Genomic DNA, 121752 nt, shown 5'->3' with positions numbered 1-121752 from the left:
CAAATAACACTACAAAGTAGGAAAACACCACCTGGGAATGTTACGTGCGGTAAGGCGGTAACTCATTTAGATCGTCCACCACTCTATATGCTCGTAAGGATCGAGCCGTTGATTATTTTTAGTTTTTCTAAATACCTCAGCTTTGACACTTCATTAAGCTTTTCTCGGTATGGAAGATTTAGCTTTTCCTTGGATCTGTGCATTGTTTTTTCTTTCTTTTTAATAGTATAATACTGCATGTTGTAATACTGACGGCTGACGACGTTACATAAAACATGGCGGCAACTACCCATAATTCTACGCGCAGTGACGTAGTTGGCCAAGCTCTATTACCCCACTTGGTATCATTCTAATGTTTATATGTACCTTGGCCATTTCTATTTCTATTAACACACCCACTATTTTAAAGCTCCGCCCCCAACACGAACGAACCGGAAAGTGTTTGGAGTCCGCGGTAATCAGCGGCGCGTTCCCTGGTGTTACAAGTAAGAAAAGATAAAAACAAACACGCAATTTTGATGTTAGCAACAACAAACTTTACCACTAAACTTTGCTTTGTGCTGACCCTGTATAGGCATGGATCTATATACATGTAGGTACCATTATGTAAGTTAGCAAAACTAGCCAAAACAAAATAGTTTGTTGTTCGCGGCGTCGTGCGGCAAACTAAAGCTCTCTCAGCTTCCGGTGTGGTCTGTTAAGTTCAAAATGATTGACAGGCAGAACGCTACTCAAAGTCTTCTGTCGAAACAAATATTCTGTCAAATCGCTTTTCCAGAGGCAGGTGTGATATTTAAGCACACTTAATTCAGTATGTCAGGAAATACAGAGTTTTTCCTGTTATATAAAGTGCTTAATGAATCATCATTTTACTCAAAGTGAATGCATAGGTCTATCTATCTATCTATCTATCTATCTATCTATCTGTCTGTCTGTCTGTCTGTCTGTCTGTCTGTCTGTCTGTCTGTCTGTCTATCTATCTATCTGTCTATCAATCAGAAAGCAAATTTTGAAAAGACATGTTTTGGATGGTATTTGGCTTCTCAGTTTTTCCTTCTCTTGCAGTCTTCATCTGACCTTAAACAGGATTCTGTTTCTTATGATCGGCAGCTAGCTTCTGCTCTGTTTGCATTTGCTCAGTATGTGGTGTTACCCATGTGGAGAAACGACTCCATGAGGTGTTAAGGAACTTGGCGACTCGTCTTCATGAATCTCCTCAAGATTCTTCTCATATGACGCATAGTTTTCCTAAGAGTGCTCCAGCACACAAGAGTGCAAACCATGGGAATTATTTACTCTGTGTGTAACCCATGTGCCCTATATTCATACTGATCCACACTGACCACTTTCACAATCTCCTTGAGAAGTCCGGTTCTTGAGGTTCATTGTTTGTAATTACTGTAACAGAAGAAGCTGAGTACTTTATTGTATTTTTTTTTTTTTTTACTAAAATGATAAAATATTATGGTATGTTTTATAAAGAGTTAGTATGTCCTTCTTCAGAAGGTGTTGAGGAAGACATCCTCGTTCTATACATGGCTGTCATATTCTGTTACGAGCTCTAATGCAATTAAACCTCCCTGTTTACTGAACAATTACAGATGCCCAGAGGTCTGCCAAATCTCATCTGTTTTCCTTCTCCACATAGAATCACCCTTATTGTATTACTAATGTCATTCTTTTCCTTTTCACTCTCTTTTTTCCTTGAGGTGTTTCGGTGTAGCTGCCAGGTGAAACAAGATCACGCGGTTCCCTGTGGTGCGAGGAGCCAGAAAGCGGCAGTGAGGATGATTTTAAGTCACAAGCATTATGCATTCAACACCAGAACAAATAGATTTAGCCCCAAATGGCACATCCCACAGCGTGTTCACTAACCATATGATGCATATTTTACAGAAAACTGGCAAGCACTATCATAAAATAGGCAGATACAATTTGATTGGGTAGTGTTTATACAGTTTCTGGCAATTGTGGTCCAGTCTAACTGGAAAAGCCATGTTTACAAGGTGCTTGGTTTATACAAGTGCCTTTTTGATAAGTTTGCCAGATTTACAGCATTAAAAAAAACTGGCCGATGTTTAGTTTTGTTTGAGGCGCTTGGTTGCCAGTTAACTAGATGTTCATGAGCAGACATAAATTCTGATCATAATGTTTGCACTCAGTTTTACTAATTAGTTTGGTGTTTTGGTGTTTTAACTTACTATAGAGAGTTATTTGAAGGTTTTTTCCAATGCTAGTCTATTATTATGGTGTCTGCCGTATTATATAAATGGTGCATAAAAACAAAGTGGACTGTGATTGGTTGCTTCACACATTGGTCATTTTGCAAGTAAGCTTTTCTTGGACAAAGTGACATGCCGTTTGGACCAAACGTTGTGCCATTAGTCACAAGTCTAGCTATTTAAGATTACCCAATACACGTCCCGACCACAAGAGGGGGTCGACAGCATGAAGGGAAACAGGACAGATGTAGCAGGCCTTTCTTGACATAACCAAGGGACGGCTGCTCCTTCAAGGCAAGGTTCATGCGCTGGACAGAATTTTGCATAAATTGAGATTAAATCTGGTCAGGCTCCAGAGTAGGTTACTGCATATGAAGTCATAAACTTCTACTGAATCTATTATGTCCCAAGACTGGCTAAAGCCTGTTTGACATAATCCAGGGGTGTGCAACAGGATCTGTCCCCTTGAACATCAGCATAGGAACTCTGACGTATAATTACCGAATATGCTTTCATACGGCATTTGATCAGTCACAGCTGCTGTGTAATCATGAGTGCCGAGAGCCAGCGTTCAGTGTAGTTTTTCTTCCACACCAGCAGGAAACTGGACCCGAACCAAACCAGACTGTTCTGATGGCTTTTCTGAGTTAGATTCTGACAGCTTATATTCAGAAGACACAGGACCTTATTGATGAAAATGTGAATGCTCTTTTATTTTTCCCCTTTGCTTTGCTAAATTGGCCACCTTCAGGATGATTTTTTTGTCTTCAGGATGTGTGGCCTTGTGTTTCAATGATCCTTTTCCGTTTCAAAATGCAGCACTGTCCAAGAGCAGCAACTGCGGAGGTTGATGTATGGACTTTCAGAGGAGAATACTCTGAGCAATATTTGAAGCAATTGCAGAGTCATGTTTTATGATCTGTAAAAATGTAAAATCAAATACTTTCACTGGACATTATCCAGAGAATGATGCTTTCAAGCAATTACTAGTCCGTTTTGGATGAGCTAGTTGAATTATGTAGATAGCTGTGCCACTAACAACTCTACATGAAAGAAATTTTGCGGGCAATAAAGGCATCGTCTATTGTCAGTGGCTTAGCGATGTATAAGTGGGTGTTTAGATGACCCTGTTTTAAACTTAAAACAGAAATTGTTTTATGCATTTTAGCTGTTCATTTACACAACAGCTATTTTGGGGGCCTGAAAATGCGAACTTTTGAAAACAATTTTGTTATCACTTTGTAACCTTCAAAAACATGAATTTGTGAAAACCATGACATCTTGCACATGCATGTTGTGTGTTCAGTCTATAGGTATGTGCGTAGATGTGTAGTGTTTCTTTGCAAAGTTACATTGCCAACTACTGGCCTGCTATGCATTATGCAGTGATTTTAGTTATTTTCACAGTATCATTTTGACAATGTTGTCATCAGGCAACTTTTTTGTTTTTGTGCTGCCTTCACATGCTATTCGAATGATCATAAATACTACTTTCCTAATCGGAAATTAAATGTGAATGGCCTCTCAAGTCATATTTACTACTGGGAAACTCGGAGATAAATTTGTTTCCTGAGTTTCCGAGTTGGGGGGGCCATAAACTTTAATCATGGTGGAGGGGACAAAGATTATGGCAGTGCGTTACTTAGACTTAGATCCTCCTGTGCTCTTCAGCGCATTGGGCGACAAGCAACCTCCATCGTGTTTGATTGGCTGTGGTGGTTCTGGCTTCATCCCAGGAAAGGTTGATGGCTTTGAGGTCTTCAATGAATATCCATCGCTACATGGTCTTGAGGCGGCCTTGTCTCTGTTTCCTATGTTGCAGCTTCTAAAGTATGGCCCTTCGTGAGAGCCTGGTTGGCGGCCGTTTGACGACATGTCCAGCAAACCACATCTGACGTTCAACCACAGTTTGCACCAGTGAGTGAGTTGATGTCTGGAAATGCACTTCTTCGTGGGTCACCCGATCTCAGTACGTGATTTTCAGGATGCGTCTCAGGCATTGTTGGATGGTTTTGGCCATCATCTTCCACGTTTTGCAAGTGTAAATACCCGTTGGAAGACAGGACAAATCCTTGCCTGACCCCGGTCTTGATTGGGAAAAATCAGTGAGGCAGTTTTCGTTCCGAACACAGCAGCTCAAGGCACAGTAGAGGTTATGGAACAGGTCAGTAAACTGATGCGGCATACTGTACACTCGAGCAATCTTCCAAAGGCTCTCATGGTGGACGCTGTCAAAAGCTTTGGTAAAGTTGGTTCATAGGATGAATAATTGCACGCTGCAGGACCGTCCAGCATGGAATCTGGCTTGTTCTTCACGGAGCCTTGCGTCGACCCCCTGGTGCATACGTCATAGAAGGACCATGCATACCACTTTCCCGAATACAGAGACAGCAGGGTGATTCCTCGCAAGTTGTTGCAGTCCAGGAGTTTGCCCTTCTTTGGGAGGCGGACGATGACTCCTTTTCTCCACACGTCGGGAACTTTGGCTTGCACACAACAAGCCTTCAGTAAGCGCATGAGTTCCCTGGCTGCATCTTGGCCTTAGTACCTGACCATCTCGGGTGCGATTTTGCTGTTTTTCAGTGCTGACATTGCTATTCTTTATTAATTTTTCCCTAACTACATCAACTTGTCTTGGCGCAAAAGTAGTGCATATTTATAGGTTCATCATTTAAAGCATGTTGTGTGTTTTATGAACAGTGGAATAAGCATGTGTTTGACAGAATTTTTATTCTTTCCGACAACAACGCACTTGATTGCGACAAGCACGTAATCACTAATTCATAAGTGGGAAAATAGTAGGGATGTAACGGTATTGTAAATACCGTCATACCGCAATAACACATTTTTTCGATACTACCGTGGTTGCATGACTCGATAAAACAATAGGTCTTCTGAGAAAAGTTTGCTCAGGCGAATGGAGCGAACGGGAGGTAGCGGGAACTACATTTCCCATCAGCCCAGGCGTGGCCATCATCCTTTGCGGTCTGTTGTCGCTACAGACTGTTGCAGCAAGGAAAAGAGATAGAAATGGTCGAACCTGCTCCGTCTGAAGTGCGTATGCGTCACGTATTCTTTTCAGCACCCATGTTAACGGATTAGAGCGTTCACACTGCACGCGGTTGCTGTCCGGCAGTACGTCCTAAAAGCGGTGCCTTTGCAGCAGTGCAGCGATCGTTTCGGCACCGAGTCTATTTTTTGCTGCGCTGTATGCGCTGAATTAATGTTACAGTACGTTGTTCGCTGTAAAAATTAACATGGATTGACACGGAATGTACCATAAATGCATATAAATTTCACAGTCAACACGTGGCTTTTTGGCTAGGTTTAAAATAAGGAAAGGTGCCGTTTTAAAGAGGCTAAACTAGGCAACATAATAGATGCACTTGTCCAGGTAGAAAAGTTCTTTAAAGGATTGTTTTTAATAAAGATTTAATGCGAAAGAAAGGCATGAGAGCCTACTGCACTGCAAAAAAAAATGCTTTTCTTACTTAGAATTTTGTCTTGTTTCCAGCCAAAATATCTAAAAATTCTTAAATCAAGAAGGATTTTCTAGACAAGTAAAAATTATTTTCTTGTTTTTAGTAAAAACAAGTCAAAATTAAGTGAGTTTTTGTTTAAAACAAGCTAAATAATCTGCCAATGGGGTAAGAAAAAAAGTCTTATTTCAAGCAGACAACTCATTCAGCTAAACTGATTTGACTGTTTTTTACATGCTTTAATATTTTTTTGTTACTAAAATTGAAATATTTAAGTTTCTGTTTCAAAGTTTACAGATAGATGGCTAATTTGTATGCCATTGATATGTTCAGTGTTCATGTAAACTGTTTAATAAACACTTCTGGCACTTTTTTTGAGTCTCTTCATTAGTTTTGTTTTTCCTGTAAATGATTCAATAAATACCGTACCGTGACATTCATACCGTGAAGTTTTGATACCGTTACATCCCTAGAAAATAGACATTTCTGTTAGCACGTGAAAGCAGTGCAAGTACATTGTACAAGTACATTCAAACCAAATTCTGTTGGTCAGTACATTGACTTCGCGTGACTGAATTGAATATGACTGAGGCTACGTTTACACTAGTGCGCATAACTTTTATGTTAACCCTAGTCGTTTACACTACTCTGGCATTTTCGACCCTCGAAAACAGAGACTATCGAAAACGCTGCACACCTTATTTTAGTTTGAAAACTCCGGAGTTGTGTTTCTGACTAAGACAGATTATTTTGAAAACAATGGCTTGGCTGTCCACATTTGCTCTGCGTTTACTTGATGACCGTGTAAACACTAACATCGTGCTCATTGTTTTATCTGCATGAATGGTCATCTGACATGCCTTTTCAGTTGTGTAGTGTGGATGGAGATTGTTTCTGAAACGCATTAAAAATGCCAGTGTAGACGAAGATCATTTTAATTTTAAAATGCCATTTTAAAACGAAAAGCACTAGTGTAAACAGTGCCTGAAATATTTGTGTGAAGCTTTTTCACACTCACGTTAAATCAGTTACGCAGTCTAGTTATACTTCAAGCCGTAAGGGTTGGGTGGTGCGCCAAGTGTTCTTCATCGATTGTAATTTCCTGTTACTGATTCATATTTTGCTAATCTGTTTGACCACTGAAAAGTACTGACCACTAAAATTAACACATTATTCTTGCTTCTGAGAAATGCAGTTAAACTAATGACATACACAATTGGAAACAATGCTATTGCCCAACACTGTACTTTTTGTTCTGTTTTAGTCCTTAAACAGGTTAAAAGGTATTTTGTTGACAGATTGTTAAATCTAGAAGATTAAATTTTAGCCTGAACCGAGGCCTTGTACTGTTGTCGCAATAACATGGCTATCCCATACTGCTCGGTCTGAGGTCTTTCTTATCTGATGAAATTTCTAAAATATTCCCAGCAGAATGAAGCGTTTCTGGGATCTGAAACTGTAATGTAATCTCATATTGTGGAGTGAGAGCATCAGTCAATGTCTCGTATCTCGGCAGGACCATGACTTGAGTCCTAATTTAGAGTTCTTCATGAAAAAAATGACTTGAGCATGCAATATAACCCAAACACACACCCCCCATCAATGCTGGACCTGTGCCCAACATTGTAATCATCTAGAAGTTCATGTTTGGGAAGTATGCTTATCTTATCAAAGATCGCTTTCTGACCTGTGGGAATGGACACATAGACCATAAAATGTCCTCCTTAAATCCAGTGAAGGCCATGAGATATCCTAAGATAAGGAAATAACCCAGAGACAACAAAGATCATCCAATGTCCTGGATGACACTCTCTGAAGAAGAATCTTCAGCTTTTTTTTCTGTTTCGTTCACTCAGGACTTGTGTTGATGATCATGAATAATTGTATTTATTTATTTATTTTAACACATTTTAATTGCTTTTATTTGGCTCTATTGGGTATTAGCAACAAAGCATATTTTAGTTTTGTGGAGCACTAAATTAAATAAACTACATGGACAGATCACTATAATGGACCAAGAATAGTTTTGACGATCAATGCTTTGTTTTGCTAAAGCGTCCAAAATACATTTTGAAGATTGATTTCTTAAATGAATAATCGCTTGTTTGGATACAAAATATCCAGAAGTAATCAGGTCTAATACATGCTAAAAAGGCCAAATGGAATAGTTTAGGCCTTAGGGGTTTTTGGGGAGTAAAACAAAACCTTTTCCCTCTAGAAGGGGAGAGTTTATTCAATCTGAAGGTGCTGCATTCTGTCAGTATTTTTCTAAAACACCCCAAGGGTTATTATATAAGCCTTCTGTTTGAAAGAAAGACTCCCTCATTAGTAGGGGATCTGAACTTCTATAAGCACAGTGTTCATCCAGTCTTTAGCCTCATATTCATGTTCCACTTCCATTTAGACTTCAGCTCTTTCTCAGCACTTCATTTGCAATTCCATTTAATAATTGTTCAAAAACAGGGGATTTAAGTATGTCATTGAAAAGCTGTCAGATACAATGAAACTTAATGACATGTTGTGTTTCCATGGCAAAATTTCTTCTAGACACATGGCTATGCATTCCAGTGTACAGTAGAGTGTTCAGATTAATTATTATTATATAGATTTTGAGTTGATGTCACTGTGCCATTTTGCAGTCACAGGAGAACTTGATGACAGTGCTTTGAGGGAAGCTAAGCAACTTTAAATCTTACATTTAGGACATTAAATCTTACTGTAAACAAGACAGACTTTGTGTGCTAGCACTGGAGCCTTGACTAATGGGTTCATTTTATTGTTTCAAGCAATTCCAACACCTCAGTCAGTGCCTAACCTACAGAAAAACTGATGATTGGAAGAGATACTCCTGTGAAAACAGACACTTGCACGTATTTCTGTGAGGTACGCTGGCTACTGATACTTTAGACGTTCCTCCTGTAAGCTGATTTCTGGTAGAACACACAAGAGATGTAGTCCTGCTTCTCGGAAGATACGTCTATGTGTGAAGTAATGAGAATGTAATTTTTTACATTTTAGACCATTTTTGAGAAGTTATTGTTGCTGATTACTGTAATTACTGATTTTCATTGAGCCACAGTTAGTAGTTCATCAAGAGTTTGTCAAAATAAGATTCAGTAATTATTGATTAGATGGTAGTAAGCCATTTCAGTCGTCAGTTTGCTTATTCTACTGGTTAGTTAATCATTTTTCCATTTTAGGTTGTAGTGACGTAAATGTTAATGTATCACTAGTGTTCCTGCATTACTTCCAGTTTTTTAGTGATCTAAGTGTTGTTCTCAGTGTTTCAAGTTTTCCAGTCATCCAGTGTTCTTATCTTTCCAATGTTCTAGTGTTTTATGTTTCTGGTGTCATTGATTCATTTTTTTTTTCTCAGTGCTTGCAATGTTTAAGTGACTTAGGACTTAGACTTAGGTCATGTCCGAATCCACTTTTGCTAGTTTAACGACGGAAAATATTTTTTGCTCCAAACTTGGATTCCAACAAAATTAGAATGTGAGTGAGATGAAGACAGGGTTCCTACAAGGTGCTTAAAGTACTTGAATAGGCCTGGAAAACAGCAATATTCCTGAAGAGGTACTTGAAAAGTGCTTGAATTATTGAAAGCCAATGTATCTATAAAATAAGTGTTACATTTTCTAAAAAGCACATACTTTTTCATGCAAAATTCACAGAATAAAAAAATCACAAATCATTTGATTCAGATTGGGTCTTTAGATCACGTATCGCAAATCATTTGATTTAGATCAGGACTTTGGAGCAGGTTCACAAATCAATTGATTTAGATCGGAACCTCAAGTTGCATATTCACAAATCATTTGATTTAGATCAGGACTTCAGATTGTGTATCGCAAATTATTTGATTTAGGTCAGGACTTTGGAGCGGGTTTGTGAAAACATGATCAGTTTTCCAGTGATCCAGTGTTTCAATCTTTCCAATGTTCCAGTGTTTTGTTTCTAGTGTCATAATTCAGTTTTTTTTTCAGTGCTTGACGTGTTTAAGTGACTTGGTGCCCGATTTTAGTGATCTAAGCGCTTGGTTTGAAGCGCATGGCGCAGGTGCACTTAGGTCATGTCCGAATTCACTTTTGCTAGTTTAGCGACGGAATATATCTTTCCCTCTAAAGTTGCAAACAACAAGGTGCTTAAAGTACTTGAATTTGACCTTTTTGAAATTTAAGGAGCAGGTATGTGAATCAATTGATTCAGATCGGGACCTCAAGTTTGTGTATGGCAAATCATTTGATTCAGTTCAGGCCTTTACATCACGTCTTGTGAATCATTTGATTTAGATCAGGACTTTGTAAATCATTTGACTTAGATTGGAACTTTGCATTATCGTGAATCAATTGATTTAGATACAGCTTCAGAGCAGGTTCTTGAATCATTACGCAAATTTAATTATTTTCAGTCCAGATCTGAAATGATGAAATGAATCTGATTATTCAGTTTGAAACTTCAGAGCATGGATCACATATCTTTTGATTTAGATCGGAACTTCGGAGTAGGTTTGCAAACCTAGGAGCGCACATCACAAATCATTAGATTAGAAAACATAAAACCATAAGTGAGAGATCTGATTGAAAAGTCCTGGAATTTTATTTTACAGTATCTGTACAAACCCTGTGAAGAGAACTCGAATCTGATAAACTGGTGTCAAATATCAATAAAAAAGTTAATTTGCTGCAGTAGGAGAAGTCACCGTTAGTCTTTTTCCATACTTAATAAATTACTTGCGCCTCAAAAAATATGCAATAAACGTGGTTATGTTTTATCTTGTTTTCGGAGACTGATGCCTGCTGTTTCAGGGCTCGAAATGAACTTTTTTACTTGGTAGCACTGGTGCTCCCAACTTCAAAAAGTTAGGAGCGGCAAAAACAATTTAGGAGCACCCAATTTCTTTTTAGTAATGCAACAATCTTGATTCTTCATGGCCGATTCTGATTGCCTATGTTTTACAAGCAAATGGGCTGACCACTTTTTTTTAAACGATCAACAGTATAAATAACAAAAAATAAGCGTCACAGTTCTTTCTTAGTCATGTAGACAATAAAAGCAGACATAATCAAAGTAGGCTACTCTTTCAATATTCAAAGTGCATGTAGAGACCGAATTTGCATTAAGGGTAATAAAAAGGCCTAATTTTCACACAATTAATTGTGGAATATTATGTTATAACTTCAAAACAATTGTAACTTTCTGCACGATTTGAAAATGATACTTTTGAACGTTGTCGATACATATACAACTTAATATGCATGAGTTTTCTGATTCAGTAGGTTTGCTTTGCTCACATGATACGGCGTTGCACTTGAGTAATGAAGAGCTCTGGTACGAACCACATGAAAATACGGTCTGACAAAACAGCTCAAATCTGCATAAGGAAGTTAAAATAGCATGGCAGCATGAACAAATGTGTCTTTATATCACTTGTATTTGTTAACACTATCGGTAGGTTTAAGGTTGGGTTAGGTGTTGGGGATATTTCCAACACGATAAAGAATTAACCTTTAGCGACACTCTCCAGATATTTGAATTCTGAACAGCTGCAATACATACCTCAAGCAGCATAAAAAAACCGCAGCAATACATGCCTGTACCAAGAAATGTGCAGCAATGTGACCCTTGACCACAAAAACCAGTCATAAGGGTCAATATTTTTTAAATTGAAATTTATACATTATCTAAAAGCTGAATAAATAAGCAGTTGATGTATGGTTTGGTAGGATAAGACAATATTTGACCAAGATGCAACTATTTGAAAATCTGGAATCTGAGGGCGCAAAAATTGTAAATTGAGAAAATTGCCTTTAAAGTTGTCCAAATTAAGTTCTTAAATTTGAAATTAAAAATTGATATATCTTTACTCCTAATGTCCTAATGATTTTTGACAACAAAAAAATCTATAATACTTTTGGCTATTGCTAATATACCTGTGCTATTTAAGGTTTTGTGGTCAAGGGACACAAATGTATATAGAGGCACGTATTTTCATGAGCCTGGGTTGCAAATAGCTTATATAACAACCTGTTTCAGATCTATACAGTTGGAGCTGGGAAACGTTGAGAAATTAGTGATCTGTAAAGCAGCAAGCTAATTGGCTGTGTATGGAACATGAACCAATCAGCTTGTGCCAAGTATTTTAACCCTGTGAATATCATCAGTTTGCGTTAAAGACCCATCAGCCTGTGCCATCTATAGTTCTATGAGAGATCTTGGCATTTATTCCGTAAATGTGTGTCCATCATAGTTTATGCACAATGTTTTCTTATCAGATAAAGAAATGATCCACTCAGCTGAAACTTGACTTTTTTTTTTTTTTTTAGAATTTATGTACGTTACGTAGGTGTTTTCATTCAGTTTTTTTTATGCAATAACCCAAAATGCGCATAAAGATAGGTGGATAGAAACATAGCTAATGTGTCAATAACCAGTGTTGTCATGTTTCCCATGCTTACAGTTTTAGTGTTTATGTGACTTAAATATTTTAGTGTTTGAGTATTTGTATGCTTGCAGTGTTTCAGTAATTTCACATATTTATGTTTCTAGTGTTTCACTCTTTCTGTGACTTTGTGCATTTTCCTAATTTTTTATTTATAAAAGTGTCAGTGTTCCCAGTTCTTCAGTGCTCCAATGATTCAGTGACCCCATCTTTCCGTGTTGCACTATTTCAGTGTTTCAATTTTCCACAGTTGTAGTGTTACAGCATTTCAGTATTTCCAGTGATTCTCGCCCTCGCTCCACACAGAAGCCTTTCACTCCAATCCTGCGTAACTGGCCTGGGGTTTGCCTCTGTTAAATCACAAAATCATCCACCGCTGCTGAGAACATTAACTTTTTTCCAGCAAGTAGGACAAACCCTTTGCTAAGGTGTTCAGGCTGTCCTGCAGCTTCGGAATCTTGGCAGTGGCGTTTGAAAACGAACCAGCCTGATAACATTTTTTTCATGTTTTATTATGCTTTTCCGTCTAGAACTTGAGCTATTTCCTGCAGAAGGCTAATTTGCTGTGCTGTAGCAGATGTTTAACAGATATAAAAATTGGCAAACCGTTGGATCTTCTCTTCATATTACAGTATGGAGAGTCTTAGTCCATTGACATCGGTGAGTGATAGCACTCCTGATATTGATTACTGTGTGGGCCTCCAGATGGAAAGACAGTGGCAAAGAGGAAAGTTTAGTCAGTAAATATGCTTGAAATGACAGCATACCTTCAACATCTTCCTTTCTGGGTGTCTCTAGCCGGCCAGAAACATAGGACGTATTCGTGTGAGCCCGCAGAGCGGGATGAGGGATTCTTGGTGTTATTTTCCTGCGCTCACACTGCTGTGATTATCAACCATTTCTCCATAATGAGGCCCCACAGATTCTGGCCCGTTGTGTGCAGAAAAGGGCCAAAGCAGGGTGGGATGTGCTATAACAGTTTGGAAAACAGACATGACTTCAAAGCATCAAGACGTTGGCAGATCTTTCATAAGATGGAGAGAGGGAGAAGGAAAGAGAATGTCTGACAAGTTAATCCAGAGCAGGGGGGAGTTATTATTATTTTGGCTGTTCCTGCTCCATTCCTTCCTCCCCCCATCATTCATATGGTGTTGGAGCTCCTTTTCGATTTTTTTAAAGCATAAATGAGAAAGAACGGGGCTTCATGTGCAAAAAGACTAGTTAAGGAGAAGTGTGCAAATTGTATTCCGTTCTTGATTAGGTAAAAAAAAGAAGAAGAGGAGAGTAAAAAAACTTGTGCTTCCGAGAACAGGGAGGAGATTTGGCCCTTGTTTGACTCTCGCAAGGATTCTGTGTTTAGAATCCATGATGTGAAGTCCAGCTCTGAGTTAATGAACCATGACTTACACCTTTTGTTGGGAATGGATATGACATCTGATTCGAGAGCAAAGCACGACGTTCTCTTGGTACCTCATTACTGAAAATTTCAGCTCACAATTGTCTCATCTGGGTTGGCGTTGAAGCTGTGTCATTTCTGTTTGATGTAAATGCATCTGTGCTCTAGCACAGGATTTTCCATACGTTTTCAATGACCGTATCCGGGTGGATCCTTTTGTTTGGATTCATCAGTCTGTGGAACAAATGTCATTTTGATATTTCAAGTCTATGCATCCACACAAACCATTCCACTGTTGTGATGCACATGACCATGAAAATCATTGAAATGCATGCAACCTGCAAGCTTTTTCAGCAATCCATTAATACTATCAGTGTGAATAGAATAATTATTGTAATTGCATTGAAATGATTACATGATATGTAAATAATGGATCACATTATTTACAATTCATTTCATACAGTATAGGAAAAACACCCAATTAAATGAATGCATAGACAATGCATATATTATTGTGTAATATTATAAATTATTATTGTTTTTTATTTAAGTTTAATTAAGCTTATTTATTATGTATTTCTTTTTTATTTATATACATCCCCTGTGCCAAGGGATTCTAAAAATCCCTTAAAATAAAATTTGTTTATTTGTAGGGCCACAAATAAAATGCAGACAAGAAGCTTTTTGTTTGTTTTATTTCCACATTTTTATCATCCCTTGGAACAGTAGGTGTTATTTATTTTATGTTTTGTTTTTTAGTTTAGTTTAGTATAAAAAAAGCACACAAGAAGCTTTTTGTTTGTTTATTTTTATCATACCTTTACAACGTAGGTGGTTTTTAAAAAAAATTTTTTTTAGCGTTTTTGTTTTCATACGCAGAATGACATCTCTGCCCCATTGCCTGCTATTTTTTGCCATATTTTTAAGAAACCATTTCAACTTCTTGTGAAAGTTAGTACTTTAGCTTTGAATTGTGCAATTTACATTGGAGTCAGAAAGAAATGATTAATTATGTTTAATGTCCTAATCACATGATTTATTTTATAATTAATTGCGCTAAATTAACTGGTTAGAATGACGGCGCTAATTAGTATAGATCAAAAACGTGTACATTTAGTTTCTTCCAGCTGTATATGCAGTTTCTATGGATTTTAAATATACGTTGGTGTAATTTCGATCCCCGGTGTGGGAATATTAGTGTTACACTTCTACATTATACTTGAATAATGAGTGTTTTTTCTTCTTTGGTGAACTCTCCCAGCCTGAATGAGATTAATAAGGCCCTGTCTGTTAGTCGCCCCAGGGTAAGCAGCTCGATGTGGGCAGTTTGGATGTGTTCCAGGGCTGAATGTTGAGGTTACAACCTCCATGTTGCATGCATGAAGACCTCTATTCATAGTCTGGCCTCTCTGGAGATTTACAGTGATAAAGATTTTAATAAACACACATTGCATACTAGCATTTATAACTTGCAGTTTATCTTAAACAGCCTTGCCTCAGGTTTTCTCTCAGATCTCTGATAGGGTTTCCGTTATCAACCACATATCATATTTTCCCTTAAATTGAAACTGTAGCTTTAGTGACTGTGGTTAGAAAGTAGACATAATAATGCTATTCAGTATATTAGATTTTTTTTTTTCTTACAGAGATTATTCTAAGATTGTAATGTAAATTGAGACTATTTCATGAACCTTAATTAATGACGTTATGACCTTGTTAACATTGTCAATCACTTCCTGTATTTATTATCATAAATAGCACATTATTTGAATTAAATTCACAGCCAGAAATTCCAAGCATTTCCAGTTTTGTTGTTGTTGTTGTTTTTATTTTACTTCTTTTTTAGGACCACACAAGAAGCTTTTTATGTAATTTTTTTTTTTTTTTTTTCATTTTTAGAACCACACAAAAATGCAGACATGAAGCATTTTATTTTATTTTACTGACCACACACAAAATATCCCTCCTTGTTAACAGATATAACTATACTTGAGCTTACACCTCTGCCTGTGGATTTAATTCAAATGATAAAAGTGTCTGCTAAATGTTAATATGCTGTCACAGATAAAGTTTAATGCAATTAAGAAATTCCAAGCTTTTCCTATTTTTATTTTATTAAAGCAAACAAGAAGCTATTTACTTTATTTGGACCATACATAAATGCAAGCATTTATTTATTTATTTTTTTTTTTGGACCACACAAATGCAGACAAGAAGCTTTTATTTTATTTTATTTTTTTTATTTTATTTTTTTTTTGTTATTTTTATTTTATTTTATTTGGATCACACATAAATGCAGACAAGAAGCTTTTATTTTATTTTTTATTTTATTTTATATATGTTTTTATTTTATTTGGACCACACATAAGTGCAGACAAGAAGCTTTTTATTTAATGTATTTATTTGTTTATTTTTTATTAGGACCACACATAAATGCAGACAAGAAGCTTTTATTTATTTTTATTGTGTTTTATATTTTATTTATTTTTTTTATTTTATTTTTAACCACACTTAAAATATCATGCTAGTTTATAATATTTCATGCCAGCTTATACCTCTATCTGTGACAGCCTCCAGAAAGCAGCAAAAAAAAAAAAGAAAGAAGAAAAGGTTGGGGCCCATGCTATTCTAGTAAATCACGAATGCTCTCTGCAGTGAGTCAGTTTACACATTCATTTAGCTAACATCTCTTTATCTAAATGTTATGGAAGTTATCAAAACTTGCTTCAAGCACCTTTAAACTTGCATTAAGTAATTTACTGTTGGCTGTTAACTTTGCTAAAATAGTTGTAGTCCACTTGAGGGCGCTGTTCTCACAGACCGATGTCCAGCCCTTCCTATGCCCATCCTTTGATCTTCCCTATATTTAGTCACTCCCTGGATTCTGTCGTGTTGTCCTTATGTCACTGCTGGCGTGAATGCGTTGAATGGACAAACTGTGGCTCTGACACACTGACTCGACGAACAGGAAATATCACCCTTGCCAGAGCATCCATGCGGGATGGTGGAAACCCGCCATTGTCGTGTCAGGATAAGCACAGTCCGCGGTTTCTGCCTGAAGGGCATGTCCATCTGCCCTGCCATATGATGACAGGAAATTAATGATGCTATTGTTGACACTGTGTTCATGTTGAAATTTTGGGCAGGATATATCAGAATTGTGCAACTGTGATTGAGACATTCGTATTATTATGGCAGCCTGGGACTTGTAGTAATTTGTACCTGTTGGAGAGATGCTATAAGTGAAGGACAAAAATATTTAGAGTGGTGCTATACAATGAGATATTTCTATGGAGCTCTAGCAATTTAAGACTCTTATAAGGTATTTGATGTATTAAATTTACTTGAAATGTGATGATTTTTCCCTCAGCCAAAACTATTTGCTCTGGAGCAAATAATAGATTAATGAGACCAAAGACTGACCGTTAGTTTTTCCCCAAATGAATTATATCTTATGTTTAACAACTATAGAGGCATCAGAGCTCACATCTCTGAAAACGTTGAAGCAAATTAGACATTATCTTTATTAGCAAACCACATATTTAAAGTCTAAGTGCATTCTCACCTAATTTTTTTTTTATGCACTCTGTGGCACAAAAATAGTATTATCTATGAAATTATATTTGGATTTGGGCATCCACCATGACACTCGCTGTGAGAAATAATGCAAGCGTAGTAATACAAACGGTGAAACAATTGGCGTTCCGATATCACTGGAATATTGCACTTCTCTCAGGCCACGTTTACACTAGTGCATTTTCATTTTAAAACGTATAATTTTTTGCTAAAAACGCTGCACCGGCTGTTTTAAAATGAAAACATACTAGTGTAAGCAGGGCCTCAGCCAATCAGATTCGAGGACCAGAAAGAACTGTTTGATTGACAGGTGATCTGACCAATGATAATGCTGAATCTGCCATTTTGTCTGACAAAGTTTTCTCTTATTATTTTAGTATTATTCCCTTATCTAATTAAGTATTATTATTGAAGAAGTTTACTTCCAGAAGGAACATTTCCTGATAATTTACTCACTCCCATGTCATCCAAGTTCTTCATGTCTGTCATGACATTCCAGGAATTTTCTTCATGGACTTCAGTGGGAACCAACAGGTTGAAGGTCCAAATTGTAGTTTCAACACAGCTTCAAAGGGCTCTACACAATGCCAGCAGAGGAATAAGGGTCTTATCTAGCTAAATGACTGTTCATTTTCTTAAGAAACTTAAAATGTATAGACTTTTTAGCCACAAATGCTCATCTTGCACTAGCTCTGCAATGCGCATCTTCAGGCATTACGTAATCATGTTGGAAAGGTCACGTGTGGTTAGTTTTTCCTCTGTGTACTCCAGTAAAAAAGGTAAGGTAATCTCATTTTCTCCTCCAACTTCAAAATTGTCCAACATTGTTGTTTTACCTTTTTTTCCCTTTTTTTTGTAAAGGGCATTTGATGTTCTTTGCACGTTTTGTAATACTTTGTAATAACTGGGTTGTTACTTCTGCCTACATCACGTGTGTGATTACATAACGCATGAGGTCGAGCTAGTGCAAGATGAGAATTTTTGGTTAAAAAGTATATAAATTTGAATTGTTCTTTAGAAGATGACTAATTGTTTCACTAGATAAGACCCTTGTTCCTCGGCTGGGATCGTGTAGATCCTTTTAAAGCTGCATTTGAAACTGCAATTTAGACCTTATGCTGCGTTCACACCGCCCCAAATGTCACGGTGTGTTCACACGGGGCGCAAGCGTCAACGCTTAACGGAAGGCGTGGCTGACGTTTATGGTCATAGCAGCGTCAGCCAATGAAATGCTGCTCTTGAACAGGATGAACGTGATTGGCAGCCGCCTGGCCACTGTATTTGCATAGAGCGATCTGATTGGCTGACGCGGCGCTTCACTGGCGTTGCTCGCGGCAGAAGTTGAAAATTTCTCAACTTCTGCCGCGAGCAACGCGAGTGAAGCGCCGCCGACGGATCCACAATTCCTTTCGGCAAAGCTTGACGTCACCCATTCAAAGTCAATGGGAAGCGTTGGCTGTGTCCAAATTCAGGGTCTACATCCTTCGGAGGACTCATTTGAAGGATGTTACGTCACAGCGCCGCGACGAAGGCTGTCCAAATTCATAGGATCCTTCAAATGCGGCCCACAAATACGTCCTCCTTTTCCCCGAATTTGAAGGATGGGTCTGGTGGATCCTTTCCCGTCCTACCTATCCCACAATTCCTTTCGGCAGAGCGCTTCCAGAATTTTCAAATAATGGCGGACGAAGCAAGCGGTAGTAATGATGGAAGTTTTAAAAAAACTGGCGTTTCAAAAAAATTTTTTTTACAGCGGTTGTCTAGTTAGGCCTTTGGTTTTAGCGTTAAGCGCTTTTTTTTTACATTTGTATGTATATATGTTAAAAAACATCACTTTCGTAAACTAGATTCTTTCTAACTGCCTGTGTGAATATCCCCTTACACACAGCTAATTTCTTGATAGTGATTGAAGATGTTTTTAACGCTTTTAGGGATGAAAGAGTAGTTATTTTGTTTTGTGCAGTACAGATAACCTTACTTCTTGCTTAGCGCTGTCACGGTTGCTAGGCGACAGGATATAAGCAACGGGGAAGGGAGGGAACTGAAAGAAGTGTAGGCTGTCCAAATTCACTGACACCTACTTCCAGGTTTTGCGGTCTTCGGAGGACCCCTCCTCCTTCAACCTGGTAGGAAGGATCCTAAGGAGGATGCAGACCCTGAATTTGGACACAGCCGTTGACGCTTGCGCCCCGTGTGAACACACCGTCATGCGTCAGTTGCGGCAAGATTACATGTAAAGTCAATGGTTGAGTCCGTCAGAGGTCCGTCAGAGGCTCTGCGTTGCGTTGTGTCCGTTGGATCCGTCAACTTTTCAAGCGTTACCTGCGTTTCAAGCGTCAACGCAGCAAACGCAAGCAACGCAGAAGTTCAGCTAGCTGAACTTTTGACGGACTTGACGCACTTGACGCAGTGCGTCAACCAATCAGAGCGTCTCACTGTAGCGACGTCACCACACGTATTTTGAATGAAGCGGGAGCAGAAAAAACAACAACATACAATTCTCTGCGATTGCAGACGGCTACAAGCTTATTCTAGCCGTCTGCAATCGCAGAGAATTGTATGATCCGTCCTCGTTGTTGTATAAAGACAGGAATGTAAAGGAACTTGCTTGGATGAAGATCGCTGAAGAGATCGGGATGTCAAATCTTTTCTCAACGTAATTATTTCCCATTTCGTTAGCTAGCGAAACATGGTCATGAGAGGATTCCAAAATGTCCAGTCCCAATAGTTTGCCATGGTTTATTCAGGGTAAGTGTGCAAAAAAAGGGAGCGTTGCCTGACGTGTGCGGTGTGAACGCACCAAAAAGCAAGCGTTGCCAGCTTCGACGTACATGCGTCAAACTAGATGCGTTAGGTGCGTTGCCTGACGCAGAAAAAGTGTGCGGTGTGAACGCACCATTAGACCTCCACTATATAGAGAAAAATCCTGGAATGTTTTCCTCAAAAACCTTAATTTCTTTGTGACTGAAGACAGAAAGACAACATTTTGGATGACAAGAGGGTGAGTAAATTATCAGGAAATTTTCATTCTGGAAATTAATTAATCCTATACCAATGTAATAAAATTTTCAATGATACTGTATATGTATATATAATTTTTCCCTGTAGCGTCTTGCCTTTATCCTTTATATGGAAAGTGTATATAAAAGTGTGTTTTGAACATTCTATCTCTTTTTGTGCTCTACAGAATAAAACGAAACAACATTACGGTCAGTAAATAATTATTGAATTTTCATTTTTGCATTTTACCTTTGATTCTATTGCATTAAAAAGCTCTTGTCAGCCAAAACACACACTGTTGTGCACACTAGTGTGCTCTTTACCAGGTTGGCAGTGATGCCTCAGAGCACATACTCTAGCTTTTGAATAAGTTATAATATGTTCTGCCAAGGGTATTGTTTCGTGGAATTACATGTGAACTGCGTCTGGCACATGACCTCCTGATGAAATAATGATTTCTTAATCTAAACGAAGCCTGGGGTACCCTGGCCCTTAGAAGATCATAGTGAGCCAATTTACAGATCATAATACAGAAAGTTTGGCCATATATCTGTAACATTGGTGTCTGTCCTCCAGAGGTGAGACCACTAGTGATAGAGACACATGCTGTGAAATCGCTCTAACAGATTCAGCAAGTGCCTCATCCAAGGCATTGAATATAGATTTTTCTTTGTTTTAAAGGACTATATCATCTGAAAATGAAATTCTGTCATCATTTTCTCATTTTCGTGTCATCTGAAACCTGAATGACTTTCTTTCTACTGTTCAACACAAAAGGAGATGTTCACCCTGCTTTTTTTTACTTGCAATGAAAGCTACTGACCAAAGGCTGTTATTGTTCATTTCAGTGTTGGATGAAAAAGTTTTGAACTACCATGTGCTGCTTAGATGTGGAGCTCCATAGACTGAGAAGCTTGAGGACACGAATAGCTGAACATTTGAACCTCAATATTTTTTGAAAATTTACACTGATACTGATGAAATCTGATGAAAAGGTAGCAATCTTTTATCCTAATAAATCTTAGTGTTCGTTCTTATATAATGGATAAAAAATGTGTTACATAATGAAAACTAAAAATCCATCTTGACAAAAACGGAGCCATTTCATAAACTTCCATCCTAGAGAAGATTGCGGTCTGAGTATTCAAATGGACATAGAGTTCTGAAGTCATCGGTTTGGATTAATCAGAAACAGACAAGAAGCCGTTCGGCACGCCAAAACCCGCAGCAAACACAATAGCGTCCCAGCACAGCTAAACCATGGCTAAACTCATCAAAACTGCATAATCCATTTCTTTAACCACACTTTTCTTGTCTTTCCAGATATTAGCATGCTTCTAATCACTAAACAGTGTGTGCGTCCACATGTGTTGGCTTTTGTAATGTCAATTACAGTAATTATTTGCTACTTGTGGAAGCATTTTTGAATCGGTAGCGATTATTATTATCACTGAGACCATGGCAACAGCATATACACGAGTTCCAGTACCTCAGCTAAAAGATATTCGAGATGTGGTGTTTGTCTGCACAAGTATGGAGACGTTCAGATCTAAACCCTGTCCTCTGACCTAATAGATACAGAAACTTGCATGCGAGTTCAGTTAGCCTTTGAGTTTGCTTTTAAATGGGCCGTAGGGGCCTGTGAAAGGCCTTTAGTTTTATGCCACAGTTTTGTCTCACCATCTACAACTCTGGAATTCGCAGTTCATTGAGGTTTCGTTTTTTCTTCAGTCACAGCAGATGTAATGATGAATTATTTTTCCTGTTAAAGATGCTTGTCACTGTCTGTTCAGTGCTGATTTTGATAGGTTTACTGCTGCAGCCTGTCTGCCAAAGTTCCTCCTAGACTATTACATGTATAATTGACTTTTTGCATTTTACAAGGTGCAGTATGATTTTACAAAGCAGGCTGTCAAAGCAAATGATTAAATATTTCTTATTTCCCCTTTGTAGACTGGATAAAGCACACCATGACATCATATAAACACTTTCGCTCTGTGGGTTTCTTTTTAGTGGTATGATTCAGTTAAAGTTGAAATTTGGTAGATGTCGCAATACAAAAACATGTATGAATATTGAATTTGTTGCTGAGTAACTGTGTGTGTGTGGGTCAGTAAGCTTTTTTTTTGTTTTATTTTTTACATTCACCAAGGCAAAAAATACAGTAAAAACAATACTATTGTACAATTTTATTACAATGTATTTTAATGTAATTTATTGGCATGACAGCAGAGCTCAATTATCAGTAATTATTCCGGTCTTCAGTGTCGCATGATCCTTCAGAAATCATCAATATTCTGATTTCCTGCTTAATATTTTTGAGGAAAACCACAATTCATATTTTCTTTCAGGTTTATTTGAGCAAGTTTAAAAGAACAGCATTTAAGAGATGAGAAAGTCACATGAACCAAAGCCCATCACAAGCAGGTTTTAAATATTAACATATATAGAACGTGCACAGTGTCATTCACACAAACACTAAACACCATCATGGTAACACACATGAAGCTTAAAAAAAGCAATAAACATTCATTTAACAACCTTAGATGTAATGTACAAAACTGATAAGAACAAACTAAGAAACAGTTATTTCAACAACAAACAAAAAAACATAAAATTTAACAAAATGTAACGCAGGGAATCTGGGAAAGTCAGGTTACGGTTATTTACTGTAAATTTTACACTTCCGAAAGCAGTATACTCCCGTAAAATTACACGCAATGTCAAATACAGTTTTTCACCGTATATAGTAGGGGAACTTACCATTAACCATTTAACAGGTTTTTACTGTAGCATTTTTACAGTTTTTTTTTTTTTTTTTGTTTACCGTTAAATTCAGTCATTTTTTACAGTGTACTTTTTCTTGATTGCTAACACGCAGTTGACTGTTCACAGAGAGTTTGATTGAAAGGCAATCTGACCAATCATAACGCTGCTATTTTTTCTGACAAACAAAACAGGAGAGTAAACTAAAAGAGAAGTTCACTTCCAGCACAATACTTTTCTGATCATTTGGTCACTCCCATGTCATTCAAGATTTCTTCAGTCACAAAGAAATTAAGGTTTTTGAGGAAAACATTCCAGAATTTTTCTCCATGTAGTTGACTTCAATGGGAGCCAATGGGTTCAAGGTCCAAATTGCACTTTCAGTGCAGCTTCAAAGGGCTCTACATGATCCCAGCCAAGGAATAAGGGTCTTGTCTAGCGAAACGATTAGTGATTTTCTTAAACCACAAAAAGCTTTGTGTGCTCTAGCTCTTAGTTCTTCGTCTGTGCGCTTTAGTTAAAAAAAAAAAAAAAAGGGGGAGGGGAGGGTAGGGCAAAAAAACTAATTTTCTCCTCAAACTTCAAAATTGCCCAATATCATTGTTTTACCTTTGTTTGTAAAGGGTGTTTGACTTTCTTTGCACGTTTGCTTTGTAAACACTGGGTCGGTACTTCTGTCTACGTCACACATGCGTGATTACATAATGCGTGAGGTTGAGCTATTGCAAGACAAGTATTTGTTGTTAAAAAGTATATACAGTTTTTATTGTTTTAAGAAAATGGCAGATCGTTTTGCTAAATAAGACCCTTATTTCTTAGTTGGGATTGTGTGGAGCTTTTTAAAGCTGCATTGAAACTACAATTTGGACCTTCAACCCCTTGGCCACCATTGACGTCCACTATATGGAGAAAAATTCTGGAATGTTTTTCTCAAAAACATTTCTTTGCAACTAAAGAAAGAAAAACATGAACATCTTGGATGACATGGGAGTGAGTAAATTATCAGGGAATTTTTATTCTGGAAGTGAACTTATCCTTTAATGTTGGTGAACTTGAAATTGAAAATGGTGTGTGTTGACGTCTTTCTGCGGTTGAAACAAAATAATATAACTAGTAATGAGGAAGAGGTGATGGGTCCATGTGCACTTTGAAATGAGGTGCTACAGTGATTTGTCATGACACGTTGAAGAGCTGCAAAATGCTATGTATTGTTTAATTTTTTTTTAAAAATGACAAAATTTGAAAGCTGAGGCTTTCATACCAAAAGTAACCTAGTATCCTACTCTGTCTTGTCTCTCAGCGCATTGTCAGTCTTTTCTCCATGATGTATTTTTCACTGTATGAGAACATGATGTGTGTCATGAGAGCGCCATCAAATACATAGGCTACTTCTGGTGAGATAAATTTAAAATGACTGTAGCAAAAACCACCTTTTGGGAATCATTTAGTGTATGGCAATGAACTTCCAGAGTAAATGCCGCTCCTGAATCCAACAGTTACGAGTTTGAGGGTGTACAACATGTTAAAGTAGTTACTCTAAACAGTGAAAGTTCTCTCATTTAAAATACTGCTTCTGTGTACTGTAATCATATTGTGTGTAAGTAGTATAAAAACCCTGTGGATGAGCCTGTTGGCCAGCTTTCCTCATGCTTATTCCATGAACAAGAACATAGTACTCTATAGTGCTTTGTATTTCATCAATAACAATGTCCTTTGACCCAGCCCCCTTCTTTTTTATTTTCCCTTCCTCTTCCTGCCCCCTTTTCTTCACCTCCCATCACTAGGGTTTATTTTCCAAAGCACATAATCACCTGTGACCCTATTTATATTATCTTGAGATTCCAACTGATGTCTCATCAGTTTTGGTACACTTAATGTTTACACACAGAAAAATGTGTGCTATTTGAGCTCATTTTGAGTTAATTATGTTGTGTACTTGTGTTTTCTGAATGAGAACATGGTTAAACCTGTGAAAAATTAGGCCATTTTTGTGTAGAGCTTTGCAAAAACAAATTGCCACATGTTTGAAAACAGGAAATGTGTTAATTTTTTTTGCAAAATGTGTCTTCGTTTTGAGAACTGAATGAATGGTTTGGAAAATTAGGCCAAATGAATCCATTATAGTGTGTTAGCATTCGGGAAAAACTGTGATTTCTTTAAAAAAAAAAAAAGTCTTGTATAGTTTTTGATGCTCTTAGTTATTTGTTTTATGTGTGTGTTCAATATGCTTTAATACATTTAAGATTGTACAAAATTGTACTTTAGGATTTTTATTCTTAAAAAATATATATATATATATATATATATACAGTCAAGCCCAAAATTATTCATACCCCTGGCAAATTCTAACTTAAAGGTACTTTTATTCAACCAGCAAGTTTCTTTTTTGATTAGAAATGACACAGACGTCTCCCAGAAGATAAGACGATGTACAAGAGGCATCATTGTGGAAAAAAATATTTCTCAGCTTTTATTTACATTTGAACAAAAAGTGGCATGTCCAAAATTATTCATACCCTTTGCAAACTGTCACAGTCTATGGGAAAATCCAAAGTTCTATACCATTCCAAATAGTCCAAGCTGTTCTAAAGCATTTCTATTCATTGAGATCAGATGTTTTAATCAACTCAACAGGTGAAAAGCAGAAGCTCTCTGCTGTTGGTTTGAGGACAGTCATGGCTAAGACAAAGGAGCTCACTGAGGACCTGCGGCTGCGCATTGTGGCTACTCACAAGTCAAGAAAGGGCTATAAGACCATATCTAAATGTTATGAAGTTCCAGTGGCTACAGTGCAAAGTATTATTAAAAAATCCAAGACGTTCCACACTATGAAAAATCTCAGAGGACATGGTCAGACGCCAAAAGTGACACCTGTGCTGGCCAGGAGGATAGTGAGAGAGGTAAGAAAGAATCCAAGGATCACCACCAAGGCCATCCTGATGAATCTGGGCTCTGCTGGTGGCAACACCTCAAGGCAGACAGTCCAACGGACACTGCACACCGCTGGGTTCCACGGACGCAGACCAAGGAGGACACCACTTCTCCAGATAAGGCACACAAAAGCCTGCTTGGCCTTTGCAAATGGTCATCTGGACAAAGAAGAAGACTTCTGGTCTTCTGTTTTATGGTCAGATGAAACTTGACATGAATTGAATTGTTTGGCCACAATGATGTAGCCTTCATTTGGCGTAAAAAAGAAGCCTTCAACCCTAAGAACACCATCCCCACTGCCAAACATGGTGGTGGTGGACCAGGGAACCGAATCACAGTAAACGGCACCATGAAAAAGGAGCAATACATCAAAATTCTCAACAACAACATCAGGCAGTCTGCAGAAAAACTTGGCCTTGGGCACCAGTGGACATTTCAGCACAATAATGACCCAAAACACACAGCAAAAGTGGTGAAGAAATGGTTAGCAGACAAAAACATTAACATTTTGCAGTGGCCCAGCCACAGTCCTGACTTAAATCCAATTGAGAATCTGTGGAGGGAGCTAAAGATCAGGGTGATGGCAAGAAGACCCTCCAACCTGAAAGAGTTGAATGGGCAAAAATACCAGTGGAGACATGCAAAAACTGGTCAGCAATTATAGGAAGTGTTTGATTGCTGTAATAGCCAATAAAGGCTTTTCTGTTGATTATTGAGAAGGGTATGAATCATTTTGGACGTGCCACTTTTTGTTCAAATGTAAATAAAAGAGGAGTAATATTTTTTTTTTCACAATGATGCCTCTTGTACATCGTCTTATTATCTTCTGGGAAACTTGCTGATTGAATAAAAGTAACTTTAAGTCAGAATTTGCCAGGGGTCTGAATAATTTCGGGCTTGACTGTATATTTTAAACCTTTTTTTAGGTCTTAAATGATGGAGCGATCTTGTTCATGTAGAGATTACAGAACTGTGTGTACAAATCCACAAGCCCAGCTCTTCTTCTTACGGTAAGAGGTCATGTTTTTGATTATTGCTGCTGTAATGACAGGAAGGCCATTAAAAAATCTAATAGTGTCTTTCTACTGCTCTATTTCTCTCTAGTGTTTTATTCCTGCCAAAAGTCTTCATCTCTTCATCTTACACTGATGCTTTAGCAGCAGTATATTCTGCCAGACTTGACTTTGAGTAATCAAATCCCATTTATCAAACAAGGACTTTAATCACATTCCCTCCCTGTGTTGATTTTGTGTTCCTTTTGTGAGTCGATGTTGTTTTACTTTGCTCCCAGGCAGTGTTGTCATTGGATTTTAGGAGAAACATTTAATCATCTAAAACACATTAACAACCAGAGTAATAAGATATCCTCATATGTCTATTGTATCGTCAAATACTTTCATGAAGCAATACCACATTCCTTGCCAATGTGTATGTCTGAGTTGACAAAGTGACAAAAGTTCATTTGACCTCTGTGTTTTAAAACTGTGATAAATGGTTATTTGCTTTTCTAACAATTCCAAGTTAATAATGTTTTATTTTTGCATTTTCAGAATTCTCATTTCCTGCGTTCTTGGAATGGAACATGATTTTGATCACATTCCAGCCGTCTCCTCCTGTTGTTAAGTCAACAGTTAGGCGAAGGATATTTTTGGTGGCAAAGAGCCTGACCGGTCATGCAGCACAGACGCACACACACAGAAACGCATAAATAACAACCGCACGGACTTGCAAAAATCCCTAAAATAAATTGAAATCATAAAATGTCTTGCATTGAAATGTGAGTCCTAAGAAATCCGACAAGGCATACGTTTTCAAAGTGGTGAAGAGGTAATTTTGAGGTTTTCCTGAACCTTCTAAGGGCAAACAGTGAATGTGCTGGACAGCATAATTTTATTGGCCACACACTTTTGTGCCGTCTACAATTTTGTGTTTTTCCAGTCTGGAAAATGGCAAAGCTGCTGTTGTTACCAAATAACAGATGCACAAAGTTCACTTCATATAGACATAAAACTCATTTTAACAGTATTAACAGGCAGCACCCTTTGGTTTATTAGTGGACTTCATTTTATTAAAATAATGTCAAATATACACCATATAAAGAAGTCTCTTCTGCTCACCAAGCCTGCATTTATTCAATCCAAAGTACAACAAAAGCAGTAATGTGAAATATTTTTACTATTTAAAATAACTGCTTTCTATTTGAATATATTTTAAAATATCATTTATTCCTCTGATCAAAGCAAAAAATTTTAGTGCCACATGATCCTCCAGAAATCATTCTAATATGCTGATTTGCTGTTCAAGAAACATATTGTTATTATTATCCATATTTAAAACAGTTGAGTACATTTAGAAAGAAAGATGAAGAATTTAGAAAGATTCAAAGATTAGCATTTATTTGAAATAAAAAGCTTTCCTAATATGCACTGGGAAAGAATTTATAGAAATTAATACTTTTATTTAGCAAGGATGCTTTAAATTGATCAAAACTGATGATAAAGACATTTATAATGTTACAAAAGATTTCTGTTTCAGATAAATGTTAATCTTTTGGATCTTTCTATTCATCAAAGAAACTTGAAAAAAAAATGTACTCTGTTGTTTTCAACAATGTTTTCTGAGCAGCAAATCAGAATATTGGAATTATTTCTGGACAATATGAATGATGCTTAAAAAAATCAGTTTTGAAATCACAGGAATAAATTACATTTTAAAATATATTCAAATTTATTTTAAGGTGAGACACTGCAGGTGAATAGGATTTAAAAAAAAAATGATGTATAGTTATCACCTTACCCAGTTGATTGATTACATTTGATAATTGCAAAAAAAATAGTATTACAAGTTTTCTAAAATGTTAGGTTTAAATATGCAAATTAGGCATTATTTAATGAAATATGTATATGCATACATTTCTAGTACAAAAATCTAAACACTGAATGAAGTCAGTTTCAAAAAAATTTTTGTTGACATATTAAAGTTTTTGGTATCTCCTTTTGTCACTCCATAATTCCGAAAATAATTAGAACAGACAGAAAACAATATATTTTCACATTTTTGGGGAAATAAAATGTATAAAATCAAGCAAATTATATATAAACAAATCCCTCTGTAAAAACCTACAGGATATTGACAGGAATAAAAATGTAAAGTTTGATGTAAGTGCTACTGAAGTGGACATTTATGGCTCAGTGTAGGAGAAAAAAAATCATTTGGAGAAAACGGCCTTAAAAAATTTGCATTGTAATTTAAATCTATTGACAAATAGATAAAGTGCTAAAAAAGAAACACTTAGCAGTGTCTTTTGGATGTTTTCTTTCCACTTGTCTGAAAAAGCAGTTCATGAAAAACCAAAAAGCCCAAAATCTCAAACTTGACAGGTGCATGAAAAAACAGTGTTTTTCCTTGCAATGTCTCCCCTTAAATAGTAAAAATGTTTAATAACTTCAAATAAATGTTAGTTTTTGCTGTGCTTTGGAAGAGACTTCTTTAAAAAAAAACATTACAAATCTTACTGTTCAAAAACTTTTGACTGGTAGTGTAGTTTAAAAAAATAAAAAAAACACTCCTATACTTAAATCATGCCGTTTAGAATGATTTAGAAATGCTTTTTTCGAATGAACAATAAATGCAAATTTCATTGCATTTTAATTTTTAATTCATTAGTTTTGCATTATAAATATATAATTTTAGAATTTGATTTATATTAAAGTACGACTTCTCAGGAAGACATTTGGTGAATATTCCCTTTCAAAGCAATAATGGTGCTTTGTCATGATAATGTCTTCCGACTAAAAGACAGTAACACTAGACGTACATGTCAACACCAGTCTAATATTACAAAAAGAAATGCCAGATTTCATAAACAATATGCCAAGAGAATGGAAACAACCTTAGGAATGCACTTCACACACCAAAGTCAATAGTTCCATGGTCTGTGAAGTGTTGCAATATGTTTTTCTCACACGTTTCTCCATCTGAATGTTCCTGGGGATCCTACTGAGATTTTAGTGTGATCCAAAGATCATTCCAGGTGGTCAGATTAAAAAAAAGAAGAAGCAATGAATCTGTTTTTGTTCAGTTTCCTTAGCAACAGTGACGTTCTTGTTGTCCTTAGACACATCTTTTCTACCAAGTATATACAGTGAGGTCCAAAAGTCTGAGTTCACAATGAAAATCTGGGATTTATATTCAGATTTAAACCTGGAAGTACACGAAAAAAAATGAATTAGGAAAAAATGAAAAGATAGATTCGATGTTCTGCGGTATTTGATTGAATATAAAAATTTGTACACTACTTAGGTGTAAACTGCCAGAATTTTCTGAGAAATCAGCACGCATCAGATTTCATTCCATTATTCCATATTAAAACGAAATAGTTTTCCCCTCAAAAACCATGTTGATTACAGAATTAAAGAAAAAGATCCATTCTAGCCTGAGTAATGAAATATATCAAATTCACCCTTTAACATTTTTGATCTTGTGATTTAAAGAACTTTAGTTAGAATAGAATATTTCTGTATATAAATTGTACTGCATATAATGAATGTTTTGGCTGCTATAGAAATCTCTTATGAAAGGTGCCTGTGTGCATCTGTTTAGGGAGTTCTATTTTTAGCTCCCTTTCTGCAATGTTAGTAACGAGGCACAGTGAGATTATGCACTGTATTTTTAACACCTCTAAAAAAAGACACAATAAACCAAGACGCTTTAATGTTTTATTTATATCACGCATCAAACCCTCTTTTTTCTTTTCAGTTCCCTCCTGTGAGACAGACGTTTCTGTGCCAAGGGATGGTGGCATCTGCACAAGACATTTTTGGCCTAGATGAAAAACAAAGGAGGAGATTCCCATGCCTGGGATTTTCATTCACACAATCTAGAGTGAGTATCAAGTAAATGCTCTTAGTTTGGCATGCTTTCTATTTTCATTCAGGAAAGATTTCACCAATTTATCAAATCAAAAGTGTTCATTATCAAAAACTGTACTGATTCATTGTCTCATTTGATTAAATAGAAAAAAATAATTAAATGAAGCAGCTTTGCATCCCACGTTAAGCATGTTTGTTCAAATTTGACCTTATATTATCTGACATTCCCAAAGGCGTTATGCTGTCTAATCAAATAAGCTGTGATTAGTGTATACACTTCCTCTGTTTTTTTTTTTTTTTCTCCGGATGTATCATCCTTGAATCTGAACGTGTACATGCCTTGGGCAATAAGCCTTTTTGATTATGTCAGCCCACGTGGGCCTGTAATGCAAATTGTTTTACTGTTTGGATGCAAGGCAAAGTTCTTTGCTATGATTATGTAGCATGCAGTAAGAGTCTTCAGTCAGAGACTGTAGCAGATGGTATTGTCTTGTATCCAATGTGATTCAGATTAGCTATCTCCGAGTTCCAGCTATCGAAAGTGACAAATGTTCCTGTTTATAGAGAGAGACAGTGAGTGTATTGTTCAACAATATCTTATTTTCAGGTCAAGTCAAGGCCATTAAGTAAGGTATGCTTTCCAGTACCAGATTAGTGAGTTCACTTTAACATGCATATGCTGCATGCTCATGGTTAAAACATGACTACTCTCCAGTCCACATATTGGTCGAAGCACATAAGCGTCCAAACATCAGCAGTGCAATCAATAAATTTTTAAGAGTCTTTGCCTTTCGTGTGAATTATGCAGTCTGTTTCATGCATGTACAGTATGACTCAGGCAGAGCCACTGCAGTGATCGCCAGGGAAAGATATTTTTGCAACAAACAGACCCAGGGAAATGCCAGCTCACCATAAACCTGTCATAATTTCATTTCAGATGGAATATTAAATGTGTATTAGGTCCATCCAATATAATATAATATGTACACCTCTATCCACATGAACCGTACATTGTGAGTACACTTATTGGTCACCTTGATTATATATTGCACAACCTGTTAGACCTTTATTCAATATCGATCTTAGTTTTCGAGATCTTAAAGGCAGGGATGAATGATTGAACTTGTACAACACTGGAGAAGTTCTGAATTTTCTTCTAGAAGGTACAGTAGCTACAGTAACTCACTTTGGAAAACATGGATAATGAAGTCACTGTGTTAATGTCAAATTTTTTTTTTTTTTAATATGTGACCCTGGGCCACAAAACCCTTAACTCTTAGGTGTTAAGTGCGCAGGTATATTTGTAGCAATAGTCAAAAATACATTGTATGGGTCCAAATGATCGACGTTCTTTTATGCCAAAAATCATTAGTCGTTATGTTAAGTAAAGATCATGTTCCATGAAGATATTTAGTAAATTTCCTACTGTAAATATATCTAAACTTAATTTTTGATTAGTAGTATGCATTGCTAAGAACTTAATTTGGACAACTTTAAAGGCAATTTTCTCAATATTTAGATTTTTGCACCCTCAGATTCCAGATTTTCAAATAGTTGTCTCGGCCAAATATTGTCCTATCCTAACAAACCACACATTAATGGAAAGCTTATTTATATATTTATTTATATATATATTTATAAATCTCAATTTCAAAAATGTACCCTTATGACTAGTTTTGTGGTCCATGGTCACATATGATATCAGAACTTTGCCTAATGTTCTGACAAGATTCTATGAATGTTCAGTATTACATCTGTTCAATATTATCTGGTCTTAAATGATGTTTTCAAAATGTAAGCATCATTTTATTTATATATCATTTATGGATTAAAAAAAAAACAATTTTACTTAATATTTAAATTGTAATTATTTAGTTTTATTTATTTGAATGTATTTAATTTCATTTAAATTATTTAGTTTTACTATGTTTCAGAACGTTCAGTGAACATTTAAAACTTACATACCCATCATGTTTTTGCAAAATGATTAAATGGAACGTTCCCCAATGTTCTCTCTAACGTTTACATAATGTTTTAGAACGCTGTGAGAACATTTCAAATGTTCCCACGATGTTTTTAAAATGATTAAATTGAACGTTCCTTTAATGTTTTGTGTAACATTTGCATAACCAAGAAAAAATGTTATTAAACATGGACGTAAAGAAGTAACGTTTAAGAGCAGTAACTTGAAGACGGCGCTAGCAAAACATTCTTTGAATATATTTTTCTTAACTAGGTTGTGTAAACTTAAACATTAATGTATAAATCTAAATGTAAATGTATTTCATCTATATTGTGTAAATGTATATACTTTATTTTTTTCAGCTGAATGCAACAAATTAGATCACATTCTGGGTTACATGACGTTATTTTTAATGTATTGTTATTACAGTGTGTTCACTGTAAACGTCTCAACTTCTCAAGAAAAACTAGAGCCTTTCCTTATTGATGAAGCACTTTTACCCCAGTGTTTATGTGGTAATATACTCCTCTGGTGGTCCTGCTTCCCCTCTCTCTTAGAGTCCCCACGGAGATCCAGTTTATCTACGGACATGAAGTAAAGCACATCTGTACTTTCTGTACTAGTCACTCCTCCTCCATCAGTAGGACGCTGCTCCACCCTCACCAGCGTGTTCATCTCTCCGTCCGTTACTGTCCCACGAGTGGAGAGGATTTCAGCACCGGGACAGATCCACCACACATCCGCCACCGTCTCAGGCATCATGGCGACAGAGGTAAGAATCATTAACGCATTCATTTGAGCTTCGAGCGGAGAGCGGGATCGTTTCATTCGCGCGGTTTGGATGAAGTTATTTTGACACCTGCTGTGGGCTTGAATCACGATGTTTCCTGTAACCGCTTTAGACGCGTTCAAAGAAGCCAATTAAGAAAAGGACACGGTGTTTCTTTTAAAGGTTTTCCATTGAAATCAGCCAAAAGTGAAGCATCAATATTTTGTGGTCAAATAACAGGATCTTCCGAAGAAAGTGTGAATGATACAGACAGACTGATATATTATTCAGCACCCTGGACAGAGACACAAATACACAGACTGAATAAAGAACCAACAAATGCTGAACTAAAAGAATTTATTCCGCTGCTCTATGGAATATTTGATTCTGATTGGTCAGTCGTGCCATTCATATATTTCCGATTAATGACCGTGGTAGCAGTAGGCTATAACTAACAGTTGATCGGAGAAACCCATGTTTCCTGTGCAACTGCCTCTCCAAGTAAGCTATAAAAAAAACTTAATAAATTATTAATTTTTATTTAAACAAAATATTTATTTATTTGGAAGCCATGTAAAAGCGGGACATCAAAACAAACACTGATGTATTATGCCTTCATATAAGCCACAATACAACAACCTGTGTCAGTGTTGCCAAGTCTGTGGTTTTCCCGCGGAATTGGGTGACATTAACACTGCTGTTAGTTGTTTTTCATGTCCGCAGGGTTGAAGTGACCCCAATAACGTGATATTTAGCCCCTAAAATGCTAATGTATTTTACCCCAAAATACTTCAACATTTTTAGTTTTGAGTAGCAATTGGGCAAGTTTTGTTGTGAAAACCTGGCAACCCTGAATGCATCTCTCCTTCACTGTTAGAAATTACTCTTAATTCTGATCTCTCTAAAAGTCACTGTGACTGTCAAGACACATGCAACAAAATTAAATACCTCCCTACTGGAAAAATAGTATGCCAAAAGCTACCTGATTTTATGATGAAAACGTACCTGTGGGAACTTTTTTTTCGCAAGATGCGAAATATGTACCAACAAGTACATATAACTGCAGTTTCCAACAGAAATGAACACTAGAGGTGGTAAAACAGAGCACTTGTAATATTTTTTTTGTACACAGTTATGATTACAGCTCCATTTGTTTTGCTTTCCCCTGCCCAATTACTACCCCCCTAGCATTGGTAGGTTTAGGGTTAGCTGTGGGGGTGGGGTTAGGGTTTGGCAATCATGTAGCGATTTCAATGAGAGGTGTAAAAATTTGGCAGGGGGTGGAAAATGGACAACACCGGATATAACAAGCTTTTTCTGTAGCTCAACCGGCACGGAATTGAATTTAAGAAACAGAATCCTTTGGTACGAATTCTGTGAAAAATGTGACTTGAGAGTGCAGGGTTTTTTTTTTGTTTGTTTTTTCAGTTGAGACGCTGTGGTTGCTATAATATGAAATACGCTTTAGCAATATGGCAGACATGTCACAAATTAAATGTTTCTCCAAGTATTATTTTTCAAAACAGTAATATGGTAGTTTGGCATTTCTATCTGATAAAGACATAAATACTTGGAGACAAGCAATATTAACTTCTCCAATGTTGTTCAGTTGTAGTACAAGCAGGGTGGTGGGTATTAGTCCCGCCCCTCCTACACTCTGAGTAAAACGGTCTGCTCATCACTGTCACTTTCCAGTCAGCTAACCAATCAAAGATGAACATTCTTCAAGTCTCTCTGCCAAGAAAAAATGGCTGAACACCCAGCGTGATTGTTCACGCTGAGTGTTTGGTGGACACGCTTGGTGGACACGCGGCCTTATGAATGGCAGTAAAGTGAAGAAACTGACACTGGTTGGTCACGTGATGGTAACCAGTAACCACACTGTGGATGTAGAACATCCAAATTTCGTTCACACTACCATTCATACTATATCAAACATACGTTTTTAATGGTAAGTTCAGATTCAAATGTAATACCTAGTCAGACAGTATGCGATTTTGGACTATCTATTTTTTAAATGAACATAACGAATACAACATTTTTGGGGTTCTTTTTTGTTTGTTGGTTAAAAATGAAAATTCTGTCATTAATTGCTCACCCTCGTGTCATTCCAAAGAAAAAAAGGAATAACGACTTTATTTAACAGTTTCTTCTCTTCTCTGTCAGTCTTCGACTCACTTTCACTTAGTTCATCGTTTTGTTTTCTTTGCAAACAAAAAGTATTCTTGTAGCTTCATAAGATTAAAGTTGAACCACTGGTCTCACATAGACTACTTTAACTGTGTCCTTGATACCTTTTTAGCCCTTGAACTTGTCAATTGCATTCCTGTCTGGAGGATCAGAAAGCGCTCAAATTTCATTAAAAATATCTTAATTTGTTTTCCAAAGATGAACAAAGGTCTTACAGTTTTGGAACGACATGAGGGTTAGTAATCAATGGCAGAATTCTAAATTTTGTGCGTTACCTGCATATTTGAAGTACATTTTTTTACGAACTGGGACACATCCAAAGTTAGCCATTTTTATAACTCAGATGCATAAAGTGTAATATACAATACAAACAATTTTTCATATGCGCTAACCAAGTTTTAATACTTGTACAAAAATGTTAGAGTAGTCTGACAGCATCTGACCAATCAGAGCAGATATTCAAACTACGCCACAACAAAACATAGATAACATTCAAGCCAATCAGCTTTCAGAATGACTGAATGCACCATCGATCTTACCTGTGGACATTATGGTAAGATAGAAAGAAGAAATTTTTAGGCAAAATATCCATGAAATCCAAATTAATGAAGGATCTCAATCTACACCATGTAGTCGAGTAGACATTAGTTGCAATGGGGCTCTATTCATAAATTATGACTATTGTTGTTGTTATTATTTAAATTGTCATAGTCTTTAGATTATCTGATTATTAGTGAATTAATAAAAAACTAAAGCATGATGATATATTTTGTTGGTTTAATGAATATTTATTAACATATCAGCCTGAAGAAAAGAAAAAGGAAACATTATTAGTACCATTGGCAACCATGTGCAATACTCTAGCATCACAACTTCATAACTTTAGAGCTTTTTATTTTCATAGTTAACATTATATGCATCATTATTCATAATTAAACCGAGAATGCAAGCATGGCTGAGCATTTTTAATATGCACAAGCACCCACATCTCTTTTCTCTTATGGCATATCTTCCAAATACCATTTAATTTTTTCTATTTAAGAATAATGTCTGTATGGCTGCCCTTTATCTGTAATGCATCATCAACTTCCTTTCCAAACAGCATAATAAATGGTTTATATTTAGGCATCTGAATAGATTGCATGCACTTTCTGTTTATTCAGCCATCTTGTTTACAGATTTATTCAAAAGGTAGGCAAGACAAATCCCTCCAGTGAGAATACACAATGAGATTCCACCGTTTGTAATGTATTCAGAGAAACAATTGTATCCCTGAGCAACCTAGATTTTACTTTTACTAGGATATTGAAACTGATTGTTGACTCTCACCTAGCCAACATTAGCTGGAAAAAAATGTTTTCGCTGTCACAAGTAGAGTTGTCATGCACTCGCTCTGGGCATCTTGTGGTCTTGTTGTCCTACATCCGGTTAGTTTTCATTAAAAAATATTGTAATGAGTCATCGCTGTGTTCCAGGAACGCTCCGACAGTCTTTCTTTCGCTTCGCTGGTCAGTTTAGCATTCGGTGCCATAAACTCTGAGGCCTCTTTAGACGGCTCTCTAGCTGCTTCTTTGACAAGCACCTCAAATCAAGTGCAGTTAATCCTTCAAATAACTACTGCTGGAAGTAAATCAGGTTGTTTTATGTTCTGGGGCTACTGTGACAACTGATGTGTGATGTGTTTCTGTTTTTATGCAGAGCTGCTGCATTAGACAGTCTTTGGAGGTTTGCTTGCTATTTATTTGTCTAGATGAGACACCAAAGTCAACAGTGTGTTTACCCTTGTGCAGGGGCACAAAGCATGGCTATTAAAGACTCCCACATTGATTTGTTGTGTTTTAGAGACTGGTATCTGAACTCAAACGCATACACATACACACATTGGGTTATCATTTATACTGTATTTTCTACTCCTTTACCCTAAACTTATACCCCTCACACAAAACTTTCTGCTTTCTCTTATTTAAAACTTGTTTTTTTTTTATGTAGATTTTGTGTATGATTTATAAACTCTTTTCCTCATCAGGACCAAAAAATGTCCCCACAGGGTCTAAATTTACTGGTATTACTATGCTTGCGGGAACATTTGATCCCCATAACAAAGGGAACACACCATTAAAAACACACAGCATAGGGATATCTATTTTTAGTAATTTTTATATAAAGACAGTTATATATAGTGTAGGGCCTAGGCTAACCCTAAACCTACCTCCTAAGTTTTTTTTTAGTTAAACAAAGCACTATAATAATAATAATAATAATAATAATAATAATAATAATAATTATTATTATTACTATTATTATTATTATTATTATTGCAACATTATTATAATAAACAAGAAAATTGCATAAAAAGCCATATAATAATAATAATAATAATAATTTAATATTAATAATGAGCTTATTTGCTGGACTAACCCTATTCTTTACAAATACTTACTTTTATATAAATCAGAAAAAGTGAATAATAATAATAATATTTGCATTTTTAGAATAAAAATAAAATGTATTTATGAGTCTAATGGAAGGATAATAATTTTTGCTTATTTACTACTAACTCTATTCTTTACACACACACACACACACACACACACACACACACACACACACACACACACACACACACACACACACACACACACACACAAAAGTTTGCTTTTATATAATAAAAAAATAAACAAAACATCATAGTAATAAAAATAGTAATTGTTGGTATTATTCATTTTTTTGCGTTTTTAGAACAAAAATAAGAATAATAATAACTACTATCATTATTATGTAGTTGTTTTAGTCCAATGGAAGGATAATAATTTTGCTTATTTGCTACTAACCCTTTATAACAGAAATTATTTTATTTTATTTTATTTTTTGCATTTTTAGAACTTTTTGCTTTTATATAATTCAGAAAAAGTAAAACAAAACAACAACAACAAAATTAATAATAATAATAGTAATTATTATTATTATTATTATTATTATTGTTGTTGTTGTTGTTAATTTATTTTTTGCATTTTTAGAACAAAAATAAAATGTATTTGAGTTGTTTTAGTCCAGTGGAAAGATAATAATAATTTTGCTTATTTGATATTAACCCTTTATAATAATAATAATAATATTTATTTTATTTTATTTGATTTATTTATTTATTTTTGCATTTTTAGAGCAAAAATAAAATCTATTTATGATTTGTTTAAGTCCAGTGGAAGAATAATTTCGCTTATTTGCTACTAACCCCATTCTTTAGCCAAAAAAATAAATAAACTTTTTGCTTTTATATAATATAGAAAAAAATGAAACAAACCAATAATAATAATTTTGTTTTGCATTTTAGAACAAAAATAAAATGTATTTATGAGTTGTTTTAGTCCAATGGAAGAATAATAATAATTTGTAACTTTATTCTTTAAAACAGAAAAAAAGTTTTACTTTTATATTTTAATGTTAATTGTTGTTTTTCTTATTTATTCAGGAAGTGAAATTATTATTTGCTTTTTTAGAACAAAAATAAAATGTATTTATGAGGTGTTTTAGTCCAATGGAAGGATAATAATAATTTGGCTTAGTTGCTAGACTAACCCTGTTCTATATAAGAATACACCTTTTTGCATTTTTATAATATTTATACATAATATTATTGCATTTTTGCATTAATATAATTCACAAAAAGTGAAACAAAACACATTTTCAAAAAATAAAATTATATAATGATATCGTTATGATATATGATATAGCGAGATGATAATGATATATATAAATGCTATATTTAGAATGGCAAAAGGATGGTTTTAGTAAGATTTAGCAAACGTCCTGGGACTGTTTCATCCCGTAAGTATAGTAAATCCAGCACAGCCGTCTCCAGTTACATTCTTTCATTCTGTGCCAAATCTAATAAATTATATTCAACACAATGAACTGTTTTTGATTTGTGTTACTTGTTAACTGTGATCTCCAGAATATTTTGAGTTCATTAGAAGCGAACAGAAATGACTAAACAAGATTGTAAAACAACGACATTTCAATAACGCAGTCGTATATTGCTCGTATTGAACTGAATTGACCCAACCAGAAAATGTATGCTGATCCAAAACACGTTTACAATTACAAGACAAGCTGAATGTTTAGTGAAAAGATATTTTCGTCTAAAGGGAGTGAGAGAGGGTGGACAAGCCAAGCAATGAACTAGCACGACAGAAAGCAGTTCTACTGTGTAACAGCCCTCTTAAAGTGTCACAGCTAAAGCAACCTGTAATTTGTTTCATGTGACCCTGAGGCCATGTGCACTCAGCATCTCTGCTAGCGCTCACAGAACGACACGCTGCCCTTTCAAGAGCTGCTTCATTTTCTAAAGGCATGCCATCCATGCACTGTTTACACTCAATGAATCTTACATATCTGCTGAATCGTTTTCAAGTTCTCCTTCTGTTCAGCCTCTAGTAGGTGGCAGATGTTGAGCACATATGAGGTCAGCTACAAGTTAACAATCTGAATGTTACTTACCCAATTATGCAATGGTAGCTTTTCATAATGGTGCTTATAATCAAGAATACATTAGACAAATTAAGTCCAGATACTTAATTTTAAACAGTACATACAGTGCCCTGCAAAAGTATTCATACCCCTTCATTTTTTTTCACATTTTGTTTTGTTGCAACATTATGTTAAACTGCTTTAAATTACTTTTTTTCCACGTCAATATACATCGCATACACCATAATGACAAAGCACAAAACAGGTTTGTAACAACTTTGAAAATTTATTAGAAATAAAACTGAAAAGATCCGTTGCATAAGTATATATACCCTTTTTCTGGGACACTCAAAATTTAGCTCAGGAGCATTCATATTGCTTCTAGATGTTACTACACTTCGAGTGGAGTTAAACTGTGGCAAATTCATTTGAATGATATGATTTAGAAAGGCACACACCTCTCAGAAAAGGTCTAACAGCTGCAAAAACCAAGTCCTGAGGTCAAGATAACTGCCTGTAGAGCTCAGTGACAGACTTGCTTTAAGGCAATGGTCTAGGGAAGAGTTTAGAAAAAAATCTGCTGCATTGAAGGTTCACAGAAGCATGTAGCCTCCATTATCCATAATGGAAGACGACTGGAACAACTAGGACTAAAGACTACTAGGACTAGGACAACTAGGACTCTAGAAAATGTCTGCCAGCCCCCATCCAAGCTGACAGAGCTTGAGAGGTGAAAATGTGAGGCAAAGAATGGCAGATAATTGCCAAATGCAGATGTGCAAAGCTTGTCACATCATACCCAAAAATATTTGAGGCTTTAACGGTGCTTCAACTATGTACTGAGTTAAGGGTATGAATACTTATGCAATGTATTATTTCAGTGTTTTATTTTTAATAAATTTGTAAAATTTGCAAATCTGGTTTTTGCTTTGTCATTATTATGGTGCATGGAGTGTAAATTGATGCGGGGAAAAACTAATTTAAAGCAGTTTATCATAATGCTGCAACAAAACAAAATGTGTGAAAAAAATTAAGTGGTATGAATACTTTTGCAAGGCACTGTAGTTTTATCAGCTATTTATGAAAGGCTTTGCTTGTAACTTGTGCTAAAAGTTTATACTTCTTGGTTTATATTTCCAATCTAATGCAATGAGATTCAGTTCTTTTTAAATGTGTTTAGGCATCCGAAGACTTTTCTGTACTTCATGCTAAATACAAATTCAAAGCAATTCCTGTGAGTCTATTTTTGCCTGAGCTGTACTGAACTGTTCGGCTGATTTTCTGTGAAAATCTATTTGGTATGACAATCATTCACTTATAAACAAGCTTCAAAAGGCAGCCGCATTCTATTTAAAAGCAAATGAGTCTCTTGGGGGACCGGGAAGTCAGTTTATAATCTCCTGGTATTTAATTAACATGGATAACAAAATGTACTTGAAATCAGCAGTGTTTGATTATATAGGCATCTGTGCGCAAGACGGGTATCAAATGCTTATGGATCTGTTTGTGAGTAAAGAACAACAAAAAACTTTAACAACAGTTTGAGTTGTGTATATTTTTGTACTTAGAGTTTACAGTTGTTTCAAAACATTTACAGTGTTTAATTATATAATAATTATACATGTTATACGTATACGCTACCAGTCAAAAGTTTAAGATGTTTAATGTTTTTTAAAGAAGCTCACCTAGCCTGCATTTATTTGATCCAAAGTACAACAAAAACAGTAAAATTTAGAAATATTTTTACTATTTAAAATAACTGTTTTTATTTAAATATATTTTTAAATGTCATTTATTCCTGGGATTTCAAAGCTGAATTTTTAGCATCATTGCTCCAGTCACATGGTCCTTCAGAAATTATTCTAATATTCTGATTTGTCTCAAAATGTTAAAAACATTTATTATTTTTATTTTGAAAACATTTTTTTTTCAGGTTTCTTTTAATGGATAGTTGTAGAACAGCATTTATCTGAAATAGACATCTTTTGTAGCATTATAAATGTCTTTATCACTTTTGTTCAATTCAAAGCATCCATGCTAAATAAAAGTATAATATAATGTTACAAAAGCTTTTGATTTCAGATAAATGCTGATCTTTGGATCTTTCTATTCATCAAAGAATCCTGAAAAAAATTTACTCAACGGTTTTAAATATTGATAATAATACTAATAATAAAGGTTTCTTAAACTGCAAATAAGCATATTAGAATGATTTGATTTCTGAAGGATCGTGTGACACTGAAGACTGGAGTAATTTTGCTTTGATCACAGGAATAAATTACATTTGAAGATATATTCAAATAAAAAGCAGTTATTTTAAATAGTAAAGATATTTCACAACATTACTGCTTTTGCTTTTTTTAATTAAATACATGCAGGCTTGGTGAGTAGATGAATAACAAAAAACATTAAAAATCTTATTGTTCAAAAACTTTTGACTGGTAGTGTACATACAAGTACCTTATTCTTACCAAGGCTACATTTATTTGATCAAAAATATATAAAAACAGTACAATATTACAGTTTAAAATATCTGTGTTCTATTTTAATATATTTTAAAGTATAATTTATTCCTGTGAATTTTCAGTGTCTCATTATCCTTCAGAAAAAGCTCTATACTTTATTACTAGGGCTGGGTAAAAAACATTGATTTCTCAATTTTAATCGATTCTCATTTTTACGGAACAAAATCGACTTAGTCTAGCCTGTTTTCAGTTAATGAACAGAACATTTTAGTGCACCTCCCATCCAATAAATCGCAATAAGCTTTGTGCTTTGTTATTTCTGAAATGAAACAAAGTCAAATTTCAAATTCTGTCCATTTTATCACAATATTCGAACAATAAATGCCATTTTGTTGTTGTTTAATGTGGAATGACATCTCTGTAGCGCATCAGTTCAAGAGAAGCGGTAGCGAAGCGCACGTGAACTAATAATCAGTTTTAATAACAGATCATCAGTTTAATACTCCGCTTTAATACAAGTTTTAGCATGAAATGAACATGAACGAACATCGGAAGGTATGTTAAAAGAACAAGTACAAACTAAAGAGAAATCCATATCCTGTCTCGTGTAATCGCTCAAATAATGTTTTAACGTCACATTTACCTCAGAAAAAAACATTCAGTGACCATAAACTTATTAGTCAGTTTGAAAAATCAACTCTAGAGAGGAGCATTTTGCCAAATATATGCACCATATAATTAAAAAAACTAATTTGAGTAGAAATATAATTATGTAATTTTTAGCTTTATTATTATAAAAACTTTTGTGTTTGTGTACAAGTCAGTTCATTTCAACCGTCAATATTATAAAAATGTAGTACTACTACTAGGGTGAGTAGTACTTGTATATATTTTACAGCATTAATCGATATTGGTAATTAAAATTAATCACAAGCTTGTAAATCAGAATTGAATCATGAAATGTCAAAACCCATCCCTTATGTATTACAGTAGCTAGTTGTGAGGAGTTCGTTGACACTGGGCAGGTGGCCTGTGCATCAGTGAGTACTAACATGATATGATTGATATGTATTATATTTCATTTGAGTGGTTTTAGTGTCTTTTATATGCTGCTTAAAACTGAGCCTGTAAGCTAGCTGACTGACTTATCCTCTGTGTACTGAGTCCAAAATATTGCTAAACACTCAGCCCTCCAGGGCAGGAAAGAGGTTTTTGTTCTCTCAGTCGATTGGAGCCCGTCACTTATAACAAGTAGGTCTATAAACCGCCATTAAACTGAAGCAAGTCTATCTTTTGCTTCCTCTACGGTGTCTCTCAAGGGTTTGAGAGCACATCAGCGTTTCTCTTTTTCTGTGGTAAGAAACCCGAGAGCTGTAAATGTTCTGCCTCTGTCACATCTGTTAAAAATCATCTTCCCCATTCACAAGGGAAGGAAGAGGAAATGCCCCGAGAGCCTATGAAGTTTTGAATGTACACATCTTTCTTCCTAACATGCCTCTGCAGATCTGCTCAGCTACTTATGAAATACGGCTCAATATTGGCAGCATCCAGAAACAACCTCTGACCCCTCAGATGTTCTGGCTGGACAGAAAGTTTCATTAAAATTCATAACCTTTTCCTCGACTGATGAATTTTAATTGGCCGTGACCATCTCCCTGCTGAGAGTTGTGATGGCCGATGATGCTAATGGTCTCACTTCAGGAATGTCACTGTACCCTCATTCACCTTTCAGACTTATTCACCAATTACAGCCATGCTGGCTTTGACAGTTTAGGATTTACAGAAATCGGATGGTTAATCTTTTTATAGTCATAGCCTAAGCCCACTAACCACCTACAGTCTGTTTACTGACCGTCTGATGCAAATTGGACACAAAAATGGTAAGAGCTGGCAGAAATTGCCACTTACAATTGGACTGGCTGATAACATGTTATTGTTGTACACTAAAAAAGGTGTAAAAACTGTTTTGTTTTTTTTTTACTGTGAAATTGCTAGTAACTTTTACAATTACCCCCAAAGAAACAAAAGAAATAACAAGTATCACACTAAATTAATCATGAAATCATGAAATCTTTTTTTTTTCCAGTTAGGGATGCTCATTTCGGTTAATTTTCCTTCTCGTCGGACATAAAAATATATAGCAGGCCAGCCAATACCTCAGTGTGCCTAGTTTTTAACATGTCCACATGCTGTACGGATAGGCAGGACCACTGCCTGTTAACTCTTAGATCCGCAAAAAAAAAAAACACCATCACAAAAACCCTTTAAATTTTCGGTTCAGGACTTCCATCCACTGTCATAGGCGTGTGGAGAAGTGCGTGTTTTACAGCGTTCAGCAATAGCCAATCACAGACATGTATGTTGATTTGATTATCACTGTGGCCAATCAGAGGAGGCTATGTTACAATCCACTCACCAACCAAAGTGCCGGTTTCAGTTTTGCTGATTTCTACACTTTCGCAAACTCTCTTATTAAAACAAAGAAAGTGTTGGCATTATATAAATAAGAGATTAATTGTGCAGTGTAAAGGTTATTTTATTACTTTTTAATAACTTTATGAGATTGCGATGAACTACTCTAGGATGAGTGATAGCTTTCCAGTGATTGTAACAGGAGGCCTATTGCGCACTTTCTAGATTATAATCCATTCAGAATTTGAATACATTCACTCACGGATTCACTCTCTGATAACCCAATAATGCCACATGCCATTGTGTTGCATATACTACATCTGTTTACTAAGTAAAGGTGAAGCGAAATATGTCTGTACAGCCACACTGCACGTGTCGACACGTGCGCGTGAGTAAACAGATAACTTACAAATAGCATTATTTCTTTCACCATGCAGCAAACATAAAAAATAAAAAAAAAGAATAGAAAAAAAAAAAACCTTTTAAACCGTTTAACTGATAGTAATAATCGGTTAAAATTCTTACTGTCGGTTAACGGTTAAACGGTCAATATGAGCATCCCTATTTCCAGTGTATACAAAGCTATACAACTTTGAGGGGTACACCACTATACAGTAGGTGTAAATAAAGCTGTGTTTTAACAGTAACAGATATACAGCTGAATATATTCCATTTTTAATACATTCAAAGTCAAAAGTTTACACACACCTTGCAGAATCGGCAAAATGTTAATTATTTGACCAAACTAAGAGGGATCATACAAAATGCATGTTATTTTTTATTTAGTACTGGCCTGAACAAGATATTTCACATAAAAGACGTTTACATGTAGTCCACAAGAGAAAATAATAGTTGAATTTATAAAAATGACCCTGTTCAAAAGTTTGTGCGCGCCTAATACTTTGTTGTTACTTGAATGATCCACAGCTTTTTTGTTTAGTGATAGTTGTTCATGAGTCTCTTGTTTTTTCCTGAACAGTTAAACTGCCTGCTGTTCTTCAGAAAAATCCTTCAGGTCCCACAAATTCTTTGGTTTTTCAGTATTTTTGTGTATTTGAACCCTTTCCAACAATGACTGTATGATTTTGAGATCCATTTTTTCCACACAGAGGACACCTGAGGGACTCATATGCAACTATTACAATGACATTAACATTAAGAGCTGGGGGGGGGGGGGATAAAAACTTTCTGACTTTTTATCAGAAAGTTCAGAAGAACAGCATTTATCTGAAATAGAAATCTTTTATAACATTATAAATGTCTTTATCATCACTTTTGATCAACGTAAAGCATCCTTGCTAAATAAAGCTTTTGACCAGTATGGCATATAATGTCACAAAGGCTTTATTCATCAAAGAATCCTGAAAAAATGTAATCCTTTTAAATATTGATAATAATAAAAATAATAAATGTTTCTTCAACAGCAAATCAGTATATTAGAATGATTTCTGAAGGATCATGTGACACTAAAGACTGGAGTAATGATGCTGAAAATCGAGTTTTGATCACAGGAACAAATTACATTTTAAAATAGATTCAAATAGAATAGAATATAAAAATATTTCAAAATGTATATGTTTTTCTGTACTTTGGATCAAATAAAAAAAGACTTCTTTAAAAAACTAAAATCTTACTGTTCAAAAACTGTTGACTGGTAGTGTTTATAGTGTTGTGGTTGTAATACTTGTTCTGACATGTCACACTTCCACTGACTATCTTTCGCATCTGTCTTTATAACTTTGTATGTATAATCTTTGAAGTGGCTCCCATGAGCGCAGAATCGTGCTAAATGTTGATCTAGAGCTACATAAAAGTCGCATTAATTCAGATATGACTGTTCACACTCCAGTCACATTACAAACCATCTGACCTGTATCTGATTTAGTACCCTATATGGAAGTGGCACATATCGGAATTGAAAAGATCAGACTCCATGTGGTATGTGCTGTTCGCTTTGTCATGAGAAAAACTGATCTGAGTCACACATCAGATGCAGTGTAAGTGTAGTTTTACTTTCTTTTTTAGATCACACAAGAATATATTTAGAAAAATATCTAAAAATCAGTGGGTCAATGTTGTTCGAACACAAAAAAATGAAATATGCTGAAAACTGTTCAAAACACAGATTAAACATCATCCTCAAGTAATCCACGCGACGCCAATCCATTAAGACTTTTAATTTTAAACTACTGCTTCTAGATCAAATAAGAGTCCATAATCTATAATATTGCCTTCTCTGGCACCAATTCACTACAGAAGATCCATAGATGAGGAGATGATTTGCTAAACTTCTTAAAATCCGTTCCCATGAAGAACAAACTACATCTTGGATGGTCTTAGGATTGAGTCAGTTTTCAGGAAATTGTCATTTTTGGTTAAACTATTCCTTTAAATTGTCTGCAGACTAAAGAAAGTCATACAGGTTTGGAACAACATGAGGGAGAGTAAATTATAACAGTTTTTTTTTTTTTTTTTTTTTGGCTGACCATGAATGGCACATAAAATCAAACCAAACTTTGGTTGCTTTTCATGTTGGTCAGACAGAGCCTTTGTAGTTCTTGAGCAGAACAAGCTTCAAACTGTACGATACTTTAACCATCAAAGACTTGCAGATAACAGTTTAGATGACCTCCCAAGTGTGAATAATTGATCATTTCTTCTGGGAGAAATCCAACTGCGGCCAGTCGTGTGGCCAGATAAGCCACTTGCTTGTGGTTATGCTAACAGCTGCTGTGGGATTTCAGACAGCAGAACAGCTGTTATGAGTGTCCTCAACCTGAGCTGGAGTTTCTGTGAGCGATGCCTCCGTGGAGGAGCGCAGGGATAATTAGGCTCGTCTCATTTGGTGTCAACTAAAAGGCTTTGTGTGTCGTGGCAACAGTGAAGACTAATTATCAGTCACGTCCATCCTTATGAAGCTTCGGTTGCTAATTCTGACTTTCTTTGTATTTGTTCCAGTGCTGGATGGTGTGAAGTCATAATGACAACATGTAATTGAATTTATAGCTGCATTTATGAAATCTTGCCTAGGGGTGGCTCTTTTAATTGTGCCTCATTTAATTATCAACTTTTGTCTGAGATGTTTGTCTTGAAACACTACAGCGCCAGACTTTTGAATGCAGACTTAGCTGATTTGAAACGGTTTAAAATAATGTTGAGATCTCTAAAACAGTGGTTCTATGTTTTTAACTCCAGTGCCCCAGGGTTATTCAAGTTAATTAAAACTAAAAACATACTGTATATATTTATAATTTTCATTTAGTTTAACTTGATGTACTAAAATAACTGAAATTTAAAGCTGAAAAAATCACGATATCACTTTAAGCATAGTTTAGCATAGATCATTGAATCCTATTAGACCAATAGCATCGCGTTCAAAAATAACCAGAGCCGGACAGTAACGGAGTACATTTACTTTAGTACAGTACTTAAGTACAATTTTGAGGGATCTGTACTTTACTCAAGTATCATTTTTGGGGAGTACTCATGACTTTACTCAAGTACATTTGAGAGGCAAATATTGTACTCTTTACTCCACTACATTTCTATCCATAACCGTGAGTACCCGTTACTTCTTATAAAAAAGGAAAAAAGAAAAATCTTGGAAACCCTCAATTTTTTGTTTCAAAGGAGTTGTCAAACATAGATTGTGTGTGATAATGGTGTTATTCAGCTGAAAGAATTTTCTCCTGCCTTTGCCTGTATGTCAGTGTGAGAGGAAGGGGCTTAATACTGTCACTCAAATGAGCTGAATTTTATTTTTCCTGAATTGTACGCTGACCTAAACACAGCGGATTAGCTGATTTTCTTTAATCACGGTCAGATTCAGAGGTGTGTCAGAACATTGCTATATTGCCTTCTTTGCTGGTTTAGGTTTATTGATTTGATTGATGAAAAAAACAGAGAAACTCACATGTACACACAATTGTTAGCTGAATTTTCTTTTCTGATATTACACATTAATGTAAGCTGAGCATTTGCTTTAATGTTCTTGAGTATGCAGTGTGTTTAACACAGTCAGGTTCAAATGTGGGTGCAAAAAATCCATTAAAACTCTAGCAGAGGTTTGTCAGAGTGTTGCCATTGTGCTATTGCCTTGTGGGCAAGTGAGAAATGTTAATTAAAGCAACATGGTAAAAAGATGAAAATGACTTGATTTTACTTTCAGTTCCTTTTACATTCTCCGAGGTATTAACATTAACATTTTTTTATAACTCCATGTAGGACGTTTCTGTACATAAATGTAAGCACTGTGGCAGTGTAATGCAATATTTAGAAAATGTACTCTTGATACTCAAGTACTTTTAAAAACAAGTACTTCAGTACTTTTACTTAAGTAGACATCTGACTGTAGTACTTTTACTTGTACTTGAGTAAAAGCAAGGGGCAATTTAGCAAGGGGTATCTGTACTTTTACTCAAGTAATGAAGCTGTGTACTCTGTCCGCCTCTGAAAATAACCAATGAGTTTCGGTATTTGTCCTATTTAAAACTTGACTCTTCTGCAGTTATATCGTGTACTAAGACCGGCGGAAAATGTAAAGCTGTGATTTTCTAGGCCGATAAGATTAGGAACTACACTTTCATTCCGGTGTAATACAAGGAAGTTTTTATTCCTTTGATCAGAGCTAAATTTTTAGCATCACTACTGCTTCTTCAGTGTCACATGATCCTTCAGAAATCATTCTAATAAGCTGATTTGCTGTTCAAGAAACATATTTTTATTATTATTACGAAAAATATTTAAAACAGTTGAGTAAATTTTTTTTTTTGATCCAAAGTTCACATGTATCTGAAATAAAAAGCTTTTGTAACATTATGCACTATACCAACAGTTATCTATTTCAGATAAATGCTGTTCCTCTGAACTTCCTATTCAGCAAAGAAACCTGAAAAAATTCCACTCAGCTGTTTTCAATGAAAATAATTGTTTTTTTTTTTTTTTGAGTAGCAAATCAGAATATTAGAACGATTTCTGAAGGATCAAGTGACTGGAGTTATGATGCTAAAAATTCAGCTTTGAAATCACAGGAATGAATTACATTTTAAAATATATTAAAATGGAAAACAGTTATTGTAAATAGTACAAATATTTCAAAATGTACTGTTTTTGCTGTACTTTGGATCAAATAAATGCAGGCTTGGTGCGCAGAAGAGACCTATTTAAAAACATTAAAAATCTCACTGTTCAAAAACTTTTGACTTGCAGTGTAAATAACAGTTTCTACCTGATAAATTATTTTTGAGCTTGACACAGCTAGATCTAGACCCCTAAATGTATATTCATTATAGAAAGTTGCAAGATTTTAAGATTTTAATAATTTCCATGACTTTAGAAGCTGTAGAAAACACTTTCAAAATCTCCTCATACATCCAGGTTTTCCAAGATTGTGTTTTTAAAAGAATAAGAAAGGCATCTTACACACTTTGCTTTTTAGTAGTTTTAGCTTATTTTAAAAAATGATTAAATCTTTTTAAAATTAATTTAAGCCATCTGAGGTCCCCTAATGGGTCCCGACCCCAGTTTGAAAACCACTGATCGACAGGAGACACATTATTAAACAAATAATGTGATTATTAAAACAATACTATCCATTTGTTTTCAATTTAATACTTTCTAGGAGAAACAATGGTGGTATTAAAAAGATTTTACCACCCATAAAGTCATATTTCACACCTTGAAACCTTTATTATTCTTTCTATGTTTCAGCACTGGCCTTGCAGAGTAACTTTACAATGTTAGCAATAGAAAGGATTAACAATAGACTTATTTTTGGCATCAAAGCTTTCAGCAATTACACTAATGAGACCGCAGCTGTGAGGCCAATTCATTTTTGCCGAAAATAAAGCTGTGAGCCTTGTCTTGCATCTTGATCTGTTGAAATATGGATTTGTTTACAAGGGGGAAACAAGGTCTCGAAAAGAAAGAAACTGATGCATTGCTTACAGTGTGTTAAGTGATATGCTGAGACAGAAAGCTGCAGTCTGTTCTTAATTCATCCAGTTATTATTATTTAAAAATGAAATTTATAAAACATATTTTTTTGCCGGCAGCCACTGTAGACAGACTGAGTGCTGGAATATGTCTGTCTGATTGGATTGTCAATTAGACAATCATGAGAAATGGGACACAGCAAATGGTCATTTGCGCCTTGGATCTATTAGGTTTCACTCTCTCTTGGCTCTCTAAATCTACTCATGATGTTTCCAGAGCTGGTGAAGATGGTTTTTTACGCGTAAAGTCCTAAAACAACTCATTGAGTGTTTCTTTTCCTTCTTTTGATTGATGCTCTGTCTTCTTTCTGGCCTAGATTTTATAAACATGCATACATATTCCTTCATATTTTAAAATGTTATTGCTTTAGGGGCCCCTGTCCGTTTTTCTTTTTGATAGACTTTTGATGTAGAGCCAGTCTCTATCACTTTATATTGTAGGTTTTCTGTGTGTCTTGGACGAGAAGGAAACTGTAAATCATTAAATCAATTGACACAATGTCATACTGTCTGGACCCTCTCAATTTTAAGTGTCAGATCACAAATTCTTATCCACAAGTACAATGATTTAACTGTGCAAGTAGTGATTTACATGAAAAATGTTTACAATGATGTACACACAAGGCGTTAGTCAAATTAATGGCCTAGTGACTGCCATTTGAGGCGTTCCTGATGTGTTTTGTGTCTTTTTGTAGTTTCACAACCTTCAGGAGCTGCGTCACAGTGCGTCTCTGGCCACCAAGGTCTTCATTCAGAGAGACTATGGTGACGGCACCATCTGCAAATTCCAGACCAAGTTCCCAGCAGAGCTGGACAGCAGGGTGAGTCTCTAATGAGGGTTAGGGGACACATCTTGATGTATTACAGCTCTTTATGTGGTTGCACATCCCATGAGGCATTGCTTTAATCCTAAAATGTTTTGATTGCCTCAGTCTTAAAGGATTAGTTCACCAAAAACTTGCTAAAAAAGTACTCACTCATCTGCACCTTGGATGGTCTGAGATTATGTTTCTTCATCGGAACAGCTTTGGAGAAATTTAACCTTGCATCACTTTTCACAAATGGAGTGACATCAGAATGAGAGTCCAAACAGCTGATAAGAGCAGCAGATTTTTGCAGAGCTGATTTTGGCAAGGTAAAAAGGGTGGGGTTTTTTTTACACTACCATTGAAAAATTTTAACCAAAGCATGTTAGACTTCATTAAGACCCTGAAGAATCATTTCAACTTGTGGAAAATTGGCATCCGATGACCCCTTTAAGACGTTTCAACTTCAAACCATTGTTTTTGGGTAAAATACCTTAATCTATGAAAATGTAATGAAGTCCCCTGTTGTCCTTCCACATCAAAATCCAATAATATATGTGTTTAGAAGAACTGTTTTGGACTATTTTCACTTGTAAACGGTGATTTGATCTGTGCCATTTCTCTTCTAACAATGCAACGTTTTTACTGGAGAAAGCAATATTATGAATAGAGAACTAGTATTTAGCATGAAGTTAGGAACATTTTGATGGATTTGTTTCTACAGATTTTTGCTTCGCAAGACATTGATGCAATGTGAGTTACAGTTGAAGTCAAAAGTTTACATGCACCCTGCAGAATCGGCAAAATGTTAATTATTTTACCAAAATGAGAGGGATCATACAAAATGCATGTTATTGTTTATTTAGTACTGACCTGAATAAGATATTTAACATAAAAGATGTTTACAAGAGAAAATAATAGTTGAGTTATAAAAATTAGCCTGTTCAAAAGTTTACACACACTCGATTCTTAATATTGTGTTGTTACCTGAATGATCCACAGCTGTGTTTTTTGTTTAGTGATAGAGTCCCTGAACAGTTAAACTGCCAGCTTTTCTTCTGAAAAATCCTTTAGGTCCCACAGATTCTTTGTTTTTTTGCAACATTTCTGTGTATTTGAACCCTGTCCAACAATGACTGTATGATTTTGAGATCCATCTTTTCACACTGAGGACAACTGAGAGACTCATATGCAACTATTACAGAAGCCAGGGGGTGAACACTTTTGAACAGAATGAAGTTGTGTACATTTTTTTTTTTTTTAGCAAATATGTATATGTATATTTTTTTATTTAGTACTGCCCTTCAGAAGCCTCAGAAGATAATTACATGTTTCCCAGAAGAAGAAAAATAAGGAAAGTTTACCCTGATCTTTAAATTCAAAAAGTTTTCACCCCGGGCTCCAAATGCATTGTGTTTTCTTCTGTAATAGTTGCATATGAGTCCCTCATTTGTTATTGCTGTGAAAAGAAGGATCTTAAAATCATACAGTCATTGTTGGAAAGGGGTTCAAATACACAAAATGCTAAAAAAAAAAACTGTTCAGGACAAACAAGGGACTCATGAACAACTATCACTAAACAAAAAAACAGCTGTGGATCATTCAGGTAACAACACAGTATTAAGAATCAAACGTATGTGAAGTTTTGAACAGGGTCATTTTTATAAATTCAACTGTTATTTTCTCTTGTGGACTATATGTAAATGTCTTCTATGTGAAATATCTTATTCAGATCAGTACTAAATTAAAAAAAGACTTTTGCATTTTGTATGATCTGTCTGATTTTGGTTAAATAATTAACATTTGGCAGATTCTGCAAGGTGTGTGTAAACTTTTGACTTCAACTGTATTTGTTTTCTCTCATTCTAATGGCACCTATTCACGCAAAGGATCCGCTGTCAAATGGACTGATTTCAAACTGACTGTTGTGTGCAGATCGAGAGGAGCCTGTTTGAAGAAACGGTAAAGACGCTCAACTGCTATTATGCAGAGGCTGAAAAGATTGGCGGTCAGTCCTACCTGGAAGGCTGCCTGGCTTGCGCTACGGCCTACATCATCTTCCTGTGCATGGAGACACGCTATGAAAAGGTATCAAGATAAAGTCTTCTCCTGTTTCACTTACAATACACTCAACATTCATCAAGAAGCCAGTTCTGAGATGTAAGATTGAGAACAGCTCTAACCCATGGACGCCTTTGAAGATCAAAGACGAGCATTCAGGCCTGGTCACCCAAGGATTCACACAGAACCAAAACATTAGAAAGTTTGAGCATTTTGATGTGCCGGCTCATTTGAATCTGACCACACACGTTCGCAGCGGCAGATGGAAATCTCTGTCTTTGGATAGCAGGCAAAGAAATTGAGATAAGGTTTGATATGCGTAGATGCACCCTACTTAGACAAAGGTTCCCTTGTGGTGAGCACCTGTCCACCAGTGGGCATATCTGACCCAATCATAACATGTCATTCAGTGCTGCGATGTACTTCCAAAGGCGAGCAAATTACCCCACACAGGTGTGCTTCACCTGCACTTTGATAGAGCGGACGTTAAGTTGAAAGTCTCTCTCATATATTCTCATACTATATTCAGCTTCATGCTTCAACATGTTTGTAAATTGTGCGACTCTGAGGTCACATCAGGCTACTTGTAAACTCCCGACTGTAAAAATGCTCACCTTATTGACGAACTCTGATAAACTGCACCCACCCATGATGAGCACTTTTGTTTGCTGCTCCAGCTGACAGAAGGCCACACATGAGTGGACATGGATGAGTTCTCTCATGCCCTAGGCTAGCATGATAAGCATCTTCCTCATCAAAGACGAGTGATTGCACACACAAGTCAGGGCAGTGGAGACTAAGATTTAGTGTGTGCTGCACTGTGTCACACGTCAGGGCTGTGAATCACGAAATGACCTTTCGTTCTGTCAAGCAGCAGCAGTTTTTAACCTGTGGTACATGAGTTGGAAGTTTAGATTACATTTCACATTTTGACTTTAAAATCCAAATATATAACTTATAGACTGCTATTCAAAAGTTTGGGATCAGTAAGATTTTTTAATGTTTTTTTAAAGAATTCTCTTATGCTAATCATGGCTGCATTTACTTGATCAAAAATATAGAAAAAAACTGTAATATTGTGAAAACTTTTTTTAATATAAAATAACTGTTTGCTATGTGAATATATTTTAAAATGTAATTTATTCCTGTGATACAAAGCTACATTTTCAGCATCATAACTCCAGTCTTCAGTGTCACGTGATGCTTTAGAAATTATTCTAATATGCTGATTTATTATCAATGTTTGAAAATGGATGTCTTGCTTAATATTTTTTTTCAGGATTCTTTGATCAATAAAAGGTTAAAAAGAACAGTATATTTCTAACAATATACACTACTGTTCAAACGTTTCTTGTCAGTAAATTTGTATCCTTTCTTTTTTTTTTAAAGACATTAATACTTCTATTCACCAAGGATGTGTTATATTAATAAAAAGTGATTGCTAGAAAATATTTCTATTTTGAATAAATGCTGTTCTTTTTAAATTGGTATTCATCGAAGAATCCTAAAATAAAGAATCACAGGTTCCCAAAAAATATTTGGCAGCACAACTGTTTCCAACATTGATGATTTTAATAATAAATCAGCATATTAGAATGATTTCTGAAGGATCATGTGACACTTAAGACTGGAGTAACAGCTGGTGGAAATTCAGCTTTGCATCACAGGAATAAATTATATTTTAAATTATATTAAAATAAAAACCATTATTTTATATTGTAATAACATTTTGCAATATTACTTTTTTCTGTATTTTTGATCAAATGAATGCAGCTTTGATGAGCATAAGACAATAATTATTCTATTTAACTTGAATAAAAAGTTAAAGAACAGCATTTTTTAAAAATGGAAATCTTTTCCAACATTATATGTTTTTCCTATTCACTATCCTTGGTGAATCAAAGTGTTCATTTTTTTTTTTTTTTTCAAAAAAAGAAAGAATAAAAATGTACTGTCTGCAAACTTTTAAAATGTAGTTTATATTGTTACAAAAGATTTATATTTTAAATAATTGCTGTTATTTTTTACTTTTACTAAAAAATCCAACAAATTCCAACATATTAAGCATTAAACAGTTTTCAGCATTGATAATTCAGCATATTAGAATGATTTCTAAAGGATCATGTTACACTAAACACTGGAGAAATGGTGTAAAATTTTTAAATATTTTCACATAGAAAACAGTTATTTACATTGAAATAATATTTCACAATATTACTGTTTTTGATCAATTTTATGCAGCCTTGATAAGCAGAAGAAACTTAAAAAAAAAAGTCTTACTGATCCCAAACTTTTAAATGGCAGTGTATATATGTATTTTTAAGTTGCATTGCCTCCAGTGATATATGTGACATTCATTTATTCCTTAGGCATTAAAAAAAAAAAATCAGAAGACGTAATGACTTAATGCCATCTGCAATGCTTTATAGAAATAAACGGTTACCACTGAGCTCTTTTGGCCTTTCCAAAAGCATAGATCATTGCTTAACAATGTCAAATCTCATTGTACATCTCTTTGTGGTTATCACTTAAAATTGGTTTCTGAATAGAGAAAATGAGAGTAGATTTTTACTTTTCTGGAATCTGACTGTTGCGCAATGTCAGTGTCACAGGTTTAAATACAAGGGAATGCACAAACCAATACAGTTCACCCCAAAATGAAAAATTCTGTCATTAATTACTCATCCTCATCTTGTTCCAAACCTGTAAGACCTTAGTTCATCTTCAGGACTCTCAGATTTCATCAAAAGTACCTTAATTTGTGTTCTGAAGATGAACGAAGGTCTTACGGGTTTGGAACGACATGAGGGTGAGTAATTAATGACAGAATTTTCATTTTTGGGCGAACTATCCATTTAAATGCAATCTAAGTCGCTTTGCATAAAAGAGTCTGCTAAGTGAATCAACGTAAAATGTAAGTTCATGCAGCTTAAGCGCCGCTGTCATTAAAGCTAAAGGTCAACATACCAAAGATATTCATGTTAATTTTTCAATTCAACTTTCCACTCAATATATTATGCTGATATATAAGTCGTAATGAAAAAGCATTCCCACTGGTGGTCTCAGGCTTTTGGAGCTCACTTTAAATTTACATGGAATTTTTATCAAGATAAATGAATGTAATTTTTTTTGGATAAAAGTGTGCTTGTACACTTTGTTCTGGAAAAACATATTTCACCTTTGGTTGCGCCAAGTAGCATACTAGCAGCATGTGTTGGATTTACTCCTGTGAGTCATTGCTCATCCTGAAGTTTGTTCATGGCCACTGAACTCAGAACAGACCAGTTTTCTTCCCTTGTTACAAACATCTCGTCCCTTTTCACGGCCGGTTCTGTAGAGTGGAAAGCAAAGCGCAGCAAAGTGATGCACAGTTTCACCCCACTGGGGTAGAGAAACACGGACAGCCTTTGCAATGCTCACTTGAAAAGTCAAACAAATAAAATCGAGTAATCTAAATAAACTGCTTTTATACAGCTTTGATGTTTTCACAAATGGCTCTGACAATATACAATATAAGCATTTATTTAGCTTTATAATACTTATAGATTTGTATTGTTTTTATAAGAGCTATAATGCAGTTGCTTTTTGATAAAATGATAAATATATAAAAAATTAAAATATAAAAATATATTTTTAAACGCACAGTGTAAAAAAAAAAAAAAAAAAATCCTAATTTGACTGATCTAAAATCTAATCTAAAAAATCCTATGGTAAAAATTATTTAATGGTAAATTTCCCATACTCTATATGGTTAAAATTGTATTACTGTTTTATGTTACATCTTATTTTGTTAAATTATTACTTACTGCATTATTTTAGTGTCAACATTTTTTGGACAGTCAGATTTTTTGTTTTTTAAAGAAGTCTCTTCTGCTCACCAAGCCTGCATTTATTTGATCCTAAATACAGCAAAAAATAGCACAAACATTAAAATATTTTTACTGTTTAAAATAACTGCTTTCTATTTGAATACATTTTAAAATATAATTTATTCCTGTGATCAAAGCTACATTTTCAGTGTCATTGCTCCAGTCTTCAGTGTCACATGCTGATTTGCAGTTCAAGAAACATTTTTATTATTATTATCAATATTTAAAACATTTTTAAAGATTCTTTGATTACTAGAAAGATCCAAAGATCAGCATTTATCTGAAATAAAAAGCTTTTGTAACATTATACACTATACTATATAAAGAAATTACAGAAATTAATACTTTTATTCAGCAAGGATGCTTTAAATTGATGAAAAGTGATGATAAAGACAATTATAATGTTAAAAAGATTTCTATTTTAGATAAATGCTGTTCTTCTGAACTTTCTATTCATCAAAGAAACCTGAAAAAAATCCTACTCAGCTGTTTTCAACATAATAATAAATGTTTTTACGCAGCAAATCAGAATATTAGAATGATTTCTGAAGGGTCATGTGATTGTAGTAATGATGCTAAAAAATCAGCTTTGAAATCACATGAATAAATTACATTTAAAAAAAAAAATTCAAATAAAATCAGTATAAATCGTTAAAATATTTATTTTCTTTTTTTGCTGTACTTTGGATCAAATAAATGCAGGCTTGGTAAGCAGAAGTGACTCGTTTTTATTATAATAACCTCTCTTTGTCCTCTTCTCTGACCCTCACAGATCCTGAAAAAGATCAGCATGTTTATTCAGGAGCAGAATGAGAAGATCTATGCACCCAGAGGTTTGCTCCTCACAGATCCCATCGAGAGAGGCATGAGAGTGGTATCCTTTGCAAACAGTCCAGGATGTTTTTTTTTTTTTTTTTTTTTTGAAGTGTTGGCACCACCTTGAAATAACTAAGCTGATCTGTGAACTTTAATGACTTATTCTATTTGCTTACTGGAAATACTTTGTTGTTTTAGCTCTCACTTCAGGGTAAAATACTTTCCCGTGGCCACTGTTTATTTCTGATATTCCACAAAAAAACAAGATGGTTTATAATTGGTTTGGCGAAGCATGATTCAAGTCAATACAGTTGTGATTGTGTCTTCCAAAATGGGAATCACACTTTCATAAGAATCACAGTCTATACTAAGGATATCACGTCACATACAGCCGTTCAGCTGAGGTGACATTTTGATATGTTGATATGAAGCAGAATGGAAAATCAGCCTTATTTGTAGGCATTTCTTTCCATTTTCCAGTGCTGTGGTTGTAGCTAGGAAACTGTGTAAGATCCAAAAGCACCTCAGGCCAGACCTGGAAACACTCTGTCTGTGTGATTTGAAGAATAACTAGAAAAGAAATGTTTGTAAAGATGAACTTAAAAGCAGGTTAAAAATACTTGAACTGTTTGACAGCTGGAGTTTGAAAACATTAATATTAAAAGCCAGACTTAGCATTCATCAATGGGATTTTGTAGAGTAGACAAAACAACTCAATCTTAGAAATAAAGGTACAAAGGGTACACCTTTGTACCTAAAGTGTCCATATTGGTACCTTAAAGGTACACTAAAGTACCTAAAAAGTGTACAACATTGAGGGAAACCCCATAAGCCATGCTAAAATAAAGTAGTTAAACTTTAGTTTTTTTAAATAATTTTATTCAGCAAGGATGCATTAAATTGACCAAAAGTAAAGGTCAAGACTTTCAGTGTTGCAATTTTTTTTTAAGAATCCTGAAAAAAGTGCAGTTTCCACAAAAATATGAAGCAGCACAGCTGTTTTTGATGTTTGTTTTTCTTGGGCACCAAATCAGCATATTAGAATGATTTCCGAATGATCATGAGACACTTCCTTGAAAAAATTATGTTTCACAAACAAAAATTAACATTTTCTGCCAAAAAAAAAACAACAACAAAAAAAGTTTATTTACTTGCCCCTACTTTGTAATCATTGACTAGTAGTTTCTGACTGAAAATTGCTTTTGCACAAATAAGACTGGAGAAAGGACTGCTGAAAATTCAGCTTTGCCATTATGCTATAAAATTACATTTTAAACTATTACAAAAAATAGAATACCATTTTAAATTGTAATTATATTTCTCAATATTGTTAGTGAAATACCTTCAGTATTTCAGGGCCAGAAATTACATTTTCCAGTTTTACTTTTGTGAGGGCAATTTTTCTAATCTTATTACCTTATTATTTTAAAAACCGTATGTTGCATTTAATGTCAAATACTCAAATTTACCCAATTACTTTAATCTATATTTTAAACTGTTGTAACAATAGACTGTCTAAAATTTGATCTTAATTATAAATGTAAAAAACAGAAGCTAACAGGGCTGCAATATTACGACAAACATCATTATTGTAGATTATTGCTCTTTATATTGTAATAATGATTAATTAATATTCAATACAGAAAACGTTTTGGTTTTGTTTTGGTCATGTCACATTCTGGCTTCATAGACGAACATGAGGGTCCAGGCTAAGTCTAGCACAAGTTATGCAAAAACTCCTGTTGTAATCACCGAAGCTATGAAATTAATCTTTTATTTACATCGTATCTGCACTGTGTTTATGATGAGGGAATTTGCGAGTGTGCACACTCAACAAGAGCTCTAGTGTTTTCAGTGCTGACTAATCTAAACATCTCTGATTGGCCAATGCATTCCTAAGTTCAACAGAAACGCATTTGATTGGTTACAAGGCTCAACACTGCAAAAAAACAGCATGGAAAACAATCCAATGCAGTGCGAGCAGATCTAAGTGTAATTCCGCATATTGACACTTCTCATTTCATTTTAATCAGCCGTAATACATTGTTTAATTGCGCAACTGGGCATTTTTGCCACAAGCCCTTGTTTAATTTCCACCCCTGCTGTACTTGATTAAATAAATTTCAGCTTTGGGCTAGTTCACACTGTTTTCTAACAATTTTAAACCAAATTATAACAGTTTTGTTGGATTGATGTGTAAAACCTGTATCTGTTGAATGTTTTTTTTTCTATTATAAATCCAACAGACATCTGTAGAAGGTTTCAAGGTGAAGTTGACTTCCAGAACAAAAATTGACAGATAATTTACTCGCCCTCTTGTCATCCGAGATGTTCATGTCTTTCTTTCTTGAGTTGTAAAGAAATAGTTTTTTAAGAAAAACATTTTAGGATGTCTCTCCATATAGTGGATTCTATGGTGCCCCTGAGTTTGGACGTCCAAAATGCAGTTTAAATGCAGCTTTAAAGGGCTCTAAATGATCCAAGACGAGGAAGAAGGTCTTATCTAGCGAAACGATTGGTTATTTATTTTTTTTAAATTTTGTTTTACAATTTATGTACACTTTCTAACCTCAAATACTCATCTTGTCAAGCTCTGCGTGTACTCTGTGTATTCTGGTTCAAGGCAGTTAGGGTCGGTTGGAAAACTCCCATCTCATTTTCTCCTCCAACTTCAGAATCGTCCTACATTGCTGCAGAAGTACCGACCAAGTATTTACTGTGAATGTGCAAAAGAGAACAAATGCCCTTTACAAAAAAAGGTAAAACAGCAATGTAGGGTGATTGGAGTAGGTTTAAGTTGGAGACTTCCATGGAGTACATGCAGAGCTAGACAAGACGAGCATTTGAGGTTAAAAAGTAAATAAATTGTCAATTTTTTTTTTTAAATAACCGGTCGTTTCGCTAGACAAGACCCTTCTTCCTCAACTGGGACCGTTTAAAGCCTTTTGAAGCTGCATTTAGGAAGTTCAAACTTGCAGGCACCATAGAAGTCCACTATATAGAGAGAAATCCTGAAATGTTTTTACTGTGAATGTACAAAAGAGAACAAATGCCCTTTACAAAAAAAGGTAAACAGCAATGTAGGGTGATTGGAGTAGGTTTAAGTTGGAGACTTCCATGGAGTACATGCAGAGCTAGACAAGACGAGCATTTGAGGTTAAAAAGTAAATAAATTGTCAATTTTTTTTTTTTTTTTTAAATAACCGATCGTTTCGCTAGACAAGACCCTTCTTCCTCAACTGGGACCGTTTAAAGCCTTTTGAAGCTGCATTTAGGAAGTTCAAACTCGCAGGTACCATAGAAGTCCATTATATAGAGAGAAATCCTGAAATGTTTTCCTCAAAAAACAATTTCTTTACAACTGAAGAAACAAAGACATGAACATCTTGGATGACAAGGGGGTTAATAAGTTATCTGTAAATTTTTGTTCTGGATGTGAACTTCTCCTTTAAAATGTTGCTGTTTGTTGGGTCAGTGTGAACTAGACTAATTGTTTCTAAGCAACTCACCTAATGAGATGTTGCTGCATTGCTCCTGTCAGGTCTTTTGATGCCTGGCTGAATACTTGTCACTTTGCAGAGATCAGGCTCGGCAAGCTGCGCGCACTCCAATAGTCTACTAGTTGCCTTGGCAACCCATTTCCTTTTTGATTATTATTTTGGTGTCCTTTTGTTAAGAATATATATTAAATTGTTGTACGTAACGTATTCAGTATCTTTTAAGAAACTAGTGTGAACTTGTACTTCTATTATATATCTATAGTCTTCAGGTATGACAGTAAACGCCCTTCCAAAAGATCCTCCAGGAACATATTATTCTTTGGATCCCATAATTTGGGTGATTCCTTTTGGGAAATCTATCCAGTGAACCATCAAGCTAGCTTGGCAATCCCGTTCCTCCCGCTTCCCGCTGACTGCAGGCCCGGCTGGATTTGGCAACCCGCCGTCAGCTCGGAGGCCTGCGCAATCCAACCAGCTGTCACCTTAGGAGCAACGGGCAAACAATAGCTGCCATTCAGATCCTACCACACTGACCACCAGTAACTCATCACAGAGCTTTGGTTTAGCTCATAGGAAAGACATTTTCAAGTTAAATTAAATCAATCCGTTGATGGGTTAAATTCCTTTATTGCTATGCTACCACGTTTGCAAAATATTGCATATTCTCAACATCTGATTAGGTCTAAGTTTCTTGTTAGGAGGGAATGTGCTTAACAGCTGTCCAACTCTCATTTAGAATCTTCTTTAGGATCCAAATTTGGGTTTTGTGGCTTTTAGGGCATGTCTATCAACTTAAAGGCCATCTCAACATTATGTGTACATTTACAAAATAAACATTTACCGTAATTACACCACCGTTAGAAAGTTTGGCGTCGGTAATATTTTTTTAATGTCTTTGAAAGAAGTCTTTTATGCTCACTAAAGCTGCATTTATTTGATCAAAAATACAGTAAAGAATGTAATATTCTGAAATATTATTACAGTTTAAAATAGCTGTTTTATATTTGAATATATTTAAAAATGTGATTTATTCCTGTGATGCAAAGCTACATTTTCAGCATCATTATGCCAGTCATTAGCATCACATGATCCTTACAATATTGAATACTGATCTTTACCTCATGGGTGTATATTTTTATTTAATAAAATTTGTAAATTATTAAAAAATTAAAAAGTTTTTGAACGGTAAGATTTTTTTTAAGAATTCTCTTCTGCTCACCAAGCCTGCATTTATGTGATCTAAAATACAGCAAAAGCAGTAATATAGTAAAATATTTATACTATTTAGAATAAACTATTTAAAAATATTGAACTATTTAATAATATAAAACTATTTAAAATAACTGCTTTCTTTTTTAATATATTTGAAAATGTAATTTATTCCTGTGATTAAAGCTACATTTTCAGCATCATTACTCCAGTCTTTAGTGTTTTTTTTTAATAAATTATAGAAATGAATACATTTTAATTTAGCAAGGATGCTTTAAATTCATCAATAGTGTTAATAAAGACATTTATAATGTTACAAAAGATTTCTATTTCAGATAAATCCTGTTCTGAACTTTCCTATTCATCAAAAAAAAACACATGAAAAAATTCTACTTGGATTTTTTTAACAATGTTTTGAGCAAAAAATTCTGAATATTAGATTGATTTCTGAAGGATCATGTAACTGGTGTAATGATGCTAAAAATAGCTTTGAAATCATAGGGATAAATTACATTTTTAAATATATTCAAATGGAAAACAGTTATTTTAAATAGTAAAAACATTTAACAATTTTTACAGTTTGGGCTGTACTTTGGATCAAATAAATGCAGGCTTGGTGAGCAGAAGAGACTTCTTTAAAAAAAAATATTCAAAATCTTACTTTTGACAGGTAGTGTATGAACAATTTTGCTTAATACGATTAAAATAAAATAATTAAATGTCAAGAAGCAAACAGTAGCATGCAAGCAACTCTAATGTATTGGTTTGATTGCATGAACTAATAAAATGTTTAACTCCAATGCACTAAGTTATTTTGGAATAAATCATCTTCCACATGCTATTTAAAAAGAAAATACGACATGACAAGAAAGTCATTAAACAATTGAATGGGATATTTACATTTTTCACACTGTTATATTTCAATATTGGAGTATTTAACCCTTGACTGTGGCTGTCCAGATCGAAATCTCCATCTTTGAAGACAGTAGCTCCACCAGCTCAAGCTCCAGTGGAAGTTCTCCGTCCAGTAGCACAGCTCAATGACTGGAGGAGCAGCACCAGGGGTACGGGTACAGGGGGGCCAGTACGCTCCCCAAAATCCGCATGTTGAAACATGAGAGCACCAGATTTTAAAGAGAGAGAGAGAAAGTACAGGTACTGCTTACTCACTCGCTTCTTCCAAACAACAAGCGCAAAGCCAGGAGCTTTAACTCACAAACACACCTCCCCTTCCCCACCTCATTTAATTCAGCCTCCTCTGCATTTCCATTAGTGACAGACACATGCTGATCAGATGGCCTCAATACCGAAATAAAGAGGGCTAGCAGACGGGTACAATGGACAGAATGCATGTTAGCTCAGATTAAGATGGCTTTTGAAACATGATAGCTAGTTTCAAGCTAGACTAAGTAAATAAGTCCAGTGTTACTTTAGAATCATTAAGATATTATTATAGTTTTTGTTAAAGGTACAGTATGTAATATTGACAACTAATGGATGAAATTAGTCCAAATTCTAAATATTGGAGAGAGTTGTTTCTCCTTCCCCCTCCTCCCCAGATTCTATGCTCACAAGGGTTGCCAGATTGAGGACTGAGTGCAATTTACAATGGAGAGTGACAAGCCTTACACTAAGTTGATGAGTTGATTTATCCTCATTTTATACCTCAGGTCATAGAGCTTTTAAGATAAGTAGTATCCATGCGAATATGATCTCTTACCCAGATCATTTGCAATACGCTGTTTTTTCAACCAACTGGCAACCCTTGGTGTTGAAATACTATTGAGGAAACTGGCCGTGGGTAGAATCAACATTGTAGCATTGTTTTTCAGAGAAACAAGTATGTAAACTTACCATATGTGACCCTGTACTACAAAACCAGTCTTAAGTAGCACGGGAATATTTGTAGCAATAGCCAAAAATACATTGTATGGGTCAAATTGATCGATTTTTCGCTTATGTCAAAAATCATTAGGATATTAAGTAAAGATCATGTTCCATGAAGATATTTTGTAAATTTCCTACTGTAAATTTATCAAAACTTAATTTTTGATTAGTAATATGCATTGCTAAGAACTTCATTTGGACAACTTTAAAGGCGATTTTCTGAGTATTTAGATTTTTTTGCACCCTCAGATTCCAGATTTTGAAATGGTTGTATCTCGGCCAAATATTGTCCTTTCTTAACAACCATACATCAATGAAAAGCTTATTTATTTAAAAAAAAAAAATGACTTTTATGACTGGTTTTATGTTCCAGTGTGACATTTGCAGATATTAATGAAACATTTTTTTATGCTTTAGTAAAATTATTTTTTTATGCTTTAGTAGTGTTTTAGTAAAATTACATACAGCACCTTTAATATTTTAGATTAAAGTTATAGTAATTTTGTAGTGTATATATAGTTATTTTCAGGTATGACAGTTTTCCATTTTAGTTTTAAGTATTTTAGTACACTACCAGTCTAAAGTTTTTGAACAGTAAGATTTTTTATATTTTTTTAAAGAAGTCTCTAAAAAAGGCTCGCCAAGCCTGTATTTATTTGATCTAAAGTACAGCAAAAACAGTAACATTTTTGTAATATTTTGTAAAAAATTTTTACTATTTAAAATAGTTTTCTATTTAAATATATTGTAAAATGTAATTTATTCCTGTGTTTTAAAAGCTGAATTGTTTCACACCATTCTTCAGAAATCTTTGTAATATTCTGACTTGCTGCTCAAAAAAAAAATTTTTATTATCATCATTATTATTATTATGTTGAAAACAGCTGAGTAATTTTTTTTAGGTTTATTTGATGAATAGAAAAAAGCACCCTCAACTGTTTTAAATATTGATGATAGTAATAATTTTTTCTTAAACAGCAAATCAGCATATTGGAATGATTTCTGAAGGATCATGTGACACTGAAGACTGGAGTAATGATGCTGAAAATTTAGATTTGATCACAGGAATAAATTACATTTTAAAATATATTCAAATAGAAAAGAGTTATTTTAAATAGAAAAAAATATTTTACTATTTTTGCTGTACTTTGGATCAAATAAACAAATAAATTACACAATCTTGTAACTGGTAGTGTACATTAAGTTAAACCAAATGAAAATGAAAAATGTTGCCTTGGAAACAAGCTGAAATAAGTTTACCTTTTTTTGTATTTTATTTCAGTTAACATTTATAATATATATATATATATATATATACTTTTTTTTTCAAGTTTTAGTTAATTATAATAACCTTTGGTCTAGTCAAGTCACCGTTATTTATGTAGTGCTTTATACAAAACTGATTTTAAAAGCAGCTTTGTAGTAATAAACAATCAATCCAAGCTTCAAATATTAGATCAAGTCAAAGTCAATATTATGATTATTCAACTCCAGTCTGTTCAGTTCTGTACAATAACTGTAAACTTGTATAGTCCATTAGTGATGAAACAAATTCAGTTCAGCTAAAAGCAGCTGTACAGAAGTCAGTAGTGTCATTACTGAGCTGAAGTCAGTTCAGTGTTGTTTTAATGTCGATGATTCATAATTTGTCAAATTTGAAGCATTTGATTGTTAGAAAAGCTGGTTAACCAGCTACCATCTTCCAAAAACCACCTTAAAGGAACACTCCACTTTTTTTGGAAATAGGCTCATTCTCCAATTCCCCCCGAGTTAATAAGTTGATTTTTACCGTTTTGAAATTCATTCAGCCCTTCTCCTGTTCTGGCGATATCACTTTTAGCATAGCTTAGCATAGATCATTGAATCCTATTAGACCAATAGCATCACGTTCAAAAATGACCAACGAGTTTCAATATTTGTCCTATTTGAAACTTGACTCTTCTGTAGTTATATCGTGTACTAAGACCGGTGGAAATGCAAAGCTTCAATTTTCTAGGCTGATAAGATTAGGAACTACACTCCCAATCCGGCGTAATAGTCAAGGAAGTTTGCTGCCGTAATAAGGCTGAAGCAGGAGCAGTAATACCACGCAGCACATGTGCACATGCTAAACTAGCTGGGACCTCATTTCTGATAATACTCCGCCTGCTTCGGCCATATTACGGCAGCAAACTTCCTTGACTATTACGCCGGAATGGGAGTGTAGTTCCTAATCTTATCGGCCTAGAAACTCACAGCTTTGCATTTCCACCGGTCTTAGTACACGATATAACTACAGAAGAGTCAAGTTTCAAATAGGACAAATATTGAAACTCGTTGGTCATTTTTGAACGTGATGCTATTGGTCTAATAGGATTCAATGATCTATGCTAAGCTATGCTAAAAGTGATATCGCCAGAACAGGAGAAGGGCTGAATGAATTTCAAAACTGTAAAACTCAACTTATTAACTCGGGGGGAGTTGGAGAAGGAGCCTATTTCCAAAAAAAAGTGGAGTGTTCCTTTAAATTGGCACGACCAGCTATAGCTGGTTTGTTTCTGGTCTAAGATGGTTCCAAAAAGACAGCAACCATCTTAAGCTGAATTTTCCAGCAAGGCTTTAGTGCTTATTTAGTTTGGACAGTGACTTAGCTCTCTCTATTCATCCTCATTATGTACCGCAGGGGCCAATTTCAGCCGTGCCTCAGTTCACTGGCAGTCTTGACCCTTTGCAGCGCTCCAGGCTCATGTTCCTTCTGTTAGTTCCACCACATACCTGCACCTCAAAGGTTCAGTGTTTAGTGTCGTGGACAATATGCCCAAACCAGGCAAAACTCTCTTCTGCTTGTGGAGGATAATAGCAAATGGCAGTCCTTCTGGCAGCATGTTTCTTTATTGTATTTATTTATTTTTTACATAACTCTTTTTTTTTTTTTTTGTACAATAAACTCTACCTCTGCTTTGTGCTTGTGCAGGAAGCTGAGGAAGCCAGTGTAGACAGGAGCAGGTCCAACATATAAATGCACCTTAGATAAAGTTTATTTTGACTGATTTGGTTCAGAGAAGATTGACTCGCCAGCTGTTCGAAATGAGCTGTGAGATTTTTCATTGCTCTTATTGGTTTCATGTTAAGCATATCTGCTAGACTCTCAGACATAATTCATGCAAGTATGCATACTCATTATTCTCTTAAAAGAAATAACGGCCCTTTTCATAGTCAGCTGTGACTGGATTCCATTCAGTTTAGGAGTTTATTGAAGTGGACAGTAATATTACTGTATTCACTGTGCCAGGAAAGAAGTGATGAGCGATCTATTTAAAGCAATATTTGTATATATTAAGATTTAGAACTTAAGAAGTTTTTTGCACGTGCAAAGTGGCACAACTGCTTATTTGCACACAAAAATTTAAAAGTCATTGAGTTTGACCTTTGTAATCTTGTAGCATTCATTCACTAAGTTAAAGAAAGAATGTAACCAAATATTTAGAATTGGATGGAACTAAAGGTAACAGAAATGGTCATTGAAAAACCTATATTTATTGAGAACATATCCCTCTAATATTGAGATTAGTGGTCGTCATCTGTGGTGATTTTTGCTCTGAAATGAGGAGAAAATGTGCAACTTAAAGGGAAGCAGGCAATGCTTGTATTGTGAATGCAGGTCATGTTTGCTTTCCCATCTTTTTATTCATGCATAATTTTATTAATATTGCAGAGGTGGACAGTAGTGAAGTATTTTTACTTTACTCAAGTAAATTTAAAAAGTATTTTCTTTGGAAAACTTTTACTTTTCTATATTCCAAAGCACTTTACTGCACATTTCATAAAACGTTTTATTTATTTTTTATACCTTTAATACTTAAAGGAGTAATTCACTTTCAGAACAAAAATTTACAGATAATGTACTCACACTCTTGTCATCCAAAGTGTTCATGTCTTTCTTTCTTCAGTTGTAAGGAAATTGTTTTTTTGGGTAAAACATTTCAGGATTTCTCTCCATATAATGGACTTCTATGGTGCCCCCAAATTTGAACTTCCAAAATGCAGCTTCAAAGGGCTCTAATCAAAACCAGCTGAGGAAAGAAGGGTCTAGCAAAACAACGAGTTATTTTCTAAAAAAAAGAATTACAATTTATATACTTTTAAACCTCAAATGCTAATCTTCTCTAGCTCGACGAGACGAGCGTTTGAGATTAAAAAGTATATAATTTGTAAATGTTTTCAGAAAATAACCAATCGTTTCGCTAGATGGGACCCTTCTTCCTCAGCTGTGATCATTTAGAGTCCTTTGAAGATGCATTTAAACTGCAAGTTCAAGCTCGGGGCACCACAGAAGTCCATTATATGGAGATAAATCCTGAAATGTGTTCCTCAAAAAACACCATTTCTTTACGACTGAAGAAAAAAAAGACATGAACATCTTGGATGACAAGTACATTTTTGTTCTGAAAGTGAACTACTCCTTTAATAATTTAGTACTTTCTTGTACTCAAGTAAATCTTTGAATTACTTGAGTAAAAGTAGGAAAGTACTAGATTTCTAACATAATTAAGTATTAAATTAAATTAAATATGAAATGCAGTGGAGTAAAAAGTACAATATTATGCTTTGGAATGTTGTGAAGTAAAGTTTTCTAAAGAAAAACACTGATAAAGTACAGACATTTGAAAAGTACTTTTAAAACAGAGTAAAAATACTTCACTACTGTCTGCCTCTGATTGTTTGAAACAATATTAATTGTATTAATATTGTTTGAGAGATTTTGAGAGAAGTCTTGTATGCTCATCAAATCACCATGATTGATCAAAAAGAGTAAAACAGCAATATTCTGAAATATTACAATTGTGACCCTGGACAACAAAAAACCATAAGTAGCACAGGTATATTTATGGGTCAGCATTATCGATTTTTCTTTAGTTTTTCAAAAAAACAGGTTAAGTAAAGATCATGTTCAATGAAGATATTTTGTAAATTTTCTACCGTAATTACATCAACACATAAGTTTTGATTAGTAATATGCATTGCTAAGAACTTGATTTGGGCAATTTTCTAAATATTTAGATTCCAGATTTTCAAATAGTTGCAACTCTGCCAAATATTATCCTATCCTAACAAACCAATCAATGGAAAGCTTATTTATTCAATTGAAAATGGACTTTTATGACTGGTTTTGTGGTCCAGGGTCACAATGTATTACAATTCTTCTGGTTTTGTTCCTTCATCACTTAAAACTACGATTAAAAACTTCCATACTTAAAAAAAAAAGGGAGCAGATCCAACTAATTTTGACAATGTTCGTGTCATTTCAAATTTACCATTTATTTCTAAAGTACTAGAAAATACTGTGGTAGCTCAGGTTTCACATTACCTTTCAGACAACAATTTGTTTGAAAATTTTCAATCTGGCTTCTGTCCACTTCATAGCACAAAGACTGCATTTGTTAAAATCACAAACGATCCGTTTATGCCAGCAGATTCTGGACAGCTGACAATACTTATTTTGCAGTCTGAGTGTTTCCTTTAATACACGTAACATCCTCTTAGACATCCTCTCACGTAACATCCCTTTAGACAGGCTTGTCTCCCTGGGATTTACAGACATCTGTCTGTCTTGTTTTAGATCATATTTTTCTGGTCACACTCAGTTTGTACAACTTACCTTTAGATCTGAGCTATTGCATGTTACTGCTGGTGTTCCCCAAGGCTCAGTCTTCGGGCCTCTTCTATTCATTATTTATTGACTGCCTCTTGGATAAATCTTTAAAAAGTTTGGGATTCATTTCCATTGCTATGCTAACGAAACCCAGCTTTACATGTCATCCATGCCTAGTTTGGCCTTTCCTTCACTTTTTAAATCTGTTTAGCTGAAATTTAAAGTAGTTTCCGTTTTTGGGCTACGAGCTTGTGGATTTGCTGTCTAGTATAGTTTTTAACTGCTCGATTCTTCAGTAATAGCCTTTTTATAAAATGCAAGCAAAAGAGCAAGACTGAACTGAAATTATAGGGGAACTTGCTAAAAACCAGCCAAATAACTGCCATTGAGATAAACAGCCTCCCTGTGCTATCCTACTCCTCACTCTGACTGGGCATGCAACTTTCTGAATGCCAAATGAGCATCATTGGCATTTCAAAGTGAGTTGGTAATATGTTGACTTTTTTTGAGAAGGATTCATGATAATCAATAGTTTTAGTAGAACCATTTCTTGGACATTGAGTTATTTTCTCAAAACGTGAAGGGAAATTTGGTTCCTCCCATTTAACTGTCTGTTCACTGTCATTCATTACCCCATTTTACTTAGTTCCACTTACTGTAACCTACCTATGAGTTTCTCAGCTCAGTTCTGACAGCCGCTCATCCGATCTGTAGTATGGTAGCGTTCATAGATCTCCTGTGCTGCTGCCTTCATGTTTCACTGCTGTGGCGATACCCACCCTGGCGCTGATCCATCAGGACTGTGGACTTCTGTAAATTGTACATGATTTGCACTATTAATGCATGAGAGTCTTTGTCTACATGTGGACTTCAATCATAAGTGAGTGAATGTCTATAGTTGTCCAATTACAATGAAGCTGTTCTTGAGTTGAGAAGGTGATTATGAAGAAATGTGACCCGGGCCACAAAACCAGTCATAAGGGTCTTTTTTTTTTTAAATTGAGATTTATACATCAACGGAAAGCTTATTATTCAGATAGAAAAATTGAGAAAATCGTCTTTAATGTTGTCCAAATGCACATTACTAATCAAAAAGTTTTTATATATAGTTACGGTAGGAAATTTACAAAATATCTTTATGAAACATGATTTTTGGCATAAAAAAAGATCATTTTGACCCATATACCTGTGCTACTTCAGACTGGTTTTGTGGTCCAGGGTCACAATTGTGTTTAAGTCATCGAGAACCTGTTCATAACCCTTTTATTTTGTCATATGATATGTTTTTGAGAACAATCTACAGTGGGACCTAACTTTATCCTTTGAGAATTGATTGGATTATGAAAAATTGGCTTTTTTAGATTAGATTTGTTTTTCCAGCATATTTTATTTATTATTTGGAATGAATTGCACGCAATAACTTTAGAAACATGTTTTTAAAAAAGTATATTCTGATTTTGAGTTCTTGTTGATTGTTTGTTGGGCTGGAAAGTGACAAGCTGTTCAGGAAAGATTTTACAAGTAAACCTGCCAAACCTCACTCACCCACAGCCTGTACGGTTTGACAAAACGGACTTCAAATCTGAAATATTTCTTGGCACGGTGTGACTGACTGATTTTAACTCTAATGATGGAATACGAGGGGCCCTTCAACATTTATAATATTTAGTCTGAAAGGGCTGCGGGCTGATCCATACAAATCAGTAAAACATGACATAAAAATCTAAGTTACATTAAAAAGACATATATTACCATTTGTTTATATGGACAAGCCTGCTATTTCAGACGGGTCGTATATAATTCACATAAAGTGTCAGGGAGAGAGTGTCTAGCGTCATTTCATGAGTTTTCCACAATGCTTACATCAACAAATAATGGGCATGTATGACTGCATAGGTAAGATGGAAAATCCTACATGTCTCCTATAGGATAAACATTACAAAAGCAAAATGTAAATACTAGTTTTGTATTATAGATTATATTGTATAGAGAAAAGTATGTTTAATGCTCATGTCTTCCTAATGTGGAATTATAACTTTCCATTAACTGTTTATTACTTATGTTAGGATTATCTTCAAATCTCTGGCTCGTTGCTGCTACAGAGACAAATGTGTTTTATTATCTGTACTAATATATCTTGAAATGGAGAATACATAATGATACAGCAGGTATTTATTACTGTTGCACTGAAATGTAACCAAAAAAAAAGTTTTATACTGTTTATATAAAAATATATTTATCCTTAAGAGGTCTGGATGTGAGCAGGTTTTTGAAAAGAGCTATTGTCTTCTGCTTTTATTCAGAATGTCAACAGAAATAAAATGTTTTGTTGTTTCTCTGGAAACGGAGATCAGCCGAGTTTTTTCCCCTTCACATACACACACAGACAGCGTTAAAATGAAAACAGACTGATTTCTGGGCATGTGTGAGCTTGGGTTCACAAACACAGCAGGTTCATCATTTTGTTCAATCTCAACAGGCTAATTCAAGGTCCAGCTCGCACACTCTCCAAAAAGTCATTTTCTCCCATAAGACATTAAGCAGCATTACTGGCTAGTGAAGAAGCCATATATTCTTATTTAAGAGGAAATGGTATTGCCCTTGATGTGACAGACTAGTATTCTGCGCCAGAGATGGAGGATTAGAGTTATGACTTTGGCAACCCCAGGCTGCGTTTGGTTCTGCAGTTTAATGGGGCATTTGCATTGAGTCTGTTCTTCCTCCAGGATATTAGTACAGAGGAACAGATTCACCTGCTGATAAGCCAAAGCCTTGTGATTCTCAAATGGCAACAATGAGTAAAAAAAATTTTGCTCCATGAGGATTGTTTGGAAAAATGCTACAATTGAAATCATTCTGTAAATGCTTTGTTTCTTTGTGAATGACTGTTTTTAAGAATTTTGGGGATCAGTAAGATTTTTAACGTTTTTTAAAGAAGTTTCTTCTGCTCATCAAGGCTGCATTCAGTTCATCAACAAATCCATAAAAAGTAATATTGTGAAATACTATTTCAATATAAAATAACTGTGTGAATGTATTTTCAAATATAATTAATTCCAAAATTCTCAGCATAATTTCCGCAGTATTCCGTGTAATTCGATTCTTCAGAAATCATTCTAAAATGCTGATTTATTATCAGTGCTGAAAACAGTTGTGCTGCTTAATATTTAGTTGGAAAGGTTAAAAAGAACAGCATTTTTTATAACAATATAAACTACCATTTAAAAGTTTGTGGTCAGTACTTGTTTATTAATTCTGTTTTTTAAAGAAATATTCACCAAGGATGTGTTAAATTGATAAAACATGATAGCAAAGACTTACATTGTTAGAAAAGATAAAAATAAAAAACGGATTAAATCACAGAATCCTGAAAAAAAGAATCACAGGTTCCAAAGAAATATTAAGCAGCATAACTGTTTCCAACATTGATAATAAAAGTAATAAATCGGCATATTAGAATGATTTCTAAAAGGTCAAGTGACACTGAAGACATGGAATAATGGCTAATAAAAATTCAGCTTTGCATCACAGGAATAAATTATATTTTAAAGTATATTAAAATGGAAAACCATTATTTTAAACTGTAATAATATGTCAGAATATTACTGGGTTTTTTTTTTTTTTTGTATTTTTTGAGATATACACTATCGCTCAAACGTTTGGGATCACTTGTAATGTTATAAGTCTCTTAAGACTGCATTTATTTGATCAAAAATACAGAAAAAAACAATACTGTAAAATGTTTTTCCAATATAAAATAATGGTTTTTATTGTTGCAAGCTGAATTTTCATCAGCTGTTACTCCAGTCTTCTCTGTCACATGATCCTTCAGAAATAATTCTAATATGCTGATTTATAATAAGAATTATCAATGTTGAAAACAGTTGTGCTGCCAAATTTTTTTTGGAACCTGTGATTATTTTTTCAGGATTCTTTGATGAATAAGTTAAAAAGAACGGCATTTATTCAAAATATAAATCTTTTCTTACAATGTAAATCTATGCTATCACTTTTTATTAATTTGACACATCCTTGGTGAATGGAAGTATTATTAATTATTAATTTCTTTAAAAAAAAAAAAGAATAAAAATGTACTGGCCCCAAACTTTTGAACAGTAGTGTATGTTGTTAGAAAGGATTTCTATTTTAAATAAATGCTGTTCTCTTTAACTTTTTGTTCAAAGAATCCTGAAAAAAATAATCACAGGTTCCAAAGAAATATTAAGCAGCATAACTATTTCCAACATTGATAATAAAAGTAATAAATGGGCATATTAGAATGATTTCTAAAGGGTCAAGTGACACTGAAGACATGGAATAATGGCTGATAAAAAAAATCAGCTTTGCATCACAGGAATATATATATTTTTTTAATATATTAAAATAGAAAACCGTTATTTTAAACTGTAATAATATGCCAGAATATTACTTTTTCTGTATTTTTAAGATATATACACTATCACTCAAACGTTTGGGATCACTTGTAAGACTTATAATGTTATAAGTCTCTTAAGACTGCATTTATTTGATCAAAAATACAAAAAAAACCAAACAATAAATTATAGTATATTTTAATAATATAATTTATTCCTGTGTTGCAAGCTGAAATTTCATTAGCTGTCACTCCAGTGTTAAGTGTTACTCGATCCTTCAGAAATCATTTTAATATGCTGATTTATTATAAGAATCATCAATGTTGAAAACGTTTTGCTGACAATTTTTTTTGGAACCTGTGTTTATTTTTTCAGGATTCTTTGATGAATAACAAGTTAAAAAGAACAGCATTTATTCAAAATATAAATCTTTTCTAACAATGTAAATCTATGCTATCACTTTTTATTAATTTGACACTTCCTTGGTAAATGGAAGTATTAATTTCTTAAAAAAAAAAAAAGAAAGAATAAAAACGTACTGGCCCCAAACTTTTGAACAGTAGTGTATATTGTTAGTAAAGCTTTCTATTTAAAATAAATGTTCTTTTTAACTTTTTATTCATCAAAGAATCCTGAAAAAAGTAAGCAGCAGAACTGTTTCCAGCACTGATAATAAATCAGCATATCAGAATGATTTCTGAAAGATCATGTGATACTAAATACTGGAGTAATGATATTGAAAAATTCAGCTTTGATCACAGGAATAAATTCGATTTTTAATGGTAATGTAACTAAAATAGAAGAACATTGTTTTACATGGTAATATTTTACAAGATAACATTTTTTCTGTATTAGAAACTTATTTAAAATACACTAAAAATCTCCCAAACTTTTAACTGGCAGTGAATATACACACAAGTAGTCAAAAGTTTTATAACGTTAAGATTGACAATTTTTTTTTTTTTAGGATTCTTTGATGAAAAAGTTCAAAAGATCATGATTTAGTATAAATAGAAAGCTTTTGTAACATTATGCACTACTGTTTAAATGTTTGGGGTAAGTCAGAATTCTTTTCTTTCTTTTTTTTTTGGAAAGAAATTAAGAAATAAATACTTTAATTCAGAAGGAATGCATTAACTGATCAAAAGCAACAATAAGACTTTAATGTTACAGAAGCTTTCTATTTCAGCTGAATTCTGTTCTTTTGAACTTTGTTCATCAAAGAATCCTAAAAAAAAAAAATTGTACACAATTGTTTTCAACATTAATAATCATCAAAAATGTTTCTTGAGCCACAAATCAACATATTAGAATGATTTCTATTTCTAAAGGATCGTGTGACAATGAAGACAAGAGTAATGATGCTGAAAATTCAGCTTTGCCAAGACAGTAATAATTGCATTTTAAAACATTAAAATAGAAAACAGTTACTTGAAGTTGTAAAAATATTTCAGAATATTACTATTTCCATCAAATAAATGCAGCCTTGGTGAGCAGAAGAGATTTCTTAAAAAACATTACGTCTTACAGTTTTTAAACATATATACATGTTCATGTTACAAACATTTTTGTTATTACTGCATCATCTCCAGGAAAAACAGATAGTACGGTCATTTAAAAAAAGGTTACTTAAAACCCTGGAGTCATATTGCTTTGGATGATGATAAAAGAAAACACAATAAGCAACTATAATGAATTCAAGGCCTAAGTGCAATGTGAGCAAGAGTTTTTCCATGAGTGTATTTACTTATATTCCCCACAGCGGTAAACACGCAGGTCGGGGTCAGCAGATGAGAGACTTATTGAAATGCCGTTGATTTCCCATTTAAAAAGCAAACGTCATCCTCTTTGTCAACCAAGGGGAAAATTAAAATCAATCCAGCGTTAGAACACAGGCCAGCTCTGCGTTCTGGACTTTTAAAAACAAAGAGGAATGAAATAGAAGGGCTAGAGCAGGCCGAGGCTGAAAGACTTATTGTTGTCTGAGAAGCAGACGTCATCATATATGCTAAATAGATCAGATTGTGTTATACATTCTTGTAAGGTCGCTTTAAATAAAATGACAATCATTTTGAAGCTTCCAGGAAACGTTCATTTAAAAAGATTCCTTTTTTTGTTGACATGAACAAAGATGGATGAGCCTTTTTGTTGTCATTGTTTTTCAATATAAATTACAGAAAATGTAATTTTGGTTTCTGAATGTGCAAAACCTCTCTGACTAAATTCATTACAATGAAGAAATCATCCTGTGAAATCAATGTCACTTTAAAAAATTCAAAGTCTTGCATTATTTTACCAAACATTTGACTTTAAAAACACAATTTATTAACTTGTCAGTCATACGTGATTTTTGGTTCTTTAAATACTAAAACTTAAAATATCTTATAATTAACAATAATATATTATTTTAAAATCTATAAATATTTTAATATATTTTTAGATTTTTTTTTTATAAATATTTATATACATTTAATATAAAAAATATGATTATTTGCTTTAGCCATGTAGTATAGTTTATGCTTTTCTGCAGCATAGGCTTGTTTGCCTCCTAAAATGTAGCTATACATACAATTCAATGCAGTTTCATATGGAAGCCCATTTTCACCACTGAATAAATAAAAAATAAAAAAAACTTTCTCACAATTCATACATTATATCTCACAATTCAGACTTTTTTCTCAGAATTGTGAGACACAAACTTGCAACTGCAAGTTAAAAAGTCAGAATTGCGTGATATAAACTCACAATTACAAGAAATAAAGTCAGAATTACGGAACATAAAACTCGCAATTGCAAAAAAAAGTCAAAATTGCCAGATACAAACTCGCAATTGCAAGAAATAAAGTCAAAATTGTGGTATATAAATTCGCAATTGCAAGAAATAAAGTAAAAATTGCCAGATATAAATTGCCAGATACAAACTCGCAATTGCGAAAAATAAAGTCAGAATTACAGGATATAAACTCGTAATTGCGAGAAATAAAGTCAAAATTGACAGATATAAATTGCCAGATACAAACTTGCAATTGCGAAAAATAAAGTCAGAATTACAGGATATAAACTCGTAATTGCGAGAAATAAAGTCAAAATTGACAGATATAAATTGCCAGATACAAACTTGCAATTGCGAAAAATAAAGTCAGAATTACAGGATATAAACTTGCAATTGCGAGAAATAAAGTCAGAATTGCAGGATATAAACTCGTAATTGCAAGAAATAAAGTCAGAACTACAGGATATAAACTCGTAATTGCGAGAAATAAAGCCAGAATTGCAGGATATAAACTCGTAATTGCGAGAAATAAAGTCAAAATTGACAGATATAAATTGCCAGATACAAACTTGCAATTGCGAAAAATAAAGTCAGAATTACAGGATATAAACTCGTAATTGCGAGAAATAAAGTCAGAATTGCAAGATATAAACTCGTAATTGCGAGAAATAAAGTCAGAATTGCAGGATATAAACTCGTAATTGCGAGAAATAAAGTCAAAATTGACAGATATAAATTGCCAGATGCAAACTTGCAATTGCGAAAAATAACGTCAGAATTACAGGATATAAACTCGTAATTGCGAGAAATAAAGTCAGAATTACAGGATATAAACTCGTAATTGCGAAAAATAAAGTCAGAATTGCAGGATATAAACTCGTAATTGCGAGAAATAAAGTCAGAATTACAGGATATAAACTCGTAATTGCGAGAAATAAAGTCAGAATTACAGGATATAAACTCGTAATTGCGAAAAATAAAGTCAGAATTACAGGATATAAACTTGTAATTGCGAGAAATAAAGTCAAAATTGACAGATATAAATTGCCAGATACAAACTTGCAATTGCGAAAAATAACGTCAGAATTACAGGATATAAACTCGTAATTGCGAGAAATAAAGTCAGAATTGCAAGATATAAACTCGTAATTGCGAGAAATAAAGTCAGAATTGCAGGATATAAACTCGTAATTGCGAGAAATAAAGTCAAAATTGACAGATATAAATTGCCAGATACAAACTTGCAATTGCGAAAAATAACGTCAGAATTACAGGATATAAACTCGTAATTGCGAGAAATAAAGTCAGAATTACAGGATATAAACTCGTAATTGCAAAAAATAAAGTCAGAATTGCAGGATATAAACTCGTAATTGCGAGAAATAAAGTCAGAATTACAGGATATAAACTCGTAATTGCGAGAAATAAAGTCAGAATTACAGGATATAAACTCGTAATTGCGAAAAATAAAGTCAGAATTGCAGGATATAAACTCGTAATTGCGAGAAATAAAGTCAGAATTACAGGATATAAACTTGTAATTGCGAGAAATAAAGTCAGAATTGCAGGATATAAACTCGTAATTGCGAGAAATAAAGTCAGAATTACAGGATATAAACTTGTAATTGCGAGAAATAAAGTCAAAATTGACAGATATAAATTGCCAGATACAAACTTGCAATTGTGAAAAATAACGTCAGAATTACAGGATATAAACTCGTAATTGCGAGAAATAAAGTCAGAATTGCAGGATATAAACTCGTAATTGCGAAAAATAAAGTCAGAATTGCAGGATATAAACTCGTAATTGCGAGAAATAAAGTCAAAATTGCCAGATATAAATTGCCAGATACAAACTTGCAATTGCGAAAAATAAAGTCAGAATTGCAGGATATAAACTCGTAATTGCAAGAAATAAAGTCAGAATAACAGGATATAAACTCGTAATTGCGAGAAATAAAGTCAGAATTACAGGATATAAACTCGTAATTGCGAAAAATAAAGTCAGAATTGCAGGATATAAACTCGTAATTGCGAGAAATAAAGTCAGAATTACAGGATATAAACTCGTAATTGCGAAAAATAAAGTCAGAATTGCAGGATATAAACTCGTAATTGCGAGAAATAAAGTCAAAATTGCCAGATATAAATTGCCAGATACAAACTTGCAATTGCGAAAAATAAAGTCAGAATTGCAGGATATAAACTCGTAATTGCAAGAAATAAAGTCAGAATAACAGGATATAAACTCGTAATTGCGAGAAATAAAGTCAGAAACAACACGGCCGAAACAGTATGTTGACGCAAACAGAAACCGCAGCCTGCACGTGCTTTTCTGAAGCAACACGTCTGTGGTGTGGATGTATTTCAGTATATCTGAGAAAGACCCATGGATAGCGATTTGCAAAACTTGTAATTCTGAAATTTCAAGAGGGGGTGTCAGATCGAGACAGATGTAGCTTTCAGTGAGTAAAAAAAACAATGGCTTTACATTGGTGTTACGTCGCAATATTTTAAAGATATGGCTTTTCTATATACTGTATTTTTATAAATATTTGTGTTTTAAATATTTTTCTTGTGCCCCGAACATGGTGGGAAAAAAATAAAAAGAAACGTATTTTGTGTCGGTTCTTGAAATAAAGCTCTTAATTTTCATTGATGACTGCAGTGTTATTAGGGGTTAAGAAAGTCTTAATTATGATTTCGGGTGGTCTTAAATGTGGGGACTGAAAGACAAGAATTGCGATGAAACTTCAAAAGGCTATCCATTGAATAAATATGAGCGCTGCACGTTTCAAAGTCATTTGCTGGGCTGCTTTGTGTACTATTATTCTGATAACGCCTCCTGCTGGAAGAGAAAGACGTAGAGTTGTAAATGTGAACTGATGGATCCACAAGATAATGTGTTATAAAAATTTAAACAATTTAAACAAAGGCAGTAAAATATATGTATATGTTATTTAAGTAATATAATACTTGACTGATAATAGTTGTTTAAATTAATATAACTGATTTATTCTTTGAAACTTTAATATTAATTTATGCAATTGCAATGCCTTGATTTTAGTAAAATTAGTACACAGTCATAGCCATAAATGCAATGGTACTAATAATTAGCATAATTCTTTCGGTGTTTCAGTTTTCAGCCTTGGTTTCCTCTTTTTCGGTTTTCGGTTTCGGCCAAGAAATTTCATTTCGGTGCATCCCTACTTGTAATTCTTACTTTTTCTCAGTATTTTGAGATACAAACTCACACCTGCAAGTTAAAAAGTCAGAATTACGTGATTATAAACTCGCAATTGCAAGAAATAAAGTAAGAATTGTGAGATATATACTGTAGTTGTCTGCTAGTAAAAACATGGTTTTAGCAATCAGTTAAGAACAGTTGAGTTAGTGGACAGATCAGGAGGCTCTGGCTGGTGTGAGTGAGGAGGCGGGGCTAATTTGCATATTCATAGATCTGCATATAGTAAATGAGACAAGGGGGGTAGTTACATTCAAGGCATGAGAAAATTATTTTCACAAGAAAAACATTTAAATATGTAATTTTGATGATCAAGGATTCATTTTAAAGGATACATCTTTTGACTACAGGGGGACTTTAAATACTAAAACTTTATAAAATATCTTCTAATTAACAATAGTATATTATATATAAATGTTTTTAAAGAATATATAAATATATTTTTAGAAATATTTCTATACATTTAAGCTAAAAAATATTATAATGATTATTTGCTGCATTAGCACCATCTTTAAATCCAGTCATCCAAGCACAATAAGTCTTGGTTGAATTTTCCCCTTTTATGTGGCCGATTGTGATTTGATCACATTTCCATGTGCAGAACATTCAGTGCAGAGTGTGAATGAGATCTTAACAGAGGGAAAACTCCAATTCTTCACGCTTCTGATTGTTACATGGCAGTTTAATTGTGAACATGATCTATTCAATCTTCATGGCGCATTTCATTTATTATTTAAACACTCAGCCTGCAGAGCCTTCTTAAAGACAATACAGTCTTCCATGACGTTTCTTTCATTTCTGGCTGGATTTAGTGTCTGCAAATATTATGGTTTGGCTGAATTTGGATCAAGCCTTTCAAAAGCCGTCCATGTTGGCTTTGGCTAATGGCATTCGACCTCAAAAACTAGCGCTGAACGTGTTGTGTCTGTTACAGGATGCAACATGTAGTGTACACCAAATCTAAATATGTGCTTTTGCAATAATCTCTGTTGTCAGATGCATTTAGCAATGTTATGAAAAGGAGGATCTAATTCAAGGCTACAGCATGTTGTTTGTTTCTGAGGAAGATGTTGACCTGTTCAATGCCTTTGACTCATTGCCATTCAAAAACAATCTTTCGGCCACACACTAAGACTGAAAAACATTGCACAAACTGCTTAAAACATTCCCAACCCCTTCTGTAACTCACAATGTTCATGTTAACCCGTGTCAAATGGGATAATAGGAATATTGGTCAAAAAAAAGGAAGGAATAATATCCAAAAACAACAAGCAGGAGTATTACATGAAAGCTGACCAAAACTATCCATGAAAAATTTTAATCAGCTCAATGTGTTTCATAAATGCCCAAACAAATCAACAGAGATCAGACGAAAAAGTCCAGAAGATTTAATTCTTTAATCCATCATAGCCAAGTGTCCTCAAGTGCTTCATTTTTGAGAGGGAGACATTTCGGTTTGGCCTATTTGCTATGTGAGGAATGCCAATGGCAGCAAACAATGGCAGTCAGTGATGTCCAGACCTCCCAAACAGAATTACAGTATTCTTCCATCTAGAATACAAGCTATCAGCACCAATTTTAATACCATTCTCTTCAACATCTGAGCGCTCGCTCTTTTTAAACCCCATCAATAGTTTATCAGTTAGCACAGTACTGAAGCCGGAGAGAACAGCGAGAGAACTTGCCAAAAGATGAATAATGGATTTGAATCTGAATTTGACTATGACTCTATTCTTGCCTCCACCAAATGCAGTATATGGCCAAAAGTATGTGGACACCTATAGAGCACACCAATATGTGCTTAAACATTTAATATCACAACATGGGCATTCATATAAGGAGATAGGGTTGTGCCGATAGACGATAGTATCGCGTATCGACGATAGTTACGAGATATCACCTGTTGCTGATAACTATGACGATAGCAAGACGATTATTATTATTATTATTATTATCCATCAAAAAGGCGCCTACTTTAGCGATGCAGTGCAGAAAGTCGGTTCTAGGATGCTTCAGAAACTTGCTGCGGTATAAACAAGCATAGAGTGGCCGCGTCGCCTTAACACACAGCATGGGTAAGATTTATTCATCATACAGTGTAGATAGATAAACTGATTATAACGGAGTGTTTTTTAAAGTGAACCTCGCACTAGACTAGGCTACACTAGTTAGTGATGAAGTTCTTTGATAAAGTAAATGTTCTTTGCTTGTTATTTGTAGCTGCTTTTTAAGGAGATATAAGGATTATATTATCCGGCATTGCACAGTCATTAGGATAAAGGTAGTAAAATGTGGTTTAGGCTGAATTAAATACGATATATCAGAATCCGTCTGTATATAGTAAACATAAACATTCACCTCAGTAACATCTATATGCGTTCATTAGAATTACGATGCGATAAAATGGTGCTAAACATACGCACATGACGTGCCAATGTTACTTTTTTTTCCAGGTACTTTAGCCTACTTTGTGTAATAACGAAAACATTTATTTCAGTGAAAAAATAAGTCCAAAACTTTTTCAATCTCTTTCAAACTCTACAATCTTTTTTTTTTTTTTTTATAACTTCTTGTGTGTTTTAATTTTTCTGATAATCAAATGAAAGCATAAACATTTATTTATTTTTAAATCAAATGAAAAATAAACCCTTTTAATTTTTGGCAAACAAACAGAGGTTTACTGTTAAAATCAATACAGTTTAAAACGTTTAAATAATAATTGTAGTATTTTTTTCTACAATTAAGTGGTTAATCTTGTTGTAATATTTATTTTTCATCATATATATTGTTTTATGTCAATTATTTAAATATATATAAACACCTACATTATACTGTACAAAAGTAATACAAGACTAATATTGTTCTGTTTCATGTTAAACCGTACTTTTATTTTGAAAGTTTGCCGTTAAGTTTCTGTGTGTACAGTATGATATGATGCTAGTTTTCTCAAATGAAACGGTAAAAGTGACACACACAGCAGCTTTGGAGATTGAGTTTATCTGTTCATGTGAGATGCAAATGTCAAAAATTACCGGGAGCATCACGCGTGCTTCAGTATGCGTGTAGTAAAAACGCGTCTCCGCCATTCATACATACAGAGGCAAAGGGAACATGCAGGATTCATATTAAAACGGTCTTTTTGCATTTCAGTTTTCACAGACACTAGTCCATATCACGATTTGAATTAAGTGACAGACCAACTTTTGATTTATTCATCCTAAAAATCGACGAATTACGTGGCATTTCGCGCTATAGTAAATTTGTTTTTTATGAATGGAGTCCGCGATCCCGTTTTTTGTGTTTTCGCGAAGGAGACATTGTAAACGCGCGACCATATAGAGACAGAAATGACATGCCTTCGTAAATAACATAAATAACATAAGACAATTTAGTTTAATAAAAGAACAATGTATAGACCTGTTCTATAGGAAAGATAACCTTAAATGACTTCTATTGTGATCTGGCGCTATATCGAAAATAAAATGAACTGGACGTTCAAGGGGGGCCGGGGTGCCGTTGGGGGGGGGGGCAGGCCACCCCCCTAAGATAATGGTAGGGGAAACACTGGTATCTCAATTCTGACTTTTTTTTTTTCTTTTTAGAATTGAGATACAAACTCACAACTGCAAGTTAAAAAGTCAGAACTGAGTGACAAACTGACAATTGCAAAAAATAAAGTCAGAAATGTGAGACACAAACTTGCAATAGCGAGAAATAAAGTCAAAAGTGCTGGATATAAACTTGCAATTTCAAGAAATAAAGTCAGAATTGTGGGATATAAACTCGCAAGTGCAAGACAAAGTCAGAATTACAGGATATTGCAATTGCAAGAAATAAAGTTAGGATTGTGGGATATAAACTTGTAATTCTTAATTTTTTTCCTCAGAATTGCATGACAACACACAACTGCGAAAAATAAAGTCAGAAATGTGGGACACAAACTTGCAATAACGAGAAAAAGTCAAAATTGCTGGATATAAACTCACAACTGCGAAAAATAAAGTCAGAAATGTGGGACACAAAATTGCAATAACTAGAAATAAAGTCAGAGTTGCCAGATGTAAACTCGCAATTGCAAGAAATAAAGTCAGAATTGTGGGATATAAACTAGCAATTTCGAGAAATAAAGTCAAAGTCAGAAATGTGGGACACAAACTTATGGGACACAAAATAGCGAGAAATGAAGTCAAAGTTGACGTATATAACCATGCAATTGCAAGAAATAAAGTCAGAATTGCGGTGAAAAAAATAAGGCAGAATTGCAAGATATAAACTTACAATTGCAAGAAATAAAGTCAGAGTTGCCAGATATAAACTTGCAATTGCAAGACAAACTCAAAATTGCGGGATATAAACTCACAATTGTGAAAAATAAAGTCAGAAATGTCACAAAATTGCAATAACTTGCAATAACTAGAAATAAAGTCAGAGTTGCCAGATATAAACTCGCAATTGCAAGAAATAAAGTCAGAATTGTGGGATATAAACTCAGAATTGTGAAAAATAAAGTCAGAAATGTGGGACACAAACTTATGGGACACAAAATAGCGAGAAATGAAGTCAAAGTTGACATATATAACCTTACAATTGCAAGAAATAAAGTCAGAACTACAGAATAAACTGACTATTTCTGGCAGTTGCAAGTTTTTTCTCTCAGAATTGTGATATAAACTTACAATTCTAAGTTATAAAGGGAGAATTGCAGGATATAAACTCACAATTGCGAGAAATAAAGTCAGAATTGTGGGATACAAACTCAGAACTGTAAGACAAAGTCAGAAGCACGGGATATAAACTCACGACTGCAAGAAATAAAGTTAGAATTGTAAGATATAAACTCGTAATTCATACTTTTTTCTCCTTAGAATTACATGACAACACACAACTGCGAGTTATAAAGTCAGAATTGCGGGATATAAACTTACAAATGCAAGAAATAAAGTCAGAGTTGCCAGATATAAACTCGTAATTGCAAGAAATAAAGTCAGAATTGTGGAATATAAACTCGCAATTGCAAGACATAAACTTGCAACTGCAAGAAATAAATTCAGAATATATTGCAGGATATAAACTCACAATTGTGAAAAATAAAGTCAGAAATGTGGGACACAAACTTGCAATAGCGAGAAATAAAGTCAAAATTTCTGAATATAAACTCGCAATTGCAAGAAATAAATTCAGAATATATTGCGGGATATAAACTCACAATTGTGAAAATAAAGTCAGAATTGTGGGATATAAACTCGCAATTGCAAGACAAAGTCAGAATTACAGGATATCGCAATTGCAAGAAATAAAGTTAGGATTGTGGGATATAAACTTGTAATTCTTCATTTTTTTCCTCAGAATTGCATGACAACACACAACTGCGAAAGTCAGAATTGCGGGATATAAACTCACAATTGTGAAAAATAAAGTCAGAAATGTGGGACACAAAATTGCAATAACTAGAAATAAAGTCAGAGTTGCCAGATGTAAACTTCGCAATTGCAAGAAATAATGTCAGAATTGTGGGATATAAACTAGCAATTTCGAGAAATAAAGTCAAAGTCAGAAATGTGGGACACAAACTTATGGGACAAAATAGCGAGAAATGAAGTCAAAGCTGACGTATATAACCTTGCAACTGCAAGAAATAAAGTCAGAATTGCGGTGAAAAAAATAAGGCAGAATTGCAGGATATAAACTAACAATTGCAAGAAATAAAGTCAGAGTTGCCAGATATAAACTTGCAATTGCAAGACAAACTCAAAATTGCGGGATATAAACTCACAATTGTGAAAAATAAAGTCAGAAATGTCACAAAATTGCAATAACTTGCAATAACTAGAAATAAAGTCAGAGATGCCAGATATAAACTCGCAATTGCAAAAAATAAAGTCAGAATTGTGGGATATAAACTCAGAATTGTGAAAAATAAAGTCAGAAATGTGGGACACAAACTTATGGGACACAAAATAGCGAGAAATGAAGTCAAAGTTGACATATATAACCTTACAATTGCAAGAAATAAAGTCAGAACTACAGAATAAACTGACTATTTCTGGCAGTTGCAAGTTTTTTCTCTCAGAATTGTGATATAAACTTACAATTCTAAGTTATAAAGGGAGAATTGCAGGATACAAACTCACAATTGCGAGAAATAAAGTCAGAATTGTGGGATACAAACTCAGAACTGTAAGACAAAGTCAGAAGCACGGGATATAAACTCACGACTGCAAGAAATAAAGTTAGAATTGTAAGATATAAACTCGTAATTCATACTTTTTTCTCCTTAGAATTACATGACAACACACAACTGCGAGTTATAAAGTCAGAATTGCGGGATATAAACTTACAAATGCAAGAAATAAAGTCAGAGTTGCCAGATATAAACTCGTAATTGCAAGAAATAAAGTCAGAATTGTGGAATATAAACTCGCAATTGCAAGACATAAACTTGCAACTGCAAGAAATAAATTCAGAATATATTGCAGGATATAAACTCACAATTGTGAAAAATAAAGTCAGAATTGTGGGATATAAACTCGCAATTGCAAGACAAAGTCAGAATTACAGGATATCGCAATTGCAAGAAATAAAGTTAGGATTGTGGGATATAAACTTGTAATTCTTCATTTTTTTCCTCAGAATTGCATGACAACACACAACTGCGAAAGTCAGAATTGCGGGATATAAACTCACAACTGCGAAAAAATAAAGTCAGAAATGTGGGACACAAACTTGCAATAACGAGGAAAAAAAAAGTCAAAATTGCTGGATATAAACTTGCAATTGGAAGACAATCTCAAAATTGCAGGATATAAACTCACAATTGTGAAAAATAAAGTCAGAAATGTGGGACAAAAAATTGCAATAACTAAAAATAAAGTCAGAGTTGCCAGATGTAAACTCGCAATTGCAAGAAATAAAGTCAGAATTGTGGGATATAAACTAGCAATTTCGAGAAATAAAGTCAAAGTCAGAAATGTGGGACACAAACTTATGGGACACAAAATAGCGAGAAATGAAGTCAAAGTTGACGTATATAACCATGCAATTGCAAGAAATAAAGTCAGAATTGCGGTGAAAAAAATAAGGCAGAATTGCAGGATATAAACTTACAATTGCAAGAAATAAAGTCAGAGTTGCCAGATATAAACTTGCAATTGCAAGACAAACTCAAAATTGCGGGATATAAACTCACAATTGTGAAAAATAAAGTCAGAAATGTCACAAAATTGCAATAACTTGCAATAACTAGAAATAAAGTCAGAGTTGCCAGATATAAACTCGCAATTGTGAAAAATAAAGTCAGAAATGTGGGACACAAACTTATGGGACACAAAATAGCGAGAAATGAAGTCAAAGTTGACGTATATAACCTTGCAATTGCAAGAAATAAAGTCAGAATTGCGGTGAAAAAAATAAGGCAGAATTGCAGGATATAAACTTACAATTGCAAGAAATAAAGTCAGAACTACAGGATAAACTGACTATTTCTGGCAGTTGCAAGTTTTTTCTCTCAGAATTGTGATATAAACTTACAATTCTAAGTTATAAAGGGAGAATTGCAGGATATAAACTCACAATTGCGAGAAATAAAGTCAGAATTGTGGGATACAAACTCAGAACTGTAAGACAAAATCAGAAGCACGAGATATAAACTCACGACTGCAAGAAATAAAGTTAGAATTGTAAGATATAAACTCGTAATTCATACTTTTTTCTCCTTAGAATTACATGACAACACACAACTGCGAGTTATAAAGTCAGAATTGCGGGATATAAACTTACAAATGCAAAAAATAAAGTCAGAGTTGCCAGATATAAACTCGTAATTGCAAGAAATAAAGTCAGAATTGTGGAATATAAACTCGCAATTGCAAGACATAAACTTGCAACTGCAAGAAATAAATTCAGAATATATTGCAGGATATAAACTCACAATTGTGAAAAATAAAGTCAGAAATGTGGGACACAAACTTGCAATAGCGAGAAATAAAGTCAAAATTTCTGGATATAAACTCGCAATTGCAAAAAATAAATTCAGAATATATTGCAGGATATAAACTCACAATTGTGAAAAATAAAGTCAGAAATGTAGGACACAAACTTGCAATAGCGAGAAATAAAGTCAAAATTTCTGGATATAAACTCGCAATTGCAAGAAATAAAGTCAGAATATATTGCGGGATATAAACTCACAATTGTGAAAAATAAAGTCAGAAATGTGGGACACAAAATTGCAACAGCAAGAAATAAAAGTCTAAGTTGAAGCACAAACTCGCAATTGTAAGTTATAAAGTCAGAATTGCAGGATATAAACTTGCAATTGCGAGAAATAAAGTCAGAATTGCGAGATAAAAAGTTGCAATTACCCTTTTTTAATTCAGGGCCGGAAACAGGCTTCCACAGTTTCTAGCTGAAATGAGCACTATTGCCAGTAAAACACCAACAACTTTTCACAACAATTATGACTACAGGTGCAGAAGATGTTATAACCTTTAAAGCACTTTTACCATAGTGCATAAGTAACTAACTAATAACCAGCTCCATATGTATGACTTTTATGACGTGGTAAACTTACTCAGTAACTCACCAGCTACAGCACTGCACTTGCAATGCATAGCCCTTGGGTGTGAATTTTGTGAAACCCAAGTCACACTATCAGATAGGTTTAAAGGGTTAGTCCCCTTAAAAATGTGTACGTGAAGACTGATACGAAAGAGAAGAAATTGTTGAATAAAGTCATTATTTTTGGTTTTCTTTGTGCACAAAAAGTATTCTTGTAGCTTCATAGCATTAAAGTTGAACCACTGTCACATGGACCATTTTATCAATGTCCTTACTACCTTTCTAGGCCTTGAACATGGTAGTTGTTTTTCTGTCTATGGAGGGTCAGAAAAGTCTCAGATTTCATGAAAAACAAATTTGTGTTTCGAAGATGAACAAAGGTCTTACGGTTTGGGTTTGGAACAACATGAAGGTGAGTAATTGGGTGAACTATTTCTTTAAGGTAGGGTTTAGTGTAGGTGGTATGTTATTTTCAAATGCAGTAGAGCATTAACCTTTTAGCACAAATCACCTCCTGCAGTATGTACTGTAAAACAACCAACGTAATAAAAATGTTGCCACATTTACATTCATCTGTTTTTTTTTAACAGTGCTTGTAGCATCTCTCACTGGTACTTAAATAATGCTGTAAAACGTGCAAAAATCAATGTAATATCATTTTGAAGTAATGTCTACTACAGGTCAAAACTTACTTCGCTAGCCTCACATTACCATACTTTACACTGTGAGGAAAAAAAGCACAGAGAGATATATTCATCTCTCTCTGTAACATTAGGTCATTCTCACTTCTCAAGAAACCATGTGTACCCTTTAGTAAATGGAAAAGACATAAAAAATCATCCTGATGAGAAGCTGACCTGAGTAAGATGTCTCTCGTCTACCTTGCTGGCTGGTCGCCCAGTAATGGCCAGAGGAGAGCACCTGGGTAAACAGGTACGTCAGTGGTGTGAGCGCTATGTTCTGCTTGTACTGAACCATGACACCCATGGCCCAGTGCTGCCCGCCATACCCTTCACCCTTTTGAACCCAGCCTTTGGAATCTAATGTTGCATTCAAACACAACAAATACACAGCAATTTCAACAGACTGTTTGCTTTCCTCTCCTGGATTTGATTTTGCTCCTTTTTCCCCCCCCCTTTCATTCTTTCTTTATCTGTTTGTCTCTCGGGCTAACTTGGAGGCTGAAATCTGAAATATGTCTTGAATTCTTGAGAGAGCCCCAATAAGAAAGCAAGCTGTAACAGCCTCAGGTAACCTGTGTGCCCAATGCTGTCCGAAACATATACCTGCTCTTCTTGAAGTGACCCGTACATACACCTGTTGCAGTTTATGTTTGCTTTAGAGATGTTGAGACATTGAATAAACATTCAAACTACTTGGTTCATGAATGCATATATTTGTTTTGATTAAAATGTATGGTTTTGTGAGAATCATCACATAAAGCTTTTCCTATAAAACAAGGTTTTTAACAACCCAGACTAATTGGAAATAAGAGCCTACATATACATTTCTGCAGCACCTTAATTACGTACCTTTCTGCACGTTTCAAAGTAAAATGTCCAGAGAGTGGCACTAAAACACACGGTCAACACATGACCATGGCACATTTTTATTACATGGGTACAGGCACATATTGCTGTGTTTTTATTACGCTGCTTGAGGTACGCATTGCGGTTGTTCAGAATTCAAATATCCGGGGAGTGTTGCTAAAGATTAATGCTTTATTGTGTTGGAAATAATCCCCTACACCAAACCCAACCCTAAACTTACCCGATAGTGTTAACAAATGCAAAAATGATAAATATGCATGTTGATGCAGCCGTGCTTAAAGGTCCCATATTGTCAAAATCAAAATTTCCTGGCTTTTTTCATGATAACTGAGGTCTAGGGGCTATGTAACTACCATATGAGTTACCACATGATCCACAGTAAACTGCACACAGCCTGCTTAAAGTAGCTGTTCATTTTCACGAGCCACTGTGACTTCCGCAAAGATGTGACGTCCGATCTACTCAGTCACCGCCTTCAGTCACCACCCCGAACACCAATCACGTCCCACCCTCCTTTTGTCAAACCCAGACAATATCATGTCCATAACATTGCTAAGCAACAACAACAACACGAAAACAAGTCGAGAAAACCCTGTTCAGTCGATAGATGTCGAAACTACATCATTGCACAGGCTTCAGAACAATGTGAATGTAAGAGACCACTGGCACGTCAACTTCAGCCTCTTTCACACAGCGATTCCGGTAAATACACGGATAATGTGTCCCATGATTTGTTCCGGAGTTGTTTGATTTGGTTCATTCACAGTTGTTTTCCGGAATCTGTGAGTGCTTTACACACAACCCATAAAGACATGTGACGTTTGGATGTGAGATGTAATGCGACGCGTACGTTTCACTAAACTGAAACTAACCTGAACAAACTGTGCTTCAGTGTTGATAGTGCGGAGCTGGCTCTGCCTGATCGCCGCTTCATTCCACTTTGCACGTATTTTTTAGTCGTGAAGAGTCGCATGATAACGTGCATCATCACTACAACACTGCCTTTATGGTTCTGGCTTTTGTTCACACAGCACTCGTTCCCGTAATTTTCCAGAATCAGCGCGCATTGTGAAAGGGGCTTTACTAAAGCGACAGTTATGTAGCTTACTGCATTCGGAGTTTGAAAAAGAAAAAACATTAATGATCGTTCTGAAATATCCTGTTGAGTATCAGCAGGCTAGGCTCTCTCTATGGCTCTGGGCTCAGCTAAAGCATACATGACCGTAGTTACCTGTGGTTGGCCTGGCTGTGCGTCACTCAGAAAACAACAGGCCAATCAGAAGAGAGGCTCATGAATATTAATTAGATGGGCCAAAAGCTGTAAAAATATATTGAGATGGATTTTGGCACTTATACCGAAAATATATATTCTTAAGGACATCAACAACTAAAATAAACCTCCAGAAATGTGTACAATATGGGACCTTTAACTAACTTACTTTTTGCGGATTTGAGCTGTTCTGTCAAATTGTAGTTTCACAGGGTTTGTACCAGAGCTCTTCATCACTCAAGTGCAACACCGTATCGCATGATCTACCAAGCAAACGTACTGAATTAGAAAACTAATGCATATTAAGCTGTAAAGTTATCAGTTTCTGTAAGTAATTGCGTGAAAATTAGGCTTTATTAATCAAAACTCTGTGTAAAGGAATAAAAGTCAGGGTTTTACTGCCTCTAATGTTCATTTCAACTAAAAATTGCAAGGATTCGTACATACAGGTAAGGTTTTTTTCTTAATTTTGAAATGTATATAGAGTAGGGGTTGAACGATTTTTTTTAAAAGTTGAGTCAACGTCAACTAGTCGCTTATGACGTCATTAATGAACAAATACGCCTATATCTCGAGCGGAGACTCGAAAACTTTGTGCACAGCTATGGCATATGACACAGCGCTGCCCCTATTGCCCCTATAATAGCTCACTTTTATCAGTTCTTTTGTCTTTGGGTCGTTATTTCTCACTGATTTCTGCTCGTTCCAAATCAGATACAGATAAAGTAGTAAAGTTATTAGTAAGAGAGCAACTGCGTGTCTGAATTAATTCTACGTGGCAGTGTCTCTCTAATAATAACCTAATAATGAAGCTGCTTTTTTTATTACTAAGAAATATATGCTTGAACTTTTCAGTTTCTAAGCTATATTACTGAAAAATCATAGAACAGTGTTGACAGTCCATTTCCACACTGCGCTTTTGAATGAGTAAGTGCATGCGATCTGCATGTGATGTACGAGCTATCTGTAGCCTGTGTGTGCGCGTTACAACGCAGCAGTGCATTAGATTAGAACAGCAACTACAATTCGCTTTTTAAAATGTGCATTCTCCTGTTCAATTTCAAGCATCCAGATGTTATAATCACATGCAGGGCCTAAAATTAAGTCACCAGTTGGCGGGTAAAACTTTTCCCGAAATATAACAATGCAAAACAGCCAGTTTTTAAAGAGATTAAAGCTGTTTCTGACAAACGCTAATAAAATAATCTGTTCTGAAGACAAGATCATCGTGATTAGCTGTCATAAACAACGAGAGTGAATCAAATAATAGGATACAAACAAGCTGATAAGGTCAGAGCAGTGTGATGGCCAGCTTGTCTCTAGACACAGTTCTAATAATTTATACCCGAGAAGATATTGCTGCTTCATTTCTGAAGATTAACGAAACATACCTGGGGTTACGCCACCTAAACGGTGCAGTGAAGAATAGTTCGAAAGGTTGCGCGTTAGGCTGTACACACACGCTGAGCCGCTTCAGACAGCGCAACAGTAACGCTTCAATGAATGAAAACACACACAATTATGGCAAAAAGCACGGTTTTGGCGAGTTACCTGGTAAACATAGTCTTAAATTAGTTATAAAGTCTTAAATGACCGTAAAGAGTTGGGAGGAAATTGGATATGTGTCAGATCCATGTCATGTGCATCAGGTTTTAAAGAGACCACGCTGCTTTTAAAGTGAAACCTTCTGAAGTCTGTCGTTGACGGAAATCAAAGAACTCTAGTCGCTGAATAATCATAGTAGCTTGAATAAAGATTCATCTGTATAGTTTATGCATATACAATTTATAGTTTATGTGAAGATTTTAAAATAACTTACATTAAAAGTTATATATTTCAGAGCCTATTAAATGTTAAAAAATGGCTTTCAATTATACTGTCATTTTGAATGGCTATAATTAGTAAAATTGAGGAAAAATGCATTTAATTTAACCAGTGGCGGTATTGGTATCAATACTACTTAGAAAAATGATGCCAATAAACATTTAAAATATATTATACTACAGGGCCGTTGAATGCTTGAATCTGATTGGCTGACAAACGTTCTAGAGGTGTGCATTATTTTCAGGGAAACGCACGGCGAACATAGTTCCAGGCAGCTTTTGACCGCAGTACATGTCTATAGGACTTCGCCACACGATTTCAGTTATTTCAAAGGTCCTTACAGCCCAAAACAGCAAAATAACCAAAACCCACAATGACACTGGCCAAACTAATAAATACAGTAAACAACAGGATAAAAACGACAGATTATGTCCATGTTTTTTTTCACAATATTACGTTTTATTATGTACGGAAAGCACAAACTCTGTTTCTCCCACTCTCTCCCTTACAGACGCACACACATACAGTTTGCACACACGTTAGCATACACGCTAATGTTGTTAGCGCTGCTCTGATGATTAACAACTTAAAAACGACATGACAGTTCTTACACGCAGGTAACAAGGCCTGGTCTTGAATGAAAATGAACTTAAGGTTTAACTATTAGTAGAGACGATGCTGCCAGTCACCTTTGAGAGACACACAGACTTGTGAGAGGTAATTCATGCACTTAATATCCCTCTCCCTCTCTCTTTCTGTCTGTCTGCTTGTCTGTTGGTCTGTCTAAACTTCATTATTAACTGCATTAGTTTGCTATCAACAGCTCATGACGTTTTGGAACTAGCAACGAAGGAGTTGGATGAGCTGCGTAAAAAAATGAAACCTACTCATATAGCGTTTTAAGGATAAAAACCGGACGAATGTCTTGAAATATATCATTTGATCGATGTCTTGAGGTGTGGTAACTGTAGTATAAGCGGAATAATTGACTTCGACCCGTAGAATTCTACAAAAATAATGCACACTGCATTATTTTCTAAGAATTCTACAGACTGTCGTCAATTATTCCTTACCTATATTTATTTTGTTTCTTCATTAATTTGGAGGTTCAGTGTGAAATTACGACAATATAAATATGTGATTAATGGGGATGTAACGGTATTGTAAATACCGTTGTACCGCAATAGCAAATTTTTTCGATACTACCGTGGTCGCATGACTCGATAAAACGATAGGTCTTCTGAGAAAAGTTTGCTGAGGCGAATGGAGCGAACGGGAGGTAGCGGGAACTACAATTCCCATCAGCCCAGGCGTGGCCATCATCCTTTGCGGTCTGTTGTCGCTACAGATCAGAGTATGTGAGCGGAGTGGAGCGGTTTGCACATACTCTGGTCCCAAGTGAGAGGGTTTTTTCTGTTGCAGGGGACATTGTAAATGCCCAGACATCCCAGCTTTTACCAGATAATGTTAATATGCTAATTTTCCTTAAAAAAAAAAAACCTGTCTCTGTCTGAATAAGTGAGTGTGTGAGTGAATGAGGTGATTTTTCTCAAACACTCAATTCAGCACATGGGCCAGCTGCAATAAGTAGGCTGCTATTTTTATTTTTTCAAGTTTTCAAGAATACTAAATTGAAAATTTTTTTTTTTTTTTTTACATGGCTTAATTTTTTGTTATTAAAATTGAAGTTCCTGTTTCAAAGTGATAGACGGCTAATTTGTATGCCATTGATATGTTCAGTGTTCATGTAAACTGTTTAATAAGCACTTCTGGCACTTTTTTCGAGTCTCTTCATTAGTTTTGTTTTTCCTGTAAATGATTCAATAAATACCGTACCGTGACATTCATATCGAGGTATTACCGTACCGTGAAGTTTTGATACCGTTACATCCCTAGTGATTAATCATGATTAATTACAGAAAAAAAAATCATGATCAGGTAAAAATAAAAAATTAAATAAAAAATCAGGCCAGTAAAAAATATTTTTGTCCGGTAAATTATCACATCACTGGCCATTGGCAGGTGTGGCAAAAAGTTAGTTTTAGGCCCTGATCACACGTCTTGTATAGCGCTTTCAGAGTACGCATTTATTTGTCATTTTAGCCGTTTTGAAACAGAGCGTAAATGTGGACTCTAAATACTTTTTACCCACCTTGGTTTTCAACCAGGTGTCCCTTAAGGTATGTTATATACAGTCTGTAGTTATACATATACATTTCAGGAGCTTTTATCAGATCAAAAATACAGTAAAAAGAGTGATATATTTAAATATTATTACAATTTAAAACTTTATGTTTGAGTACATTTATAGTTCCTGTGATGCAAAGCTGGATTCTCAGCAGCCATTACCCCAGTCTTCATTGTCATGATCCTTCAGTATGTATTTTAATATGCTGATTTGGAGAAGAAACTGCATTTTTATAATCAGAAAAACTACATGATCAATGTTGAAAATGTTTTTTTGTGAAAACCATGATAAATTCTTCAGAGGATCCTGAAAAAAATGTGAGTTCAAAAGAAAAGCATGTGTTTGATTTTTACTGTTGCTTTTGATCAAATTAATGTGAACTTACTGAATAAAAGTATTATTTGAAAGAAACAAAAAAACATACTGACACCAAATTTTCAAATAGTAGTGTGCATGATTCTAACTAGTGCTTATGATTTCTAACTAATGGATTGTCAAGTATTATTTAATATAGTAATGTTAGTTAATATTCGTAATTAAGGTCATAAAGCATTACTGCCTCAGTACCTTATTTTTCACTCTTTTATTGATTTATTTTACTTTGAGGTGGTACCAGGCTGCAGGAGGCTCATAGATGTTAAACACTGCTGCGACAGAAAACCAAGACAATAAACAAAACAAAAAAAAGTTCTTGACTTTATTTTACACATGGATCCCAAATTATTTTTTGATTATTTCAAATTAAATTTAATTTGATTATTCTGCCAAAAAAAAAGAACAATTATTCATTCAAAAACCAAAAGATGGGATCAAACCTGTTAAGTCAAAATGTCCATCTTTTTACTGAAAGTATTAGACTTGTGTGCCATTTCCATATAAACCATTTCTACATTAAAGTGGAGATTACATCAGGAGCAGCTCATCATATAATCTGATTGATCGTTCAGTATTTCAATGTCCTTCCCAGTTGAAAACACCAGTGTATGTTGCATTTTGCATGCTGGTCTGTCCACCAGGCTTCTTAACTAGCTTAACCAGTCTTTTTGTTGGAAAACCATGTTGGTTAAGCAGCTCTAGACTAGCACAGAAACTCATGCTGGCATTTTCAACAGAATCGCTATGGCAGAAATGACCAAGACAGATCATACTTTCACATATCCCTTGACCGTGACATGCATTTATCAAGATTCCACGCTGTGCCTTTCCTTGTAACCATGACACTGAGGTAAGCTTGATTTAATCTGCTCTCTAACTGCATGTATCGTTTAAATAATAATTATAGATGGCATCTGTCAGCTCTTGTGAGATCTGACATTTTTCCCGAAGCAGTCGGCACATGTTTCGTCTGAGTCACGACATGGAAAATTAGAACAGAGTAATAAAGAATCTAATAAAGAATCTAAAGAAAATCTATTCGCCCCTGGAGACCGAGAGGTCTTTAGCCAATGCACACATCATGAGTCAGTTCAGAAGTTATTTAACACCTCCATCAAAGACCACAGTGGATTCAGATCAAATGTTACTGGTGGGACTGTACAAAAGCACTTAGTCCAGTTATCACAATACACAATGTTTAAAAAAAATGCAGCGAATGTGGATTCTGAGCACTGTAGTAACACAGATGCACTGAAATCGGTGATCCTGTGTAAGCAGACTCATTTCTGTCAAGGACATTCTGTAGGAAGTAATATTTACATCCAACAACTTTGCAAATGGAGCTTGTACTGCATTTTAAAATGCCTTTTTCATTGAACCACACACGGTTCATTAACCTTTGGTGAATATTCTGCATAGCAATCTGTAATATTCCCAATAACTAGGGCTGAAAGGGCTAACTTAAAACTGATTTACAAAAATGAATAAAAAAAATAAACATCTACAATACACAGTGATTCATTTACTAAGCCGACCAGTTTAGATTAAAGGGATAGTTCACCCAAAAATGAAAATTTGATGTTTAATTGCTAACCCCCAGGGCATCCAAGATGTAGGTGACTTTGTTTCTTCAGTAGAACACAAAACGAAGATTTTTAACTCAAACAGTCTGTCAGTCATATAGTGACAGTCAATGGGCAACAAATCTTTTGGAGTGAAAAAAAACAAACAGACAAAACCAAATTAAACCCTGCAGCTCGTGACAATACATTGCGGTGTTAAGACACAAAACGATCGGTCTGTGCAAGAAACAGAACAGTATTTATATCATTATTTACCTCTGTGCACTACACAGTGCATAGCGGCTACTCAAAATGGTAATTACTTGTGCTTATCCTGATTCTGGCAACCAATTAAAAACTAAAAGAGTACATTTCCTTGTGCAAAATCTTTCGGGAGTGTTGACTTTTTACCGACTACGTTGCTAGAGCACGTTGACACATCACACGCCGGCTGTTGTGAATGCGCTCAATACAGTTGAATGTTGCGGTGGATCAGAGGTAAATAATGATATCAATATTGTTCAGTTTTTTGCACAGACCGATTGTTTTGTGTCTTAACACTTCAATGTATCGTCACGAGTCACAGGGTTTAATTTGGTTTTGTCTGTGTATGTTTTTTTTTGCTGTCAAAGATTTGGTGCCTATTGATTGCCATTATATGATGACAAACTGCAACAGTCTGAGTTAAAAATCTTTGTTTGTGTTCTACTGAAGAAACAAAGTCACCTACATCTTGGATGCCTTGGGGGAAAGCACATAAACATCAAATTTTCATTCTTGGGTGAACTATCCAAAGCCATTATTTGTGAATAATGACTTAAAGGGGTAGTTCACCTACAAATAAAATTCTCAACCTCTAAAAAGGGCCAAAACAAAACACAATAAAAGTGGTCCATATGATTTGTGTGCATTCCTTCCAGAAGAAATTCCTTCTGAAGAAATAAACCATAATTTTCACTGAAAAATTACCTAAACTTTGGTCTGTTCTTCACACAAAAAGATCTTACATAAAGACTGTTTAGATTGTAGACTAGCTATTATTTTTTGTTTTTAGCTTTTTGGGGACAGACATCTATGGAAGACCATTTCCGCCACTGAATAAAAAAAAAATAAAAAAATGTTTTTTTTCTCAGAACTGTGTGATACAAACTTCCAATTCTGAGAAATTAAGTCAGAATTCCAAGATGTAAACTTGCAATTCTGACCTTTCTTCTCAGAATTGCGTGATATAAACTCACAATTGCGAGATAAGGTCACAATTCAAACTTTTTTCTCACAATTGCGTGATATAAACTCGCAATTGTAAGTTATACAGTCAGAATTGTGAGATATAAACTCACAATTTGGACTTTTTTCTCAGAACTGTATGATATAAACTTAATTTCGCAAATTGCGAGATAAAAACTCGCAATTCTGACTTTACTTCTTGCAATTTCGAGTTTATATCTCAATTCTGTTTTAATAACTTGCAATTGCGTGAAAAAAAAGTCTCAATTGCAAGATATAAATCACAATTTTGAGAAAGTCAGAATTGTGAGTTTATATCTTGCAATTCTGACTTTATTTCTTGCAATTTCGAGTTTATATCTCAATTGTTTTAATAACTTGCAATTGTGTGAATAAAAAGTCTCAATTGCAAGATAAACTCACAATTTTGAGAAAGTCAGAATTGTGAGTTTATATCTTGCAATTCTGACTTTATTTCTAGGAATTAACTTTTTTTTCTCAGAATTGTGTGATATAAACACAATTGCAAGAAAAAGTCTGAGTGAGTTTGTATCTTGCCATTCTGACTTTATTTCTTGCGATTACGAGTTTATATCTCGTAATTCTGAGAAAAAAAGTCAGAATTGCGAGTTTATATCTCACAATTCTGAGAAATAAAGTAAAGATTGCAGGATGTAAATTTGCAATTGCAAGAAAAAAAGTAAATTGCGAGGTTAACAGTCGCAATTACCTTTTTTTTTTTATTCAGTTTTATTTTATATACACTATGCATTAATCATTCCTTTAGAATTTTACTCATTTCTCACATAAAACTATTATTTGTCTTGAAAGACAGCACAGAAGTTGTATGGACTACTTTTAAGGTGCTTTTTTCTTTTTTGGCAAATGGCCACGGACACTTTTTATTTGCGTGGAAAAAATATTTTTATAGAAAATGACTGTACTGAACTTTGTTTTAAATTTAAACTATTTTAAAGTAATTTTTGGTTGTGGTCATGGCAAATGATTAACTAAACAGACGTCAAGTCCTATCAAAGCAACAACCAAGACTCAAACTAAACCTTGACCTATTTTTACTGTAGCATTTAAAGCTAAGAAAGTCTATTAAAATATCATTAAAAGTAAAGGTTTTGCTTCACAATGTGGTCTGGGTCTATGTTTCTGCAGCTAGATCACTGAAATCCTGCATGTATAAATCTGAACAACATTTTGCTAGATGAAACTGTTTTGCAATACTCAACCATGCCAAAAACATGCACCGATCCCGAGGGCAGTCGTGAGTACTGGTGAGGGTCAAAAGTGTACAGTACGAATCTCTCATGAATGTATTATTCAGAGCACAAGGAATGTAACCTTGCGTGAAACAGATGGCCAGGCATATGCTCTCCTGAAAAACCTGCTAACACGCTGCTGCCGATATGCGCTAGAACTCATAATCGCCTGTAACACGCTGGGACAAGGCCTTTTATAAAGATCATTACAATCACAATCTTATCCCACATCACAGTTGATGAACATGGAGATCTTTGATCATTTTTCCTCCATCTCTAGATGGAGTGGGAATGCTCGTTTAATCTTGAAACAGGGATCTTTTGTGGTTCCCAACTGGAAAGCAAAGCATTATTTATACAGGTCTGTTAGTGACGACATTGCAGGAGCGACAGGTCCATGGAGAGTTCATTTTACAGCTGACTCCCAAAACACCTCAGTGCGAAAATGAAAGAAAAGCAGAGAATCGGAGACCAAGCAGGGTGGCAGAGATGTCAGGAGAGGGGAGGCACTGCCCTTCATGCCCCCAAGCAAGCAGAAAAGACAGCGAGGAGAGTTAGTACGAGAGGCCAAAGATGGGAAGCCAAGAGCTTGGAGGCTGAGGATCTGTTTCCTCCAAAATAAGCCACCTGGGCTGCAGAGATAAAGGAAAGAGAGACAAACTGCATTATAAAAAATGATTTTCAAAATTGTAAATAAAACTAACTAAAAATGTCAAGTTTAATTTGTCAGTTGCTTGCCTTTTCTTAGGAATTTTGAAGTTTACTAGTAATTTCTGAATGAAAACAGTTTCAAATAAATCATACTTTTTTTTTTTTTAAGTGCAATCACTGGGAGAAATAAAAACAGAAAAGATATTAGACAATAGTTGATGTAAAATCATTTTGCATTTGGTTTTAGAACTGAATTTTTTGAATTTATGACCTGCAAACTTTGGTATTTTGTAAATCTGAGCACAGTTTTGACATTTAAGTCCTCATGGTCATAGCAAACAAATAAACAAATAAATAACACAACTTGCTAAAGCAACAAGCAAGACTTAAATGAAAACTATTGTAGTTCGAGCATGAGAAAGTCTATAACAGTATGATTAAAAATTATTTCAAAATTTCACATTTAATTCAATGTGCTACCCTACTGTTTCTTTGTAATTATTTCATTAAGTAAAAATAATTACTGAAAAATCTTACACTAAGAGTTGTTTTGTTTGTTTGTTTTACAGTGTATTAAATTTCAAACCTAAATTGGGAGAAATTAAAACAAAGATATTAGACAATAGTTGATGTAAAATAAGAATATAGAGTTAATTAATTTGTATCATTTAGTCTTGAAAGTGAGAAATGTTTATATTGTAAATAAAGATTATTGAAGTATGTTTTACAAAAAAAATTCAACTTAAATTTTATGTTTAAATTTAATATGTTGCTTGAATTTTCTTAGAATTTAAGGAGGTTTACTCGTAATTTCTGAATAAAAACTGTTTTAAATAATCTTAATCCTACTTTTTTTTCAGTGCAATCATTAGGAGAAATAAAAACAAAGATATTAGACAATAGTTAATAGTAATAAAACAAGTAAATAGAGTTAATTTGTATCATTTGGTTTTGGAAGTGAGAAATGTTTGAGTTCATATAAAAATTTCTGACTTTCAAATTTTGATACCTTTGCAAATCTGAGCACAGTTTGGACACATTAAGATCTCATGGTCATTATCATAACAAATAAAAACACAAATAAATAGCATAACCTGCTTAAGCAATAACAAAAAAAAACAAATAAAAAATACTGTAGTACTTGAGCATGAGAAAGTCTATAACAGTATAATTAATTAAAAATAACTTCAACATTTCACATTTAATTCAATGTGGTGCTTACTTCTCTGTAATTATTTGTTACATTTATTAGAAATTTCTGAGTGAAAATTACGATTAATTACAAAAATACGAGAAACGATTAATTAGTTTATTAATTAACTAGTAATTTCTGAATGAAAAGTTTAATAGAAACAATAATCCTACTTTTTTCAGTACAATGAAAATAGAAAGATATTAGGAAAAGTAAGAATACAGAGTTGTAAAATCATTTGCATTTGGTTTGGAAGCGAGAGATAATTGAGTTTGAGGAATTTCTGAGTTGTATCTTTGCATATCAGACCACAGTTTTGACACATTTTTAAAATCTCATGGTCAGGATCATAACAAACAAAAAAACTAATAAATAACACAACCTGCTGAAGCAATAACCAAGACTCAAATGAAAACTACTGTAGTACTGCAGCATGAGAAATTCTATAAAAGTATGATTTAATAAAAAACCCTCCAACATTTCACATTTAATTCAATGTGTTTCTTACTGTTTCTTAGTAATTATTTGTTAAATTTACTAATAATTTCTAAACGAGAACCATCTCATAAATCTTAATCCAACTTTTGTTAGTACAATCATTGGGAAAAATTAAAATAGAAAGACATTAGACATTAGTTGATGTAAAGTAAGAATATGGAGTTGTATAATCATTTTGCATTTGTCTTGAAATGTTTGAGTTCATATTGAAATTTATAACTTGCAATCTTTGGTATCTTTGCAAATCTGAGCATTATTTGTTCAAGCTATTATTGCCCCAAAGCTCTAAAGTGAAAATCTACCTATGTGAAATGAGGGCAAACAGCTTTTCTCAGGGGCTCCTTATTATATCAATCCACCGTAATCATCTGGCATTAGTCTCGACTCACCTACACATGCTGTCCCTTCGTCATTAGGCTCGTATCCCTGGTTACACCTCTTGTTTGCGCGACACTTGAAGCTCCCGTAGGTGTTGGTGCAGACGGGTCGCTCAGAGGGACAGACAGACGGAAACTGTGTGCACTCATCTCGGTCTAGACAATGAAGAGGAGTGGAATAAACATTAACGTTGGACCAAGTTTAAGGAGTGACAGTCACATTTATTTGTGGGAGTGAATACTTTTAGATGTGTGCATGGAACAAAGGAGTTGCTTCCTACTACCCCAAACTCATGATGACTGACAGTTTCTGTAACAAAACCTACTGAGTTGCCTTCCTGTCTGCTTCCTACATAGGAATATTTCTATTAAGGCAACATTCTAACTGAAATGGAACTGTAAATGTGATTGCTTTGCACCACGCTATCAAACAGGTCTCACATGTGAATCACGCAGGAGACTTGACTCACAGTTTTCCATTAACATGTTGCCAAACTAATGAGCCAATACCTTTATTTTAATTCAGGCATTATTTTTAATTTCCTTTTTCAAAGAACCTATACTGTAGATTGGACATAATCAAGGCCAAACTCAAACTTATGTCTCTGTGAGCCAACAACTTATATGTCCAGGCATTGACATTGTGTAAAACAGACCATAGTATATAAACATGCATTTATTTATTAAATAAATAATGTTACTACATAAATATATAAAACATTAAAATTGTTTTTTTTTGCATTTATTCATTTAAAACATTCTCTCCCTCTTTATTATATATATATATATATATATATATATATATATATATATATATAAACACATGCATTTATTTATTAAATAATTAATGTTACTACATAAAAATATAAAACATTAAAATTGTTTTTTTGCATTTATTTATTTATTTAAAACACATTCTCTCCATCTTTATTTTATATATATATATATATATATATATATATATATATATAAACATGCATTTATTTAATAAATAATGTTGCTACATAAATATATAAAACATTAAAATATTTAATGTTACTTATAACATTAATATATATTGTATATATTATATATTATACACACATATATATATAAATATTTCTCTATGTATGTATATGTATAGATAGATACAATTATGCATTTATTAAATAGATATTTGTGTGATTATATTATAAAATAAATATTTGTGCGATTATTTAAAAATATTTAATGTTTTTCCTAATCATCTGATTTTTATTACACTTTTTATTCAAAATTATACATACATATATACATACGTGTATTTGTTTAATAATATTTAATAAATAACTGTAGAGATTATTATATTTAAAAGTAACTGTTATATTTCATATATTTTTGTACACACGTGCATAATAATATATAGTAATCATACATCACAAATATATATATTTTCTATATATTTATTAGTGGTGGGCCGTTATCGGCGTTAACGTGCTGCGTTAACGTAAGACTTTTATCGGGCGATAAAAAAAAATATCGCCGTTAATCTATTCTCAAAGTTGGGTTGGGAGCTGGGTCTATACTACGCAAGCTATGATGAATTTCATTGTGGTAGAGGCGAGGTGTGTAGCACTGACTGGGGACCATTGGACATATGTCAACAACGATAACTACCTCGACGTTACTGTACACCTCATCGATGCCAGCTGCGAACTTCACTCCTTCGGTAGGCTACCAGTGTTTCCAGTTACACGAAGACATGTCATTTCTGTCTCTACATGGTCGCGCGTTTACAATGTCTGCTCCGCGAAAACACAGAAGGGATCGCGGACTCCATTCATAAAAACCGAATCTACTATAGTGCGAAATGCCACGTAAATTCATTGATTTTTGGATTCATAAATGAAAAGTTGGTCTGTCACTTAATTCAAATCGCGATATGGACTAGTGTCTGTGAAAACTGAAATGCAAAAAGACCGTTTTAATATGAATCCTGCATGTTCCGTTTGACTCTGTATGTATGAATGGTGGAGACGCGTTTTTACTACACGCATACTGAAGCACACGTGATGCTCCTGGTAATTTTTGACATTTGCATCTCACATGAACAGATAAACAATCTCCAAAGCTGCTGTGAGTGTCACTTTTACCGTTTCATTTGAGAAAACTAGCATCATATCATACTGTACACACAGAAACTTCACGGCAACCTGTCAAAATAAAAGTAAGGTGTAACATGTAACAGAACATTAGTCCTGTATTACTTTTGTACAGTATAATGTAGGTGTTTATGTATTCCTATTTAAATAATTGACATAAAATAATATATATGATAAGATAAATATAACCCCCCCACCCCCAAAGCTGGAAACCTAGGGGAAACACTGGCTACCATAGATATATATACGTAGATGTATATTTTTATCACACTGCACAACAATAATACTGTTGGTTGGGTAGGTGTAGACGTTAAAAAAAAAAAAAAAAAAATCTAATAGGTAGAAAAAGTTATTTCATTGTTTGTTAGTTAGTTAGTAAGTTAGTTAGTAAACACAAGTACATCTTATTGAACAATTTATTTTCATCACCAATTATCATAGTAGAACATAGTAACTTTCGCGAACAGTTTGTGATGCAGCTTGGAAACAGGAGATGAGCCCCTGGTCTAATGTGCCACCTGGCTTGAGAAACCCGTTCTCAAAGACTTACTTTTAGTCATTATTTGGGTAGCACAGATATTCTGAATGCCTTCGGCAGAATTCAAATTAGCCATTTTAATCTAGATTAATTCCAAGATTACAGTGAGATTAAAAAAATAATCTATGCCCACCACTAATATTTATACATTTAAAAATAAATCTAAAATGTAAGTAGTGTTATATATAAATAATTGCGATGAATAAATTATGTATGTATGTATGTATGTATGTATGTATGTATGTATGTATGTATGTATATATGTTTTTGCAATCAACATTACTCTTGCTTTGTCCACCAGCTTTCTTTTTTGTTCACATTGTTGCAATGGATTATGGGATTTAGGCCAATGGGAGTTTGACGGTCAAAGGTCACATCGCTCAAAAACTTACCAGTGCAACGGCCATTTTCATTGACCTCAAATCCTGGTCCACACTGTAAAAAGAAAGCGCTTTTAAGTACAACAATTAAACCTCCACAATACACCAAAACACCTGAGTATAACAGGTAGAGTACGTACCTCGATCTCCACCACTTGGGTCGGCTCTTCTTCATTCTCAGGGTAATAGATCTCCATCACTTTGTTCATATCACTGGGCTCCAGAGGTCTCGCCACAGAACGTCCATCGGGCCAGAAGACTTCCACACTGGTGGCCACATCTTTCCCTGTCAGGGCGGCAAAGCAGCAATCCTTTCAATACTTCACGAACAGCCCGTCTTTATAACTTCCCCTCAGACTTAAGAGACATAATGAATGATTTCTTTTCTTAATGTACAGCTCTCCATGGAAAAATACCATTCTGGAGAAAGGGCCCTCCCAAGAAGTTTCTCGGCAAAAGCCAGATTGGAATAGGCTCTGGTTTGGCACGGACCGCGTAGACTCTTAAACAAATGCACAAGAATGCGTTCAGTCTCAGCTGTGGGCAGCATCGTGAGCAGCGAGGCCTGAACACGTCTCATTTGATGTCGGCAGAACCGGTTTCTCATGACTGCCGGTGTGTGGGGTTCACAGGCCAGAGAGTTTCTGGCATAGCAGCCGCTGAGGCATTAAAGCAATGAGGTTCTCATATGCCAGACCGATGAAATCTGTCTGTTGTTTGGTGGCTGAAATAAGGAGCCGTATAAATGGCACGGTGGTTGGAAAGCACTTAATTTAAGGAGGTTTAGAGAAGCATCCATTTAAGACCTTCAATCTGATTGTCAGAGACACTTTCTCACAGATGGCAGGGACAGTAATTAACATGGCCGTTAGAGGAGACTGTCATAGTGATCAGGAATGGAGAGATCATCCATTGGAAATGAATGTGGTGGAGGAGGAAGGCAGAACTTCAAAGAAGCTGAAATGAGGAGGGACAGGGTGGGCGCTAGACTTTCTTTCCATTATAGTCTTTAGTCAAGCAGGAGAGAAGCTGACTGCCTTCCTAGTTCTTAATTAACGCGACATTTCTTAGGTAAACGGATCCACAGGGCTCCTGGCAGGACCAGGGCTGGCTCAGGTGCCTCTCGTGACAAAAAGCATGACATTTCACTAGCGGTTACTGAAAGATGCAGTTTACTTGGGAAAGACATACTGATCATCTGTCAGGTTTTTATTTAATAAAGGCAATGGCAAATTCTGCATGTGGAAAATGATTGATGATTGCAGGGTTTGGGTAACCGCACACAATACTGATATTATTCACTAACAAAAAGCTCCATGGTACACTAACAAAAGAGCACCATGGTATTTAAATACTGGATTATCTTTCGTATTTACACTCATATTTTTCATCAGAGAAATGGAAAAACTTAAAATAAATAAAATGCAATAATATTTCTTTTGAGATATCATGACATTTTTATTCTGAGAAATAAAAAAAATTAAATGGGGAGAGTAAATAATAATTAAATTTTAAAAAAATTAAAAACAGCAAAATTTGAGTGTCATGCATTTTTTGTCTGAGGTATATATAAGATCACAGGGTGATCAAATACTTATTGACCTCACTGTATGTGTGTGTATGTATATATATATATATATATATATATATATATATATATATATATATATATATATATATATACACACACGCACACATATACAGTGAGGTCAATAAGTATTTGATCACCCTGTGATTTTGCAAGTTCTCTTATATAGAAATCATGGAGGGGTCTACAATTTTCTGCATAGGTGCATTTCCACTGTGAGAGACAGAATCTAAAAATAAAAATCGGAAATCACATTGTATGATTTTTTTAACAATTTATTTGTGAATTACTGTGTCAAATAAGTATTTGATCACTTGAGTCAAAAAATTATATATTTGGTACAGAAGCCTTTGTTAACAATTACAGAGGTCAAACGGTTCCTGTAGTTCTTCACCAGGTTTGCACACACTGCAGGAGGGATTTTGGCCCACTCCTCCATACAGATCTTCTCTAGATCTGTCAGGTTTCGGGGCTGTCGTTGAGCAACATGGAGTTTCAGCTCCCTCCAAAGATTTTCTATTGGATTTAGGTCTGGAGACTGGCTAGGCCACTCCAGAACCTTGATATGCTTCTTACGGAGCCACTCCTTGGTTTTCCTGGCTGTGTGCTTTGGGTCATTGTCATGTTGGAAGACCCAGCCACGACCCATCTTTAATGCTCTGACTGAGGAAAGGAGGTTTTTGCCCAATATGTCACAATACATGGCTCCGTTCATCCTCTCCTTAATACAGTGCAGTCGTCCTGTCCCCTGTGCAGACAAACACCCCCCGAGCATGATGCTTCCAGCCCCATGCTTCACTGTAGGTATGGTATTATTGGGATGATACTCATCATTCTTCTTCCTCCAAACACGGCGAATGGAGTTAAGACCAAAAAGTTCTATTTTGGTCTCATCTGACCACAGGACTTTCTCCCATGACTCCTCTGGATCATCCAGATGGTCCCTGGCAAACTTCAGACGGACCTGGACATGGGCTGACTTAAGCAGGGGAACCTTCCGTGTGATGCAACATTTTAAACCATGACGTCTTAGTGTATTACTGATAGTAGCCTTGGAAACGATAGTCCCAGCTCTCTTCACAGCATTGTCCAGCTCCTCCCATGTAGTTCTGGGCTGATTCTTCACCTTTCTTAGCATCACTGATACCCCACGCGGAGAGATCTTCAGAGGGGCCCCAGTCCGAGGGACACTGACAGTCATCATTAGCCTCTTCCATTTTCTGACAATTGCTCCAACAGTTGTTCTTTTTTCACCAAGCTGCACCAAGCTTGCCCCGTAGCCCTTTCCAGCTTTGTGAAGGTCTAGAATTTTGTCTCTTGTGTCTTTTGACAGCTCTTTGGTTTTGCCCATGTTGCTACTTAGACTTTGGCTGATTGTGGGGTGCACAGGTGTCTTTATGACAGCTAACGACCTCAAACAGGTGCTACTAATTTAGAATCATGAGCAGAGTGTAGCTGGACTATTTAAAAGCAAAATAACAGGTCTTTGAGGGTCAGAAATCTGGCTGATAAGCAAGTGATCAAATACTTATTTGACACAGTAATTCACAAATGAATTGTTAAAAAAAAAAAATCATACAATGTGATTTCCAGATTTTTATTTTTAGATTCTGTCTCTCAGTGGAAATGCACCTATGCTGAAAATTGTAGACCCCTCCATGGTTTCTAAGAGAACTTGCAAAATCACAGGGTGATCAAATACTTATTGCCCTTACTAATATATATATATATATATATATATATATATATATATATTAGTGGTGGGCCGTTTTCAGCGTTAACGTGCTGCGTTAACGCAAGACTCTTATCGGGCGATAAAAAAAATATCGCTGTTAATCTATTGTCAAAGTTGGGTTGGGAGCTGGGTCTACACAAACTATGATGACTTTCATTGTAGTAGAGGCGAGCTGTGTAGCACTGACTGGGGACCACTGGACATATGTCAACAACGATAACCAGTGTTTCCCTACCATTATCTTAAAGTGGCGCCCCGCCCCCCTTGAACGTCAAGTTCATTTTATTTTCGATATAGCGCCAGATCTCAATAGAAGTCATTTAAAGTTATCTTTCCTATAGAACAGGTCTATACATTGTTCTTTTATTAAACAAACTAAATTGCCTTATGTTATTTATTTTTACACGAAGACATGTCATTTCTGTCTCTACATGGTCGCGCGTTTACAGAGTCTGCTCCGCGAAAACACAGAAGGGATCGCGGACTCCATTCATAAAAACCGAATCTACTATAGTGCGAAATGCCACGTAAATTCATTGATTTTTGGATTCATAAATGAAAAGTTGGTCTGTCACTTAATTCAAATCGCGATATGGACTAGTGTCTGTGAAAACTGAAATGCAAAAAGACCGTTTTAATATGAATCCTGCATGTTCCGTTTGCCTCTGTATGTATGAATGGTGGAGACGCGTTTTTACTACACACATACTGAAGCACACATGATGCTCCTGGTAATTTTTGACATTTGCATCTCACATGAACAGATAAACAATCTCCAAAGCTGCTGTGAGTGTCACTTTTACCGTTTCATTTGAGAAAACTAGCATCATATCATACTGTACACACAGAAACTTCACAGCAACCTGTCAAAATAAAAGTAAGGTGTAACATGTAACAGAACATTAGTCCTTTATTAATTTAGTACAGTATAATGTAGGTGTTTATATATTCCTATTTAAATAATTGACATAAAACAATATATATGATAAAAAAATATATAACCCCCCACCCCACCCCAAAGCTAGAAACCTAGGGAAAACACTGGCTACCATAGATACATATACGTAGATGTATATTTTTATCACACTGTACAACAATAATACTGTTTTTTTATAGTAAGTACAAATTAGCCATTTTAATCTAGATTAATTCCAAGATTACAGTGAGATTAATCTATATTTAAAAAAATTATCTATGCCCACCACTAATAAATATAATATATTTTTTTTTTTTTTTTTAATATATATATCTTAAAAAATGTTGGTGCATGATCAATATTTATAATTTAATTTAATTATTTAATTTTATTTTAGATGTACCATTGAATGTTTTGTCTAAGAATGCAAAAAATGTTGCATTCCTATAAATAAAGAAAGCAATTAAGTAATTAAATATAAAAATATGACAAAAATCTAAATAAAGTCTATTTTTCGAATTTTGAAGAATTAAACTTTCAGAATATGAAAGATTCTGCTCTATTTAACCAATTCGGTCAATAATTAAAGTCTAAATTCACATTGTGAGATATAAACTCACAAATGTGAAATATAAAGTCACAACTGTGAGAAATAAAGATGCTCTTGTCATATTTTGAGACAAAGTCACCATTTTCAAAAATAAAGCTGCAATTGTGAGATAAAAAAAATCAGAAATATATATATATATATATATATATATAGGACCATTAACCACAAAACCAGTCATAAGGGTTTATACATCATCTGAATCATTTCCATTCATGTATGGTTTGTTAGGATAGGACAATATTTGGCCGAGATACGACTATTACAATATCTGGAATCTGAGGGTGCAAAAAATAGACTTTAAAGTTGTCCAAATGAAGTTCTTAGCAATGCATATTACTAATCAAAAATGTAGGTTTTTAATATATTTACGGTAGGAAATGTACAAAATATCTTCATGATCTTTACTTAATATCCTAATGATTTGTGGCATAACAGAAAAAAAAAATCGATACTTTTGACCCATACAATATATTTTTTTGGCTACTGCTACAAATATAGTAGTCAACATTTGAAGTGGATCAAAAAAGTTAATAAAAATTGTCCCAAGACAGAAACAGGCATTGTTTTGGTTTTAGAACAACTTTGATGAAAGGTTTTGATCCACTTCAAAAGTTGACTACTGTATACCCGTGTTACTTAAGACTGGTTTTGTGGTCCAGGGTCACATATATAATCTAATATAATCTAATATAGTGAACTAAAGAATTATTGTGTAGAGTAGATATTTTACATCAATTTACAAATACTCTTACTGAAAGAAACATCGATGAGAGGCCTGAACACGTACGCACATATTTACGAGCCCTCAGGGTGATCCAGTGACCACTGATGGCTATCGTTTTGTTTTTCACAGCACATTCAGAACAATCTGAGCTTCCAGCTGGCAGCTTATTACTGCCACAAATCTGTCCGATAGCTCCCAGATGAAGCCATGTGCCTCCAAGCATCTGTAACACGGTTGAGCCGTGGGGAAAAGGTCCCGGTCTGCTGCCACCGGCTGCTGCACCTGCAGCCTTCTCTCCGGACCTTCAGTCTATGAGGATATTCAAGGGAACCGGCCTCCACGCGGAGGATTATGTTACTGAGACCCGAAGCCCCCCGCTGAACATGACCTGGAGTTACATCATAATTGTTTCTCTGTAATGAGTCAGCAGAGCGAACTCTTGTTTTCCCGCTGCTCGCCGACCCTGAACATTTCCGAGACGGTGAATGCACTTATGAAATAGATATTTTACAGGTCTGGTCAATTTCATAGCAGTTCCTTTCTTAATGTGATTTTCCTTTATTTAAGAAGGCTTTTTAGGGAAAGAGAGTGGGAAAGAAATACATACCAAATCCAAAGTGAGCCACCGGCTCCATCTCGCACAGGTACCCCGATCCTCCATCTATAATGCGCGTGTGAGGGCCATTTCGCTTGGTGTAGACTATCACCTTTGCCCCGCGAGCAAAAGCCCCAAACTGTGTGCGTGGAATCACACGCAGCCATTTATTAGATGAGCCCTGTAATGAGAAACCAACAACTTATAACTCTATGCCTGAACAGCACTTTCAGAAACAGAGAAGCAAAATATTATTTTCAGGGTGACCATACAGCCAATAAATTGCTCTAGTTTTCTAAATTCCCTAAAATGTCCAGCCTTCAGCTTCTTTTTCCTATTGTTTTCATACTTGCTGAAGGTAATGGCTGTAAAATAGTTTGACCAGTAGCGTGCAGGCTTTGTACATAGTCGACCAAAAGTGGTGTATAAGAAAGGTGGGATCTACAAAGAATGGTCAAAGCAAAACAAATATGCATAAATACAATGAATGGGGACTGTAGAGAGCACTTCAGTGAAAAAAAATAAAAAATAAGCCAAAACCTGGCCATTTTAGAACATATCTGTAAAAAGATAAAGTATGGTAACCCTACCATTTCTAAGCTATAATAATGACGCATGCCTAGTTCACATTCAGAACAAAAATTTACAGATAACGTACTCACCCCCTTGTCATCCAAAATGTTCATGTCTTTCTTTTTTCAGTCGTAAGGAAATTGTTTTTCTTGAGTAAAACATTTCAGGATTTCTCTCCATATAGTGGACTTCTATGGTGCCTCTGAGTTTGAACTTCCAAAATGCAGCTTCAAAGGGCTCTAAACGATCACAGCTGAGGAAAAAAGGGTCTTACTGTATCTAGCAAAATGATAGGTTATTTTCTGAAAAAAAAATAAAATACAAAATATACTATTTAACCTCAAATGCTCGTCTTGTCTAGCTATGCACGACGAACGTTTGAGATTAAAAAGTATGTAAGTTGTAAATGTTTTTAGAAAATAACCATCATTTCGCTAGATAAGACCGTTCTTCCTCAGTTGGGATCATTTCGAGTCCTTTGAAGCTGCATTAAACTGCATTTTGGAAGTTCAAAATCGGGAGCACCATAGAAGCCCATTATATGGAGAGAAATCCTGAAATGTTTTCCTCAAAAAACACCATTTCTTTACGACTGAAGAAAGAAAGACATGAACATCTTAGATGACAAGGGGGTGAGTACATCATAATTATTGTTCTGAAAGTGAACTAACGTTACTCCTTTAACTCAAGTATTTCTTCAAAATTGTCCTCCCTTATGAAAATTAACCATGGTTTTACTACAAATAAGCATAGTTATTATAGTTAAACCATTGGAACCACTATTTAACCATGGTTTTGCTGCACTACCCATTGTTTAATCATGGTATTTGTAATACAACTGTGATTATACAAAATACATCAAACATGTTTACTGCACTTTAACTATAAGGCCTAGACAAGATTATGTGATCTATGCCACCCACATTAATGTTATACTGTATTTCTATGATATTTTATTACTAACAATCTTCTATCCACTTTGCAACGTGTAAGTTTTTTTCTTTGAGACTTTTACTGTCATTGGAAGTAACTAAAGAACGATGGTTAAGTACAAGGTAAAACTATTTGCGCTACAAGTGTATTTATGAATATGATAATAAATTAAAACAATATATAGCTCCAATTTAACTATAAAGCAGCATATCGGACTGTTTTTGTACAAGTGAAATAACCGGAAATTAAAAGCTGCGCGTTTTCAAGTTACAAAATACAAATGGCCGCGGCCGATCTTACATTACAAATAAGGTTGTCTCATTTGTGTTTACCACACTTTTACTTCTCTTAAGGAATTTCAAAAGAAACATCTGAGACATAATTGATACTAAAACCAAGCGTAACGTATTTCTCCATGAAACCTGTAGCATTTTGCCAATTTAAAAGCGGATGGTCTAAAACACGAACACGTTCTCACCTGAGAGACTCGATACACAGAGATGGGTTGAGCTGCACTTTCCCCGTGCGTCACCAAAAGATCCAGCTGTCCATCTCCATCAAAATCAGTCACAGCTGCTCCTGAAATACACACCATTCTACTCAGACACAGCTGTAATAAATGTTGTTTCCGTGTCTCATCAGAAATACAACAAAATCTAGACAAGTTCCACATTAATACAGTGGCTTTCTAATAATGATAATGATGCTGATTCAGACTGAGTGGTGAGTGCACTCGACACTAGGCCTACAAGTCAGTAAATGACCCAAGATGCAGTTAAACACAAGCCTGGATTTACAATGCCATCTAGTGGTAGAGGAAGGTTAACCAGGTTGGGAGATAAACTCAACCATCCCATCAATGCACAGGTGTCTTGTTTATCTAATACACCAAAACCACATCATCTCGTCATAACCTGAACTAGGTGTGCCTAATTAACACACACTACTGTTCAATACTGTAGTATACACTAAAAGTTTTTAATTTCTAATTAAAGTTCTAATTAAATCTATATCTCTTATGTTCCCCAAGGCTGCATTTATTTATCAAAATACAGCAAAAACAGAATTAGATTTTAAAACATTTGTTTTATAATTTAAAATAAAATTAATTCAGCACCATTACTACAGTTTTAGTGTCACACGATCCTTCAGAAATCCTTCTAATATGCTGATTTGCTGCTCAAGAAACATTTATTATTATCCATGTTGAAAATAGTAGTTATCTTAATAACCCCAAAAATGTAAAAAAAAAAAAAAAATAGTGTACCTTTTTCACTAGTGTCATTACTTTTGACAAAAGGGCAAACTTCCACCTGTGCTTTTGTCAATGTACTAACCAATTAAGATTAAAGGAGTAGTTCACTTTCAGAACAAAAAATTTCAGATAATGTACTTACCCCCTTGTCATCCAAGATGTTTATGTCTTTCTTTCTTCAGTTGTAAAGAAATAATGTTTTTTGAGTAAAACATTTCAGGATTTCTCTCCATATAATGGACTTCTATGGTGCCCCCGAGTTTGAACTTCCAAAATGCAGTTTAGATAAGACCCTTCTTTCCTCGGCTGTGATCGTTTAGAGCCATTTTAAGCTGCATTTTAAAAAAGTTCAAACTCGGGGGCACCATAGAGGTCCATTATATGGAGAGAAATCCTGAAATGTTCTCCTCAAAAAACAATTTCCTTACGACTGAAGAAAGAAAGACATGAACATCTTGGATGACAAGGGGGTGAGTACATTATCTGAAAATTTTTGTTCTGAAAGTGAACTACTCCTTTAAACTACCCCAACTGACAATAAACCTCTAACTGATAAACGGTTTCTTTAGCTTGACAAATTAACACACCATGTCCAAGTCAAGTGGCTTGTAAAGGAAAAAAGTTTTAGTCCATGACAAACAAAAAAGAGAAAGAGAGAGAGAAGATGAGAGAGAGAGAGAGAGAGAGAGAGAGAGAGAGAAAGAGAGAGAGAGAGAGAGAGAGAGAGAGAGAGAGAGAGAGCACACTGGAGATTCTCAGATTATTAACTAAAGCTCATTTTAAATTTATCCACAAAAAAATGTTTTAGCACAGTGGATGTTTGACAAGCAAGTATGATTGTACTTTAATATTCTCAAAAATGCATCAGGATGTATTATAGTCTTTAAATGACAAATGTGACCTTGGACCACAAAACCCGTCATAAGGGTACATTTTTTGAAATTGAGATTTATACACAAAAAGATGAACTAATAAGATTTCCATTGATGTATGGTTTGTTAGGATAGGACAACATTTGGCTGAGATACAACTATTTGAAAATCTGAAATCTGAGGGTGCAAAAAATCGAAATATTGAGAAAATCATTTTTAGCAATACATATTACTAATCAAAAAGTAAGTTTTGATATATTTATGGTAGGAAATTTACATAATATCTTCATGGAACATGATCTTAATATCCTAATGATTTTTGGCATAAAAGACCAAGGTCCAAGGTCACATTTGGACAACTTTAAAGGCAATTTTCTCAATATTTATTTTTTTTGCACCCTCAGATTCTAGATTTTCCTATCCTGTCCTATCCCAACAAACCATACATCAGTGGAAAGCTTATTTATTCAGCTTATAAAATTGACCATTAAGACTGGTTTGTGGTCCAGGGTCACAAATGTGATGTAGTGACATGTTTTGAAACAACAAAGGTGAGTACATTAATAGTGTCCTATAATAACTTTTTGACAGAACACAATCTTCAATCCTTTAAAGCTATAAAAAAAAGAAAGAAAAAATAAAAGCTTTGGTTTATTTTCTAGTTATTTTAAGGGGAGAATCTTAATTTACCATCTGTAAAACTCAAACTCATGAAATGGATTTACAAAATAAACAGCGGAATGGAATGAACCAGCCAAACCCTTCATACCGGTTCCTCGTCCCTCTGGTTCGGCGGCCTCCCCGACGTTCAGCTCCTCGATCTGTGGATCTCCGTGTTCTCTCCGAGAAACTCTGCCATGGTAAAGATTAATTACTTACTCGCTCTGCCTTTTGGCTTGAGAGAGCTCCACACAAAGGAACAGTCAAAGACAAATGTACCTTGTCAGCTGCATGTTATACAACATGTCTCAAAGGAGATATTCATTTACAGGCTCATGAAACCCCCGCAATACTGATTCAGTTAAAACATTTTTAGGGCTGGAAGTTCATACTTTCTATTTTGATGACTAATAATGCTAACTAAAAGGTTTCTTTATACCTAAAGCTTAAGGCTTTGCTTTCTGAGAACTGAGGTCCAGACTGTTTGAGTATGGGATTAGAAACTAATTTGAAACAATGTTCTGTTTAATGCTACGTCCAGTCTTCCCATTAGAAAGCCATCGTGTAACGGGTGAGGTCGGATGTAGGGGGAATTTCCCATCAGGTAGAGTTGTGGTTGGACTGGGTTGTGTTTGTGGTCTGGCGGTTGGACATTCTGGCTTGTTGTGCCGCCTGGGCTAACCACCAAATCCCCAAAATAGAGAGAGAGTTTCCAGAATTATTTCCTACCTTACAATGTAAATGTTAAAGAAATAACTCTGTTACATAATTATAATGCTGTGTTTTGTTAGCTCATTTCAATCAAGTAGGCAATTGTGTAAATCACAAAAAGACAGGCTACAATTATTGTTTACTTATTATTTTTAATAAAACAAAATAATTTGTTTTATGAAATGACATAAGCTATCCTACTGGTATCTTCTACAATGGAAGTAAATGGTTATCAGCAGGTTTTATTGTTAACTAAATTTTTACAAACTGTTTACATTTATTCAAATTAAAGCTAAAATAAAAATATTAGATAAAAAAAATAAACTTGAAACTAAATTGCAATGAAAATCAAGCTAAATATAAGTATTAGAAAAAACACGCAAAACAAAAGCACTAAAACTAAAATTAACAAATAAAATTAACAGCTAATTTAAAATATAAATTAACACTATAATAGTATTCCTTTTAATAAACATTAAATTACTAAAACTAAATATATTGTTAACTAGAATTAAAATAAAAATTATAAAAAAAATCTTTACAAAATTTAAAATTAAAGCTGAAAAAAAAATTTATTAAAAAACTTAACTTCGACAGCTATCACAAATGAACTAACTCATAAAATAAGTCATAAGTTTTATTTTTTTATTTTACAATTATATAAAAGCTAAAATAAAATAAATTATTAGATAAAAATAAACTTAATTTTAACAACTATCATAAATGAACTAACTCATAAAATTGCAATGAAAATCAAACTAATTTTAAGTATTGCAAATAAAATGAACAAACTCAAAACAAAATTACTAAAACTAAAATAAATAATATAAAATTAAAAGCTAATTCAAAATATTAATGAATACTATAATAGTATATAAATACACCATTTTTATTTGACCATTTTTAGTATTTCTGATAATGACCAAACTTTCGGTCTGTCCTTCAGACCACTTTTAAAGGACTTGCAAAGACATTAAATGAAGCAAAAGATTACAGTTATGTGTGTGTGACAGCCTTTGATCACAATTCACTTACACTGCAGTGTGAACATCCTGTTTTACATCTTTTTAAATGTTCTGCAGCCCTCTAAGATGCATGTCAGTATAGTATTTTTGTACATACCTAAACAGTCTGTTGACTGATGGTCCTCTGTAGGCAATGTTGTTGAAAAAAACCTCCAGTTCATTGTCATTATCAAAGTCGGCTGCGATGACGGTGCGAACAGGAGATGGCATGGAAAACTTCTGTGTGGCGATGTCCTGGTACAGAGAATTTCAGCGTATCAGCATATTTGAAACACCACAGTGTTGACAATCTTTAAACTTTGGAAAATCAACTGAAGAACGGCCTCCTTATATTGTGGTTGTCTCTATATATTAAACTGGGACAGGAAAGCATTTTTTCTTTTGCTGACAGGAGAACATCAGCTTTAAGATTTGGAGAGTCAGATGTATGATATCTATGACATAAGGATCTAAGCTGCAGGTAAATCACAGTCTAAAAACTTCAGGGAGTGGGAGCAGAAAAAAGTAACTGCTATCGTCGTGCTTCAATAGTGCAGCAACGAGTCATGGAAGAGTTATTGAGCATGCCGGCACTCTCTCAAGTATTAAGCCCAATTTTAATTATAGGGCTCATAAAACCTGCAGGTGAAAGCTCGTGAAGTGACCTTCTGCTGTCTGGTTGAAGGAGAGGTGATGGCCATCTCTGGACAAGAACCAGTAGAGGAGGAACAGCTGAGCATGAGATCATACTGATCATCTCAGATAGACGAGAAGATAGGTGGGTAGACAGAACGATAGATAGATAGAACACTACAGATGATAAATAGAACAACCAAACGATAAATAGAATGATAGATAGAATGATCGATAGAACGATAGATAGAACGACAGAACGATAGATCGATAGATCGATAGATAGATAGATAGATAGATAGATAGATAGATAGATAGATAGATAGATAGATAGATAGATAGATAGATAGATAGATAGATAGATAGATAGATAGATAAAATGACCGATAGATAGATAAAAAGACCGATAGATAGAACGATAGATAGAACGACAGATAGAACAACAGAATGACAGATAGACCAATAAACAGAACAAAAGATAGAACGATAGATAGACCAATAGAATGACAGATAGACCAATAGACAGACCAACAGATAGGACGACAGATAGATTGATAGATAGACCAATAGATAGAATGATAGATAGCTGACAGATAGACTGATAGACAGAACGATAGAACAATAGATAGAACAATAGAATGACAGAACGATAGACCAACTGATAGAACAATAGATGGAACAACAGAACGATAGATAGCCCGAAATAGACCAATAGATAGACGGATAGACAGAATGATAGATGGACCAATAGCTAGAACGATAGAACGAGACAGACCGATAGATAGAACGACAGAGCAATAGATAGCCCGATAGATAGACCAACAGAAAGATAGATAGCCCAATAGATAGAAAGAAAGACAGAATGATAGATAGACTGATAGCCAGAACGATACAACAAGATAGACCAATAGATAGAATGATAGATAGACCAACAGAAAGATAGATAGCTCAATAGATAGAATGATAGACTGATAGATAGAATGACAGAACGTCAGATTTAACGATAGATAGGGCGATAAATAGAACGATAGACTGATAGATAGAATGACAGATAGAATGATAGATAGACCGATAAATAGAGGGATAGAATGATAGAACGTCAGATTTACCGATAGATAGGGCGATAAATAGAAGTATAGAATGATAGACTGATAGATAGAATGACAGATAGAATGATAGATAGACCGATAAAGAGAGGGATGGAATGATAGAACGATAGACAGAATGAGAGATAGAAAGACAGAATGATAGATAGAATGATAGACAGACCGATAGAACAACAGATAGAATGATTGCTGGACGAACAATAGAATGATGGATGGATGAACGAGAGAACGGTAGTAAAGAAGAGTAGATAGAACGATAGAACAATTGTTGGATGAACAATAGAATGATGGATGGATGGATGGATGGATGGATGGATGGATGGATGGATGGATGGATGATGGATGGATGATGGATGGATGGATAGACGAGAGAATGGTAGATAGAACGATAGATAGAACAATAGATAGATAGAGAGACAGATAGATAGACGATAGAATGACAGATGGATGAATAGATGGATGAACAAGAGAATGGTAGATAGAACAATAGATAGATAGAGATAGAGATAGACAGATAGATAGATAGACAATAGAATGATGAGTGGATGGATGGATGGATGGATGGATGGATGGATGGATGGATGGATGGATGGATGGATGGATGGATGGATGGATGGATGAACAAGAGAATGGTAGAAAAGAACGGTAGATAGAATGATAAAACCTATTACAATAATACCTATTTCAACTCCCACAGAATTCAAAGATCCACAATGTGAATTTGCTCAGCCTTTTTATGACTCACACATGCTCTTAGACTAGCTGGTATAGCTGGTGTGCTTGTTCAGCCAAAGTTTAATTAACACTCAGAATAACAAGGCATCTTTATCACAATGCAATTATACATGGCAAAGGTCACAGTGCCCAACGCTGATGCACAAATCCTTCTGTAAGGTCTCCCATGAGACATTAACCCAACAATTGACCCCCATAAAACAGCTTCCTGCTGACATTTATCTCTGTGGCAAAGAAGCCAATCACTGTCACTAACACTGGGATCAAACTAGAGCTAATGAAGAGCAACACACAGCACTGATCCATCCACACCAAACACAACTAACTGACACTCTGGTGCTACAGAGCTCAAAAGTTTCTATGTCTAACTACAGCTCGAAAATAATTACATAATATTTTTGGTTTGTTACT

The 121752-nt window shown here is 34.7% G+C and overlaps 2 protein-coding genes across 2 annotated transcripts in view; one reads left to right on the top strand and one right to left on the bottom strand.

Annotated features, from left to right (window-relative positions):
• The first annotated feature begins 30640 nt into the window (after nt 1–30640).
• golga7bb (golgin A7 family, member Bb) lies at nt 30641–64247 on the top strand. Its single transcript, XM_073834586.1, is given in 8 exon segments — nt 30641–30696; nt 33204–33331; nt 33334–33383; nt 33386–33418; nt 51638–51763; nt 53684–53836; nt 58451–58552; nt 64164–64247. Coding segments are annotated over 8 exon segments (732 nt in total).
• Nucleotides 64248–101116: 36869 nt separating this feature from the next.
• The window catches only part of crtac1b (cartilage acidic protein 1b), a 43192-nt gene continuing 22556 nt past the window's right edge, over nt 101117–121752 (bottom strand). The window contains exons 8-15 of the mRNA XM_073834879.1: nt 118986–119122; nt 117262–117344; nt 114844–114944; nt 112872–113040; nt 106832–106977; nt 106704–106746; nt 103666–103809; nt 101117–101567 (exon numbers count right to left, since the gene is read on the bottom strand). Coding sequence (XP_073690980.1) covers nt 101452–101567; nt 103666–103809; nt 106704–106746; nt 106832–106977; nt 112872–113040; nt 114844–114944; nt 117262–117344; nt 118986–119122 — 939 coding nt within the window. The 3' untranslated portion in view covers nt 101117–101451. The remainder of the gene's footprint in view (nt 101568–103665; nt 103810–106703; nt 106747–106831; nt 106978–112871; nt 113041–114843; nt 114945–117261; nt 117345–118985; nt 119123–121752) is intronic.

The sequence above is a fragment of the Garra rufa genome, chromosome 2 (assembly GCF_049309525.1).
Source record: "Garra rufa chromosome 2, GarRuf1.0, whole genome shotgun sequence".
Classification (NCBI taxonomy): Eukaryota; Metazoa; Chordata; class Actinopteri; order Cypriniformes; family Cyprinidae; genus Garra; species Garra rufa.
Note: the sequence above shows the minus strand (reverse complement) of the source record. Positions and strands in the feature narration are given on the sequence as shown.